Source organism: Hippocampus zosterae, chromosome 5, assembly GCF_025434085.1.
Source record: "Hippocampus zosterae strain Florida chromosome 5, ASM2543408v3, whole genome shotgun sequence".
Lineage (NCBI taxonomy): Eukaryota > Metazoa > Chordata > Actinopteri > Syngnathiformes > Syngnathidae > Hippocampus > Hippocampus zosterae.
Genome location: NC_067455.1, coordinates 25,002,625 through 25,146,803, shown reverse-complemented (window position 1 = coordinate 25,146,803; position 144,179 = coordinate 25,002,625). Strand labels below are relative to the sequence as shown.

The following is a 144,179-nucleotide window of genomic DNA, read 5'->3' as shown; positions in this document are numbered from 1 at the left end:
AAAAATGGCTGCCGTTTGCTGCTTAATTCATATTCCCCAAACAACAATATTAATCAGAGTACCCCGTTTAGACTCCTGGGATCACATAGAACACATTACTGTTAGGAAAATGCAACACACCTGATTCAGATGAGCAGCTCATCAGCCAGCTCTGAAGCAGCATTAGAACGAACCTGATGATTTGAATCCGCTGTGTTGCGCCTGGGAGAGCTGGAAAACAGGCAGGACAGCGACCCTTGAGGACCAACTTTGGACACCCCTAAACTAAGGGATCAGCAGCTATTTTAAAAGGGCAAGTCAAGTGAAACATTTTCCTAACAGTAATGTGTTCTGTGTGATCCCAGGAGTCTATGTTGGAGTCTTGCAAAATACGCTGAGGTTTTTGAGACAATTAGACCTCACATATTTTCAGGTTTATTGGCATATTTTTCCAGAAGGTTTTGTTGAATTCCAAGTTATACAGTTTTGAGTTGAGGGGTTCCACTGGATTGACACAGAGCTCACCAAAGGCAAGGCAGCTTGATTTTTATAGCACATTTCGTACACAAGGCAATCCAATGTGCTTCACACAAGCAAAGAAACGCCTACAATAATTTACAAATACAACAGTTAATGACATTCAAAAGCAATGCAGAGAAAAAAAACAACAAAAAAGTAACCAAAAACACAGTAACAAATTACAGCAGACCGGTGGTTGGGAACCCATGATTTAGAACCCACATGTGATGGAGGGTGCTGCTTTGTTTTGAATTTGGGCCCAGTTTATGCCTATATTTATTTTCTGTGTTGTGGACGTTATGAGGCATCATCCACTTGATTTATTGTCAGTCTAGACAATACAGTTTTTCCTAAATTTGGCTGCATGGATTTATTGATGCACATTACCCGAGCCTGATGTACATGTGTTAGTGGATTCAACAACTTTGTCAACATGCCAAAACGTTAAACCATGTTGATGGACTTCGTGTTGCGCGTTGCTTTACTAAGTTGCAACGACTTGTCTGCCAAACTGTTGCGGTCTTCCTATCGTACTGTATTGACACTGTTATCTCAGTTATTGGGGCATCACTTAACAACTGGTATGATTCCATTTAACCAGTGCACAATTCATTTTCTGCAATACCTTAGAGCTGAAAACTACGTGTATATGCGGATGTGAGTTTTCCTACCAGAGATCCTCAGGCTATCCTGTGTAGACTCTGCATGTCCTCCCCATAGTTGTGTAGGTTTTCGCCAGGTATGATGGCTTTCTCCCAAATTCCCAAAACATGCATGCCAGGTTTATTGAAAACTCTAAACTGTCCATAGTTGAGAATGTGAGTGTGGATGCCTCTTTGTTTATATGTGCGATTGGCTGGTACCAGTCCAGGGTGCACCATGCCTCTCGACAAAGTCAAGGGACAGGCTTTGGCACCTCCAGAATGAATGGATTGACGTGTCATACAATTTTGAACTTTTCAGTCGGTCAGGTAACAATATAGAACACACCATATAGTCATGCTTGTGTTGAATTGCAGAGATAGACACAAGCCACAGAGACAAATCACTTGGAAACAGATATTCTTGTTTGCAGGATTGAGCCTAAAATTTAACAAGGAAGTCTGATGGGGTTAGTGGATTGATAAACAAGTCAAGCCTTGGATATCGGCCATGTCTTAAAACTTTGTCTTCAACATATTAATGAAAAATCACTGGAACAAAAGCTCTCACATTCGACTAGAGGCGGTCTTGTTTGATGGGTCACAGACCAGCTCGCATAAATTCTAAAGAAAACCTTCAACTTTGTCCCAGCAGGGCTGCAAAGGCTTAGCCTGAATTCAAGCTTTCTCTGCACGTTAACAACGCACCATACATTCAGTTTACATTGTGCACATGTGGGCAGTATATTCTAGTCTAATAAGCATAACCCCGACCTGCGCACATTCAGTCAGTGCCCTCTGCAAAGACAACAAATGAAGGTGTGGGTGGATCGCAATAAATTATGGGAATAACGTCCATCAAACAGAAGAACTCACCCATCTTTAATTTCTGGAACGTACAGTATGGTATTGCCTGCTCTACATAACAACGAGGTACTCGGTCTGTACTTTTTCGAACACCGATTTGTGATTGAATTTCCATCCGTCACTGTTCTCTGCTGATTACTTCCAAATCACTGTCGTCTGTCATACTTTCCTAAGGACCCTTGTTTACGCAGTCATCATCTGTGAGTTTTGAAACCCAAAACATTGCAATACTGCAAGAGAGACAACCGCTCACCTGTTCAGCATTTTCCAAGGTCGCTCAGTCCGTGTAGGAGAATTACACATCTGTTCACACTGACCTAACTGACTGTAAGTCACTTTTATGAGTTTGCCCTTATATTCTGCCCAAACTTTAACCTCTACCACCCATCACTTATTAGGACTCTTTGCAAATTCGGTATTAAACAAAAATAAGTAAGAAAGATCATCAGGTAAAAAGATGAAAGCAAAAATATCTATTTTTGTCTTGTAGATATATAGAATGGAGAGAGCATGCCAGAAGATTTAGGATAACAATAACAAAACATGCTACAGGCCAGGTGTCAAGCATAAGGATTTATGGCCACTACAAAATGGAACATAAGAGAAAAAGAAAATCAACAGCTTTCACTGTTTTAAAAAGACTTCCATTTGAGAAGAGATCACTGACGTTAGACATAAGAGAGGCCATGGGTTACGATCTGTGTTGTAATTCATCTAACAATGTTTAACTGGGGTTGAGGTCAGGATTCTCTTCTCCTTTCCACACTGAACTCATCAACCGTGTTTCCAATAAATTAAAGTGAGTCTCGTCTCAAAATCAAAATAGAATTAAGGTACAAACATGTCCATGATGAGCCATGGGGTAGGGGACAAGGCAAATGGGAGGAAATGAGTCCAGCATGATTCAGAAAAGGGTTTTGATTCCCATGAGACACCATTCTCTTTTGAGTCCTAAAGCGATCATAGATTTCAGTCAGTCAGGTTCTGAGCAGAGTGAGGGAAGTGCTTTGATTTGCTCTTGTCTTTGGTCGGCGCCTCTCTGGGGCCCCAAGCAAGTGAACAGAGGGGCACACCTATTTGACGCAAATCATTTGCAGCTTCATCATACTAACAGCTACACAGTACAATCCTCTATCCCTTAAAATTGCTCAACATATATGGCAGGCTTGCATCACATTCAAGAAAGATGAACTATATCCAACATTTTGCAGTGGACCGCCAATCCACGTTATTAGTCACTCCTCAGTTTATTTCCACCTCACAACCTGAAGTGAGAGACTGCGCTTACTTGTCTTGATTCAAAAGCCATGTGTGTCTCTTGAGGCGTGATTGTGCTCATACCGTGTATGACGGCTTGTGCGTGACTATTTGAATTTAATCCTTGACATGGTTGTCTTTTCTAACCAAGAGATTGTGAACACAGCTGGCGTTTATCAACTGTAATAAAATTCTTTATGTTGAGGCAATCCCAAAAGTTAAAAAAAAAAAGCCTTTCTTTCAAAATTCTACCAAGTGAGTAGTGGTGAGCTATTTGCTTTATTGGCCACAGTTTTGCTTCTGCTTGGAGCAAAAAGTGCCCAATATCTTTTTTGCGCCCATGTCTTGAGACATTCCTCCTAATGTAACATATCCCCGCCACCAGCACCTTGGGTCGTCTGTCAGCTAATCAGAGTTCTGCGTGCCATGTCTGTTTCTTATTACATATTGAAAGTGCTGGATTGCATTATTCTCTGCTTCCCTTTCATAACAAAATAAAAAAAATGTGTAATTGTTTTTTTTTGCACGTAAATGAAGATAAATGGCTTTTGGAAGCACATATAATGTTACACTTCAGGCAAATACACTTTTGATGAGAAGTCGACGCACAGATGACAGGTCGGATGTTGGGGAGCTTTTCCTTTGTCAAAATAAAGGTTCCCTTGATCCTTTTTTTCCCCCCTAATTAGTCATCTAAATGTAAATTGGCCCATTTACATGATCTGACTGAATGAGAGCAATCAAAGCTGATGACATCTGGGTGGAATTTCTTGCTTGACTTTCTCCCAATCATGTGCACTTTGCATAAGCTGCTATTTATAATGTATTTGCATGTATGACACTGTGATGGTGGCTTGTTTCTATTTGAATGCTAAATGAAAGCACCAAAATGATTGACCACAGAGACGGAACCAAATGTGTTTGCCATCATTACAAATTATTATGCGTCACGAGTGCTGCAAACTTTCAAAAAAAGGTTTGAAATTTACTGGAGAGATTGTTGTACAATATAACAATTTTTTCCAAATGGATGCGGCCTGTTTCGAAAAGGGTGTGAATGCTTTGTTCGTGAGTGTTGCTCCTGCGGAAACACTTTCCAATACCTGCCATTCAGACTCACCGTGGCTAAAGTTGGCAAACCTCCAGTGGTCCATTTTCACAACAACTCGGTCTGGAAAAGCTCTGATGAGGTGTGAAGTGTATCATAAAAGGTGAGATTAAACTGCTTAACTATGGACATGACTCCCATCACACTATGGCAATCTCTTGATCACTTGCCAAGAAACGCCCCCAAGTGCTTTCGAGCGGCGGCACAGATTGTGAAAATTGAATTCAAAGTGTTTAAATATGAAACACACACACATACGTATATGTAGATATAACATTTTAAGTGGATGGCATTGCTCCCATGGCATTGCAGCTCTCAACTAGAGGAACATGGTTTTAATTCCTGTCGTTTCTCTTTGTAGCAGTCCCTCACATGCCCTTAAAACATAGAATAATAAGGAATAACAGAGTGCATTTTAAATTCCTACCATCCGAAAAACCTGTCACGATATAATTGCATCCGAACATTTTGTCTGAGATCCCAACCCTCTTTATGTCTCATCACGCTGTGCTGTTAGAATGCACAAAATCTGGATCAGGTCTCAGAAATATCAGCAGGTATTTTTGAAGTGCGCAGATCACTCCTGGCTTGCCTACAACTGTAAGAGAGCCTGACATAAATGTCAATTTATATCAGAGTATACATTGAAAACACAACTCAGCTTTATTTTGTGAGGCAAAAATAGAAGTGCATAATGATTCGGCCACAAGTTTGCTTCGTGGCCATGTGGAAACAGGCAGCAGAATCTAGGGCACTAAATTCTCGCTAAAGATAAAAAGATGTTTAGGAATAGTTAAAAGTGCCTCATCCATAATTGTGCTAATAGAATGCAGAGAATTACAATTTATACATGCACCACCATCCGCATGGGGATAAACGCGGATGACAAAAGGAGCATTGAGTGACTTTCTCAGTGAGGTGCATAAAACCTAATTTATTTTTTCTAACCTGCAAATGTGTCAGATCATTTGGCCTGATCCTGTGTGTGTGTGTGTGTGTGTGTGTGTGTGTGTGTGTGTGTGTGTGTGTGTGTGTGTGTGTGTGTGTGTGTGTGTGTGTGTGTGTGTGTGTGTGTGTGTAAAAAAAATAGATCAAGTCGTCAGCTTTTCTTGTCAAATATGCTCTGTGTACCATACAGCACAGATGAAATTACTTTCCTCTCTCAACCACAGTGCAAACATACTGTATAAACCAGTTTCATGTTTACGAACATTGGAGGATGCGCGCGCATCGAGGATGCAAAAGCACTTGTTCTTCAACAATGTCCGGTCACGCACCGCTGCCTGTATTTGATAAATACCCGTAGCGTTTTCACACACGAGACTCTCAAAGCCTCCAAGAGTCTTGATGTTTATAATTACGTGGTATGTGGCCATGTTTAATCGGTTATTTTTCATCAAGCTGCTGAAAACTGTGACTTTTGTTTCCTGAAAGCCAATGCTGTGCCTCGTCAAAGAGGGACAAAAGTCTTAGTGTTATCATGCATGGGTATGTGTGAATAAGAAGACTGGCTCCATAGTGACTCTAACTGCACATGCATGGCAGGGTAAGTAGGTGTCTTCTAATTTCAATTATGGACAATCTAATTCAATTATCAAACTGTACTGTTATCGCTACGTGTTAGCTACTACGAGTATGTTAACGCAGGTCAACAGCAAGCCAAACTCATTTATTCATGAGCCAGGAAACTGATCGTCTTGCTCCTTTATTGCGGTCTTCGGCATACAGTGAACAACTGTGACGTCAGCTCAATGAATTGTAGAGTGAAACTGAAATGAACAGATTTCAAACATGCATTAATATTGTGTACATAAATAAAACACAAATTGTCAGGTGTTTAACAAAGGACATAAAAGCAGCTCAAAGTGTGACAAACAACGATAAACAATGCATTTTCGCAGTACCTTCGCATGCTAATTAGGTTGTTAGCACTGATTTTGCATCGTCGCTACGTCGATAACAGTACTCTAAGCTAGCGAGTTTCCACTGACAACAATTGAGGGAAAACGAGCTCCGAAACACATTTCAAAATAATGCTAAACACGAGCAGACTTACAGCCATTGCTTTCAAAGGTGAAATGAAAGGAATATAACTCAGGAGGACCAGTTGCAATGACCACGGTCAGGCTTTCTGTAATGACTTTTCTGATGAAACACGGCGTCTGCTACCCACAATGCACCACGATAACTAAATGAATATTCTTAACAGAATTCCTATTAATGAAATGGCCCGAAACTTTTAATGTGGGCAGAACACAAACTAATAAATGCTGAGAGGATAATTTAGCAAATAACCATGCAGTAGTTGTTAACTGTACTAACATTTGTGTATGACGAATGATAATGACTTTAATTGTTGTGACAGTTTGATTTAACATGTAGAGTGGTTGAAGTTTAGAGAGATATAAGATTAAGCACAACTTTAATCTAGATTCTACATTCATGTTTAAGGTGGACATGGCTGTGAGACTGGGCCTTTCCGCTTCTATGGCAAGCCATTTGAGCATTTATTAATAATAAAGGATATCTTATCTTATTCCAAATCCCTGATATCAAACATAAGTATGTTACACTAGTTCGATCTCTTTCAGCACTAGTACGACACTCGGCCACACTAGTGACACCGAATGTCGAACTAGTTGCACACAAACTCCAACTAGTCATTCATTTTCAGCAACATGTTAACTTGTCAATCATGGATTATTCTAACATGTGAACTTGTGACCCGTGATTTCCTACGTGAGTAAACAAGTGTGAGCTGAAATAGTTTACTAGTGGTGGATAAAACAGTAGCTAGTTTACTTGATATCTAACTAGTGAGTGTAAAAAATTTTACTTGTTCACTGGTGATGCCCCAAATATTTACTAGTTGCACTCGTGTGACATTTAATGTCGCACTAGTTCAACTCATTCATTCATCTTCCGAGCCGCTTGATCCTCACTAGGGTCGCGGGGGATGCTGGAGCCTATCTTCGGGCAGTAGGCGGGGGACACCCTGAATCGGTTGCCAGCCAATCGCAGGGCACACAGAAACGAACAACCATTCACACTCACACTCACACCTAGGGACAATTTAGAGTGTTCAATCAGCCTGCCACGCATGTTTTTGCAATGTGGGAGGAAACCGGAGCACCGAGAGAAAACCCACGCAGGCCCGGGGAGAACATGCAAACTCCACACAGGGAGGCCGGAGCTGGAATCGAACCGGTACCTCTGCACTGTGAAGCCGACGTGCTAACCACTGGACTACCGGGCCGCCGCTACTTCAACTAGTGAGGTCTAAAATGTTCACTAGTTGAACTAGTGGATGCCAACCTGCTCACTAGTAAGCTAGTTGCACAAAATATAATGAGGAGGTGGGGCAGAAATGTGGCTGCAGGATTCCTATTGGATCCGCAGTTAAAATACACCAATCGGGATTCAGATTTTGTCATCATCACATCCACTTCATTTGCATGTTTTACACTAGTTTACACAAGTTGTCCTGAGGATTTGCAGCTAGTTCATTAGAGGATCCCCATTATTGGTTACATGTCGACGAGTGAATCCAGAAATCCAAACTAGTAAACTAGGTGCAATCGGTTTGACCTTACACGTTAACTAGACAGTTTCAAAATGTGAATATGTTCGCTAGTCAATGTAGAGATATCCACTAGTTACACTAGTTGGGCTCATTTTCACTGTACTTGTTAACTAGTGATACACATGTTTCCTCACTAGTAAGCTAGTTGGGTTCAGAGTGACACACTAGTAAGCAGGTGACACAGATTTTCATATCATTAGTTAACTAGTGGAACGTATTTTGTCTCACTTGTGAGGCTTAATGCTGAACATGTATAGACTTTGACTGAACATGTTTGACAAAACTGGGCACTTGGTGACGTGCACACATCTAGTTTACTAGTGAAATAATTACATTTGGCTAGTTTACATGGTTGGCAGTTACAAAACTTTACAAGTTCACTAGTTGTGCACACATGTCAACTAGTAAACAATTTTATTTAGCTAGTACGATGTACATACCAGCTAGTATGCCAAAAACATGAGCTAGTGCAACAAAAATCCCTACATGTTAGATATTTGTTGCACTCGTTGTGTACAGTCGCTCACAAGTGCTGATCAACATAAACAAGTGAAAAGAAAAGCCCAACATGTAGGAAAAATGTCAAACATGTTCAGTCAAACCTTGCACAAGTTCATTTCTTGGTCTGACCAGTGAGACAAAATGCCTTCCACTAGTTAACTAGTTGAATAAACACGAGCGTCTCTAGTGAACTAGTGGCTCACTCTGGACTCAACTAGTTTACTAGAAAGAAAACATGTGTTTCACTAGTTTACAAGTAAGTTCGAAATGAGACCAAATAGTGCAACTAGTGGAAATTGTCGCATTTACAAGTTAACTAGTGAACATTTTGAACCTCACTAGTCAGCTAGTAAGATTTGGAAGATCCAACTAGTGTAACAAGTGTAATAATATGCCTTACTAGTGAGCTAGTGATCAATTTTTAAACTGACAAGTTCACTGCTAAGGCCAGAACACCTTAACTAGTGTACCCAGTGGACATTTGGCCCTTTCAAGTGAGCATGTCAACTGTAACATGCGATCATTCATGTCTCAGTTGCGACTCGAACACCGACATGTTCACAAGTGGGCTGCATGACAATTAAGCAGGCGGGACAAGAATTTTGATTGGTCAATATTCAAAGAATGAATATTCAGTCTTGAATATTCAGTGACCCCCAAACTAGAGTGGTTGCAACAGATCCCGGGAACAACATCGGACATCTCAGTCCAGAAATATGCAGTGCTGGGAACAGCAAGTATACTGCGCAGAACCCTCAAGCTTCCTGGCCTCTGGTAGAGGACCCGAGCTGAATGAGGAACGGACGCCACCCAAGGGGTGAGACGAGGATTTTTTTTTTTTTATATATACAGTATACACACACACACACATACAGTGGAGTGCAAAAGTAGGTGCAGAGTTGCAAAAAATGGAAAACACACACACAATACTAATTGTGTATTAATTATCCATCCATCCATTTTCTGATCCGCTTTATCCTCACAAGGGTCGCGGGGGGTGCTGGAAGCTATCCCGGCTGTCTTCGGGCAGTAGGCGGGGGACACCCTGAACCAGTTGCCAGCCAATTGCAGGGTACAGAGAGACAAAATAACCATCCGTGCTCACACTCACACCCGGGACAATTTAGAGTGTTTAATCAGCCTGCCATTAATGTTTTGGGAATGTGGGAGGAAACCGGAGTACCCACACAGGCCTGGAGAGAACATAAAAACTCCACACAAGAAGGCCAGAGCTGGAATTGTACCTCTGCACCGTGAGGTCGACACGCTAACCATTGGACTACTGGGCCACCCGTGTATTCATGATAAAGTCATTAAATATTACATTAAAAATATATTCATAATATATGTCACTAATTTCATCGATGTGATATTACTGTATACCCAATTTTGCACCCATAAATTGGATCGATAAACACTGTGTAGATACTTTCCAGCACAGGTATCAAAGTCAAGGCTCAGGGGCGAGATCTGGCCTGTCATATCATTTTATGTGGCCCACGAAAGCAAATCAAACATGGCAACATCCATGATGCTTGCTAAAATATGTACCAAAATTTAAAATTCTTATATGTAATAAATAAGAGACACTGTAAGCATTTTGTTGTGTTTTTGTTTTTCTTGTTGAGTGGCTTTTCCTTGTCTTTTTGTCACAAGATTCATTTGCAATTTCCCTTGGCGTTTGCAAGAACTTTTTGTTACCTTCATTCTTATCCTGGTAATTTTGTTACCAGTGTTTTATGTTGTACTTTATGATAAAGTACAATATAAAATAATAAAGTCTTTATTGGTTGTGTGACCTTATTTTGTAACTAAAGCATTTGTATACAGTACGTTTGTGGGCTCCGCTCCTATTCCGGATTAGTCAAAAACACCACTTTTCGGAGACGAAGAAGAGCACGCCCGACGGCAGGTAGGCTGACTTTGACAAATCTTATTGGCTCTATAAATGTTGCTGTTGCGTGAGTTTCAATCAATGTTATGAATAATACGATAAAAATGAAATCGTTTTGGCCATATTCCTTTTATTTGGTCCTGTGTAACTGAGTTTAAGTATATAATAACGAGAGGGGAATTGAAGATTATTTGCCCGAACGTCTTTGGCTATATTGAGATTAGAATACCTGTACCCAATTTGCTGAAGGTACGATTGACAGTTGCATATTCTGTTCCTGTATACAGAAACGCAAACACGTGTTAATGGGATACACGTAGTCTGGAGAGTAAGGCTATTCCTGTTGCCGAATTCCCATCATCTTGCACTTCCGCCTCATTCGGAATGCTGCAAAAATGACAGCTTTTCACAGTGAGATTGTATTTTTACCCCCCACCTCCATTTGTTACTGTTATTGCTTCATTGGATGTGTAGTCCTGAACTGGTTGCCAGCCATATCACTAATGTTCAAAAGTTCGGGGTCACTCAGAAAATACTTATGCTTTAAAGAAAAGCAATGCTTGTTTGTATTGTTAAAAAAAACACTAGCAATGTCAAGATTGGTATTTCCAAATAACTTAATGTCATTGTCATTGATAAAACGGTGGGTAAGGGTATAAGTGACCTCAAATCGTAGGAACAGTAACACATGTTCATGGTCCTTGTGCTTTTATAAAAGCCCTTGTGCTTTTATTGTAAAAATTATGCTCATATGTTTGATTTTTCTTTTTTTCTGGGGGATGGGTATTTATTTTCCAGGGATTCCCAAGTCATGATCTGCAAGGGACAAACTCCCCCGAGTGTTAAGCACAACTGTCATGGAGTCTTGCAGAGTTTAATAATTAAATATGTCTAAGCTTCCCATCAGTTAGCCTAAATGTTATTGGATTTCATCTTGCAAGAACTGATAAGTCGAGGCGTCTGACTAGAATTCAGGCAAACACTTTAAAGGACCTCAAAACAGCAGTTGGCAGAAGCAGAATATATATTCTTCCCCAGACCAATATTACACTGCCGTTAGAGGTTAGTCTTTGTATTGATCAAACATTCCTTTTGGATATTAGCACTCTGACTGATTAATAAGAGTTTGTCTTGTCAACATAGATCACTGAATTTGAAAATACTCACGCTGTACCAGAGACATCTCAGCCAACTGAACACGAGAGCATTCCCCAGTATTTTCCTCTTCCACCATTCACAACATTGATGTTTTTGACTCAAGTCAAAATGTCGCACTAGTTCCACTAGAGGAACTAGTGGATATTTGGGGCATCACTGGTGAGCAAGTAACATTTTTGGACTCACTAGTTGGATATCAAGGCTTTAACGGTTTGTTTGTTTGTTTGTTTGTTTTATTGAGCATATATAGTACACACAATAACAGGTTGACAAAGGTCAAACAAAAATTATAAAAGGAAAATTAGAAATAGTTAAAAGAAAAAAAACACACATCATCACGGTTGTATGCTCAAAGGAGTAGGAAGAAGTAAATAACTTATCTAGTCCTACCCCTTATTATGTACCGGTAACTGAATTGTTCATTTCTCAAAACAAAGAAGAAATGAAAACTACATATTAAATATTTTTACCCTTGTGTATACTATACTATTCTATTTCTACACCTTTTGGTTTGTATATATATAGTTATTCTTTCTTCTTTTGTATTTCAATTTTCTGTTATTAATTATAATTAGCATTCCTTGAATACAATTGTTAAGTTGATCAAAATCCAAAACAAGAACAAACAGTTATATTACTATATTTTATAAGTATATCAAATGTATCTATTTTAATTCAGATTCATGTAGTTTTTTTGTACTAATCTTTTGAATTTGTTTTTGAACTCCTCCAACGATTTGCTCATTTTCAGATCCGTTTCAAGCTTATTCCATAGACTGACACCAATTACTGATACACACCTTTGCTTGATGTTTGTTCTTATTCTGGATTTTTTGTATTGATTAGTGCCCCTCAGATGATAACAGCTCTCTCTAATTTCAAAAAGCTGCTGGATATTTTGGCAAAGGAGGTTGTTATGTGCTTTATACATTAATTGAGTAATTTTGTAGTCAACCAGGTCGTAGAATTTCATTGTGTTTAACTTGATGAATATTGGATTTGTGGGTTCTATATATTTCGACCTGTCGATTATTCTGATTGCTTTTTTTTGTAATTTTAAAACAGGGAGTGTGTTCGTTTTACAGGCTTTTCCCCATATTTCTACACAGGAGGTCAGCTATGGGAGTAATAATGAGTAATATAATGTATACAAGGAGCTCTTATTCAACACATCCTTCGTTTTGTGGGGTATCCCGATAGTTTTGGATACTTTTCTTTTTATGTTATCTATGTGTGACTTCCAGGATAATTTGGTATCTATTACCAGTCCAAGAAACTTATATTCGTAGACTCGTTCTATTTCAATTGAATTTATCTTTATTTTAATTTGGTCTTTAATTGGTCTCGTGCCAAAAACAACTAGCTTAGTTTTTGTTAAATGTAAAGATAATTTATTTTTGTCTAACCAGTTAATTTTGTCAATTCGTTTTCCACAATTTTCAGGAGTTGTTTCATATTTTTTCCATATCAGTAAAAGGTTGTGTCATCAGCGAAAAGGACGCATTTGAATTGTTTTGACACACTACAGATATCATTAATATATAAAATGAACAGTTTTGGTCCAATCACTGACCCCTGAGGCACTCCATGGATAATCTTCAGTAAGTTGGATTTTTTGTTTTTGAACTGTACATACTGATATCTGTTTTCTAAATAACTTTCAATCCATTTATGTGCTGTGCCTCTGATACCATATCTCTCTAATTTTTTCAATAATATAGCATGGTCTATAGTATCAAAAGCTTTTTTTAGATCTAGAAAAATCCCGACGGTGTATTCTTTATTATCTATATTCGTGGCTATTGCTTCCACAAACTCAATTGCTGCCAATAAGGTGGTCCGTTTTTCTCTGAAGCCATATTGATTTTCACTTAATAGCATGTGTTTATCAATGAAGTTATCGAGTCTGCGGGAAAATAATTTTTCTAATATTTTTAAAAATTGTGGTAACAGTGATATAGGTCTATAATTTGCAATGAATTGTCTTTCTCTATTTTAAAAATTGGAATAACTTTAGCTGTTTTCATTTTTGATGGAAAAATACCGACTTTAAATGACAGGTTGCATATATATGTAAAGGGTCACACTACAACTCTATAATATGTTTTACTATTGACATATCAATATCAAAACAGTCGGTTGACTTTTTACTTTGATATGTTTTTACAATATTTAATATTTCATTTTGATTCACAGCAGTAACAAACATTGTGAAAGGATTTTTTTCTATGTGTTTATCTATTTCTAAAGAGTTTATTGGATCAGGAATTTGTTTTGCTAAGTTACTGCCGATATTAACAAAATATTCATTAAATTCATTTGCTATTTCTGCCGTTTCCTCGATAATGGTATTTTTGTCTTTCATGAAATACTCCGGATAATCTACTTTATTAGAGTTATTTCTAATTACATGATTTAAGATTTTCCAGATTTCTTGAGTGTTGCTTTTATTTTGCTCTAATAATGCATGAAAATGGTCTCTCTTACTAGTTCTTATATTTACTAATTTGTTTTTATAAGCCTTATATTTTGTTTCAGCTTCATTAGTTCTGGATTTTAGAAACGATTTGTATAGAATGTTTTTCTTTTTACATGCATTTTCTATGCCTTTTGTTATCCATGGCTTACTTTGTCCATTGAACTTTCTGGTGACTTTAATTACTGGGAAATGTTTATCGTATAAGGAGGTTATGGTTGACTGAAATGCTTCAAACGCAGTGTTTGGATCATCATTTGTGTATACCTCAGACCAATTTTGCTTGTCTAGGTCGAGCTTGAAAGCTGCAATGGAATGTTGGGTTCTGAGTCTTATTTCTGATGTGTGGGTTATTGGTTTTGTTTTTCTAGCAAAGTAATTGTGTAGGACTACAAAGACCGGTAGATGGTCACTTATATCAGTTATGAGAAGTCCACTCTCCTTTTTGTGATCATTCTTATTTATAAATGTTATCTATCAATGTGGCCGTATCCACTGTTATTCTGCTGGGTCTCAGAATGACTGGAAATAGACCGTTGCTATACATTGTATTTATGAAATCTGTTGTTTTTTTGTGTCCATTTGGGTTTAATAAGTTGATGTTAAAATCGCCACATATTATTCGTGTTTTCTTGTCATTAGAACAACTCAGCATATCTGTCAGTTTTTTATTAAATGTGTCTAGACAAGATCCTGGTGTCCTATAAACGCAACTTAAAATAACATTTGATGCATTTTTCATGTGTATTTCCAAAGTTAGACATTCCATTAGATTCTCAGTTGTGTTTGTCAAGCTCTCAATTTTGCAGCATTTCAGTGTTTTATCTACATACATTGCAACTCCCCCGCCTTTTTTGTCTTCCCTATGAGTTGCATACATTTCATATCCATCAATTTTCATTTCACTTGTTTTTTCATCATCAAGCCAAGTTTCTGATATGGCAATAATTGTAAATTTATTAAATGTAGTTAAATATTCTTCGATTTTGGTTAAATTTTTATATAGACTTCTACTATTTATATGTATCACTGAAAATGTATTTTTCAGTTCTACATTTGAGTTGAATTGTTCATCAGTATAATACTCTGAGTTTGTGATGCTGTGATTATGATTGAAGAAATTATTGATTGGATCCAAGTTGTTCTCTGGATCGAATGTCTTATGTTCAGCGTAATCAAAGATTTTAAAGTCCATGTTTGTTTCCCATATTTATTTAGTCATTAAGTAACGGTCTTAAACTAGTGCACTAGTCAAAGTCTGATCCTCCACTAGTTAACTACTGGATATTTCAGCTCCCACTAGTTAAGTAGTGCAGGAAATCATAGGCCACTAGTTAACATGTAAGTTAAGTTACGTAACTAGTAAGACTTTGAACCTCACTAGTTTGGTCGAGTGGGCCACTAGGGCATAAAAAAGCTGACTAGCTGGGAAGTTCCCTCTGCTTGTGTGCTTCCATGTGTCACTAGTTTGAATTTTGTCAGCTCTAGTGGGACAAAAGAATTCATAACTGACAATAACCCGGACTTCCTCTTTATCACCGAAACCTGGCACAAACACCTGGACTACTTCTCACTCAACCAAGCCACCCCACCTGGTTACACCTACATCGAAAAGCCCCGCCTCACTGGTCGAGGTGGTGGGGTGGCATCAGTCCATAAAATAGAGTTTAAAATCAGCACTATATCCACCTCACCCACTGAGTCCTTTGAATACATCACCTTCAAATTCCCTGGTCGCTCCCCCCTGGTCATTGCTGTCATTTACCGTCCCCCAAAATTCAACCCATCATTTTTATCAGACTTCTCGGATTTTGTCACACAGCTTTCACTTATCTCACCTTTCACTCTGCTCCTTGGCGACTTTAACTTCCACATCGACGATACCAACTGCAAACATGCCTCTGAATTTCTTGACCTTTTGGACTGCCTTAACTTCACTCAACATGTCAACTTCCCCACCCACACCCACGGTCACACACTGGACTTGGTCTATTCCACCGGTCTCACCATTGAAAAACTCTCTAGCACCAACCTCAACATTTCCGATCACCTGGCTATCACTCTGGACCTCCACCTCCCTACCCCCATTCCCAAGGTAAAACGCACCATATCATTCAGAAACCTCAAATCCGTTTCCCCAACTGACTTCTCTACCTCCGTCCTCAACCACTTGTCCATACTACCTCCTCCACTGTCCCATGACCCCACTGTTCTCACCAACTACTACAACAGCACTCTCTCCTCCTGTCTTAACCAACTCGCCCCCATCAAAACCAAATCTGTCTCCTTCACTCGCTCAGCCCCCTGGTACACCCCAGAACTCCGCAAACTTAAAACCCGAAAACGGCAGTTAGAAAGACTCTATAAAAAATCTGGTTTAACTGTTCATCTCCTCGCCTACACTGATCACCTTCAGTTATACAAGACCGCACTCAACTCCAGCCGTTCCACCTACTACTCCAACCTAATCCACACCGACTCCAACAACCAAAAGGCTCTCTTCTCCACCGTCAACAAACTCCTCAAACCCAGCGACAATATTTCAACCTCTTTCACCGTTGACAAATGCAACTCATTCCTATCCCACTTTCTATCCAAAATCGACATCCTCTACAGTTCACTCACCACCTCACCTGTCCCCCCTCCCTTCCTACCAGCATCCATCACTCCAACTACTTCACCTCTCTCTGAATTCACACCTGTCTCCATAGCCGAACTCACCAATATCATTTCAACAATGAACTCCTCCACCTGCACACTGGATCCCATCCCATCTTCCTTCATCAAGCACTGCTTTCCCACCATCTCCCACCTCGTCATGAACATTGTCAACTCCTCCCTCAACTCTGCCTATGTCCCCTCCTCACTCAAACTGGCTGCCGTAACCCCCATCATCAAAAAACCCGGACTCAACCCTGACATCATGAGCAACTTTCGACCCATCTCCAACCTTCCCTTTCTGTCCAGAACGTGCCGTCACATCTCAAATTAAAACCTACCTAAACAACAACCAGCTTTTTGAACAATTTCAATCTGGATTCCGCACACAACACAGCACTGAAACAGCCCTCCTTAAAATCACCAATGACCTCCTCCTCGCCTCTGACTCCGGCCTACTCTCCATCCTCATCCTTCTTGACCTTACAGCTGCCTTTGACACCATCAACCATTCCATCCTACTCTCTCGCCTACAATCCCTAAACATCACCGACAAAGTCCTTACCTGGCTACACTCTTATCTCACAGACAGGAAACAATTCATACACATAAACAACTGCTCTTCCTACACTGCCCCACTGTCCCAAGGTGTCCCCCAGGGTTCTGTGCTTGGTCCACTTCTCTTCATTCTCTATCTTTTACCCCTCGGCCAAATCATACGTCATAATGGTCTCCAGTTCCACTGTTACGCTGATGATGTCCAATTGTACATATCCACCAAATCATTTACCCCAACAACCCACTCCACCCTGTCTAACTGTCTCTCAGATGTCAAATCCTGGTTGCAAACAAACTTTCTCACTCTTAACTGTACTAAATCTCAACTGCTTATAATCGGTCCTCGGTCCCTCACCCAAACAACCACCAACTTTACCCTCACTATAGATAACTTCACCCTGTCCCCCTCCTCTCACTGTCACAACCTCGGTGTCCTTTTTGATAATAACCTCTCTTTCGATCAACACATCACCCAAATCACCAAAACTGCTTTCTTCCACCTCAAAAACATTGCTCGTCTCCGCCCATCACTTTCTTTCAACGCCGCTCAAACCCTCATCCACTCCTTCATCACCTCCCGCCTTGACTACTGCAATAGCATTCTTTATGGTACAACCTCCAAACTCCTCAATAAACTACAGTACATCCAGAATGCCACCGCCCGCCTACTCACCCACACCCGCACTCGTGATCACATCACCCCCGTCCTTAAAAACCTCCACTGGCTCCCTGTTCCCCAGCGTATTCAATTTAAACTGCTCATACTCACCTATAAAGCCCTTCACAATCAGGCACCCTCCTATCTTTCCGAGCTTCTTTACCAATACACTCCTTCCCGCAATCTCCGCTCCTCAAACACAAACCTCCTCGCCATCCCCGTGACCAAGCTCAAAACCTGGGGGGACCGAGCCTTCTCTGTCGCCGCCCCCACCCTCTGGAACGCTCTACCACAACACATCCGCAACTGTACTGACCTCCAATCCTTCAAATCATCCCTAAAAACTCACCTGTTCCGCTATGCTTTTAATACCTTTTAATCTTTTTTACCAATTTTTCTTTTGTTCATCCAAATGAACTTTTGTAAATTATGTGTGCTTGTTTTAAATGCACATTTTTATCCTGTGTTTTTATGCTCTTGTAAAGTGTCTTTGAGTGAGATGAAAAGCGCTTTCAAATAAAATGTATTATTATTATTATTAAAAGTGGCACGAGTTGCCAAAAATGAGTGGCTAGTGAGGATTTCTGTGCAACTAGTTCGACAAAGTGTGTCACTAGTGTGGCTGAGTGTCAAACGTGCTGAAAGATATTGAACTAGTGTAACACACTTATGTCTGATATCAGGGATTTGGAATAAATGCTCAAATGGCTTGCCATACGCTTCAGCCTGCACGTCACGATCCTGTGCATGGAGTGACATGTCCAGAAAGAAAGTGGAACCAGTACGTGTGTGTGATATCAACTTGAAGAAAGTTAAGGGAACATGTGCAACGTCATTAAGCAGGATATCCCAAGAAAGCATTGTGGTAACTCAGGGTGAGTCACATAATGAAGCAAAGATGTCGAGATAATTTGCTGAAAATTGATTGCAGTAGCAATATCCTAATTCAACCAAGTGTGAATAATGTTACACACATATGAAACAGGCAACTGTATCTGGCAACTTTTTAAAAGTAAACTTTCCATTCATAAACTCTAAGTATCCGTTTTCGGGTGTCTTGAGCTGCCGCTGTGACGTGTCCCGCGTTAATCTTGCGAGAAATCATTTAATCCCATTATGATTCATTTAAATTTATGCCGATGATAAGGCGCTGAACTCACAGCTCTAATATATAAAAAATACTCATCTCACCCCTCGGGTGGTGTCCGTCCCTCATTCAGCTCGGGTCCTCTACCAGAGGCCAGGAAGCTTGAGGGTTCTGCGCAGTATCCTAGATGTTCCCAGCACTGCACATTTCTGGACTGAGATGTCCGATGTTGTTCCCGGGATCTGTTGTAACCACTTATCTAGTTTGGGGGTCACTGCCCCGAGTGCTCCGACCACCACAAGCACGACTGTCACCTTTACCTTCCAGGCTCTCTCCAGCTCCTCTCTGAGCCCTTGGTATTTCTCGAGTTTCTCATGTTCCTTCTTTCTGATGTGTCCATCACTTGGGACCGCTACATCCACTACTACGGCTTTCCTTTTACCTTTATCTATGATCACGATATCTGGTTGGTTCGCCCAAATCGCCTTCTGTCGCCGAGAGGCTAGGCATTCGCCGAGTGCCTCTCAGATTATTGATATGTGTTGTACCATATGATCACGATATCTGGTTGGTTCGCCCAAATCGCCTTCTGTCGCCGAGAGGCTAGGCATTCGCCGAGTGCCTCTCAGATTATTGATATGTGTTGTACCATTCTAATTCAAATACATTTCAAGCTAACTCTTAGTTACTTCTTATTCACATTTCATTACAGGTGAAATGTCGAATTTGCCGGGTCGAATTGTCATACACCAACAGAAGCACCTCCACCATGCTGAGGCATTATCGGGCCAAGCATGAGAATGAAGTTTGTGATACACCCAGTATTACGCCAGGTATACAAACGTTCACTCATCTTTTCACGGTTGCTATGTTGATGATTAATTGGCAATCAGTAATTATTATTGGTTGACTCTCCACTCCATGTTTGACAATCAAGCTTCGAGGAAGCGGCTGCTCGATCAGGCACTGCTGAACTTCATTATCAAGGACTGCCAGCCCCTCAGCATTGTGGAGAGTGAAGGGTTCAAGGAGCTGATTCAGGTCCTTGAACCCTCATATGTTTTGCCGACGAGAAAGGTCTGTGTGAAAGTTCCATAAAGTAGTAGATTAATCCCATATAATGTTTGCTTTTCGCAAAGGAGTTCCTTTGTACGCCAGCCTCATTTGTCCGTCCCTTGTGAGCGTGTGTTCTCCACAGCAGGGGAAATTGCTTGTAAAAGACGCAACAGGCTGAAGTTAAAAACATTGGAGCATCTTATTTTTCTCAATAAAAATTTGTGAAGTCAAAGCCCACAAGCATCCTCATTCATGATTTTCACATTATTGGAACACATTGAATGTTGCAAAATGAATGTATGGATGTGAATGATATTGTATACACTTCATCATCAAATCTATGAATGACCTTATGAAAATGTATTGGAACAGTAGTAGATGCAAAACCATGCTGGAAGCTACATAATAGATAGTGTTAAAAGAAAAATATCCCAAACCATAGGAATACTAAAAAAAACTAAGGATGTGCTGAATAAGAGATCCTTGTACACATTATACTTTTATTTTTATTTGACCTGTTGTGTGTAAATATGGGGAAATGCCAGTAAAACACACTCTGTTTTAAAACTACAATCCAAAGCAATCAGAACAATCACTGGCTCCAAATAGACGGAACCCACAAATCCAATTTTTATCAAATTAAACAATGAAATCTCATGACCTGGTTGACTTCAAAATCGCCCAATTAATGTACAAAGCACACAATAACCTCCTTTGCCAAAACATCCAGAAGGTTTTTGAAATTCAAGAAAGTTGTTATAATTTAAGGGGTACTAACCTATACAAAAAAATCAAAAACACGAACAAACATCAATCAAAGGAATGTATCTGTAATAGGTGTAAATCTGTGGAATGATTCTGAAATGGACCAGAAAAATGAGTAACTCTCTTGCTGAGATCAAAAATGAATTCGAGAGTAGTACAAGAAAACTACACAAATCAGAATTAAGCTGATAAATTCGATACACTCGTGAAATATAGCAATACATCAGAAATAGATTGATGAGATTATTTAATATGTTAATGAAATGTAGCATCCATTATGAATATGAGAAAATCAACATATACATGTGCTCCAATGAGTATGTACTGTATATACAAACCGAAAGTTGTAAAAATAGATAAGTACAGCATACATAAGGGTAAAAGCATTTGTTGATATGTAGACTTTTTCCTATTTTGAAAAATGATCAATTCATATATAAGAAGGAGTAGGACTTGATAGATTTTTTACTTCTTTCTACTCCTTTGAACACATATTTGTGATGATGACTATTTTCTTTTGCTTTTTTAATCTTACCATCACTTTTTGCCAATTTATTACCAAATTGTATATTTTATATGTTCAATATACAAAAGAAATTATCAGTCAGTTCAGTCTGTTAAGTGGGTTGACTGCAGGGATCTTGAAGGTCCAGCAGGTGGCAGTGGTCAGCGACACAGTATCAGCACAGTATCAACACAGTGTGTCAGTGTGTCGACACACCTCATGAGGCCTCATGGTGGCCGTAGACAGTGTCTACGGTTTTGTGTAGACCTCATTTGAAATGACTACACTTGGTTCGATGGAGACACTGGAGAAGTTTTATTTTCGGTCACTACCACTGCAGCACACTGTCACTGTCAGACGAACACAGAGAAGCTCCACCCGCTCTATTTATATGGACACAGAACATTGTAACCTTCCACACAAAATAGTTCCAAAAACGTAATAATCGTGTCAGTGGCATACATCGTATACCTGTATGATACAGAGAGAGAAGAACAGATAACTTTGGTCTTGTCAGTGGAGCAATCTGGCAACTTTTTAAAAGTAAATTCATTCATAAACTCCAAGTATCCGTTTTCGGTGTCTCGTGCTGCCGTGGCTGGCAAAACAGATATGGGCGGGGACTTCTGCAGCACTTGTTGTTTTGTTTCTGGTGTATTTATAGAGCAACGTAACATCCGCTTGTGATAGGGTCACAACTGTGACTGTCATGATTTGGTTTGGGACCAACACGTGGCACTGTAGGGCTTACCCTGCAGCTGCACACCTGTTCGTCATTATGTCGTAATGGTTTAAAAGGACTCCTGGCACAACCACTCGGGGTCGGGTCATTGTTTGTTGCTGTTGGCTACTGTCATGCTTGTTTGTTGCTGTTTCTTTGCTGCTGTCATTTTTTTTTGTTCAGTCATGTTTTGATCATGTTTTTGTTATTGAGAGGTTTTAGTTTCTACCATGGTTTTTGTTTGTTACTTTGGATTCGTTTTGTTTTCAGGACTGTATTCGTTTTGGATTGAGTTATCTCTATCTTTTAAATACAATTTGTCAAGTACACCCGGCTCCTCCCTCTTGCCTGCTTTTTGGGGTCCACCACCCTGTATCGTGACAGTGACGGTCTTGAGCACCACATCGCTGCCGCCTCAACAAGACCAGACAAATGGAGTGTGGCTTTTTCTTTCTTTTCATACTGCAACACAGTGTGGCGGGAGGGAAGGTGAAGTTACGGGGCTTTTCAGTCTCAGAAATAACGTCTTACTTCCCTGGTAGCTCTGCCAACAAAACATCATCCATAACATTTCTAATGACATCCTCCTGGCAAATGACTCTGGAGACCACGTGTGTCTGGTTTTATTGGACTTAACTGCGGAATTTGATACAGTGGATCACAGTATTCTGCTGACTCGTTTGCAGCACTTGGTGGGCATTGGCGGAAGTGCTCTTGAGTGGTTTAGGTCCTATTTAGCTGACATAACCTTTTGTGTCAGCCTTGGCTGCTCTGAGTCACGCACTGCTCTCCTGTCATGTGGTGTTCCACAGGGCTCAATTCTGGGGCCTCTGCTGTTCTCGCTGTATCTGCTCCCATTGGGCTCCATCTTAAGGAAACATGGTATTCCCTTCCACTGCTATGCAGATGACTGCCAGATCTATGTCCCACTGAGCAAGAAAGAGGCCTTCTCATTAAGGCCACTCCTATCCTGTCTGGAAGAAATCAAAACCTGGATGGCACAAAATTTCTTGAAATTCAACGAAAAGAAGACAGAGGTGATATTGTTTGGTCCCAGTGGCCCTTGTACATTCCATCCTGTAGACTTGGGCCCCCTGTCTCCTTATCTGAAATCAACGGTCTCAAACCTGGGCCTTAAACTGGACAGTGATTTCAAACTCGATCGGCAAATTGGTGCCGTTGTTAAATCCAGCTTCTTTCACCTTAGACAGCTGGCCAAAATAAAACCTCTCCTCTCACATGAACACTTTGAGACAGTAATTTATGCCTTTGTCGCATCTCGGCTCGATTACTGCAATGCCCTTTACTTTGTAGTCAGCCAGTCCTCCATTAAGCGCCTTCAGCTGGTCCAGAATGCCGCTGCTCGCCTCTTGACTGGTACTCGTAAGAGGGAGCACATAACTCCTACTCTGGCATCCCTTCACTGGCTCCCCATTCATTTTAGAGTTATTTTAAAGATCCTCCTCTTTGTTTTCAAATCTCTGAATAATCTCATGCCACCTTACCTCCCTGAGCTCATCTGCCCCTACACACCTGCCCGGCGCCTCAGGTCTGTGGACCAGACATTATTAGAAGTACCAAGGACTAAACTGAGGCTCAAAGGGGATCGAGCCTTTTCAGTTGCTGGTCCCTCTCTCTGGAAGGACCTCCCACTGAACATTCGGCAAGCCTCCTCGCTGCCCATCTTCAAAGCCCTACTCAAAACTCACTTGAATACTTTGGCATTCGACTCAGCATGACTTAGATTTGTTCTTGATTTTACTGTTTGGTGCTTTCTACCGCCTTTATTACCGATTTGTCTTACTGTTTATTGTGCTTGTTAAATTGCTCCATGTACAGCACTTTGTATGCATCGATGGCTGTTTGAAAGTGCTCTATACAGTAAATACTGTTGACTTGACTTGTTGATAACAAGACAAAATGCACAACAAAACAAAATACACAACATAGGTGATTGTATATTAACTATTTAAAAAAATATAAAAAAAAAGGAGGGGCGGCCCGGTAGTCCAGTGGTTAGCACGTGGGCTTCACAGTGCAGAGGTACCGGGTTCGATTCCAGCTCCGGCCTCCCTGTGTGGAGTTTGCATGTTCTCCCCGGGCCTGCGTGGGTTTTCTCCGGGTGCTCCGGTTTCCTCCCACATTCCAAAAACATGCGTGGCAGGCTGATTGAACACTCTAAATTGTCCCTAGGTGTGAGTGGGAGTGCGAATGGTTGTTCGTTTCTGTGTGCCCTGCGATTGGCTGGCAACCGATTCAGGGTGTCCCCCGCCTACTGCCCGAAGACAGCTGGGATAGGCTCCAGCACCCCCCGCGACCCTAGTGAGGATCAAGCGGCTCGGAAGATGAATGAATGAATGAATGAATGAATAAAAAAAAGGAAATAAAACGCACATACACTGTTATTTACATGATGCTGCTGCACGTATCACATGCAGCAGATGGCCTTAACATGCTGGGGTGGGTGTCGTTATTCTCATTTTTGAAAGGTGGCAACCTTTGTTGCAAGTCAGGCGTGCTGTGGCCTATCTCAGGTTGCCTCAAAATTCCACGGTGGCATCTTTGTACAGTATTTGTTTAAGTCCTTAAGACTATCGCGGAAGCCATTACCGCAGGGCTGGCATGGGCTAAACAGTTCCGCCCCTCCAATAAAACCATCGCCTTTGTCAGAGCTGGGGACAAGCCTACCGCGGCCAGCAGAACATCATCTGCAGGCATCCTGACATCTGCAAGAGACTGGCAGTTGTTGGTGGATCTCGAAAAAAAGCTGAAGTTCCCCAGCCATATTGCAGTTACCACCCTACGACCTGACATTGTCCTCGTATCGGAGTCCACCAAACAAGCGGTGCTGCTGGAGCTGACAGTGCCGTGGGAAGATCGCTTGGAAGAAGCCTTTGAGAGGAAGCTCTCCAAGTACGCAGGACTGGTCAGCGACTGCCAGCTGGCTGGTTGGAGAGCAAGGTGTTTCCCTGTGGAGGTTGGTTGCAGAGGATTTGCAGCCCGTTCCTTGGCCAGAGCCTACTGTAGTTTAGGCATCAATGGAGAGAGGAAAAGGAGAGCCATCCGCAATACCACTGAAGCGGCAGAAAGAGCCTCAAGATGGCTGTGGCTCAAAAGAGGAGATCCATGGAGTCATGGTAGCTAGCTAGCTGTCTGGACACAAGCCGGGACTTGATCAACCCCGGCTGGGTCACCTGGAGGAGGGCGTCTGATAGTTGAAAGACCCGAAACGTCCAGTGAATCCAGGAACATCACTGATGATGTGTCCAGACTAGGCATCAGTAGATGTATGTACACAGCGAATACCCTGAGAGATCAGTGACAGCCAGGAAAGACTGGATGACAACCATGAAGAGCGTGGTGACGACTGGAGAGTCAGTGACAGCCCGGAGAGACGGCAACCGGGGCAGAACGGGTCAGCAACCCAATCTGCATCCTCTGAGAGGAGGGACCCAACCAAGCTACGATGAACTCAATGGAAAAATACCCCCAGGGGTGCCCGAGAGGGGGGGAGGATGAGCACCCCAGTCGGACGGACACAACGGCTACAGACCCAGGCAACGGACAATCGACTTTGATTAAAACGTGTACATGCGGCAAAGTCTGCAAGAACATCCATGGCTTGAAGATCCACCGAGCGAGGATGAAGTGCCCGTTGGGAGCAGAAACAACACAACGCACAGGTGTTACACCTGGTGAGACGCAGGAGGTGCCAGGCCCGGAGTCACCCCACAGTGCCCAGAACCTCCATGTGTTGCAAACTAATCCCTCGAGCATCAAGTCTGAAACGAGGCGGATCAAATGGCCTGCAGCTAGCATGACCTCTCTCTGGAAGCAATTCGACGACGATGTCGACCAAATTCTGGAGGCTATGGCGAAGGGACACGCCGACGGGAAGCTACAAGCTATGACAGCAGTCATTGTCAGCTTCGCAGCAGAAAGGTTTGGCGAGGAGGAGAAGAAAAGCCCGGGAACAACATATGCAAAGAATCAAAGAGCGGTAAGGATCCACAACATCAGGCAGGAGATGAAAACGCTGAAGTCCCAGTACAAGGCGGCAGGACAAGAGGAACGCACTGGCCTGGCCCAGCTAATGTGCATCCTACGGAAAAAGATTAGAGTTCTCCGCCGTGCAGAGTGGCACCGGAGGCGGCGACGCGAGAGGGCACGGAAGCGTGCTGCTTTCATCGCTAACCCCTTCAAGTTCACGAAGGATTTGCTGGGGCAGAAGCGGAGTGGCAAGCTGGTCTCCTCGCAGGAAATCATAAACCAACATCTGAAACAGACGTACAGCGACCCCGCAAGAGAGCAGGAGCTGGGAGAATGCAACATCCTCATAGACCCTCCTGAACCTGAAGAGCAGTTCGACATGTCGGAGCTGCAGCTAAAGGAAGTCAGGGAGGTTGTCCGCAGAGCAAGGGCGAGCTCTGCTCCAGGACCGAGTGGCACTTCATACAAAGTGTACAAGAACTGTCCCAAACTCCTGCTGCGTCTGTGGACAATCCTGCGAGTCTTCTGGAGAAGGGGAAGGATCCCTGAACAATGGAGAATGGCTGAAGGGGTATGGATCCCGAAGGAGGAAAACTCCACTCAGCTAGACCAGTTCCGCATCATCTCCCTGCTGTGTGTTGAGGCAAAGGTTTTCTTCAGTGCTGTTTCCAAGCGGCTGTGTACCTACCTGGCAAAGAACTCCTACATCGATACATCCGTCCAGAAAGGTGGCATCTCAGGAATTTCAGGATGTTTGGAACATACCGGTGTGGTCACACAGCTTATTCAGGAGGCCAGAGAGAACAAAGGTAACCTATCAGTGCTGTGGCTTGACCTGGCAAATGCATTCGGCTCCATTCCACACAAGCTCGTCCAGCTCACTCTGACAAAGCATCATGTACCCAGCAGATGCAGAGATCTCATCGTTGATTATTACAGCAATTTCAGGATGAGGATCTCTTCAGGAGCAATGACATCCAGTTGGCACAAGGTGGAGATCGGCATCATCACAGGGTGTACTATCTCTGTGACACTGTTCTCGCTAGCCATGAACATGCTCACAAAATCTGCTGAGCCAGAGTGCAGAGGGCCCCGCACGAACTCCGGACAACGGCAACCACCCATCAGGGCATTCATGGATGACCTCACAGTCACGACAGAATCAGTCCCAGGCTGCCGGTGGATTCTGAAGGGTCTTGAAAAGCTGGTGGCGTGGGCCCGGATGCGTTTCAAACCCGCCAAATCAAGATCTATGGTGCTAAGGAAAGGGAAGGTGGAAAACAAGTTCCGGTTCACCATCTCAGGCACAGCCATTCCATCAATCTCAGAGAAGCCGGTCAAGAGCCTAGGGAAGGTTTTCGACTGCTCTCTGAGAGACACAAAATCTATCCAGTCGACATGCACGGAGTTGGATGGCTGGCTGAAATCAGTGGACAAGTCAGGCCTACCGGGGAAGTTTAAAGCCTGGGTATACCAGCACGGCATTCTTCCCAGGATCCTGTGGCCCCTCCTGGTCTACTCCGTCCCCATCTCGACAGTTGAGACCTTAGAGAGGAAGGTCAGCAGCCACCTCCGGAGATGGCTAGGACTTCCAAAGAACATGAGCAGCATCACTCTCTACGGAAACAGCAACAAACTGCAACTGCCCTTCAAATCCTTGGAGGAGGAATTTAAGGTCACCAGAGCCAGAGAAGTGGTTCAATACAGGGACTCAAGAGATCCGAAGGTGGCTAAGGCTGGGATCCAAGTGAGGACTGGCAGGAAATGGAGGGCAGAGGAAGCGGTTGAAGAGGCAGATGCAAGGCTCCGGCACAGGTGCTTGACTGGAGTGGTCACACGAGGTCGAGCTGGGCTAGGATCCTTTCCATCTCCCCAGCTGAACACCAAGGGGAAGGAGGGCCGACGTCTTGTCCAGGACGAGGTGAGAGCAGCAGTGGAGGACACAAGAACCTGCAAGGCTGTGGGAATGAAACAACAGGGTGCTTGGACAAGATGGGAGAACGCAGTTGAGAGGAAAGTGACCTGGGCAGAGCTTTGGAAAGCAGAGCCTCAACGCATTAAATTCCTCATCCAGGCAGTTTATGATGTGCTCCCAAGCCCATCAAATCTGCACACATGGGGCATAGCAGAGACACCGGCGTGCCCACTGTGCTCCAAGCGAGGAACCCTGGAACACATCCTCAGTGGCTGCACAAGGGCACTTGGAGATGGACGGTACAGGTGGAGGCATGATCAAGTCCCTAAGACTATCGCGGAAGCCATTACCGCAGGGCTGGCATGGGCTAAACAGTTCCGCCCCTCCAATAAAACCATCGCCTTTGTCAGAGCTGGGGACAAGCCTACCGCGGCCAGCAGAACATCATCTGCAGGCATCCTGACATCTGCAAGAGACTGGCAGTTGTTGGTGGATCTCGAAAAAAAGCTGAAGTTCCCCAGCCATATTGCAGTTACCACCCTACGACCTGACATTGTCCTCGTATCGGAGTCCACCAAACAAGCGGTGCTGCTGGAGCTGACAGTGCCGTGGGAAGATCGCTTGGAAGAAGCCTTTGAGAGGAAGCTCTCCAAGTACGCAGGACTGGTCAGCGACTGCCAGCTGGCTGGTTGGAGAGCAAGGTGTTTCCCTGTGGAGGTTGGTTGCAGAGGATTTGCAGCCCGTTCCTTGGCCAGAGCCTACTGTAGTTTAGGCATCAATGGAGAGAGGAAAAGGAGAGCCATCCGCAATACCACTGAAGCGGCAGAAAGAGCCTCAAGATGGCTGTGGCTCAAAAGAGGAGATCCATGGAGTCATGGTAGCTAGCTAGCTGTCTGGACACAAGCCGGGACTTGATCAACCCCGGCTGGGTCACCTGGAGGAGGGCGTCTGATAGTTGAAAGACCCGAAACGTCCAGTGAATCCAGGAACATCACTGATGATGTGTCCAGACTAGGCATCAGTAGATGTATGTACACAGTACCAAGTTTGCACAGCGTGTGACGGAAAAGTGGTTAGGACTAGACGACTGTTTGTGTTTTATATATGTGTTGTGTTTATTATTTTACTTTATGTTAACTGTTTTGTTAAGCGCTTTGTTACAGCTGCCGCTGTTGTGAAAGCGTGTATTATATTGTATTGTATCCCTATTTGACAGCATTGCGATATTGATTATTGTAGCTTTGACTCTCTACGTGTGCGTATAACTCTTGTTGATCAATATTCCACAACACTGGACACCTTAAAATGGTCGAGGACTCTTAGCATCATTTCACATTCGTCATTGTGTCCTTCTTTTTTTGCACTATTGGCCAATCTAAATTGCGTGACAGTTCTCTGCGTAGAATGATTACACAACTGGTCACTTTATTTGTGTTTGACTCTCCACATTGTTTGCACAACCATCACTGTTGTACATTACATAAAATATAAGACTCTCTGTACTCAGTGTTCTCTCGTTTGTTTGTGACTGCTGTACTATGTTTTTTGCACACTTGGCCAATACAGATGTTTGCTGCTGTTCGAGGCAATTAGTATCATCAAGCGACACAGTCTCGTGAAATTGTTCTGTTACTGGACACATTAAGGCAATGGAAAGAACCCGTAGTCCAATCATTCAAGTGGGGAAGAAATCCATGGAAAGAAACTCACCCAAACACAAACAGTTATGTTGGGCCTTGGTCCTTCTCAGTAGGCTCACCTGTGCAGAAAAGACAGGTGTGAGTCTGTTGGTAGCAAGGAGCCACTTCACCCTGCAGTGATACGGGTGATAGATTCCACAGAGTACAGGAGGAGAAAACATTTGAACATACATCACGCATAGTATACCCCGGCAACAACGATATACCACAACATACAACAACATACCGGTACTCACACCCTCATGGATAAGACATTCAAGTCAGCTAAACAGCCATGATAGCATTTAGCAAGATGTTCCCACTAATGGTCTCACTTGCCACATTAGCTACACCTGCGCAATCTGAGATTCAACACAAGATCATATTAAAAACGGCATTCAGTAGAGCATAGACCAGCAGCAAGGTTGAAAGATGATCTGATTAACAGAAATTACTCCTGGCAAAGTACAATTGAAATACAAATTGTATTCATATTGTTTGTTTGTTTATTGAACATAAAACATATACAGTAATAATTTAACAAAGAAATTAAGGTAGTAAAAAGAAAGAAATCAGTCTTCATTCAACACAGTTATTATGTTCAAGGGAGTAGGATGAAGTAAAAAACTTATTTAGTCCTACCCCATTATGTGTTTATATCTACTAAATCATTTTTATATCAATCAGAAAAGAAAAAGTAAGAAGAAGTCTCCATTAAGGCTCATACTTTACCCTTAACCGTGATATTTTTACAACTTTTGGTTTGTATCGGGATTATATACATCCTCACCCTGGCACTCTTGTGTCAATTTTCTCTTGTATTCATAATGGATATTTCAATACCTTTCTATATTTATCAACTTAGTTCTGATTTATCATTATATTTAATGTTTAGAATTTATCATTTTAACTCTGATTGATGTAGGTTGTTTGTACTATTTTTTTGAATTTGTTTTTGAACTCAGCAAGCGATTTACTCATTTTCAGGTCCGTTTCGAGATTATTCCACAGATTAACACCTTTGCTAGATACACTTCTTTGCTTGATGTTTGTTCTTATTTTGAGTTTTTTGAATAAGTTGGTACCTCTTAATTCATAGTTGCTTTCTCGAATTTCGAAAAACTTCTGAATGTTTTGGCAGAGCAGGTTATTGTGTGCTTTGTACATTAATTGGGCGATTTTAAAGTCAACCAGGTCATAAAATTTCATCGTATTTAATTTGATAAATTGTGGATTTGTGGGTTCTGTATATTTTGATCTATTAATAATTCGAATTGCTTTTTTTTGTAGTTTGAGAATAGGGAGTGTGTATTGCTACATATTGACAAGAGGAAGTTGAGAAATCAAATGAAGCCGCTGTGCCAAGTGTCAAGGATGGTTATGAAATAAGCAAGCACTTCAGGTTGCATAAACAGACATTAGAGTGGAATATCATTCGCAAAGTGAAGTGAAGTGCTTTGATGGCGGGTCTATATGGGTGCTGGATAGTGTGGCGTTGTACCGTCTACATTCCGTGGTAGGGATAACAACAATTACCATATTTGATTATAGATCCATCCCTCAATTTTCTAATCCATTTATCCTCACGAGGGTCAAGAGTTGTCTTCTGGCTGTCGGTGGGGGACACCCTGAACCGGTTACCAGCAAATCGCAGGGCACACAGAGACAGACAACCATCCACGCTCACACCTAGGGATAACTTGGAGTGTTCCTTTAACCTGCCATGCATGTTTTTGGAATGTAGGAGGAAACCGGAGTCCCCGGCAAAATCCCAGGCAGGCCTGGGGAGAACATGCAAAGTCCACACAGGAAGGCCCGAACCAGAATTGAACCCTGCCCCTCCGCAAAGTGAGGCAGATGTGCAAAGCAGTCGCCCACCGCGCAGCCTTTCATCATACAACAGGGGAGAAATAACCGAAACACCTCTGAGAAGGATGTTGTCATTCGTGGATTCAACTTCAACTTTATGTTTTGGTTTTTATGTTTCAGTTTTCCAATTACATGAAATAAATGAGTGTGATTTCATTCCAGGATAAGGGTGTCAATTTTTGCCCTGTGCAGAGTAGTGATTGTACGCCCAGTTATTAATATAAAATGCTGTCATTGTGCCCATTTTCTCATTGGTGTTTTAAATCTGGTCAAATTATTTGTTGTTTATGATCCCATTGGGCTAAAAGGAAATGTCAAAATGGCCATTTTGCCCAAGTGTACAATTTGCAGTTACATTAAGTACATTTTGGTCCTGAATGGAGAGCAGCGCTGTAGCAAACAATTGGAAAAATGTATCGGTTTATTTAAAGCAGAGCATCAGTGGCTGTCGCTTCCTGCGATAACACACAGCATGGGGACATACAGTTGGAGTCAGAAATGGCCACTGAGAGCAAACATTGAGGAGATGAAAGAAGGAAAAGGAAGTTGGGTGACAGTACGTTCAGTAACCCTCTTGTCTTCCGAGGCTAACAAACTTCTTCGCCACTTCCAGGCGAGTGCCTGAAAGAGGATGTTGTATGTTTAGGGCTGCTCTGCACTCGCTCAAGTGCAACTCTATCACTTCAAAAGCATGGCCTCTCAACTGTTTGTTTACAAGCTGCACAACACTGATTATAAATGGTCTGTAGACTGGACTACAGCATATACAACTCAAGAGCAGGACAAACACTGGAACGGCTTTCTCTTGCTCAAGTTTGACATCTAGTGGCACTGCAGTCAGTGGCTTACTGCAATCAAGTCCTGCTAGTTTGTGGGTGCGTGTGTGGATGGATAGGTCCTGACTATTACCAGGACGTCTTTCAAGAGTTTCTATTCCTTTTTACTCGGAACATACTGCAGTTTGAGTTTCCCACAACTGAGAGGGGTGAGCCTCTTTCTGTGAGTTGGTTCCCATAATTTTTCACCTGTGCCCGTAATTTTTCCTCCGAGACATGGTGAGACCAATTCTTACCTTCCCTGGATATGCGAGAGCCTGCGCTGTGGAGAGTTTCCTGAAGGCACTCGGATGAGATGAGGTTAAGATAAGCAAGGCAAGATAGCCAAGGCGACCTGTGGGTGTCCAAAATCCCCGGCCGATAGAGAAGTCCAGTGCACCAGCGCCAAACGCTACTCACAAAATTGTCGGAATTTTAGACTTCTGAGTGAAAATTCAGGATGAACATAAATGCTCTCTATAACCTCACAGGGTCACTTAATCTGACGTTCTTTTAACCTTTTGCCCAGCTGTTTGTTGCTTACATACGTTTTGCATGCCACGGTATTCTCGAGCAAGAAGCTGAATGACAAAAATTCTAAACAAGTGGTTGAGCCATGAATCAACCAATACATTTCCTGTTTCTATTAAACATTGTGTTGATCATATTTTGACATCAAGAGATGAAGACACCATTGAACTAATTCACAGCTTCGGCTGGCGAACTTCATCCTCCAAAAGTGCCAAGGACACAGTTTCAAAAGAATTTAGCACAGCTGAACATGGACAGAGGGGTCAGATGCGGTATTTGAGACCGGAGTCCTAGCTGTAGAGACCTTATCAATGAAAACCTGAAGGAATCTGTTGCACATCTAGGGTGAAGAATCTGAGCAAGTAGGCAGAGGGGGTTTCAGTACAGAATCATTTTAAATAGTGCGCGTTGGTTGTGACGGTTAGCTTGAATAAGGTACGACAGATATTCTCTTTTGGCCTCTTTTACTGTGAGCTGGTAGTTACGCCAGCATTATTTCCAAATTTGATAAGAGACATGCAATTTGTCTTTTTTCCACTTGCGTTCGGCTTTGCGACACCCCTGCCTAGCTGCGCGGGTAATGTCGTTAGACCATGGCTCGGGTTTAGGTTTTGAGAGCACAGTTTTTGAAGGAGCCACCAAATCCAGGATGGCACGGCATGATGAGTTGAACCAAGAGGTGAGTTCCTCTGTGTTAGACGAGGGTACGCAAAGGTTATTAAAGGCATCGGAGAAACGACTAGCAGTGCGAGTGTTGAAAAGTCGGCGTTCGGAGAGGCAAGTTTCACAGCAATGTGTGAGTAGCAACAAGCATCCATCTAACATTGAGCCTCAGAAGGTCATCAATCTGCATCACTTGCATGATTTCATGTGTAGCTTTGTGGAGCCGAAAGGAATACATCGGGTCCTTGATTTATGAGTTCCGTTTTGGCACGACGGCGGCAGCGCAAATGTATATTATGTCGGAATGCTCTTAAATTATAAATTACAGTAAGTATATCTTCAGCTATGAAAAATATTCAAACTCTTCATTCATAACCTCGTGATGTCAATATAATACAGTATTTGTATGAACCATGACTGCCAACCATGAAGGCCATCAATATAAAACAATCAAAAACAGTAGGGTGGTAACTGGGCATGCCTTTCCATGTTGTGCTTAGAAATGTCCCTGCATTAATATATTCAATGGCTTTTCGAACCTTAAAATGTCAAAATGAATTTGTGAAGTCACCCAAGGTGCCTTAAAATAATCTTGAGTAGCGCAAGTCTGCTATGTGGGAGGCTTAATTGACCAAAGTCGTTTCCCAGCTGTCGACGATGCAGTAAACACCAGGAGCGGCGGGCAGCGAAGCCAGAGCTGTTCGGCCATCTCTTTTCCCTCGCCGTGCAGTCGGCAACGCTCATCCTCTCATTACCCCAGCAGATATTGCCATTGTATCAAGTCGAGGTGGTCCTTCTTCGACAGTGAGAATTCTTTGGCGGGGTTGGTTTCTGTCACGTAGCGAGGTGGTGGTGGACCCCAAAAAGCAGGCAGGAGCAGGGTGTATTTGAAGAAGTGCATTGATAAAACACAGAAAACTAAATCCAAAAAAACAGTCCAAAGTAGCAAACAAAAATAACAAGTGAAGCTAAAACATAACCGTGACCAAAACAAACCTGACAGTGTCACGACTCAGACAAGCCGAGTTAAGTCTGGATCCCAAAAACGTAGACGTAAACAATGTCTCCGTAACAAAAATATGTTTTAATGTTAATAATCGCACCGATAAAATGGTAACATAAAGCGCTGGTCAAAACAAGGACCAGAGAGAACATAAACGAATAACAAAAAGCGCTTGCACAAAAGGCAAGGCAGAAAAATAAAGACCGCAAATACAAACGAAAACAATGTATCAAAATGCACACGAGCGAAAAGCCAAATCACAAAACCAAAAGTGTACTTACAAAAACTAGGGATATCAAGAGTACAAAACGCGAAACACAACGAAGTCAATAGCCAAACAGTAGTGATGGGTCCAGCGACACCGATGCATTGACACATGCGCCGGGCTCACAGAGCAAACCACGTGTCGATGCATGTGCTGCTTCATTACGTCACGTGATTGACACGTGAACTGCATTGACACAGTCCAGGCTTCTAATTGACACACCGGCTGCGTTGACACAGTCCAGGCTTCTAATTGACACACCGGCTGCGTTGACACAGTCCAGGCTGCTAATTGACACATCGACTGTGTTGACACAGTCCAGGCTGCTAATTGACACATCAGCTGCGTTGACACAGTCCAGGCTGCTAATTGACACGTGAACTGCACCGGTGCAGTTTAGACCGCATCGGCTGCTTGGCACAGTACAGGCTGCGCCACTTAGTCCAGGGGACGTCGACTCAGTGCAGAGGGCGTTGACGCAGCAAAAGCCCGCCGCACAGTGTTTAGGCATACAACAGGAAGTGGGTTTGGCGACACAATGCCACCTGCCGAAACAAGCCAGACCTCAATCACGCTCGCTTGTCGAAGTTCGTGTCAGTGCAGACTTCGTGTTCGTGCCTTGCCTTCCTTGCTGATTATGGAGCAGAGACGCAAATCATCCGCCGTGTGGGACCATTTTGATGTCCTGGAGAATAAGGTATTATTTATTCAAATCGCCTTCTGTCGCCGAGAGCCTCTCGGCGAGAGGCACTCGCCGAGTGCCTCTCAGATTATTGACATGTGTTGTACCATTCTAATCCGAATACATTTCAAGGTAACTCTTAGTTACTTCTTATTCACATTTCATTACAGGTGAAATGTCGAATTTGCCAAGTCGAATTGTCATACACCAACAGAAGCACCTCCACCATGCTGAGGCATTATCGGGCCAAGCATGAGAATGAAGTTCGCGATACACCCAGTATTACGCCAGGTATACAAACGTTCACTCATCTTTTCACGGTTGCTATGTTGATGTTTTAATTGACAATCACTAATTATTATTGGTTGACTCTCCACTCCATGTTTGACAATCAAGGTTCCAGGAAGCAGCTGTACTGGAAGGACCAACACACTTCTTTCCCAAACCTCTCCCACCTCGCAAAGGAGTTCCTTTATACGCCAGCCTCATTTGTCCGTCCCTTGTGAGCGTGTGTTCTCCACAGCAGGGGAAATCGCTTGTAAAAGACGCAACAGGCTGAAGTTTAAAACATTGGAGCATCTTATTTTTCTCAATAAAAAATTGTGAAGTCAAAGCCCACAAGCATCCTCATTCAAATGATTTCACATTATTGGAACACATTGAATGTTGCAAAATGAATGCATGGATGTGAATGATATTGTATACACTTCATCATCCAATCGATGAATGACCTTATGAAAATGTCTTGGAACAGTTTTAGATGCAAAACCGTGCTGGCAGCTACATAATAGATAATAAAAGAAAAATATCCCAAACCATAGGGATCCTCCCAAAAACTAAGGATGTGCTGAATAAGAGATCCTTGTACACCTTATACTTTTATTACTTCCATATTTGACCTATTGTGTGGGAATATGGGGAAATGCCAGTAAAACATTGTTTTAAAACTACAATACAAAGCAATCGGAACAATGACTGGCTCCAAATAGACGGAACCCACAAATCCACTGTTTATCAAATTAAACAATGAAATCTCATGACCTGATTGACTTCAAAATCGCCCAATTAATGTACAAAGCACACAATAATAACCTTTGCCAAAAGATCCAGAAGCTTTTTAAAATTCGAGAAAGTTGTCATAATTTAGGGGGTACTAATCTATACAAAAAAATCCAAAACACGAACGAACATCACACAAAGGAGTGTATCTGTAATAGGTGTAAATCTGTGGAATGATTCTGAAACGGACCAGTAAAATGAGGAACTCTCTTGCTGAGATTAAAAATGAATTCGAGAGTAGTACAAGACAACTACACAAATCAGAATTAAGCTGATAAATTCGATACACTCATGAAATATAGCAATACATCAGAAATACATTGATGAGATTATTTAATATATTAATGAAATGGAGCATCCATTATGAATATGAGAAAATCGACATATACATGTGCTCTAAAGAGTATGTACTGTATATAGAAACCTAATGTTGTAAAAATGTATTAGTACAGCATACATAAGGGTCAAAGCATTTGTTGATATTTAGACTTTCTTTCCTATTTAGAAAAATGATCAATTCATATATAAGAAGGGGTAGGACTCGGGATAGGTTTTTTGCTTCTTTCTACTCCTTTGAACACATATTTGTGATGATGACTATTTTCTTTTCCTTTTTTATATCTTACCTTCACCTTTTGCCAATTTATTACCGAATTGTATATTTTATATGTTCAATATACAAAACAATTTATCAGTCAGTTCAGTCTGTTAAGTGGGTTGGCTGCAGGGATCTTGAAGGTCCAGCAGGTGGCAGTGGTCAGTGACACAGTATCAGCACAGCATCAACACAGTGTGATAGTGTGTCGACACGCCTCATGAGGCCTCATGGACCCATCACTACCAAACAGTCCATGAGGAGAGAAGATAGCAATACCAGAAACAATACTCCGACACAGGTGCACCGCAGAAGAGACCTTAAATACAGAGTCTACAAATTACAGATTGACAGCAGGTGCGTACCGAAGTCCACTCATGCCACCTGCTGGCCAGACCGAAAACCGAATCATGACAGCCAGCAGTAAAGGAACAACAAACAAACGAACATGACAGTAGCAAACAGCAACAATGACCCGACAATGAGTGGTCGGGCTGGGAGTCCTTTTAAAGCACAAATTACCTAATGGCCAACAGACGTCCCAAAGTTGTCCAGAAGGCTTGCCTCGCCGGGGAACGGGAAGAAAAGCGACGGTGACCTTCACCTCGCCAGGGAACAGGAACAAAAGGGACGGCAATTCTTCGCCTCGCCGGAGAGCAGGAACAAAAGCGACGGTGACCTTCACCTCGCCAGGGAACAGGAACAAAAGCGAGGGCAATCCTTTGGCTGGGCGTGGCCTGACACGGAGCTCGACGAAACGGGGGACATGGGACAGCCGGACGTGAACAGGGGCTCGGCCTGACATGGGCGTGGCACGGCTCGTCGTCGACGTGAATGTGACAATGAGGTGCCAAAACGCTGGGGAGACTGGGAAGAGATGGTGCAACAGCATATGCAATATCTGAGGTCCAGCGGTACCTGGCACAGGAGAACATTGCACGTGACCGGGACCCGCTGTTGTACTGGAAGGACCAACACACTTCTTTCCCAAACCTCTCCCACCTCGCAAAGGAGTTCCTTTGTACGCCAGCCTCATCCGTCCCTTGTGAGCGTGTGTTCTCCGCAGCAGGTGAAATTGCTTGTAAAAGACGCAACAGGCTGAAGTTTAAAACATTGGAGCATCTTATTTTTCTCAATAAAAATTTGTGAAGTCAAAGCCCACAAGCATCCTCATTCAAATGATTTTCACATTATTGGAACACATTGAATGTTGCAAAATGAATGCATGGATGTGAATGATATTGTATACACTTCATCATCAAATCGATGAATGACCTTATGAAAATGTCTTGGAACAGTTGTAGATGCAAAACCGTGCTGGCAGTTACATAATAGATAATAAAAGAAAAATATCCCAAACCATAGGGATCCTCCCAAAAACTAAGGATGTGCTGAATAAGAGATCCTTGTACACCTTATACTTTTATTACTTCCATGTTTGACCTATTGTGTGGAAATATGGGGAAATGCCAGTAAAACACACTCCGTTTTAAAACTACAATACAAAGCAATCAGAACAATCACTGGCTCCAAATAGACGGAACCCACAAATCCAATGTTTATCAAATTAAACAATGAAATCTCATGACCTGGTTGACCCGCCCAATTAATGAACAAAGCACACAATAACCTCCTTTGCCAAAACACCCAGAAGCTTTTTGAAATTCGAGAAAGTTGTCATAATTTAGGGGGTACTAACCTATACAAAAAAATCCAAAACACGAACAAACATCAAGCAAAGGAGTGTATCTGTAATAGGTGTAAATCTGTGGAATGATTCTGAAATGGGCCAGAAAAATTAGTACCGTAACTCTCTTGCTGAGATCAAAAATGAATTTGAGAGTAGTACAAGAAAACTACACAAATCAGAATTAAGCTGATAAATTCGATACACTCATGAAATATAGCAATGCATCAGAAATACATTAATGAGATTATTTAATATATTATTTAAATGTAGCATCCATTATGAATATGAGAAAATTGACATATACATGTGCTCCAATGGGTATGTATTGTATATACAAACCGAAAGTTGTAAAAATAGTAAGTACAGCATACATAAGGGTAAAAGCATTTGTTGATATGTAGACTTTCTTTCCTATTTTGAAAAATGATCAATTCATATACAATACAATACATGCTGATTTATATAGCGCTTTCACAACAGCGCCAGCTGTAACAAAGCGCTTAACAAAACAGTTAACATAAAGTAAAATAATAAACACAACACAATATAAAACATGGACAGTCATGCAGTTCATATATAAGAAGGGATAGGACTCGATAGGTTTTTTACTTCTTTCTTTGAACACATATTTGTGATGATGACTATTTTCTTTTCCTTTTTTATATCTTACCTTCACTTTTTGCCAATTTATTACCGAATTGTATATTTTATATGTTCAATATACAAAAAAAAAATATCAGTCAGTTTAGTCTGTTAAGTGGGTTGGCTGCAGGGATCTTGAAGGTCCAGCAGGTGGCAGTGGTCAGCAAAACAGTATCAGCACAGTATTAACACAGTGTGTCAGTGTGTCGACACGCCTCATGAGGCATCATCTAAGGACCTGTTAGTAACAGGAAAGGAACCATGACAGAAACAAACATGACAGTTGCAAGCAAACAAAAAGCAAACGGCAATCCTTTGCCTGGTTGTGGCCTGACGTGGACGGAGCTCGATGTAACGGGGGACATGGGACAGCCGGACGTGAACCGGGGCTCGGCCTGATGTGGGCGTGAACGTGGCACGGCTCGTCGTCGACGTGAATGTGACTCAGCTCGAACAGACACGTGATGAGACTCGGCTCAATGTGGACGCGGACGGGGCTCGGCCCACCGTAGACGCGGCTTGACAAGACAAACAGGACAGCCGCATCACCAGCGCTGCCTGATAGGGAAAAGAGTGTCGGCTGCAGACGCGCTCCGCCAGACACATGGTGGATTTAGGGACCAGTCCTTAGTACCTGTGGGGTCCAGGTGGTCAGGTCATTCTGTCATGTAGCAAGTTGGTGGTGGACCCCAAAAAGCAGGCAGGAGGGAGGAGCAGAGTGTATTTGAAGAAGTGTATTGATAAAACACAGAGAAAACTAAATCCAAAAACAAACAGTCCAAAGTAGCAAACAAAAATAACAAGTGAAGCTAAAACTTGTCACCAAAACATGACCGAAACAAACCTGATAGCAATAAAGGAACAGCAAACAAACGAACATGACAGTTGCAAACAGCAACAATGACCTGACAATGAGTGGTCAGGCTGGGAGTCCTTTTAAAGCACTAATTACCTAATGACCAAGAGGTGTGCAGCTGCAAGGGGGAGCCCTACAGTGCCACCTGTTGGTCCCAAACCGAATCATGACAGGTTCGGGGTGCAGTGAGGGAATTAAAATGGGGTGAAGATGTTGCGGGGGAATGCAGCCTCTGCGTATTATGGCGGTCCACTATGGTGGAGGTTGGTTGAAGGAGGGTTGAGCAGAGCTTCGCGTGCTTGACTATAAGTCATTGCCAAGAAGGTTGCAATGGCCCAGCACCCCGATTACCTTTGGAACCCAAGGCCACAAGGGATGACTGGACAGCGAGGATCTTGGGGTCAGATGGACTGAGGATTGACATTGCATCAGCTAAGGACCTCCATCCATCCATTTTCCGAACCGCTTGATCCTCACAAGGGTCGCGGGGGTTGCTGGAGCCTATCCCAGCTGTCTTCGGGCAGTAGGCAGGGGACACCCTGAATCGGTTGCCAGCCAATCGCAGGGCACAGCTAAGGACCTATAATCTGTTATGACGGATGCAGAGGACCAGACTTTGTGTTGCTGCAGCATGAGCATTACAGATTTCTCATAGTTGAAGGAACTGCATGCATGCTGTGAAGAGTAATGTCAGTTTGATGAATCACCATGCCGGCACCCCCATTTTGGGTTCCATTGAGAGTCGATCCATCAGTATAGATATGTATGTAAGTATAGAAGTATGTCGGACTGTTCTTGTTGCTCAAAGTTATCTGTGTGTTCTTCTCTAGAGCAAGAGATTAAGAAGGGTTGGAAACGAGCTCGAGGGCGGAGGCGAAGAGGAGGGTGTGTGTACTGCGGGGTGGGGTGGGGAGTTTGATTGGGCATTTAATTGGTCAATGTAGGACAGAATCACCACCCATGAGAGGGGCCAAAGGGGTCGGGTGCAATGTGAGCTGGGCGGCAGCCAAAGGCGGGGACCCTGGCGGTCCGATCCTCGGCTGCAGAAGCTAGCTCTTGGGACATGGAATGTCACCTCTCTGGCAGGGAAGGAGACCGAGCTGGTGTGTGAGGCAGAGAATTTCCGACTGGATATAGTCGGACTTGCCTCCACACACAGCCTGGGTTCTGGTACCAGTTCTCTCGAGAGGGGTTGGACTCTCTTCCACTCTGGAGTTGCTCACGGTGAGAGGCGCAGAGCAGGTGTGGGCATACTCATTGCCCCCTGGCTCAGTGCCTGTACATTGGGGTTCACACAGGTAGACGAGAGGGTTGCCTCCCTCCGCCTTCGGGTGGGTGGACGGGTCCTGACTGTTGTTTGTGCATATGCACCAAACAGAAGCTCAGCATACCCACCCTTTTTGGAGTCCTTGGAGGGTGTGCTGGAGAGTACTCCTGCTGGGAACTCCCTTGTTCTTCTGGGGGACTTCAATGCTCACGTGGGCAATGACAGTGATACCTGGAGGGGCGTGATTGGGATCAGAACCCGAGTGGTGTTTTGTTATTGGACTTCTGTGCTCGTCACGGATTGTCAGTAACGAACACCTTGTTCAAACATAAGGGTGTCCATATGTGCACTTGGCACCAGGACACCCTAGGCCGCAGTTCGATGATCGACTTTGTAGTTGTATCATCGGATTTGCGGCCGCATGTTCTGGACACTCGGGTGAAGAGAGGGGCGGAGCTGTCAACTGATCACCACCTGGTGGTGAGTAGGCTCCGATGGTGGGGGAAGATGCCGGTCCGTCCTGGCAGACCCAAACGTATAGTGAGGGTTTGTTGGGAGTGTCTGGCGGAATCCCCTGTCAGAAGGAGTTTCAACTCCCACCTCCGACAGAGCTTTTCCCATGTTCCGGGGGAGGCGGGGGACATTGAGCCCGAGTGGACCATGTTCCGTGCCTCTATTGTTGAGGCGGCCAATCTGAGTTGTGGCCGTAAGGTGGTTGGTGCCTGTCGTGGCGGCAATCCCCGTACTCGCTGGTGGACACCAGCAGTAAGGGATGACGTCAAGGTGAAGAAGGAGTCCTATCGAGCCTTTATGGCCTGTGGGACCCCAGAGGCAGCTGACGGGTATCCACTGGCCAAGCGGACCGCGGCTTCGGTGGTCGCCGAGGCAAAAACCCGAGCATGGGAAGAGTTCGGTGAGGCCATGGAAGCCAACTTCCGGACGGCTTCGAGGAAATTCTGGTCAACCATCCGACGTCTCAGGAGGGGGAAGCGGTGCACCACTAACACTGTGTACAGTGGGGATGGGGCGCTGCTGACTTCGACTCAGGACGTTGTGAACCGGTGGGCAGAGTACTTCGAAGACCTCCTCAACTCCACCAACACGCCTTCCTTGGAGGAAGCAGAGCCTGGGGACTCTGAGGTGGGCTCTCCTATCTCTGTGGTTGAAGTCACCGATGTGGTTAAAAAGCTCCTCGGTGGCAAGGCCCCAGGGGTGGATGAGATCCCCCCGGAGTTCCTCAAGGCTCTGGATGTTGTGGGGCTGTCCTGGTTGACACGCCTCTGCAACATCGCGTGGTCAACAGGGAGAGTGCCTCTGGATTGGCAGACCGGGGTGGTAGTCCCTCTTTTTAAAAAGGGGGACCGGAGGGTGTGTTCCAACTACAGAGGGATCACACTCCTCAGCCTCCCTGGTAAGGTCTATTCAGGGGTGCTGGAGAGGAGGGTCCGTCAGGAAGTCGAGCCTCAGATTGAGGAGGAGAGGTGTGGTTTTCGTCCCGGCCGTGGAACAGTGGACCAGCTCTACACCCTTAGCAGGGTCCTTGAGGGTATGTGGGAATTCGCCCAACCAGTCCACATGTGTTTTGTGGACTTGGAGAAGGCGTTTGACCGTGTCCCTCGGAGAGTTCTGTGGGGGGTGCTTCGTGGGTATAGGGTACCGAACCCCCTGATACGGGGTGTTCGGTCACTATACCACCGATGTCAGAGTTTGGTTCGCATTGCCGACAGTAAGTCGGAATCGTTTCCAGTGGGGGTAGGACTCCGCCAAGGCTGCCCTTTGTCGCCGATTCTGTTCATAACCTTTATGGACAGAATTTCTAGGCGCAGCCGAAGCGTTGAGGGGGTCCGTTTTGGGGGCCTCAGTATTACATCCCTGCTTTTTGCAGATGATGTGGTGCTGTTGGCTCCTTCAAACGGGGCTCTCCAACTCTCACTGGAGCGCTTCGGAGGTGAGTGTGAAGTGGTTGGGATGAAAATCAGCACCTCCAAATCTGAAACCATGGTCCTCAGTCGGAAAAGGGTGGAGTACCCCCTCCGGGTCGGGGGGGAGATCTTGCCCCAAGTGGAGGAGTTTAAGTATCGTGGGGTCAGTGACCGAGTGAGGGCAGGGGGGAGCGAGAGATCGACAGGCGGATCGGTGCAGCGTCTGCTGTGATGCGGACGTTGTATCGGACTGTCGTGGTGAAGAAGGAGCTGAGCAAAAGGGCGAAGCTCTCAATTTACCGGTCGATCTACGTCCCAACCCTCACCTATGGTCACGAGCTATGGGTCGTGACCGAAAGAACGAGTCCCGCCACTACCTCCTCGGCTCGACTCTGAGTCCCTCCTGGATCACCGAGCTTCTCACCTTTCTCTACGGGAGACCCCGGACACCCTGCGGAGAAAACTCATTTCGGCCGTTTGTATCCGGGATCTCGTTCTTTCGGTCACGACCCATAGCTCGTGACCATAGATGAGGGTTGGAACGTAGATCGACCGGTAAATTGAGAGCTTCACCCTTTGGCTCAGCTCCTTCTTTACCACGACAGACCGAGACAACGTCCACATCACAGCAGACGCTGCACCGATCCGCCTGTCAATCTCTCGCTCCCTCCTGCCCTCACTCGTGAACAAGACCCCAAGATACTTAAACTCCTTCACTTGGGGCAAGAACTCCTCCCCGACCTGGAGGGGGCACTCACCCTTTTCCGACTGAGGACCATGGTTTCAGATTTGGAGGTGCTGATTGTCATCCCAACCGCTTCACACTCGGCTGCGAAACGCTCCAGTGAGAGTTGGAGAGCCCTGCTTGAAGGAGCCAACAAGACCACATCATCTGCAAAAAGCAGAGATGCAATACTGAGGCCACCAAAACGGACCCCCTCAATGCTTCGGCTGCGCCGAGAAATTATGTCCATAAAGGTTATGAACAGAATCAACAATTTTCCTGAAGGTAGGGAATTCATTTCCAGGATCCACAAATACAAAAATCCATTCTTGCATTCGGTTCCATAATTTTTGGCCGAGGAGGTAGTGGCGGGACATAACCTATTTAGCAAGACTCCAACATCTGGTCTAGATAGTGTTGCATCTTGCTCTGTGTGAAAGTTGCCTTTATTTTGAGACTGATAACAGAACATGTCATCAAGGACATGCATTCGTCACCTGATGGCTGTCTGTTCAGATGTTGAGTGGTCTTCCAGAGTCTTTGGGCTCCTTTCAAAATTCCATGGCAACAAAACATGAATATGGACCAAAAAACAATTGACATGAAGTACTGAAGTCCATTTCTTATAGGCCTACACCAGGGGTCGCCAACCAGTCAGAGACGAAGAGCCATTTTTTTTTTACTGAGTTACTGCAAAGAGCCACATCATACCCTTCCACACACACACACACACACACACACACACACACACCACACACATTTTTTGGCCAAAGATCACTCTCGCTGCCTGCACCTGCTTCAACCAAAACATATTCAAAACCTTGTTCATGAACCCAATTCGTCGTGTAGTGCGTGTGACATCACACAAAATACAACCACTGGCCAATCTGTTTTAAACAATATGAAATAGAAAAACCCCCTCCGTGAGTCGTCACCTTACCGTGGTGGAGGGGTTTGTGTGTCCCAATGATCCTAGAAGCTAAGTTGTCTGGGGCTTTATGCCCCTGGCAGGGTCACCCATGGCAAACAGGTTCTAGGTGAGGGGCCAGAAAAAGCACGGCTCAAAGACCCCAATGATGATTACGATAAATGGATCTCGGTTTCCCTTGCCCGGACGCGGGTCACCGGGGCCCCCCTCTGGAGCCAGGCCTGGAGGTGGGGCTCGTTGGCAAGCGCCTGGTGGCCGGGCCTACACCCATGGGGCCCGGCCGGGCACAGCCCGAAGAGGCAACGTGGGTCCCCCTTCCCATGGGCTCACCACCCATGAGAGGGGCCAAAGGGGTCGGGTGCAATGTGAGCTGGGCGGCAGCCAAAGGCGGGGACCCTGGCGGTCCGATCCTCGGCTGCAGAAGCTAGCTCTTGGGACATGGAATGTCACCTCTCTGGCAGGGAAGGAGCCCGAGCTGGTGTGTGAGGCAGAGAATTTCCGACTGGATATAGTCGGACTTGCCTCCACACACAGCCTGGGTTCTGGTACCAGTTCTCTCGAGAGGGGTTGGACTCTCTTCCACTCTGGAGTTGCTCATGGTGAGAGGCGCAGAGCAGGTGTGGGCATACTCATTGCCCCCCGGCTCAGTGCCTGTACATTGGAGTTCACACCGGTAGACGAGAGGGTTGCCTCCCTCCGCCTTCGGGTGGGTGGATGGGTCCTGACTGTTGTTTGTGCATATGCACCAAACAGCAGCTCAGCATACCCACCCTTTTTGGAGTCCCTGGAGGGTGTGCTGGAGAGTACTCCTGCTGGGGACTCCCTTGTTCTGCTGGGGGACTTCAATGCTCACGTGGGCAATGACAGTGAGACCTGGAGGGGCGTGATTGGGAGGAACGGCCCCCCCGATCAGAACCCGAGTGGTGTTTTTGTTATTGGACTTCTGTGCTCGTCACGGATTGTCCATAACGAACACCTTGTTCAAACATAAGAGTGTCCATATGTGCACTTGGCACCAGGACACCCTAGGCCGCAGTTCGATGATCGACTTTGTAGTTGTATCATCGGATTTGCGGCCGCATGTTCTGGACACTCGGGTGAAGAGAGGGGCGGAGCTGTCAACTGATCACCACCTGGTGGTGAGTAGGCTCCGATGGTGGGGGAAGATGCCGGTCCGTCCTGGCAGACCCAAACGTATTGTGAGGGTTTGTTGGGAGCGTCTGGCGGAATCCCCTGTCAGAAGGAGTTTCAACTCCCACCTCCGACAGAGCTTTTCCCATGTTCCGGGGGAGGCAGGGGACATTGAGCCCGAGTGGACCATGTTCCGTGCCTCTATTGTTGAGGCGGCCAATCTGAGTTGTGGCCGTAAGGTGGTTGGTGCCTGTCGTGGCGGCAACCCCCGTACTCGCTGGTGGACACCAGCAGTAAGGGATGCCGTCAAGCTGAAGAAGGAGTCCTATCGAGCCTTTATGGCCTGTGGGACCCCAGAGGCAGCTGATGGGTATCGATTGGCCAAGCGGGCCGCGGCTTCGGTGGTCGCCGAGGCAAAAACCCGAGCGTGGGAAGAGTTCGGTGAGGCCATGGAAGCCGACTTCCGGACGGCTTCGAGGAAATTCTGGTCCACCATCCGACGTCTCAGGAGGGGGAAGCAGTGCACCACTAACACTGTGTACAGTGGGGATGGGGCGCTGCTGACTTCGACTCGGGACGTTGTGAACCGGTGGGCAGAGTACTTCGAAGACCTCAACTCCACCAACACGCCTTCCTTGGAGGAAGCAGAGCCTTGGGACTCTGAGGTGGGCTCTCCTATCTCTGTGGTTGAAGTCACCGATGTGGTTAAAAAGCTCCTCGGTGGCAAGGCCCCGGGGGTGGATGAGATCCGCCCGGAGTTCCTCAGGGCTCTGGATGTTGTGGGGCTGTCCTGGTTGACACGCCTCTGCAACATCGCGTGGACAACAGGGAGAGTGCCTCTGGATTGGCAGACCGGGGTGGTAGTCCCTCTTTTTAAAAAGGGGGACCGGAGGGTGTGTTCCAACTACAGAGGGATCACACTCCTCAGCCTCCCTGGTAAGGTCTATTCAGGGGTGCTGGAGAGGAGGGTCCGTCAGGAAGTCGAGCCTCAGATTGAGGAGGAGCAGTGTGGTTTTCGTCCCGGCCGTGGAACAGTGGACCAGCTCTACACCCTTAGCAGGGTCCTTGAGGGTATGTGGGAATTCGCCCAACCAGTCTACATGTGTTTTGTGGACTTGGAGAAGGCGTTTGACCGTGTCCCTCGGGGAGTTCTGTGGGGGGTGCTTCGTGGGTATGGGGTACCGAACCCCCTGATACGGGCTGTTCGGTCACTATACCACCGATGTCAGAGTTTGGTTCGCATTGCCGGCAGTAAGTCGGAATCGTTTCCAGTGGAGGTAGGACTCCGCCAAGGCTGCCCTTTGTCGCCGATTCTGTTCATAACTTTTATGGACAGAATTTCTAGGCGCAGCCGAAGCGTTGAGGGGGTCCGTTTTGGGGGCCTCAGTATTGCATCCCTGCTTTTTGCAGATGATGTGGTGCTGTTGGCTCCTTCAAACGGGGCTCTCCAACTCTCACTGGAGCGTTTCGCAGCCGAGTGTGAAGCGGTTGGGATGAAAATCAGCACCTCCAAATCTGAAACCATGGTCCTCAGTCGGAAAAGGGTGGAGTGCCCCCTCCGGGTCGGGGAGGAGATCTTACCCCAAGTGGAGGAGTTCAAGTATCTTGGGGTCTTGTTCACGAGTGGGGGTAGGAGGGAGCGGGAGATCGACAGGCGAATCGGTGCAGCGTCTGCTGTGATGCGGACGTTGTATCGGTCTGTCGTGGTGAAGAAGGAGCTGAGCCAAAAGGCGAAGCTCTCAATTTACCGGTCGATCTACGTCCCAACCCTCACCTATGGTCACGAGCTATGGGTCGTGACCGAAAGAACGAGATCCCGGATACAAGCGGCTGAAATGAGTTTTCTCCGCAGGGTGTCCGGGCTCTCCCTTAGAGATAAGGTGAGAAGCTCAGTCATTCGGGAGAGGCTCAGAGTCGAGCCGCTTCTCCTCCACATCGAGAGGAGCCAGATGAGGTGGCTTGGGCATCTGATTCGGATGCCTCCTGAGCGCCTCCCCGGTGAGGTGTTCCGGTCATGTCCCACCGGGAGGAGACCCCGAGGAAGACCCAGGACACGCTGGAGAGACTATGTCACCCAGCTCGCCTGGGAACGACTCGGGATCCCCCGGGGAGAGCTGGAAGAAGTACCATGGGAGAGGGAAGTCTGGGCTTCCCTGCTAAAGCTGTTGCCCCCGCGACCCGGCCCCGGATAAGCGGTAGATGATGGATGGATGGATGGATGAAATAGAAAAACCAAATTACAAGGCACTTTTTTTCATCAAATGTGAAGTTTTACATACATTACAAAAGTTTGTTTCCTTCTTGCAAGCGAGGAGGAAAATAACGCTGAAGAAAATTGTCTCGAATCTAACCAGTCAACTTCAATCATTATGTAAGGTTGTGGTTGCAATTTCACAGACACCATTAAGGGTTGAATCCAGGTGACACCCCATTTTAACAACGTATCAGTGTTCCATTCTCGATGACACACGCCACACCAACATTCTGTTTTTAACAATGTCCCCAAACTTTTAACACAAACTCACCCCTAATTGTAGTCGCTAGTCTGTAATTATGGATTGTGGGGTGTTGTCACCGTTTTGTGGCACCGCAAACAAACAAGAACAAAGCAAGCTTCAAAGGGAAATCCAAGCAGCATTTTTACTTAACTCACTTACTTTTCCAAGTGCAAACCATGGGCTTTGTTTATATTTAACGAAGCAAGTGATAAGTGCAAGTTATGCAATGGCCTTTGATGAAAACAAAACACAAAATACAGCACAAATGGTCTCGCCTAACGTGAAGGTGCCGAGGACTCGCTTCCTTTGAAAAAATAGAACAGGGGAGTGTGGCAGTCTGGCTGATAAACACGAGGGTCTGCAGGCTAGCTCTCAGGAGATGATTAATAAGTCAGATTGCATCATTTTATATGGCCCGTGAAAGCAAATGTTCTGCGTCAACTCACATGATCCTAGCTAAAATTTGTACTGAAATGCAAAATTGTCATGTGTAGTAAATAATGTTGAGATTTTGCAATAATTATGTACCGTGGTTCACAGTCACAAACAATAATTTCACAAGCTATTAACGTTGACTGATTTCAAAACTAGTAGTTTATCAATTTGTTATGCACAAGTCATATGTAATAAGATGATTATGCATTTATTTATTTTCACAGCCATAATGGCCCTACGAGAGAAGATGTATCTCCAAAGTGGACAAAATGAGTTTGAGATACACACACACACACACACACACAAACACAGGATTTTACACAATATAGGGCAAAATATTTTATTGTCTTTTTCATTCTAAGTGATCAAAATCACTGATATTAAAAGTAATTGAAGGGAAACTACTGGTGTAATTTGATTATTTTAATAAGACATGTATTATCTCAGGTGCAAAACTAGTGTGGCCACAGTGTTCATGTTCAAGTTGTTCACAGTGGTTGAGGAATTGTGAGGGAATTTGTGTTTGCTCAAACACTCAAACATTGACTGAAAGACTATATGTGTTGTATTCATGAAACAATTACAAAAAAATACGAATGTGATAAAGCTTTTTGACCATATCATATACCTCTCCGATGTCAATCAAATCTTGCTAAATATCTTTTGTCTTTGGAAAGGATTTTATTTATTTTTTAACGTTCCTCTATCTTGACAGTGACCTTAATGAATTGGTTCGTGTTTGTTTTCTTTGGGAGCTTGCCAACGGTCATTATCTGAGCTTGGAATGATTGAGTCTTCTTTGACATCAGATTTGCTCTCTTTGTTTAAGCCTCTTGTTAAGTCCACTGAAGTACTTCTCTCTGAAGGTGTTGTGTCCCTGGTAGGCACTGAAGCGAGGGTTTGAAAGATGAGCCAGACTGTCCAGTCCCTTTGGAAACACAGACAAAGGTTACAGGTAATACGTTACCCGGCTCCAGAAACAAAATTGTCCATGTATCCATATTCTATTCTGCTTATTAAGGCTGTGGAAAATAATCGATATTAATCGATACATTGATGCGCACGTCCGCGATCCGAGTGCATCGGCTCATTCACTGGGTACGACGCGATTGACGGGTGAAATCGCGATTCATCACGATGCATTAATGGGTATCGGTGAAATCGCGATTCATCACGATGCATTGATGGGTATAGGTAAAATCCGCTTCAATCGCCGTTTTATTCATGTTAAACGTCACATATCTGCCCTTTCCTAGGCGCAATGAATGCACCATCATTGCTTTGCGTTTTGTGTTGAATACGGACGGTAGCCGTGCGTCACATACAGTCCAGTACACAACGAGCGAAACATTATGGAAGTTAGCGCACGCAGCAGCAAGGAAACTACTATATTTAATGCAGCCGCAACATTCAAATCTTATGTTTGGAAATACTATGGCTTCGAAAAGAAAGACGGAAAGCTTGATAAAACCTCCGTAATTTGCAAGGAATGTCGCACTAAGAAGCCATACAACGGCAGCACCACAAATATGCAGACCCACTTAAACCGATGGCACCAGATCACCGACAAGTTTCCCTCGCGCTTCCCCACCCAGTTCCTCGTCGGACACCGGAGAAACTCTTGGTAAACCAGGTCAGGATCAGAAAAAAATTGCCTCTTATTTTGGGAGTCCCCTTGCAACTCACTGTGACCGCGCAATGGCTATAACTAAGGTCACTGCTTATTTCATATGCAAAGACCTCCAGCCTTAGCGTGGTGGACAACGAGGGTTTCAGACAGCTCGTGCACGTTTTGGAACCCAGGTATAAAATACCAGACAGGTCTGTGTTCACTTACAAACATATTCCCGATGTGTACAACAAAGTGAGAAGTGAGATTACTGTGTCGCTGAACAGTGCGCAAAGAGTTGCACTTACAGTGGATGGGTGGACATCTTGCGCTATAGATTCATATATATATATATATAATGAATATTTCATATAAGACACTCAGTGAGAGTCTGTTTGTGTTTACACTATAGCAACAGCTGTGAGTCTCAGGTGCCAAATTGTTTACATTTTCTTTGCACAAAACCCAAATGTGAAAGGGCTTAAATAAGTTGTTTTACAAGTTCTACTCTTTATAAGGAATAAAGCGGTATCCTTTTTGTAATAACATACTGAATTCCATCTTTTTAAAAGCTTTTTTTCTTTGCTTATTTGCATCATGTTTAATTGCACAATATCGCAACAAATTGCATTGTATCGTATCGGATCGCATTGATTTGAACTTAATGTGTATCGAATCGTATCGCATCGTGACGACGGTGAAACGTATCGCATTGTATCGCCAGAAAATTCCATGTATCGTTTAAGTATCGCATCGCTGGCAGTGGATCGTGATGTGTATCGAATCGTCCTAAGTGCTGAGATTCACATCCCTACTGCTTATCCACATTAGGGTTGCAAGTGAGCTAGAGCCTATCCCAGCTGACTTCGAGCAGGCAGGGTACACCCTGGTGTGGACACAAGTCAATCGCAAGGAAGCAATTTTTCTTCAAAATTCAATTTGACAACATAGCCACAACAAAGGCGGGATGAAATGACGAATCTGCCTGCAAGTGATGACTCCAATTGCTGGCAGTAATTTGTCAACACTTTTTTTTCCCCACTTATGCGTCCAAGCAACACAAAAATTACGGGTAGGTTTCCACCCTCAAGATTTACAAAACTTCAGTACAGTTTTCAGTAAACTTCAGTACAACTTCACTTATAGAAGTTAATGGGGACCAGGACCCTGCTGCAATAAGTGAAAACCCGTGAAGGAGGGCTTACTCAGCCACTAGGAATTTTGGTCCAAGTGTATGTGGGTAAGCAGCATGTTGAAAATATGTAAATTGTGACAATAACCATGACAAACCGAGACAAAGACGACAGCAGTACACGTATTTACTGAAATCTTATACAGTAATTAACATTCATCAGCATAGCCTTCAGAAGAATCTGTGCTTGGTGGTTGCACCTTCTCGGCAGCATGTGTGTAACAGCGCTGATTTTGATTTGGAGGAAGGTCGGCACCATTTGACTGTCGTTGCTGGACAGCCCCGGTGCGAATGTGTTTTGCACCTGTCATGGGCAGCATTTTCACAGCCCCGCTTTGTTCAGCGGAAAGGTCGGTGCTGTTGGACAGTCTGCGGCTGGATGGATGATGCATGGCTTGAGGAGCCGACGTGGAGAAGAAAGGAGCATCAGCGCGATGCATATGTGGAACTGGGAGTCGCGGCTTGGAATTGAAGCAGATTTACGTGGGACAGGAGATGAGAGCAAATCTCTTTTTTGTTAATGGACGCTACAGCTGACGTGTGCACATTTTCAGCATGACGTCTTTGATCCATTAGTGAAAAGGACACTTTGAATCACTCCTTTTTCATCTACAACTGCTTCAAACAACAAAGTGTATACAGGAAATGTTGTTAAGATTGCATGACTGTCTGTGTCCTGTGTGATCAGAATCAGAATCATCTTTATTGGCCAAGTATGTAGAACACACAAGGAATTTGTCTCCGGGATAACACGCTGCACTAGTATCATCGTAGACAACAAAATCATTGAACCATTTTAGAGTAACCAGTAGTTTTGTACTACCATTTTGTGGTGCAAGAAGAGTGACTACGTCAATGACTGTTTAAGGAGTTAATGGCTAGAGGGAAGAAGCTGTTTAAGTGTCTACTGGATTTGGTGCGCATGGATCTGTAGCGTCTGCCTGAGGGGAGTGGCTGAAAAAGGTGGTGGGCAGGGTGCGGGGGATCCAGGAGGATTTTCCGTGCCCTTGTCTTGATTCTTGCAGTGTGCAAGTCCTCAAGAGTGGGTAGGGCGGTGCCAACGATTTTTTCTGCCGTCCTAACTGTCCGTTGAAGTCGGATTTTGTCCTTTTTTGTGGCGGCCCCAAACCAAACCGTGATGAAAGAACACAGGATTGATTCGATGACTGCCGTGTAGAACTGTCGTAGCACCTCCTGTGGCATGCCATGCTTCCTCAGCAGCCTCAGGAAGTACATCCGCTGCCGGGCCCTTTTCAGGATGGAGATGGTGTTGACTTCCCACTTCATGTCCTGGGAGACTGTGATTCCCAGGAACTTGAAGGTCTCGACGGTTGACACAGGGCAGTTGGATAGTGTGAGGGGCAACTGAGGAGAAGAATGTTTCCTGAAGTCCACGATCATCTCTACAGTCTTGAGCGTGTTCAGCCCGAGGTGGTGTCGGCTGCACCAGAGCTCCAGCTGCTCCACTTGTTGGCGGTACGCAGACTCGTCGCCGTCTTTGATGAGACCGATGACCGTGGTGTCGTCTGCGAACAGTTTGACAGCTGGATCTGTTGAGGTGCAATTGTTTGTGTAGAGAGAGAAGAGCAGTGGCAAGAGGACACATCCCTGTGGGACTCCAGTGCTGGTGGTGCGTATTGATGATGTTGTTGCACCCAGTCTCACCTGTTGTGTCCGTCCCGTCAGGAAGCTGAGGATCCACTGGCAGATCGTAGGGGACACACCGAGGTGTAGTAGTTTGGGGGTGAGGAGTTCCGGGATGATGGTGTTGAACGCAGAGCTGAAATCCACAAACAGAATCCTTGCGTAGGTCCCTGTGCTGTCGAGGTGCTTGAGGATGTAGTGCAGACCTATGTTGACTGCGTCTTCCACAGACCTGTTTGCCCGGTAGGCAAACTGGAGAGGGTCCAGCAGGGGTCCAGTGACGTTCTCTAGGTGGTTCAGCACAAGGCGTTCAAAGGACTTCATGACCACAGACGTCAGGGCAACAGGCCTATAGTCGTTCAATTCCGATGTTGCCGATTTCTTGGGAACTGGGATGATGGTAGACTGTTTGAAGCAGCATGGGACCTCACACAGCTCCAGGGATCTGTTGAAGATTTGTGTGAAGACCGGAGCCAGCTGGTCAGCGCAGACTTTCAGGCAGGAGGGGGACACTTTGTCAGGCCCCGGTGCTTTCTTGATCTTTTGCTGCTTGAAGAGCCGTCTCACGTCCTGTTTGTGGATCTGTAGTGGAGAAAAAGAGGGTGGGTGGGGGGGGGGGGGGGGGTAGAGTGGTTTCTGGTAGAGGTGGGTGTGTGTGGGAAATGGGGGTGTCCTTTTCAAATCGGCAGAAAAACATGTTTAGTTCATTAGGAAGACCCTTATTGTTCACTGTTTGGGGGGATGGCATTCTATAGTTAGTGATTGCTTTCAGGCCATTCCATACAGATGCAGAGTCGTTAGCAGAGAACTGTTTTTTCAGCCTCTCTGCATAGCTTCTCTTAGTGATGTTAATTTCCTTTGTCAATTGGTTTCGGTCATGTTAGTACAGTGCCCGATCTCCACTTCTAAATGCGGCCTCTTTCTCTTTCCTGAGTTGCCTGAGTTTGGGCTTGTTACCACCATGGCTTGTTATTGTTGAAGGAGCGGAAGGACTTCGTTGGTACACACATGTCCTCACAGAAACTAATGTATGATGTTACAGTGTCTGTGTATTCATCCAGTGTGCCCGTTGAAGTTTCAAAGACGCCCCAATCAGTGCAGTCTAAGCATTCTTGTAGAGCTAGCTTTGCTTCATCTGTCCATTTTTTCACAGTCTTAACAACCGGTTTAACACATTTGAGTTTCTGTCTGTATGTAGGTATTAAGTGGATTAAATTGTGGTCAGAAAGACCCAATGCTGCACGGGCGACCGGCGATCGGTATGCATTTTTGATTGTTGTATAGCAGTGGTCTAGAATGTTGCCTTCTCTGGTGAAACAGTCGATGTGCTGCTTATATCTGGGAAGTTCACGGTTAAGATGTGTTCTATTAAAATCGGCCAAAATGATCAGGAGTGACTCTGGGTATTTTAGTTCGAGTTTGTTTACTTGTTCGGCTAGCGTTTGTATCGCCGTGTTAGTGTTAGCTTGTGCCGCAATGTAAACACCGACTCGTAAAAAGGAAGTGGACTCACGTGGCGAGTAGAATGGCTTGCAGTTTAAAGACAGCGACTCCAGGTCCGGGCTGCAGTGTGCGTCGAGCTTCGTGACATCAGTGCACCATTCTTCGTTGATATAGAAGCAAATCCCACCACCTTTCGATTTCCCCGATAGCTCCGTGTCCCGGTCGGCTCGGAGAAGGCGGAAGCCGGGTAGATGTAGCGCGGAATCTGGGTGGCGGTCACTGAGCCAGGTTTCAGTGAAGCAGAGCGCAGCAGAACGTGCAAAGGTTTTGTTGGTCTTTGTGAGGAGAAGAAGTTCATCCATCTTGTTTGGCAGAGATCGTAGATTAGCAAGATGGATCGATGGGAGCGGGGTTCGAAATCCGCGCTGCCGGAGCTTGACGAGCACGCCGGCTCGCTTCCCCCTCCTCCGGTGGCGTTTCCATGCTCCGCTCGCGATTAGCTCCGAAAAACCTTGTGGATTTTCGTGTGCTGGTGAAAAAAGACCGAGCGTAGACTCCCCAACGCGCAGCAACTTTTCCCTCGTGTAAGTAAGCCACTCAGGGTCGCCAAAAACAAACGAAAATGACAAAAACAGGGATAATACTAGGGAGCGTGTGACCGAGGCTGCCATACCTGTCGGCGCCTGATGACATATCACGTAATATGGTGTGAATTAGCTCAGCTCGTTCTTGAACCATGTCAATGTTTTCACCTCTTCATTCATGGGATATGAACACACTCTATTGTCATTTTTTTTACTCCTACCACCACCTCATTGGATTGCGCTTTAAATACAGACTCTAATTTTTAATTTGAGGGGATTTATGGAACATCCAAATCAGGTAAATGTCCTTGGAATTAAACAGTTAGTCGGTCAATATGCCAAGCGTTTTTTAATGATGGGGGGAGAGGCTAGCTGCATGCTAGCATTGAATATCCTTGGGTTAAAACCAAGTTTCCGAAAGAAACAAAACACCTCATTCATGAACATTGCTATATGCAGCCACTTGTAATTCCACCGTCCGTTTTATTTATCAGAGATCTTGCGCCGTATACAGTGCAAAACTCGGGAGTGATGGCTTACAATAATGAAGCTAGTGGCATTATGAACCCATAAAGAGTAGCCTCCAAGGAAAAAGAACAACAACAAAAAAAGCAGGACTGTCCCCACTGCAATATGATTGATAGCTGCATCGCAGAAAGCATATGAAGCAAATGTCATTATGTGCCGGTGTCACCAAGGGTGAGCACCCGTGGAAAAAGGAGCTGCATGTGGGACTGAAGAAATAGCTTTGGACCAAACCTAAATGTTTAAAGCGGTTGATTTTGATGTTTTTAAATGAACAAAATGGTTTTAAATGAACAAAATGTGTGTCTATGTGTATAGACATACACACAACACATTAATTGGCAGACAATTTGACCTTCTATTTCACCGAGTGCGAAGTGTTTGATTGCGCCATTTAGTGCCAAAACACTGGAACAGTAAACACCGTGATGATACAGACCAAGCAAGTCATGCGGGCAAATGACTTAAGATGGGTGGGTAAGAGTGGGTGGAGGCCTTCTTGTAAGGAGAAAACATTTCAGCCAGAATAGATGTATTTGTCTCATTGCAGCTCTCGGTGAAAGGGATACCAGAGAGCCTGCGCGAGGCACTGCCAGATGGGGAAGCTTCAATGACTGCCTTTCCACATGCATATACATGCTCATGACACATATTCGTGGGGTTACATATTCAAGAAAAGTTGATGCAAACCAATAAAAGGGGAGGATAGGCAGTTAGACACATGCTCTCATTTTACATGAATTATGTCATAACGTGGTTGGTGTGCATTCTCACACACACTGATGCAAACACACAAGTTGTTACTGTGCAGATGTGTTTCTGTCTCTTATAATTAGGAAATCACACTCTGTAAAAGTCCTCACTTTACTGAAATACATTCTTTCATCAGGTGCACAAGTGTCGAACCTAGAAATAATATTCTTGAAACCCTTCACATTTTCTCGACAGAAAAATAATTCGCAAAAAATTTTCACAACAGTGCATCCACAAATAAAGGTGAAAGTTGAGATGTTCCGATCAGGGTTTTCAGCTACCGAGGCAGATTACTACGTTGGTCACAAACCATTGTTATTTTCTAAGAGCAGCTTTCTGCAAATTTCCTATCCGGAATAAAACACATAGATAATCACTACTCACGTTTAGCAGGGGTGTCAAACATACAGCCTGCAGGCCGGAACTGGCCCGCAAGAAGGTTTGATGAGGCCCGCAAGATAATTTAAAAGTGACAAAATGCATAAAAGACACGTAATTAATATTTTTAATAAGGTGAAATTCATGGAACATCAGCTAGTGGGACACACTGTTTTGATCAGAGGAAAAGACAACATTGTTTTGATCAGAGAAGAAGACAACAGCAGCCTCAATCTGCCACTGAGACAGACCCAACACAGCAGATGCTATCAAGGACATGTGAATACTTTATTCTTAACACATATTATAGCACTCTCCTTAGTTTGTAAGGTGTAGGCAGGGATTACATTTAGATTTGATATGCTCGTGTAAATGGTTTAAAAAATTCCTTTCTTTATAAATCTCTATGAATCTTAAAAGTGCATAACTATATTTTTCAATACCAATTACTTGCCTTTGTACAGTCAGTGGGATCAGTTGCAATGCATATATGTGAATGATAAAAGTAAATAGCACATTTGTCTAAGGAAATCTTAGGTGCTTCATGAAATGTTTTGTAAAAGACATGTTCATTAAATTTCAAAATTTTCCTAATGGTCTTGTGCTTCTTTAAACCAAAACAAAGGAAAGACATTATTTTGGTTTAATTGGTATAATTTTTAATGGTCCGGCCCACTTGATATCTACAGAGGCCGTATGCAGGGATGAGAGTGGCTCGTGATGGGGGAAAAAAAAAGAAGGGGCATGGCCGGGATGGGGCGTGGCCAGGACGGGGCGGAGCCATTTACAAAAGTGGCACTAAACATGCTGAGGATGAAGTGTATTCAATTTACACACTATTTGAAACTTTAACGAAAAAAAAATCCCAAGATTGTTCACTATTCTTTCAACTGAAAATGTGTGCAATTTTGCTTCTGCATTCCTGGTGAGCACCAACATGTAACTACAAATTTGCTGCTCAAAATCAAAACTAAAAAAGGATAGCATTCCCTGCCATATTTAAGATTTGTTCATGACTTGTATTCATAAAGTGTTGTGTAAATGTGATAAAAAGCTCTTGATTCTTACTTCATACAGTGATAGTGAAGTCCCGCACTGTTTACTATATACAGTATGTGTTATGAATGTATTTTATTATATAGAGCTCTCCATCCCCTCGATCCGGATAGAATGACATCGTCACACACTGTACACAGAGCTTTACCGGCGACATCGAGCTTTTTCACAAAATCCGACACAAGCACAATGGTTCCTCTTTACTGTTTCCTACTGGGGACACCGTCAGCTTTCTATCCATCCAGTCCCATCGAAACGTGTTTTTCAGATCCGCATCTACCTGACGCACTTTAGCTTCGTCGCGAGTCTCGATAACATTCGGCATTCGTGAGAAAGGGGTTTAGGAAGGCGAACATGGATTGGTTGTGATTTGCATTGCCAATATAGCGACAATCACAAGTAAGACATTGGTTTTAGCCCATACAGGAAGTAAAGATAAACTAACGCTTAAAAAATGGGATTCAAAATGGATTCTTGCAAACATTACGAGCCCCGAATCTGCCAAAGACAAGTCCGCCCCCACCCCTGAATTTTTTTTTACAGATTTGGAAAAACATAAAATAGGTCCATTTTGACCGAAAAAAGTGGAATTCCGGCAAAAAGTGGAATCATCTCATCCCAGCGTATGTGGCCCACAATGTTAAATGAGTTTAACACCCCTGAGATCGAGCCTTGCATTCCAATTAGAATGAAACCAAATTATAGAATGGAATGAAAATTCACTTGTTTAAAGGTGTGGAATATTCCCTTTGTCAATCCATCTGGAGTATAACAATGAAATTAATAATTTCATCATTGCTCTCATTAAGTCTAAGTATGACAAAAAGTTGTCCAAGGAAAATAAGAGTACCTCAAGTAACATTTTGTTTTTCGACTGTAATTTCTCTATGTGAACACTAGGTGACACCCCATAAACTTGGAGAAAAGAAGAAAGTTGATTTGACGTCATATCATGGTGTTCAACTCAACTGTATTTATAAAGCACTCTCAGCTCCATCGTGAATATGAGGAAAAATAAATAAATACAAGGCGATTACTGCAGCGATCAGACTTGAATGGCAACAAGTGCAGACAGCAACCGTCGCCCATTCTGAAATGGATTCAAAATTCTGAAACCATTTGATGAAAAAACGCCATCAAAGGCTTCCAACTTCTGAGCTGAGCGCAACGAAGCGGGATGCTAATGCTAAGCTAGCCCTTTGCCGGCGGCGACGCTCGTTCATGTCAAAAGCAAACCCAATGCTTGTGCATTAAAAATAAGGCAGAGCTTGCTCGATTATCCAACGCTTTTCATTAGGCTGATTTTTTTTATGTCAACGCCAGAAAGTGTGCTTTAAATACAGAGCAGATATCCCAGATTTTTTTGTTTTTGTGGTGCCAATGAACAGAACAGAGGAACACTGCACAGGCATGTCATATGATGTCGCCAATTCGGTTCCCAGAGTGCATTACGTGGTGCAATATATTTAATGAATGAAGTTATCAGGGCGTTAATCTTTGTCATATAGGTGTGTTTTTGTGAGCAGCCTTGCATTCCAATTAGAATGAAACTAAATTATAGAATGGAATGAAAATTCACTTGTTTAAAGGTGTGGAATATTCCCTTTGTCAATCCATCTGGAGTATAACAATGAAATTAATAATTTCATCATTGCTCTCATTAAGTCTAAGTATGACAAAAAGTTGTCCAAGGAAAATAAGAGTACCTCAAGTAACATTTTGTTTTTTGACTGTAATTTCTCTATGTGAACACTAGGTGACACCCCATAAACTTGGAGAAAAGAAGAAAGTTGATGTGACGTCATATCATGGTGCTCAACTCAACTGTATTTATAAAGCACTCTCAGCTCCATCGTGAATATGAGGAAAAATAAATAAATACAAGGCAATTACTGCAGCGATCAGACTTGAATGGCAACAAGTGCAGACAGCAACCGTCGCCCATTCTGAAATGGATTCAAAATTCTGAAACCATTTGATGAAAAAACGCCATCAAAGGCTTCCAACTTCTGAGCTGAGCGCAACGAAGCGGGATGCTAATGCTAAGCTAGCCCTTTGCCGGCGGCGACGCTCGTTCATGTCAAAAGCAAACCCAATGCTTGTGCATTAAAAATAAGCCAGAGCTTGCTCGATTATCCAACGCTTTTCATTAGGCTGATTTTTTTTATGTCAACGCCAGAAAGTGTGCTTTAAATACAGAGCAGATATCCCAGATTTTTTTGTTTTTGTGGTGCCAATGAACAGAACAGAGGAACACTGCACAGGCATGTCATATGATGTCGCCAATTCGGTTCCCAGAGTGCATTACGTGGTGCAATATATTTAATGAATGAAGTTATCAGGGCGTTAATCTTTGTCATATAGGGGTGTTTTTGTGAGCAGTAGTTGAATGTGTGTCAAATGTACATGCTAACATTTATCACGGGTTTATTAATGTATTCATTCATTCATTTATTTATAAACAAACTGCAACTAAGCTGTGTGTTATACAGTGACATCCCTGACGTCTTTAACAATGTGTCGGGCATTTCAGGTAAAAAAATGAATGTAGAAATAGTAATATATCTATTCATCTTTTCTTAAGATAGATCCAGATAATTCTTAAGAGGAGAGAAATAATCACTCCCCGACCAGAACCAGAATTATATACAGAGGGTGATGTCACTCTCCTACCCCAATTATCGATCGACCATTAGAGGCAATGACAGGATTCACGGATCACACTTTTGACTGTCCGTCGAGGCACAAGCAATTTACTCTGAGCAGCTAATCGGATGCATTCCTCTCTATCTTCCACGGATCTAGCTACAGTATCTACACACCTAGATAGTGAGGTCCCTCTTGGCCAATCGGAGGCCAGGATGAAGCTCGTTAAGCCAGTGGCAGAGCAGCTATGAGTATGTTGCATTCAGGAAACTCAGAGCTGTATAAGGAATAAAAATCGTTCACTATTGAGCATCTCAGCCCGGGACAGAAAGAGACTGGAGCGACTGGTCAGGAAGGCCCAGACTGGTCCTGGGTTGCTCCCTTGACACTCTGGAGGAGGTGGGCAACAGAAGGATGCTAACTAAGCTAAAAGCTATGATGGCCAGTCCCTCCCACCCCCTCCAGCCCGCCCTGACAGCACTTGGTAGCTCCTTCAGCCAGAGACTGTTACACCCGCGCTGCAAGAAGGAGAGATACCGACGCTCGTTCCTACCGACTGCTGTCAGGCTGATGAATAAAAAATAACAATCATAATAATAATAATAATAATTAAATGATGTGAAGGAAAATTGTAAATGGTACTGCGATTTATCCTTTTTGTGTTCATATTGCATTTAATTGAAAGATGGTTGTTGTTTTTTTCTCTTTCTTCTTTCTACATACATTCTTGCTGCTGGAGGCTGTAAATTTCCCCAGTGTGGGACGAATAAAGGATATCTTATCTTATTGCAGTAAAACTCATGCTAATAGAGTCACTTACATGTCGCCATTTTGTATCCAATGAGAGTAAATAGCGGCACGGACAGCATTATTCCGTAGTATCGAGCAGGACTTGTGTTTGCGCCACTGCATGCTTCTGTATGGCTTGCGGGTTCCGGGTAGTAGAAATTCCATTGTTATGAATTGATCGTTAATTTAACATCGTAGTAGGAAATTTTAATGCATAGGTTTTTAGTCCGGGTGAAGGAATTTCCTTTTGAAAGAACTCCGTAGATGGGAATATTTACTGTGTAAGATTGAGTTTGTGTAAGATTGTATTGAACCTCCCCAAAAACAAACACAAACACACACACACACACCTCTTGTTCTTTGACTTTCTCCATGGTGATTAGGCGACGAGACGTGTGGCTTGATAACATCTGTTCACAGTTGCTAATGAGCCGCAGACACGGATGGAGGGGAACCATCTCTTCACAGTACCTGCAAACATGTAAATATATTAATTAATAATAATAATAATACATTTTATTTATAAGCGCCTTCAGACACCCAAGGACACTTTACAATAACAAAAAACACAAAACAATACGGGTTGAGCAGCGGCAGTCAAAACGCGCCAGCGTTCACTCAACCCGAAAGTCAGAAAGAAACCACAGGGGAGGGAGAATTAGTCTCTAGTTAGCCAAGGGGAAGCCTAAAACCCAAAGAAATATTCATTCATCTTCCTAACCGCTTGATCCTCACTAGGGTCACGGGGGGTGCTGGAGCCCATCCCAGCCGTCTCCGGGCAGTAGGCGGGGGACACCCTGAATCGGTTGCCAGCCAATCGCAGGGCACACAGAGACGAACAACCATCTACGCTCACACTCACACCTAGGGACAATTTAGAGTGTTCAATCAGCCTGCCATGCATATTTTTGGAATGTGGGAGGAAACCGAAGCACCCGGAGAAAACCCACGCAGGCCCGGGGAGAACATGCAAACTCCACACAGGGAGGCCGGAGCTGGCATCGAACCTGGTACCTCTGCACTGTGAAGCCAACGTGCTAACCACTGGCCTACTGGGCCTCCCCCAAAGAAATATAATAAATAAAAATTATTATTATTGTGGAATATACAGCACAGAAACAATAACAATGCAATTTCCATTCATCAAATAATCAGTCACATTCAGTTTCAATTAATTGCTTCAGTTTTAGACCAACTTTGACCCAAAGTTCATGTGTTTACGTGTTCGTGAAAACGGTCCAATTAACAGGTTTGCAAATGCAGGTTGGATTTGCTAATGACGATTTCTTTGCCCTGCTGCCATGACGGCATGTAGTTCAAAACAGTCAGCCAATGTTTGGCTGTCCAGGTAACTAGACGTGATGGAGTCAGCCTACAATTCTCACGAGTCTATCCAAGGTCACGTGGTAAAACTATGGGTCCCTGGAAAGGGCCATTCCACACAAAATACAGCTGAGTACATGTTGTTATTCTGGCATTCATCCATCAATTTTCTAGACCGTGTGTACTCATGAGGGCCACAGATGGTGCCGATCCCAGCTGACTTTTGGGAAGAGGCAGGTCTACACATGACTGGTTGCACAAACACTCAAATCACCATTCGCACCGATGGACAATTCAGAGCTGGGATTTGAAACTTCACTGTGAGGCAGACTGCGAACCACAAGTGTGCTTCCGGATGTGCATTCAAAGCAACACACGACCAAATTCATTTTCCTTCCTTCAATTAGGCACTGTGCATGAACATTAAAAATGCAAATAATGGCATCTGAGTCCCTGAAAAAGGGTTTAAGACGATTAAGTATCAAAATAAGGACAAAGCCTGGATGCTGCCATGCTATTGGACATTTTTGATTACCGTATTTTCACAACTATTCGACGCACCGTACGGTTGGGCGCAGTCTCATTAATGGGTGACATTTCTTTACACATAGACAGACCGCACTGTACCAATGGGCGCAGTTTTACAGTGGTAAAACATACGCCAGCTTAAACATACGGCATGCACGCGCGCACGCTAACACGTTAGCTTGAAGCATACGGTAGCATGCCAAGACATACAGATACAAGCTAAAAACACGTTTTTAAAAAGGCAATGAAAGCAGAACTGAGTTCGGGTGTATTTTATTTAGCCATCGTACAATGTTCTCACGTTTTTCGATCAATCATCACCCAGAAATCCATCAAAGTCCTCATCCTCTGTATCAGAAGCAGAGGACTGCACATCCCAGTTGTCACGCATAACATGCTAAAGCGTGAGTTGCTACGCATTGCCGAGCGGAAAGAAGGAGCAGCAACAGCAAAGTCAACATTTCTCTCGTGTGAAGCTTTCCCACATTTGAAAGTAAAGAACAGAGCGAAACATGGTGGCAGCGCGTGTGTGTGTGGAAAGAATTGAACAATTGTGCAAGTACCATAATCCATCAAAAACGCTGCGTTCCATCTCGTTGTTGCATATTGTGGCGTAACTGGCCCAGCGCTGCCTCTCACTCTTTGTAAAGTTGTGTTTGCCATCGATCATCCATTGTTCCCATGCCGTTCGCAACTTTACTTTGAACGCCCGGTTGATGCCAATGTTCAGCGGTTGGAGTTCTTTAGTCAAGCCTCCGGGAATAACGGCAAGCTCAGACTTCATTTGCTTGACTTGGTTTTTCACCGCTGCTGTGAGATGGGCACGCATGCCAAAAGCATAACCGGTGGCTTTAAGTTTGAACTGAGCTTCGTAGGCGTGTCTCTTTGTCGAATTTATTTTCAGGGGTTCTTAGAAACCAAAACTGGAGTTGTTTTGCAACAATGCACATTGCCACACTCTATACAGGTGTTGGTACATGCTTGCGGCGTCCCTTTAGCGTCCACTTACACGCCCACCCTTCACCATTGGCGGACTGCTCCCCAGCTTGCCTGTCCCCCCCCACCCCCCCCCCCCCCTCTCTCTCTCTCTCTCTCCCTCTCCATATATGTATATATACACGCCCACACTTCCCTGATTGGTCGACTTCTTTCCCGCATGCCTGGCCACAGTCACTTCCGCCTTTTCTCTATATAAACAGCGTGTCGGCTGTCAGTCAGACTTTGGAACTCAGCGCATACAAAGGACGCTCCGCACCATAAGGCGTCCTGTCCATTTTGGAGAAAATTTAAGACTTTTAATGGCGCCTTATAGTCATGAAAATACGTTACCTTATTTTCCACATTATAAGTAGCAGTAGTCTGTAAATGTCCCCAGTGTGGGACAAATAAAGTATATAAGTTGCAGATAAAAACATTTAATTTTTTCAAAAGCTGACAGTGCGCTCTATAATCCAATGTGCCTAATACAAAGAGGCTGTAATTCTCATTACATTCCTCATTGAGATGTTTCCCTGTTAGTATTCCTATGCCATCTATTGGTGATTACTGTATTAGCAGGAACTAATTGTAATCTGGTGGCCTGGTGGGCCATTGGTTAGTGCTTCAACCTCACAATACAGAGGTACCGGGTTTGATTCCAGCTCCGGCCTCCCTGTGTGGAGTGTTCTACCAGGGCCTGCGTGGGTTTTCTCTGAGTTCTCCGGTTTCCTCCAACATTCCAAAAACATGCACAACAGGCTAATTGAAAACTCAAAATTGTCCCTGGGTGGGAGTGTGAGCGCGAATGGTTGTTCGTCTCTGAGTGCCCTGCGATTGGCCAGCAACCGGTTCAGGGTGTCCCCCACCTACTGCCCGAAGATAGCTGGGATGGGCTCCAGCACGCCTCACAACCCTTATGAAGATAAAGCAGATCAGAAAATGGACGGATGGATAATTGTAACCTAAAAGGGTTGACATGTGCAGTTGCCAACACACACACTCAAACAGACAACTACTGTACTTTGTGAGCTCTGCCCAGCCGTTATGAAATGAAGATAATAACAAAAGCATAGTTAACTACTGACTTAACGAAGGAAGAAGGAAACAAGCAAGACTTCTAAGGATATGTAGCCGCTTGTGGATGTGAGCATTTGTGTTGAATCAATTGTCTTCAGAACGTTTGTCTTTGTTTTGTAATGCCATTTGTATTTATGTTTCATGTCCGTGTTTGTGACCAGTTTTAATGGCTTTGCTACAGCTGCAGAGGTTGTGAAGGCTCTGTATAAAGCTGTATTGTATGTTATTGTGAAAGCTCTATATAAATCAGCATGTATTGTGTTGTATTGTATTGTATTCTGTAGCATAGTGCCATCTAGTGGATGCATAGCACAACCGCAGCCATTACTGTAGCTTCCATGTGCCTTATAATGAATGCAGTGCGCGATATTAATGAAACCAATTTTAAAATAGACCATTCATTGAAGGTGTGCCTCATAATCTGAAGCACCTTATAGTGTGGAACTCCATGTAATCATGGTGACAACTTCCTTGCTGTAACACACAACTGTTCATTTTGGACTTGTTTCCTGATCCTTTGTCCTAAAAAATGTGTATTGGCATAATTTAGATGTCACTCCGAACTACATCAGGTTTCATCTTCCCTTGAGAGAGGAAAAGAAAAGACTTTTAGAGTAGGAGTGACTACCTAACGCAGCCTACTACAGTACAGTCTTGAAGGTTGCCTCGAAGTTGCCTAGTAGAGAAAAAAAAACATGTCATTCAATGTACAAAAAATGTGACAGATTATCACCAAAATTTATGTGCACATTTTAAAATCCATCCATCTACCCATCCAATTTCTACTTCCTTATCCTCACAAGGGTTGGGCCCATCCCAGCTGTCTTCGGGCAGTAGGCGGGGGATACCCTGAATTGGTTGTCAGCAATCGCAGGGCACACATAGATGAACAACCATTTGCACGCACAATCACACCTAAGGACAATTTGGAGTGTCCAATCAACCTGCCATGCGTGCTTTTGGAATGTGGGAGGAAACTGGAGTACCTGGATAAAACCCATGCACGTAAGCCTGCCTCCGGCCTTCCTGCGTGGAGTTTGCAATTTTCTCCCTGTGCCTGCAGGGGTTTTCGCACATTAAAATCATAGTCTGACAATATTAGTATGAAGCTTGCAATATTTTTGATTATATTAATGCACGCTTGGGATATTAATACACAATGTGAATTCAATAACAAATATTGCCAGTGTCACTTGAATATTTTCAGACTATGGTTATCACATAATTTGGAGGCATGTGTTGCTTTAAGGTAAATACTCCACTTCCACTCGTCATTACTTAAATCAATATAACAATCCCAATTGATCATTTCTCTTCCTTGACACTGCAAGAATGAAATGACGTGATTTTGCGGCACCTGTTAATCTCATAAACGTGCACTGACACTAGAATGTGCATACGAATGAGCATGTGCAAGAGCATAGAGAAAGCAGGCATGTAGGCAGACACATATGATCATTGTTCCAATCATCCAGTCACGGCTGCAGATAAGTATACAAATAGGGTGGGGGTGGGGTAACAGAAACCTGATAGCTGCCATGTAGGGCTTCAGATTAGTCCCAAGAGACAGACCACATTTGGGCTTCCACACATATGAAAGCACACAGTGGTTAGCCTGCACACCATACAGACCGACAGTTGACATACATCTGACGTCCCTGGCTTCAGTCGTTTATTTTGGCAGTGCTCTGACAGACATGGAGTCAAGCACAAGTAGATGAGTAGGAAAGACAAATGTCAGAACACATATGACACATGTGGAAGCATGTGTTTTTCGAAGAGGCCACACACATCCACGCAAACTGTGAGTGAATGTAACCACAAATGCAAAATCGTTAACAAAAGTACGCTTCGCAGGTTACTTACATTTGTGGATTTGACGACAAACTTGCAGGACCACCCAAAAGATATAGAATAAACTCATCCTCATCTCCCTGCTGGGTGTTCTTTTACAAAAGGCCGTCATGGATGCTGCTGTTTTTACCATTACCAGTTAACAGCTGCATATGCATTCAACACTACGCCTGCACACAACTTTCAACAATAACCCCTTTGTTTCATGTGATGCAGATGTTGTCAAGGGGAAAAGGGAACTTAGCTTACTATTGTCATTTGTGGTTTAGTGGGACCTAAACGGACACACGTGTCTCCTGCTCACTACAAAAACTGTCATTAGACAGGTGAGTATGTACTTAGATGAGCAATGTTTCCTATGAGTGGGAATAGAATTGTGCTTGAGGGTGTTTTGCAGAGCAATGCGAAATGTGTTGAAACATGCTTTGTGGTTCTGGTTTGTGGCACAATCTGAGACAGATGTTCAAACTTCTGAAACAGAGCAGAATTTCCCAAAACGTGTCTCAGGTGGTCTCTGTAGTCTTTACCAGTCTTTACCATATTGAAAAGCAGTGCATGACTGTAATAGTGTTTGATGCTGGGGGATTTTGGGGGTGCAAAGATGCCCCCTCTTGGTACCTAATAGCATTACTCCAAAAGGATAAAAAGAAGAGATGCAGTGAATGACAGCAGAGCGGAGTAAATCACAGGGAAAGTTGAAATGCAAGAACCAGGAATGCATTTCATTTAACATTTATGACTGCCTGTGGAGTTGAAGATTACTCTCATTTCTGAGATGTTCCTGGTCCAATACTGTGGCAATTTAACAATGGTTCTCCATTTGACAAAATGGTTAACATCACTGAAGAGTGAAGTGCTCCGTCCTATTATTCAATCATGGCATACATGTTTACTCACTCTGGTCTATAAACAGGCAACCAGTAGACCAGCCTCCCTCCCATGACGAGGCGATGTGCTGAGAAGTTCAGCATGTCGGTCAATATTTCACTCAGGTGGTAGGACTGGGATACAGCCACGTGCGACTCGGCATAGCTAGGATGAAAAAAATATTGAGCATTTTCCTGTAATGCTTTCCCTTTACCTATTTGGTGGTAGACGATCAAATGAACTTACACGCCATCCACACATTTTGTAGTTTCTTTGTGGGAGCCTGTTCTCCTTGTGGACTCGCGTATGCCATATGGAGCTGACCACAAGAGACAAACAAACAAGTAACACCAAGATTTTTAGAAACAATAGTTATATAAAATTACAAAATAGATTCACAACAGAGTTAAAATCATCGATTTCTACAAGTTTCAACGAGTGTAAAATAAGTATGGATGCTTACGAACGTTGAATGTGTAGCAGCAAATGACAATTTATGAAAAATTACACAAATACCATGATGACAAATAAACATACGATCGGTAATGATGGCATCAAAGAGAACGGTCTCCCTCCACACAGGCTTGGATGCATCAGAAACCATCACATCCACATACAGTTTCTCTGTTCCGTACTGTCGCAGGTTGGCTCGGATGTTCTCATCTGGTCCTCGCCACTTTTGATCTTTGCGGCTGGACCTTCCTGGGGGGAGGGAAAAAAAAAAAGAAACTAACGCTTGATGCAGTTGAATGATCCCCAAATTCAGACCTTGTGTCTTATTGCTACTTTGACCAATCAGAACATTTCCACATTTTAATTAACATAAAGAATGACTAAAACTATGATTATGGCCGAAAAAAAATGTACCTTTGCCATGGATGGTGTTGTAATCAATATCTGATCCACACACGTAGGCTCCAAAATGAGAACAAGCAACCAATAGGCTTCCTTTAACAAATGAAAAGAGCACCATTTCATTCAAAAAGCTGTCATCAAAATACTTGAATGGCTTTGGATTTTTCCAAATGAGAATGTTACGGTTGACTGCCGATCTGTGTATCAACAATCTCTTTGATAATGCTCAATCCGACTTCCGCTCCTGTCATTCTACTGAAACTGGCCTGACGAGATTTGTCAATGACTTGCTAATCATTGCAGACACTGGGTCAAGCATCTCTGGTCCAACTTCTTGATTTAGGTGCCGCTTTTGATCAGTTGGAACACTGTGTTGGTGTACATGGGCAGGCCCTCTCCTAGTTCTCATGTTATCTAACGGAACCCAGCGTGTTGGTTTTAATAATTGTTTGTCAAAATATTCTGCAGTCATCTCACGTGTGCCACAGGGATCTGTCTTTGCCCCCCATTGCTTTGCATTCACACACTCCCTTTGGTTAAGGTTATTTCAGAACATGGTTTTAATTACCATTGTTATGCTGACAATATGCAGATTAACATGCCAAATGACACCTCCCGAATCTGGAATCAAGAGACGGTTACATTACAAGTTGGATGCGTCGTAATTTTCTGATGTTAACACAAAAAACAAACTTGGTAGTGATTACGCCTTCAAACTACAAACACCTGTATGAGGGTTTATCTTTTAATATTGATGGATGAAGGATTTCTGCAAGCACTCATATAAAATAGCTGGGAGTTACTTTTGATCCAACTCTCGTATCCGAGAACTCACGAAGACAGCACTTTCTCATCTGCGTAGTGTAGTTAAAATCCGCCCTGTTTTATTGTTGCGAAATGCCAAGATGTTCTGCTTTCTCTTGTGTCTTCAGACTGGATTCGAGGAATGTTCTTTTTTCAAGCCTCCCTAACTACGCCACGAGATGTCTTCAGCTCGTTCAAAATTCAGCCGCGAGAATCCGGACTAGAACAAATAGTTACAGTCACATGGTGATATTGTACTTTAAATAAACTGATTGATCGACTCATTGTTACATTAATTAATAATAATATTTATCAAGCTACGAGTCTGCATGTGCATGAAAGAAATACAGAAGCAAACTAACTCACCAGTCCCGACAAACGGGTCACAGACAAGATCATGTTCTTTGACCTTGGCATGGTTGGCCATTATGAAGGAGAGGCCTGCATCCATACTGGTGTTTCCGATGAAGTGTCTGTTCTTCACACTGTGAGAACGAATCAATTCACGCTGACCATCCGCTATCTGTGTGGAGGTTAATCATAAGTGGTATGGCAAAAAGATGAAAAGCACTTTTGCACATTCAAAAGCTACTATTCAATTCATTTGCGTGACTTTACTGGTGACAATCATTTTAGCTCCTAAACTCCATCTGCCAGCGTGTAGGGTCATGTATTCTTAAACCATTGCAGTGACCACCCCTCAATCCATCCATTTTCTAAACCGCTTATCCTCCTGAGGACCGCGGGGCTGCTGGAGCCCATCCCAACTGTCTTCGGGCAGTAGGCGCGGTACACCCTGAACTGGTTGCCCGTCAATCGCAGTTCAAGTTCAAGCACTCACAATCACACCTAGGGGCAATTTCGAGTGTTCCATTAACCTCCCATGCATGTTTTTGAAATGTGGGCGGAAACCTGGAGTACACGGGGAGAACATGCAAACTCCACACAGGAAGGCCGGAGCCGTAATCGAACCCTGAAACGCTGCACTGTGAGGTGGATGTGCTAACCAATCAATCATCGTGCCGCCCCGTGGTGACCATGTTTTGATAAATTATATAATTGTACGAAAGAAAAATAAACCAAACTAACATGATCCCGGTATTTGCAAAATAACATCACGGAAATAACCACTTTCTGGGAAATCCTTAACACATATCCACATTTGTCATAGGAATGACAAAGATGCTCTTTTCATTGTTAAACATGTGTATCATCAGCACAATTTTAAGCTCTTCTTTACATCACTATTCCTGCTCTGGGTTCCTGTTCAAAGATATATGTAATTTGCAGTGCAATCTGTCCAGTTTCTCACCCATCGGCCAAAATAAATGCAATGTGGATGCTGAGGGATGTTGTTTGGGTCCGTGCCGTAATCTTCCAACAAGCAGAATACGTGCTGAGGGCTCTTGAGACTTACAAGACCCTCAAATGGAAGGTAATCCATTGCCTGTAGAAACAATAGTTACTTTAACTTGACATACACCCACACTTCTAATAAAATGAAATTTAAAAACTTATCTTAAAAAAAAAGTAACTGTTGTAATTTCCTTGAATGCCACATCACTTGATTAAAACGGATGGTCTGTCTGAGTATTATCTGGGTATATCAGAAAACAACAAAGGAGGCAATATAGAATTAAAGAAAAGCCCGGTTGAACAGGTGGGTTAGAAACTTAGAGGTTATTACTGGTAAATTTAAATAAATCTGAACTTGGTCATTTTCTCACAGCTCTTTACCTCACTTCCTTTTTTTTTTTTTGGTCAACACCAAAATGTGTGCGATTGAAAAATGCATCCTTGATTTTTGGTTTGTGATTGCCACGAAAATGGGACTCATAGAAACGCTTTCAGGTCTCCTTACAGATGTGTCACATCAACCACTTTTGCATATCTATGGCTCCCAGAATGCATTGCATGGTACAATGCATTTACTTCATGCCGTTATAAGGATAATCCTGGTCAAATGTGTGTTTGCGTTTCACTAGTTGAATGTGTCATATTTAACATTTTTTGTTTGTTTGTTTGTTTATTTTTACCAAACCAAGACTCTAAGTTGTTCGTAAAATAGTGGCATCCGGGTCAATTCCTTCACAATAGTTGCAATGCTGTAAGTAGGCTTGAATGACATGTCACTTTGAATACCTAATCAATTAATACATGTCATAGTTAATAGTGAGAACCACACTTATATTTTGTTGTTTAACAAATTAGGAAAATACTTGAATCCTTCAAAGGCTGTAAATGGTTAGAATACATGAAAGTACAAACAATTGGCCAATTATTTGGTCAAGCCCTAGAAATTTGTACTGGGAGCCCAGTCGGCCCTCCATTAGTGAACTTCAGGGGGCCCGATCACCAGTTAACATTGAACCCTTTATATGCAGGATTTTTCTTCTTTTTTTTGTTAGATTTTGTATGAGACGTATTGTATGGTTCGAACCCAACCAGCTCATATGCACATTGACCGAGCACTTCATTTGAAATTGGATTTTTTTTTTTTACAAAGACATAAAAAAGCACATTTATTAAAAATAGAAAAAAAAACAAATAAAATTTCAAGTCAAAAGGAGACGTTTTTTAAAATTGTGCACAAAATGAACCAGCCAGTGATGGCCAACCGGGCCCGTCACATGTAACTGACGTGTTGAGTCGAGTGTGTCTTAACCTCCATGGCAGAGGCTCCGTCGAAACCCTGGGACCGATTCACCGAACCCCTAGGGTTCAATCGAACCCAGGTTAAGAACCACTGTACAGTATTAAACTATATTAAAATTAAATGTAAATTTCCCCAGTGTGGGACGAATAAAGGATATCTTATCTTATTACGGTAGATTGCACTGGCGTTATTGCAGAACAAAGCATGAGGTTGGTTGGGTGAATCGATGCACAAGTTGATTGAAATGCAAATTACTTAATTCAAAAGTACTTTCAGATTTCAAACACTTACATCAATACGTTTAATTCTCTCTGTGAAATCCAGGGTTTTGTTGAAGGTGTAAACATTTATTCTGTATGTTGAGTCTTTATGCAAAAACGGCAACTGCAAAGGTAAGGCAGAAAATTTTTATTTTAGTCGAACTGTAAAGTGTGTTTCACATGACAGAACAAAACTTAGTATCACTAACCATCTGTTCTGCTGGGTAATTCAGCAAGGATGTTCTGAGCTCACTGTGGTTTCGTCCGTGGCCCCACAGTTCAAACGCAGATCTGTTTAGTAACAATTTCAAATATCAGTGTGCACGACACGCCAAAAAATAGACCTCATAAGTGGCAATACAGTGATCCCTCGCTATTTCGCGGTTTGTTTATCGCAGATTCGGTGCATCGCGGATTTTTTCAAACATATTCATTTTTTTTTTCATATACATGGAGTACAGTACTGTATATGTTGCTCTGTGACTCGCTGTTGTTTTGCAGCTTCTCACGGACTGTTTGCGGAAAAAAAACATTCTTTTTTTTTTTAACCAGTATATGTTAATTGGTCGCTACTTCGTGGATTTTTGTTTATCGCGGGTGGTTTTGGTCCCTATTAACCGCGATAAATGAGGGATTACTGTACACGAAAACATTGGAATCCGCGCAATTTTTGCAGTCAAATATATAAAAATTAGCATAAAAATTCTTACTTTGCACAAACAGATCGGGCCATGATGCAGCAGACATCGTCCTCTGTCAAATCCTTCAGACACCAGAAAGGACACTTGAAGAGAGTTAAAATACCGTTAGCTTAAAATGAAATCTTTGGCTGTTTTGTATCATTTGTATTAGATAATTTTGTTCAGGTTCATGGATGCTGGAGCCTATCCCAGGGACCAGTCATCTCGTTAACTCTGCGTCCCGCGTCCTAGACGCATAATTTTCCCGCGGGACGCACAGTTCCAAATAATTTTTGGGATGCAAGGAAATTTCTCAGTCAAAACAAAACAAAAAAAACGATGGTACATCTTTTTTTTTCCAGCAACGCAGTGTCGCAGTTTGACAATCGCCGCTATTGTTGTTTTGATATCACGTTAAGTAATCTCGCGTGACGAGATTTCCATTCTCGCGAGACGACATTGGCGAGATCGGCCTTCAACCTCGCGGAAAGCATACAATTGCCAAGTTATGTAACGTTAAAACAAGTGTTGCGAACAAGTGTTGCGACTGTTTATTGTGGAGCTATCACAGAGGAAGCAGCTAAAGTTGGATGGTTTTTTTTGCGATAATAAGTTGACTTTGAGAAAACCTTGCATCATTGAAAGCAGAGTAAAGAGAGGAGAATTTATGAACTCAAAGACTGAACAATGGGATGAAATAAGAACCTATTTCTCAGCAAATCTTGTATGCCTGAATTATTTACATTTTTGCAGCATTTGTTTCAAAGAAATAAACCTATTATGAATGTATATAGTTGTTGTTTGTGTTATTATCATATGCAATTGAATAAGTAGACCATTTCAGAATTTGAAATTTGGGACTCTCTAATTGCATAATGGGACCCATACTTTTTTGATCAGCGAGTCCCTGGGACTCGATGGGTTAAACTGTAAAACTATCACTGAGGGACTGTTCATCCATCAGTCAATCACAGGGCACCTACTAATTGTCAGTCTCTATAGCCGGGTTTACATGGAGCCATGGTAGTATATTATTGGCCTGTCGCACAGCTGTAGCATGGCTGCTCTGGTTAATGGAGTGGAGCACGTCAACGGCGGAACAGAAAAAGATCACATCACATGTTAACACGGAACCAGAGATCTTCATTCGGAATTATTTCAATCTGATGGATTAAATAAATACCTCCTCCTTCTTTCTCATTTTCAAACTTTTTTGAAAAAGCTCCAGGGAGCTACTAGGGTGGCGCAAAAGAGTCGCATGTGGCTCCAGAGCCACAGGTTGCCAACCCCTGAGCTAACCCAACTACAAGGGTTAGTTTGCGATAGGGACAGAACATGAAAAAAAGGAGGTGGGTGGGTTGTGTGTAAAGTTATCTACGTTGTTCATAAGTTATCATTTTTGTATGTAAAGTGGTCCACGCTGTTTCACAATAAATTAAAATATGTGCTAGTCTGATGTACACTTTTTTTTACTTCGTCTTACTCGACTCAAACAGGGATTTGAGTGAGCGTCGCAAAGCACGGGGGGGACGGACTGGTGAAATATAAGGGTGGAAGCTCTTTAAAAGAATGACAACAGATGAGGACGGATTACGATTATTTTACGAATAAGGACGGAGGGGCGATGATGGAAGGGTGCCCAGGTCGCGGATGGAGGATGGAGGATGGAGGACGGGCAAGCAAAATAGGTTAAACTGCCCATCTTTGGTAATTTGCATTTTGTGTAATAATACATGGACAGAAAAATAACATCTGGTAAGAGATCATCAGCACTGGTAATGCTATCGAACTGGAAGAAAATCCCTGAAGCCCTTTCTTCATAAAAAAAAAAAAAACTGTTGTTACCTTTTCTTTAAAGTTCTCCCCAGGATTGAAACTTTTTCCTCTGAGAGCCAGCAGAGCCTCGATTTCCTGCAGACATGAACACATGAATAGTTATTTCTAGAGCTGTCAAACGATTAAATTATTTAATCTTATTAAAATGCAACTGTCATAATTAACTCAAATGGACTAAAAAATTAATCGTGATTACTCACACATTTTTTATCGTTTCTGAATTTCCTTTTACATTTTTTGTCCTATTTTTCCCCCATTTTAATGCTCTCATCAACATAGAATCATGAATCAGTTTTATATGTGCCAAATGCAAATATTTACTGAAATAACAATATCGATTTTCAATTTTACATGAACAATTTTCACTTGGAGCAGTTATTCACACATAATCTCTCACACAATATTACTCTCCATCAACAACAGTGAAAACAATAAATGAAAACAGAGCAATATAACATTATTAAGTGCACATCTAAAGTAAACTAGTACTCAGCCTATAGTGCATTTAAACCATGGTTGCATACTTCGTTTTTCTCAAGTTTGCTTTGAACACAGCAGTCTGTTTCTGTATGTTTGTTGAAGAATAACGAAACACCAGACACCAGTGTTCATTATGTGCCGCTGTATTCAAAACTGCCCGCCGTACAAAAAAGCGCACGCACTTCCCCCATGCTGCTGGGGCAAACCATTCTGAAAGGGGGCGGGGAGGGGGGGTTTCACTCCCCCTAACACAGTCAGGCTATGTTGATTGTGTTGGTCCTTCTTGTGCGGAAGTCTCTCTACGGTTTTTGTGTAGACCTCATTTCGAATGACACTTGGTTCGATGACAACACTGGAGACGTTTTATTTTCACTAGGTCGCTACCACTGTCAGACAAACAGAGAAGCTCCACCCGCTCTATTTATATGGACGCAGAACACTGTAACCTTCCACACAAAATAGTTCCAAACAAGTAACAATCGTGTCAGTGGCATACATTGTATACCTGTATGATACAGAGAGACAGAAGAACAGATAACTTTGGTATGGTCAGTGGAGCAATCGGGCAACTTTTTAAAAGTAAACTTTCCATTCATAAACTCTTTTAAGTATCCGTTTTCGGTGTCTCGTGCTGCCGTGGCTGGCAAAACAGACATGGGCGTGGACTTCTGCAGCTCGCTTGTTGTTTTGTTCTGGTGTATTTATAGAGCAACGTAACATCGCTTGTGACGCTTGTGACGTGTGCCGCGTTAATCTCGCGAGAAAAAAATTAATCCCGTTAAAATTCATTTTAATTAATGCCAATAAAAACGCACTAAACTGACAGCTCTAGTTTTTACATATACAGGCCTTTTAGAAGTGTTGTTGCACGAGTCAGGCTCAGAATGGGAAAAAATTACATTCTGGCAAATTCCCACTGGCCGGACTCAATGTACACCAGGGATGGGCAATTTGACTTAATTTATGAGTATTTTCAGATTTTAACACTAACTAGATCCAACACCTAACTATCTTACATCCTGTTTGAATAAAAATAACCCTGTAACGGGTGCTACTTGCAATGACAACAAAGCATAATGGGAAAGCCTCCTACAATTGCAGTTGCTATCTAAAGTTCTTGTCAGCAGGCTAAATAACGCACCAGAAGTGGTGTGTATACTGTATAGCTTTCAAAGTCAGAGCATTAACAGGAAGTGCAGTGTTAGGTGTCTTAATCTTGTGTGCTTAACAGCGTTTAGTAAATGTGCCTTGCCTCGTGGTCCAGATTTGTCCTTTTGCCAATTATAACTATTTGCTAATATAAATGCTATATGAATCTCGTTAGAGGGAAATTCAAGCTATTTTATATTGATGCAGTAATACGTGTAAAATTGTGTCTCTCCATTTAAGAATGAACTGGGGTGCTCGTCTGAGCCCTGAAACTACAAGGCTGAAAATGAGTCCCACTCTTCGCCCTGGCACCAGTAGCGAGACGAATTATTCGTGGCAATGAAGCAAATCAGTACTATGAAAGGTGACAGTTTAGATCCTGCTTCACGAGGATACAATTACTGTTACCGTTATTAAAATAAATGCAACTATCATTTGGGCAAACTAAGGCGTATACTTTCATACAGTAGGCAAAAGATCGCCGATTTAAATGACAAAAAACAACGATTTACAACAGCTGAATCATAAGCTAACAAGATTGATGTGGTTTACTAATAGCCTAATTTTTCATGTTATCACACAGTCACCGATCATCAAAGCCTTCATTCAACCCTTGCCGAAAATCTTCTGATTGCATTAGCGGCCAGATCACATAAGACAGGACAGTCATGATGTCGTCTTTGGCTCCACTAATATTCTGACAATATATGTATTGTCTCTCACGAAAACAGCAGGGTGGAATTAATGCCAGTTAATCCATTTACCGGTAACCTGAAGTCCAAGTTATCTTGAGCAAGATGTATTAGGAATTGCAGGCATGCGCGCCTACCGGGGGTTGCCATGTTTGTTGTGCAATAAAAATATGCCCGGCTAGAAACAAAGTTGAGGTGAGGTGACCCGCTGAATGGTAGAAGCGACGTTTTCTGTTTATTATTGTGTTTTACTGTGCCACACGTGAATAAATATAACTACGTACAGTACAAAGAGGATAACAACACGCCCTATTAGTTACGCATTGTATTCAAATAGGTGTTGGGGGGAATTATTTTAATAACACAGACAGACGCGTGGTTTTTCCACCTCCGAGACGCGCCATCTAATTGTTAACGTTTTTAATAACCAACATAATGTAACACACCCATTTTCTAGCGTGTCACGGACAACCAGTTCATTCTAGTGATGTGTTGTTCGCGAACAAGCCGGCTCCCAGAGCCGGCTCTTTGAAGTCAACGATGGGAGCCGGATCCTCATTAGGAGCCGGAAGGGGAGGGCGACACACACACGGGCTGCAGTTTAGAGAAGGGCAGGGGTTAGAGAATAGTGATGGGAATTCCGGCTCCTTTTAGAGAACTGGCTCTTTTGGATCGGCTCCCTAAAAAGAGCCGGCCTTTCGGCTCCCAAATGGCTCCTCAGTTTTTTTGTTGCTTAAATTAATTTCATATCAAAAATAACGTAAACTCTTACGTTATTTTTGTGTTATGTGTAAATAACACATAACACAATATGTGTTATTATGTGTTATGTATAATATTATGTGTAAAACGAAGTACTAATGCAAAAAAAAAGACATTATATCAAATATTTATTATTTATATGGATTTATTTATATTCTTCTGAACATACGCAACATAGAGTGCAACAAAAATAAAAACAAAGTACAAAGAACCATCTCAAAACAAGGTCGTCAAAAAGTTCCAATCTCTGAATGTGTATATTTATAAGCTTTTAACTATTTACAGTAAAATATAAGTACGCTTTGAACACCACACAACAAATTATAAATTAAAATTTGTAAAACAAAAAGAAAAAAAGCAGCATCCAGGTAAAGGTTTTAGCTTGTCTTTAGCGAAGATTGGCATGAAGAAAAACCAAGTGCCTCAGCTTTGAGGGGTTGATCCTGTTTCTCCTCTCTGTTAATATTTGCCCTGTTTTGGAGAAGATTCTCTCTGAGGGGACAGATGTTGCGACAACACACAGCCAACACAAAATGGATGAAAATCCCTTGCAATCATTTTACCCAGTTCCTCGTCAATTGTGTTCTGTTTTGCTGGTTTTATAGCTTTTTGCATAGTGGCTCATAGAGCTCTGGGTTGTACATCTAGGCAGTTGTGACATTGCAGCAGCAGCAACAGTTGCAGACACACTAGCACAGACATCACCAACGCGGTGCCCGCGGGCACCAGGTCGCCCGTAAGGACTAGATGAGTCGCCCGCAGGCCTGTTCTAAAAATAGATCAAATAGCAGCACTTACCAGTGAGCTGTCTCTATTTTTTATTTTATTTTATTTTTTGCTATTGTTGTTTAAATCAGACTTGCATGTAACTTACAAATGACAACATATATATAAAAACACTTAAAATTTAAAATGTTTTTGTGTTTAATATAAATGAACTCTGACCTAGTATAGTTCATAGCGTTTGTTGCGCTCATACAAACAAGCTAGCAGACGCAACGAAACTGAGGAGAAGAGTTACCCCAAAAAATGGCAGAAAAAAGAAAGAAAACATAACATTTTCACGACGAATGGGAGGGAGAGTTTTTTTTTACCGCTGTGAAAGGATCCTGCGTGTGTCTCATTTGCGGGGCAACTGTGGCGGTAGCAAAGCGGCACAATGTGGAGAGACATTTCACTACGTGTCACACAAGTTACGACGCTAACTACCCACCGGGCAGCGCACTGCGAGCAGAGAAAGCCCGTGAGTTAAAGGCTGCTTTGTGCAAACGGCAGTCTTTTTTCACTAGACCGGTTAAAAACTCCCAAAAAGCAACCGAAGCCTCGTTTAGAGCTACGCAATTCTTGATTGAGAAAAAGAAGGCATTTACAGACGGGGATGTTGTCAAAGAAGTAATGATGATAATTGCTAAAACTGTGCTTGAAGACGAGAAGTATGGAACCGATGTACTCTCCAGTCTCTCCAATGTTCAACTCGGGGCAACTACAATCGTAAGAAGAGTGTCGATGATGTCTGGGAACTTGGCCGACCAGCTGGACCGTGATCTGGTGAGGTGCCGGTGGTTCAGCATCCAGTGTGACGAGTCGGTGGACGACAGCAGTACGGCTCAGCTGATGGTCTTTATCCGGATGGTGTTTGATGATTTCTCCACAAAAGAAGAACTTCTGACACTACTGCCCCTGAAGACAACTACGAGAGGAGTTGACATTTATGACGCAGTGAAGGAGTTTTTGGTGGAAAAAAAGGTGCCGCTGGAAAAGCTGGTATCAGTGACTACGGATGGAGCTCCTGCTATGATTGGCCGACACACAGGATTCGTTGCTCACTGTAAAGCTGACCCAGAGTTCCCAAACTTTCTGCAGTACCACTGCATCATACACCAGCAGGCCTTATGTGCAAAAGTGATCTGCTTTGAGCACGTAATGACACCCGTCGTGAAGATCATAAACAGCATCCGCTCCAGAGCTAAACAGCACAGAACATTCAAGGTACTTTTGGAGGACCTGTCAGCTGAATATGGTGACCTGTTACTGCACACAGAAATCCGATGGCTTAGCAGGGGACGAATTTTGCAACGTTTTTTGTCACTTTTGGGTGAAATCAAAGAGTTCATGCAGTCCAGGGGTGAGGACACCGTGCTGCTGGAGGACACTGAGTGGATACTTGACCTTGCATTTTTAACGGACATTACTGGGAAACTGAACAGTTTGAACTGTGAGCTGCAAGGCAAAGGTAAGACTGTTGCCGATATGATAAGTGCTTTAAATGCATTTAAAGCCAAGATGAGCCTTTTCTCTGTGCATTTACAGAGAAAAAAAGTGCTGCACTTTCCCTCTGTGCAGATGGTGCTGAAAGACAATGCTTCTGCATCTGAGGCTTTTGACAAAGTTGCAGAAAAGTACTCTCAGGTCATAAACAGAGTTGGTCAAGAGTTTGAGAACAGGTTTTGTGACCTGGATCAGCTTGAGCCATGTGTGTCGTTCATTTCTAACCCTTTCATGAACGTGGACATATCATGTATTGCTGAGCAGTTAAGTGCAACATTCAGCCTGGATGCTGAACAGGTGGAGATTGAAATTGTAACACTGCAAAATGACCTCCACCTCAAAGCCCATCAGGCTGCACCAAACTTTTGGTGCCTTCTTGACACAGAAAAGTACAGTGGTGTATGCGCAGCAGCTATGAAGGTTGCAAGCCTGTTTGGTTCAACTTATCTTTGTGAATCAGCCTTTTCTGACATGAACTTCATTAAAAACAAACACAGAACACGCCTCACTGATGCACATCTGCAAGACTCACTCAGAGTTGCAGTGTCAAGTTACACACCAGAGTACAACACACTGGTTAACAGCATGCAATGCCAGGCTTCCCACTAATTGACATAGAAACAGATAACAGATTTGGTGTCCAGTTCAAAGTGTGACATGATTTATTTAAAAATTTGAGAGTTGATTTTTGTATTTTACATGAGTTATTATTTGTACAAACATGGTGCAAAGTAATTCATGATTTGTTAAAAAATGTTAGTGGCTAGCTAGTTAAAATGGGATATTGTGATTTCATAATACTGTTGTAGAAGTGATCATTTTCAAATGTTTGAAAAATATAAAAATAAAGTGTTGCATATTGATATTTATCTGTTTCTATATATTTGTTGTGAGAAATCATTAACATGATCAGTGTTTTCACAAAGATAAATATCATTAATTATTAATAATAACATAGAGTTAAAGGTAAATTGAGCAAATTGGCTATTTCTGGCAAATTATTTAAGTGTGTATCAAACTGGTAGCCCTTCACATTAATCAGTGCCCAAGAAGTAGCTCTTGGTTTCAAAAAGGTTGGTGACCCCTGCACTAGCACCTTTCTTAATAGCTGGTTCCCTTGCTTGTCTTTTCTCTTCAAATTGTACTTATGGGTGGACATTTCTGATGTGCCTGTGCAGGTTATTTGTGGAGCCTGATCTATGGGATATTTTAACCTTGCACAGTCTACACCAGTGGTCACCAACATGGTGCCCGCGGGCACCAGGTAGCCCGTGAAGACCACTTGAGTAGCCCGCCAGTGCCTGGACATTGTGATTTGCTAGTAGAAATTATGATTTAAAAATGCAAACATTGGCAGTACTGTGAGACATTTCGAAACACGATCAAAGTCTGACAATTTAAATCATCAAGTATTAAAAATAACCCATCCTCATATTATTGAAGGTATTTTGGACAAATATGTTATTTCAGACGTGTATCAATTTGGTAGCCCTTCACACAATCGGTACACGTGAAGTTGCTCTCACCCTCAAAAATGTTGGTGACACCTGGTCTACACGCTGCCTTTGAACTATCAATTAAATTGAAATGAGTCCATATTTCACTTCGACTAGTATCCATTTTCTCACCTTTCCACTTTCCACCGTTTCTTTTTTTTCACTAACTAGCTCTCTCGTCTCCTCGTCTGTCTTGTTCGCGTGCTGCTCAGTGTGCTGCTGTGTCTCTTCTCTAACCCCTCCCCCTTCTCTAAACTGCAGCGCGTGCGTGCGTGCGTGTGTGTGTCCGTGTGTCCGTGTGTGTGTCCGTGTGTCCGTGTGTCCGTGTGTGCGTGTGTCCGTGTGTGTGTATGTGTGTGTGTGTGTGTGTGTGTGTGTGTGTAACCCTCCCCTTCCGGCTCTCAATGAGGAGCCGGTTCCCATCGTTCACTTCAAAGAGCCGGCTCTGGGAGCCGGCTCGTTCGCGAACGACACATCACTACAGTATTAGAGAAGAGACACACACAGCAGCACAACTGAGCAGCACGCGAACAAGACAGACGAGGAGACGAGAGAGCTAGTTAGTGAAACAAACAACACGGTGGAAAGTGGAAAGGTGAGATAATGGATAGGAAACTGTTGAGGAATGGGAACTGTCAATTTGCTCTTGGCCCTTCCTTGGTTACAGGTTCTTTTATCTCTCTATAAGGTGGAAGAAGACCCAACACCACGTAGTCTTTTCTTCAGTTTATCACAACGCAACACAAATCGATTCGGGCTCCTGTGAGTCTCAGATTTCATCAGGAAGCCCCGAGCAACATCAGTCACACCTACATATAGGCATAGTATGTTAATTATGTTAATTAGGGGCGGGCAGTCCTTCCCCTTATGTAAAAATCTGAAACAAAGAAAGTCAAGCAAAGTTCGATCTTGGCATTTTGACAAAGTACAGAGAATATCTGCTGGTCCACAAATCTTGAGATTAGGTTTACTCTTCGAAGGCACTTGACAGCCTTCAGGGACTTTTACGATGTGGGGGACGCAAAAGAAGACGGCCAGGGGGCTGTTAATCACTCAAAGGAAATAGGACCCCAACTTCACCCTACACTCTTTGTTTTAACTACTTCAGCAGATCTTCAGGAGAGAGACTAGTGTCAATAGTTCTCATAGCAAGATGAAATTCATTAACAATGTTCTACTACTACTTCTAGCGGAATCATTCCTTCACAGAAACCCTGTGAAATATGGACTCATTTCAATTTAATTGATAGTTCAAAGGCAGCGTTTAGACTGTGCAAGGTTAAAACATCCCATAGATCAGGCTCCACAAATAACGTGCACAGGCACATCAGAAATGTCCACCCATCAGTACAATTTGAAGCGAAAAGACAAGCAAGGGAACCAGCTATTAATGAAGGTGCTAGTGTGTCTGCAACTGTTGCTGCTGCTGCAATGTCACAACTGCCTACATGTACAACCCAGAGCTCTATGAGCCACTTTATGCAAAAAGCTATAAAACCAGTACAACAGAACACAATTGACGAGATTTTTGGGTAAAATGATTGCAAGGGATTTTCATCCATTTTGTGTTGGCTGTGTGTTGTCGCAACATCTGTCCCCTCAGAGAGAAACTTCTCCAAAACGGGGCAAATATTAACAGAGAGGAGAAAGAGGATCAACCCCTCAAAGCTGAGGCACTTGGTTTTTCTTCATGCTAATCTTCGCTAAAGACAGGCTAAAACCTTTACCTGGATGCTGCTTTTTTCTTTTTGTTTTACAAATTTTAATTTATAATTTGTTGTGTGGTATTCAAAGCTTACTTATGTTGTTTTACTGTAAATTGTTAAAAGCTTATAAATATACACATTCAGAGATTGGAACTTTTTGACGACCTCGTTTTGAGATGGTTCTTTGTACTTTGTTTTTATTTTCGTAGCACTCCATGTTGCGTATGTTCAGAAGAATAAAAAATAAGCCATATAAACAATAAATATTTGATATAATGTCTATTTTTTGCATTAGTACTTCATTTTACACATAATATTACGTTATTTTTGGTATTATATTAATTTAAGCAACAAAAAAACGAGGAGCCATTTGGGAGCCGAAAGAGCCGGCTCTTTTTAGGGAGCCGATCCAAAAGAGCCGGCCCTCTAAAAGGAGCCGGAATTCCCATCACTAGTTCATTCCCGGTTGTAATCTGCTTTACCTCAACGGGGTAGGCTCTCGGCTATCCTGTCTTCTCCCCGCTGCGATTGGCTAGTTGCGTCATCTCGAAGCGCTCATTGGTTGTCACAGCAGTTTACTGACTGTATGAACACTTGCTTTTGTCAGCAATCCTGCCACAGTAGTGACAGGAGCTTTTTTTAATATCACTACTGTAATCACTATGCACTTTCGCTGAAGTAAACTTTTATTGCACGGGACGCTAACAGTTTGAGATGTAAGTTTCAACGCGTTTAATATTTTATATACCATTCCTTAAACGTTTTATTATGTACAAGGGAGATTTTTTTGTCAACCAGTTTATTGTTCAAATGATAAGCAATAATACTCCACGATAGAGGTTTGACTTGAACTTCAACATTTCTTCTCCAAACAATTCAACAGGAAACTGTAACATCCAGAGAGCTCCAGCATCATGGATGGAGCTAATTCTCCTGCTCAATTCACGGATGGCAAAGCAGTGTGCATGGTGTCTGTCAAAGGCCTGAAGGACAACTGGCAGAAATGGTCCGATAATCACCAGGAATACCAGAAGCTCAACCCCTTCAGTCACGACACCAGGCCCACGGCAGCTCCTCAGAGGGGTCACGATGACTATGGCAGGCCCCTGCAAGGCTCATTGACCGCACACCGTGGGGAGGATGCTCACACACACATCAGCCGAGAGGTTCAGGAGTTGTGTAAAGTGATTAAAGACATCGGGGTGCAGAGCCACAATGCTGCGCATGGGAGGGATATCTCGGTAGAATTTGGCAAGCTGTTTGAGCATTATGTGACTATCTCTAACAAACTGGTGGGGATTCTTCTCAGAGCCCGGAAGCAGAAGCTTGTTAACTTTGAGGGGGAGATGTTATGGCAAGGGAAAGATGACCATGTTGTGATTACTCTCTTGCAATGACCAAAACAAGAGTCATTTTGCATGCCGCCGTTGTAGTTGCCTTTTAGTCACAGGAATGAAAATCAAAGTGTGAGACAATTACCGGTGTGTAATGTTAGATCTATACTTTTCATGGTTGTTAAATCATTAAAACAAATGGGAGTTTATGGCTAATGTTGTAAGTACATCAATGTAGGTTTTAAGTCTTTAAACTAATACATTAAAAGATAATACAACTCATGGTTTATAACAGGCCAGAGTCACTCCTTCGCCAGTAGCATTGTTTCATGTATGAAACACAGTGCCAGACTACGGTTCACATTTTTGCTGTTTAAAAGTGTTACAAAAATGAAGTAAAAATAACATGGTGCTACAATGTACATTTTTAATGAATATTTTACAAACTGCTGTTGTTAAAAGTAAAGCAGCATGTAATGTTTTTTTTTTTTCACGACCGTAGTTAGTGGATTGATGAAGATGTTCAGACATTTAGACATGCATTCTTGAATAAATCAAATTAGATTTTATAAAGTGCAGTTTGTTTTGGGAGTGTGGCGGGCCAATATGAAATTATGTAATGACCAGTCAAAAAAGGTGTGTTTAATATTTAATCACAATATATTAATGCTTCTTAAAGTGGATACATTTTTACATTTTACAATTCCCTGCCTTTACATTCACAATTACATGCAGTGCTCGACAGAAATGATTAGAGAGGGGAAAAAAGCATGATTTTGTTATTTATGTGATGGTCTTGCTGGTGTCACGAGCAGCAAAACAGGTAAAAGTCAAATAACTAAACCTTTGGCTAATAAGGGTATGTATGCGTCTCTCCACAAAAGACGATTCAATGCAGTTTTCAAATGTTATGTGCAAAATGATTCAAGGACGGTTCAATCTGGAAGGGGAACGATTCAATTCGACTCGGTATGAAATGTATCAGTTCATTTCGATTACATTTCGATTTGATAATGTATGGCTCAGTTCAAGAAGGTATGAAGCGATGACTTAATAGTTATTTTACTCACATTTGAATGAAATTGTCAGTACTGTAAATGTGCCATCTACTTCAAAGATAGAGTACTGTATATATCTCATTCAATAAGTATCTCAATACATTTCAAAGTAGGATGATTCGATCCGCTTCAATTCGATGTATTGGCATCTTTAAAATCAAAAACAGTTTTCTGGTTCAAATCCGTTTTTGTTGCACTCCTACTGGGTAACCCACTGTACCAACTAAGCCACAGCCACCGAGGAACACCATCATCCTATTGCTACCCTGCTGGTTGATGGTGACACCAGCAAGAAGAGCTGATCACCAGCTATCACCGGCTTCTGGCAGGGCCCCGACAAACATGATGACCCCTTCCCGGGCAGCTGTAAACGCAGTTCACAGAGCAAGTTTCCCTGTGATGGAAGGTTCGGCTATTTGAATCTTGGCTGTTTTGTTTTTACTGCTGGTCTTCCTAGTGACACAAGTAAGACCAACATTCAAACAACAAAATCATGTCAAGTCATGTAACACCTTTATTGTCAAATGTGCTGTACAGCACATATGAAATTTCCTCCCTCTTAAATGCTGGTCTATGCTGGGTTTTTCTTCGACATGGGTAGGCAACACTGTTACAGTTGTGAGAAAACCTTACATTTCTTTTCAGATTCAAATCTTTTCAATGGCATACTATTGTATATGACACATCCACAAATTTGGTCCGTTGCTGTGCCATAAAAATGTGGTTTGCAAATGTGAATCGAAATGGTAATTTTCAAACAAATGTACTTCAATGGGAAGTAAACTCAAAATGTATACAATAATTAGTTCTATGCAGCCCAAGTAGCCTAAACACAACACTCAAGATTTTTTTGCACCTCACAAACTTACAGATGGAAAAAAAAATCAATGAATCTTTGCATGTGTACATGAACAAGCTTTTGACCATTTCCTTCGCTCAGGGTTATTATACATACTATACTTAACATGAAGTGTCAGGATTACTTTGCTTGTTTCTACATAAAAGGCAACCTATGAATACAATACAATACATGCCGATTTATATAGCGCTTTCACAACAGTGGCAGCTGTAACAAAGCGCTTAACAAAACAGTTAACATAAAGTAAAATAATAAACACAACACATAACATAAAACACGGACCGTCATGCAGTCCTTAGTAGATTCTGTACTCAAACCCCCTCTGCCTACTTGCTCAGATTCTTCACCCGAGATGTGCAACAGATTCCTTCAGTTTTTCATTGATAAGGTCACTACAGCTAGGACTCCGGTCTCAAATACCGCATCTGACCCCGCTGTCCATGTTCCATGTTCAGCTGTACTAAATTCTTTTGATACTGTGTCCTTGGCGCTTTTGGAGGATGTAGTTCGCCAGACCAAGCCATCTGGCTCCCCTTGCGACTCTCTTCCCCCATGCTTCTTTCAGGAGGTTCTCCCGAGTGTTGGTGCATCGGTCTTGGATATCATCAACAGCAGCCTTCCTTCTGGTGTAGTTCCCCAACAGTTTAAACATGCTGTGGTCCAACCCTTGATCAAGAAATCTGGTCTTGATCCAGATGTGCTGTCAAGTTACAGGCCCATTTCCAAACTGCCTTTTATTTCCAAAATTCTGGAAAAAGTGGTGCACATGCAGTTGAAACTTTTCTTGGATGAACATAACATCTTGGAGGTCTTCCAGTCAGGTTTCAAGACGATGCACAGCACGGAGTCAGCCCTGTTACGCGTTTCTAATGACATCCTCCTGGCAAATGACTCTGGAGACCACGTGTGTCTGGTTTTATTGGACTTAACTGCAGCATTTGATACAGTGGATCACAGTATTCTGCTGACTCGTTTGCAGCACTTGGTGGGCATTGGCGGCAGTGCTCTTGAGTGGTTTAGGTCCTATCTAGCTGACAAGACCTTTTGTGTCAGCCTTGGCTGCTCTGAGTCACACACTGCTCCCCTGTCATGTGGTGTTCTACAGGGCTCAATTCTGGGGCCTTTGCTGTTCTCGTTGTATCTGCTCCCATTGGGTTCCATCTTAAGGAAACATGGTATTCCCTTCCACTGCTATGCAGATGACTGCCAGATCTATGTCCCACTGACCAAGAAAGACGCCTTCTCATTAAGGCCACTCCTATCATGTCTGGAAGAAATCAAAAACTGGATGGCACAACATTTCACGAAATTCAACGAAAAGAAGACAGAGGTGATATTGGTTGGTCCCAGTGGCCCTTGTACATTCCATCCTGTAGACTTGGGCCCCCTGTCTCCTTATCTGAAGTCAACGGTCTCAAACTTGGGCCTTAAACTGGACAGTGATTTCAAACTCGATCGGCAAATTGGTGCCGTTGTTAAATCAAGCTTCTTTCACCTTAGACAGCTGACCAAAATAAAACCTCTCCTCTCACATGAACACTTTGAGACAGTAATTCATGCCTTTGTCACATCCTGGCTGGATTACTGCAATGCCTTGTACTTTGGAGTCAGCCAGTCCTCCATTAAGCGCCTTCAGCTGGTCCAGAATGCCGCTGCTCGCCTCTTGACTGGTACTCGTAAGAGGGAGCATATAACTCCCACTCTGGCATCCCTTCACTGGCTCCCCATTCATTTTAGAGTTATTTTCAAGATCCTCCTCTTTGTTTTCTAATCTCTGAATAATCTCGCGCCACCTTACCTCTCTGAGCTCATCCGCCCCTACACACCTGCCCGGCGCCTCAGGTCTGTGGACCAGTCTTTGTTACAGGTACCAAGAGCTAAACTGAGGCTCAGAGGGGATCGAGCCTTTTCTGTTGCTGGTCCCTCTCTCTGGAATGACCTCCCACTGAACATTCGGCAAGCCTCCCCGCTGCCCATCTTTAAAGCCCTCCTCAAAACTCACTTGTATTCTTTGGCGTTCGACTCAGCATGATTTGTCCTTGATTTTACTGCTTGGTGCTTTCCACCGCCTTTATTACCGATTCGTCTTACTGTTTATTGTGCATGTTAAATCGCTCCATGTACAGCACTTTGTATGCAGCGATGGCTGTTCGAAAGTGCTCTATAAATACTGTTGACTTGACTTGACTTACCACTTTTCCGTCACACGCTTTGTTGTTTGAAGCAGTTTGAGATGAAAGAGGAGAGAATCAAAGTGTCCTTTAACCATTGGATCAGAGACGTCATGCTCAAATGTGCACACGTCGGCTACAAGCTAAGTTTCAAAGTCAGCAAGAAGCTGTAGCATCCATTGCCGAAAAAGAGATTGGTTCACTTCTCCTGTCCCATGGAAATCCATTTCAATTCCAAGCGGCGACTCTCGGTTCCAAATACGCATCGGCGGTCTGCGCCAACGCTCCTCTCTCCACATCCTCAACTTCAGCAGCCATCCATCCAGCCGCACCAACGCCGACTGTCCAACAGCGCCGACACGGCCACTGAACAAAATGTTGTGAAAAATGCTGCCCATTACAGGCGCAAAAAACACAAGCACCCCAGGTCTGTCCAGCAACGACAGTCAATGACGCCGACATTCCTCCCAATCAAAGTCTCTGCTGGTACAGGCGTGCTGCCGAGAAGGCGCAACCATCAAGCACAGATACTTCTCCTTTGACGAATGTCGTGGCCAAAAAGCGCTGAAAACAGTCCATATCAGTCAGTAGTTCATGCAGATGTTATTTGATCCTCCAAGTCTTGTTTTCAATGTTACAAAACACCCAGTAGAGATGCCACATAGCTGAGGCATACATTGTAATTTGTTTTGCCGGCACACACTCCCGTAGAAATACATGGCCATGGGTGTACACGGTGGTCTCAAATTGCCCATGGCACATGCACAGCCATCTACATGATGCACAAGGGAAATCTTGCAGTTTACCAGCCAATGTCATACGTGGGCCCCAGTGAGTCAATTTATGTTTATGTGAGGTCAAGTATGGCGTGCGCTCCATCCAACCGCCCTAATTTTAACGCAAATGAGAAAGGCCGCCACGAAGCCACAACAGTGCGCACACCCCGTTACATCCAATTCTACCTGTGCAAAGTCGAGCAAAACACCAAAAGAAAAAAAACACCACCAATGCACAAAGTTAGACTGCACTTGGTGCAAGAGTTGCGCTGGGAATGAAAATGGGGCCCATGGTATAAATTCCTGAGTTGGTATCGTTTCAACTAAAAACAATTGTTTATGTTGGGAAAAACAAAGAAGATGCATAATGTTTTATCATTTGCCTCAATTTAAACACAAGGCACAGGGGCACTAACTGATATTAATCCGATGTACATATTCAGCTGGTTTCTTCTTTTGAGTTGAGAAGCTCTATCAGTTGCTCAACCTGAAAAACAGTCAAATAAAATAATTGTACAAGTGCTATTTCTTTCTCCTTAACAAGAAAATGCAAATAGAGTAGTGCATGAGAGAGTATTATTAACACAGATGGAATGTCAGAGACAAAATTATCAACATGACAGTGAGACTCGAGAATAACCATATTTTGCATAATTATTTGATGATCTATCAAACCATCATCTACCTTTCATTACATTCAGGGTGTTTGGGCAACAGTTGCAGCTGACTGTGGCTTAGAAGGGGACGTAACCAATCACATGACATATCATGATAATAACACCCACAGACAATTTAGAGTCTCCAATTCACCTAACATGCATTTCGTAATGTGAGGGAAATTTGGAGTACCCAGATCACTAACCACAATCAACTGAGCTGCCATATAGGGTAATATCCTCATATGTACAACCCTACGAAAGAACAACGCATAATTATATTGCTGATAGCTTACTGTAATGAACCAGTAAGAATTTAGTCTGTAGAACAGGCGTGACATGAAGCTCATCTGGCTGGCAGGTGCCAGAACATGAAGGTGTAGATGTGTGACTGAACAGAAAGGGGGCCAATGGAACCCAAACCTGCAGAGAAAGGAAATGGAATAAGAACCAGAAACAAGTAGAAACTTGGATGTACAGCAGTGTTTGGACAATACACAAATATAATAAAAAGGCCCACTCTTTGGAAAGCCATTGGAGCATTTACTTATTGTCCTTGATGTACAGTTTAAGGTCGATGTACTAACTCGCGTGCATATTGTCATCATTGGTAAGACACTTCTGCAAACTAGTTGAATGACTAGGACGAACTAGGAAGAAAGTAATGCTTCCCCCCTACACATGCCACAGTAGGCCCACAAGTATACACATTTACAGCTTACTGGTCAACTACTGTGCAGCACTTGTCGCATTAATTGGCCCAACGAGATGTCATGCACTATTAGCCTCCCAATCAAGGATATTAAATATATGCTTTCAAAAAAGCCATGTGAGCCTATAGGGAGATATTCTCCCGTTTGCGTTGACAATAAGCACCGGCATTTATTTTATTGTAGTTTTTTTGCACCTGGCTTTCGGAATTCCAAGGTGTGACGTTTCCCCATCCAGACTTCTGACACACCCACTACAGGTAACCTGGAAAATTATGTGCAATCGAAGAGACAATATTTGGTGAAGTCTAAGGGTGGCCCTGATTTCCAGATTGTGGAGATTTAAAGAGACGTTAATTGCACTGAGATCCATTTAGAAAAGATTTCACAATTTAAATGTGATTGTGTCGTGCATCTGGAATTTATACTGATCGTTGCCAGTGACGTGTGCGCGGCAGTTCTACAGTTTTTTTTCCATTGAATTTTTAACGAAGCCAATACAATTTAATCAGAATACAATAAGAAGCCGGTGCAAAATCAGTCAGAGTTGATGAGACTGCCAAGCACGGCTGCTTCATTTAGGGGAGGAGCTGAAAATGATGACGTTCAAAGCCTCGATGGCTGGTGTACCACCTGACCGATTCTGGAAATGATTCAGATTGTTGCAGGATGTTTGACAGGTTTGCCCTTCAGGTGGTGGATCTATTCAATTCTGTGTGTGTGTGTGTGTGTGTGTGTGTGTGTGTATGTGTGTGTGTGTGTGTGTGTGTGTGTGTGTGTGTGTGTGTGTGTGTGCGCGCGCGCGCGTTTTGCATCATGGCCATCTCATTGTTTGGACAAAAATATCATAGTTTGGAAACTTTGGTAAGTGTTACAGTCGTGTTTAATTTAGTTTGAGATAGTTTGGTTGTGCGAATGTACAGTCACCACGCACGCAAACACACACACACACACACACACACACACACACCTGGGAATCCTGACAAAAGAGGGTGAATGTGGTGTCCGTAACAGGGCAAGGTTTAACATAGCGGTTGAGGACGCAACTTTCAAAACAGTGGACAGTCGAGGTGTGATTTCGAGCCCCTCAGGCTGTCTTGTTTTTATACTTTAAATTCACTGTTTATTTTATTTAACAGTAAGGTGTTTGTGTTTCGTGTAAAGTGTGTACAATAAAAACATCTATACAGGGAAACTCCGACAACAAAATCATGTTTGCAGCAAGAAATTTTTCACAACAGGGTATTTTCACTGCAGCATATTTGATCTCAGATGTAAACACACACACACACACACACACGCACACCCGCACGCACGCGCGCACACACACACACACACACACAAACGTATGTGTACTCTTGATTTTTATTCCAATAGTGCGTATGAGCACACAATTGACACTTCACATAGTCAGTGTAGAAAGAAAAAAAGGGAAAGAAATTGCGAAATTTACGATCAGCATTAACTTTCACTTACATCAATTTCTTGGATAATGTCTTTTATTTTGCTTACTCCATCTTTAATTTTGATCACTTTTACCCTCTCTTCCAGCATTAGAGCGCTTCTTGTCTTCGCTGCTTGACATCCAAAGGTCCGTTTTGTAGCCATTTTAGCAATGCAACATTCATGCTGCGTCTAAATCTAACAATAACAAATACTTCCTGGACCCGGTGGCTTTTCTTTCTACCATCTCAATGGCTCTAATTCGACCTCACCTCGATCGCCACTCAAGACAGCGTTGCTCAGCTGATGTCATGCAATAAACTTTTAAAGCCAGCCATGGGACACTGCGTAGTCCTCGATGGCCATAGTTAGCGCGATGGAACTCGCCTTCTCTCTAATTAACGCTCCAGTTAGCGTAAAGTTTTTAGCATGATAACAAGTAAAGCATTCCAGCAAACGTTCGTTTATTTGACTGTCCGTCAAGCCATAAACAATTTACTCTGAACAGCTAATCGGATGCATTCCACTCTATCTTCCACGGATCTAGCTACAGTATCAACACACATAGATAGTGAGGTCCCTCTTGGCCAATCGGAGGCCTGGATGATGCTCGGTAAGCCAATGGCAGAGCAGATATGAGTATGTTGCGTTCAGGATACTCGGAGCTGCGAACGAAATAAAAATCATTCACTATGTAAACCAGTGTGGTTGTTGCCGTTACCGTTTCCGAACGAAGCAGTAGAGGTCGCTGTTGGATTAGACTTCACTGTAGTGAATCTCTTCGCGAGGCAAGAGCAGAGAAAAAGATTTCGTATAACACAATAGGGTTTTTTTCATTGTATGGGGTGCAGGAGAGTGTGAATGGGGTTAATGCATGAAGATTCTTTCACACTAGGGGGTATTTTCGCCCATGTAGGTTTCGTTGTAGGAAAGTTTCCCTGTATTGGGAAGGAAAAAAATGCTGTTGTGAAATGCGATGTATGAATAAATTTCTATTTGATGGTATCATGTGACTTACTCACACAATAAATATATCATATTACCCCGATACATTTTATGTCGAGAAATTATTTCGTCATGCATTTTTTTTTGCAATTCGTCATGCCCAAGATTTAAAACAGGCGCAAAAATGATCTATGCTTCAGTGCATCACAGATTTGGGGTGTTCACACGGCACACATTTGCTCTGGTGCTGCACCAATGTACCGATATTTTGTTGCGATATATCTTACACCGGAGCAAATTTTGGGGAGCGTTCACGCGTATAAAGCCGCTGAGCGTGTTAACCCTGGCGCAGCCCCACTTGCGTTCACACGACAGTTTCTACAGTGGTGCAAAACAAAGAGCTGTCGTGTTGGTCCTTTTTAAAACATACACAACTCAAGCAACTACTGTACATGCACGGCCTTCTCCTTCTCAGTCTCCATGCCTTCTGCTTGAGGGGCATTCAATGACCGCCCCCGAAAATGTAAATCAATGATGACTTTAATGACACTCAGAAAAGCAAACATAATACGCCAAACAGAAAATCATGAGGAAATCACAAAATAAATTCTATGGGGGGGTTGTGAACACACAACAGAGGAACAAACTACATGAACAACTCAGAGACAGTACAGTCTCCTACAAAAAGAAATATGACGGAAGTACAACCGAGCACGAAAGCAACACATTCTAGCCATATGTAATCAACTCTTCTCATGCGTAGCGAGGCTACTCCCCGCGCAAACGAGCATTTTCTCCGGAGCAAATTTTTAAACCACCTCCTAGAGCGGGGTTGAATTTGCTCCGGTTTAAGCTGTCTTCAGGGGCTACACCGGTGTAACTTTGCACATGTGAACGCTCTACTGGGCCAGCATCGCAGCAAATGTTGCTGTGTGAACACCCCTATTGTGTGGGTAAGCTATAGCAGCCTGTAATTATACACATGGACAGTCGGTGGTTTCATGTGCACATGAAGCATCAAGAAATGAACCATTTCTGGAACCAAATTGCTGAAATGGTGCGAGCCTCCTGGGGCTTCATCTCGCCATCAGTAATATACTGTAATTAGTTCACATTCTCTTGTAGGTGTAATGTAGTAGGGATGTTTTACTGTTTTCTCCCACAATTTGGTGCTTAATTTTGTCATATGGTCCCAAAATTGTAACATGTTACAGGACTCAGTAACTGTAAAAATATTACAAAAATAACGATTACGTTACTTTGTCACTGCCCAAATGTAATATATCCCAACCCCAATGCTGCATACTAGTACATATCTAGAATACAATACCTAATTATAATAGCTCAAATGGCTTGCCATACCACTGACAACAAAAAGGAATAACACCAGTTATGTAGCAACTGGTCAGACAGGTACTATGAAAACTGCTTACCAGACCAAAACCAAGCAGAGGTTTTATAATGCCAAGTTGTATAAATTTCGTAATTTACTGATTTTTACTGTTCCAATGTACAATAGTTTTATGCTCAAACAATTCAAAAAAAATGTTGGAAGACCACTAAATTGTATTGGGTAAGTGTTGTGTGCTTGAATGTAGCTCACCTGACGTCACTCAGATCAGTCACATTGTTTTTCTGTAGAATTTCCTTCCCTATCTCCACCATTTGCTTCACTGAATATGACAACAAACACAATTACTCGTAACTTTCCATCAAAACTTCTTTTTAACAAACATACAGTACATATTAAACTAGTAAGCTGTTAATATATACAACATGAACATGGAAAAGTTGATAACGGTAGGTACAGTGGATATAAAAATTCTACATACCCCTGTCCAAACCAGGTTTTTGTAATATTTTTTCCAACAATAATTTAACCTCAATAACCTGAACAACTCAATTTTTTTAAACATAAAACTTTGAGAAAGCAGTGAGTAAAAATACACAACTGAGATAACGTGGTTGCACACGAGGGCACACCTTCAGTAGAAGATTAAAATTTTGGAATGGCGCAGCCAGAGTCCATATCTGAATCTGATGAAACATATTTGGAGTCATCTAAAAATTGCTGTGCACAAGAGATGCCTTCAGAAATTTGGAACATTTTTGCAGCTGAGAGTGGGCAATTACTTGCCACACTGATGTGGTGGGGGCAAATTCCACATTCGTGGTCAGGTGGTACGTTATTTTCTGGTTGGCATGAAAACGCATAGTGGCAACATGGCAAACATTTTAAATCCTAAAACTGACTGAGCAGCACACTGTAGAGTTAGCTACAGGAGCTACTGTTTCTCCTTGTGTTAGACAATAAAAACCTGCCATTTTGAACTTGATAAGTACTATCACTAAACTACATAATATATATACTACAAACCTGTTACACAACTCCAGGATATCACTCGTTTGTCATAAGAGTTTTGTTTTTCCTGGCAGATGGCATTCTTGGAGCTTGTAAAACACTCTCAGTGGAATCTGCTATGCCATTTAACCTTTCCAACAGAAATGTTTGGTATGTTGCCAAGGACTGATGACTGAGCCAAAAAGAAGTACCGGTAATACAAACCATTGGTACTGCCACAAATTTCTCATTTTATGGCATCCATATTTTTGCAATCACAGACACCCCTTATTATTTTTAGCGATCATTTCAGTCAGTTGACTGCCACATGCAGAAACAACAACATACAAATATGTGAAATGTGACTTTACCCAAGGGAACGTGTTCTTTGCGAAGTGTTTTGCAGTTTCCAACATGTTTAGTCGGGACAACGAGGTAATGGTGCGGCGCTCCAGGCTTGATGTCTCTGAAACATGAGATATCCTCATCCTGTGGTAAACAATGGAGAACTTTAGATCCAGTACGATACTGGGAGGCCCATAAATATTCACTTCAGCATAACTTGCTTTCTAACCACAGATGTACTTGTTGTAGTACAAACGCCGAGCAAACTCTTTTTAAACAAGAGATGGCTCGAGTGAACCTTCCCGTGTATTAAACACATTAATACAGGAACAGAATATGAGGCAGACAATTCTGTTAACAAACCGTAGAACGAAGACGTAAGTGTTAGGTGACTCGACTAGAACAACATGCTAGGTAGCGAGTCAAATATAATATTGCAATGTTATACTGTTTATAAAATTGTTCTCACACAGTGGAGAAGTTCAGTGTCCATTTCATGATTAACAATCCTGCAAAAAATACATTTTTTGTCATATCCTTCGGCTAAAACTTTGTTCTCGAAAATACCCGGCTCAGTTTGTGTCACGGTAAATCTGCTCGGCTCCATTTTGAAGAGTGAGACAGGAAGACCAACACAGTCAATCCCAGAAGTCATCGAACTCCTAAAAGGTAAGCAAATAATAATAATAATAATAATAATAATAATAATAATAATAATAATAATAATAATAATAATAATAATAATAATAATAATAATAATAATAATAATAATACATTTCATTTATAAGCGCCTTCAACACACTCAAGGACACTTTACAACCAAAACAAGATACAGCGCGTTCGGATAGATGTTCACTGCTTTGACATCGACCCTTCGGAAACTATCAGCGTCCTCTTTTGTGTCCACTTTTTTACACCATGTCCCGGAATCCGGAACGGATTAATATTTAAAAAATCCGACTTCTAACTAGGAAAAGTTTGAGCTGGGAGGTATGAGTTGCACAGTCGGAGAAAAAAAGTATATTTTTTTAAACACTTGAACAATTCAATTGACAAACAAACAAGGATGTTGGCAGGAGCAAAGCATACAAAACATGGAGAATTATCAAATAGAACATATATACAACCTCATGAACTTCTTAAAACATGTCAGGGAGTTTACACAACGTATACAAATCAAACAAGAAATATAACGTAAGATATTGATTAAACTAATTTAAATTTCGGGGAGACTAGGACAATGCTTCCACCGAGCAGGCATACAGTAGGGGTGACTTTAGGTGAATGCCTTTGGCTCAAATTTGTAATTGCTCAGATCCACTTGTTGTCAGTGTGGAATAAAGACGTTTTTACAGTCAATCGTGTGTGCTCCTTTTGACTGCCACAAAATAATATAAAGTTTTTAATAATGATATGTTTTCACAGCTTCTGGTTTTGTACAAACAAACACCGTAGAGAAATAGTTGTTTTTGGATACATAAAATTCAACAGAAGTTGGTTTCTTATGCATAAATGTTGATCTAGGGGTGTAAAATTTTGCCAAAAATTATAAAAAGATTTATTAAGTAAAATTGCGCATGGGCAGTTCAATCAAAATCAATAATACCAAATCAGATCTGTTTCCAGAGTCAGGAGAAGTGGGGATGAATATCATTGATAATAAAATTGTGTCAAATTGTACCACAGCTGTTTTGTAAATGAACACGACCAAAACAAATGGATGAATGTTTTTCTTTACTCACTGGGAAATCTGCACCGGCTTGAAACTGTTTGTGCATCAAGTGATTTGGTGAAATGAATGAAATGGTTTGAAAATAACATATTCATTTGTTTATATAACTAAAGGAAATTGTGCAGAAGGTTTTCTGGAAGTCAAAATTTGTTGTGATGAACCAGATCAACAATTTATTGGAACAGCCATCTATTCGCCTCTCTGGCCTTTGAGGTCAGAAATAGGACAATCCAAGTGCGATGAGTCCGATGACGCACCTTCATGGAATGCATCATAAATCCGTGCCTTGATGCTCACTTTTCCAAGTGCATTGGGGGTAGTTGTGAGTGCACTACAGTATATATACAGTATTTTCTTTTGGCCATTGGGACACCCTACAAAATTACGTGATCCCTTACGAGTGCTCTTATTAGGAAATACCAGGGTGTTCCAAAGGTCTTGGGCACATTTTAAGTCTCCATATCTCCTTAACTATAAATGGTAGTAAGATAAAGTGTTGTGCCTTTTTATAGGTAACAAGCTGGTTCGCCGCCCTCCGGGCGGCTCATCAGCTAGTTCCTGCGGAAGGCTGGTAAGGTGGTGGTTCGCCGCCCTCCAGGCGGCTCATCAGCTAGCTCCTGCGGAAGGCTGGTAAGGTGGGCCTTCGGCCCACAAAAGTGTTGTTGCTTGGTTCATCTTTTTGTTCATCTTCATTGCTTATCGCGAAAATAAAGAGATGTTTAGCTCTACTAAATAACTAACAATTTCATTGCAATGCTTGTGGGTAGACAACATTTTTTCGCTAAGATGCCCGTGCGATCGTAGTGAGCCACTGCCTGAGCGGCGCAGTGGCGGCGCGCAGCGGCGCGGTGAAGTAGGTACGTTTTGAAAAGGGACAGACGGAAGGACAGACCGCGTGCGGGACGACGCGCAATATATATATATATAAGATTACATTAAGTTTTTCAGAAGGCTTTAGATTTTTTTTATTTCTTCTCAGACCAATTAACGGCGTTCACTCAACCAGAAAAGGCGTTTTGTGTGCTTGAATTTGCAAAAACTGAATTCTGGATTGTTTTTGTTCAACGTGCATGTAGTTTTGATATGAAGAGACCAGTCCTGATGAGCTTGAAAGTGGTTTTTACTCAGCAGCACCAAGAACGAGTTACCGGCTTCCTCGTGTTTGCTAATCAACAACCGAGCTCCCGCGACACCTTGTGGACGGGTGGCATAACAGCGGGTTAGAATGGCTAAGTAATTGGGACGTTATACAAAATAATAAACAGATCTACATCCCTCCTTTTAAATCTTTTTTTCTTTTTTTTTTTATACACACATGAAGGCTAATAATTGGCTGATTCAAATTAGCAACAGTTTCAGGAACAGAAAATTAATCTCACTCAAAATATTTACGATTCGGTTTTGATACTCTGCCGCTTCTGGTATGGTATACATCAGCATTGTTTTGTACTGGGCTTGTATCTTGTTTTTCAGTTTGGTTGGTGGTTTCTTGTTCATTCCGGGTTTTGTCCTTTGTTGGTGTAGCAATGTCAGTCCTTTCAATTGTGTCACTTCCTTTTTCAACAGTCTCTGATTTGTCCATGCGTTGATTGTTCATTCCATTGGACTGCACAGGGACTTGTTCAGGTAGTTGTTCCTTCACTGGTAGTAGATGTTGTCTTGTACGTCTGTATTGCTTTCCATCTGACTCGACCGTGTATGAACGAGGCTCGTTGCAAACTTGACGTACAACAGCGATTTTGTCATGTCCTTTTTGTGTTTGAAGTCTCACTACTTGGTTTGTCTTCAATGGAGTGAGTGGCTTGCTGGTCTTGTCATAATACTGTTTTTGAGCTTTGCGCTTCTTCGTGAGATGAGCCTTGACAGTTTTGGTGGCTATTGCGTTTGGCTTGAGTAACTTCTTGCAGACAGGTAAAGTTGACCGTGTTCTTCTTGAAAACAGTCTCCAAGGATACTGTCTCTGGGTGTATTTCGCAGATATAATAGATTTAGGTAGAAATCGGTTCCATCTCTCTTTGTTGTTGCCAGTAGTCTTTTCGCACTACGAACAGCTCTCTCGCTGAGACCATTTGACTGAGGGAATTCAGGGCTGCTCGTAACGTGTTCAAACTCCCATGACTCAGAAAAATCACGAAAGCTTTGACTGGTGAACTGAGTCCCATTGTCAGAATATATGCCGTGTAGATTTCATTTGAATCGACAGAGACCTCTTCAATTTCAGAGTTGTAATCACTGGCAGCGTGTGCCACAACCAATACTTCTTTGGACGCTGTGCTGCCATCATGGTGGTCGTCCTTTGGCCTTGTTGCAATGTAAAAGCGCAACAACGTGAGCTTTGCAGCCTCATACATATTGCCGATGGATTGGCAGGTTTCATCAGTTAGGAGGTTTTGTTTGAAATCCCACACCTCAAACTGAAAGTCCAATTCAGATCCTTTAGGAGAAATTCCATCGGGGAAAAATAGTTTCTTCCCTTCCTTGAGAATTTCTTTCAACCCAGCTTCTGTGGAGATTTGAAATTTTCTGGTACCCCCTCCCTGCTTCTCCCTCACCTGTTTGGTTATTTTTCCATCATTGTGTATCCATCCAATTGCAACATTTCTCGTTGTTTTCTGCCTCTTCGTCTGTCTTGCTTGTTGTGTCTTTGAGGAAGTGTCTTCTTTCCCGTCTTCTTTCCTGATTTTCATTTTTTCACGTAATTTTTCCAAAAGTCCATTTTTTCTTTTGGATGGGAGCTGTTGAGTCTTGCAAAAATTGAAGAGTGCTATACGGTCTCCATAGCACGGGACATAATTGGCAAGGGTGGCATCGTCCATCAGTGCTATGACATCACTGTCAATCTGCACAACAAGACAAATAGAAAAAATATACACTTAATCACCGTAACACATAATCGCTTAATTTTAAAGTATGAAGCACAAATGTAATACTAATCTCTACAATTGTAAACCAAATACACAGGCAAACATGTTGCAACTCTTCAATGTTGGAAACCGTTAAGAATGTACAAAGATACATTTATGCTTGAAAATTACTCTATAACCTATTTGTATTAGAATATGCAACTATGATAATAAAGTCCCTATTCAGACAGCAATTCATCAACTGTTGACTTCATTTATGCGTGCATGTGCACATACTTCAAATGATGTAGCCTTGAATTGCGGCACGTCACTACAGTACTTGCTACGACACGACCACAGGTGTGTTCAGTTCACGGCAATTAGGCTGCAACGATGCTCCAGACGGCCACTGTCATCCACACAAAGGGGTTCGATGTCGAGAGTTGTCACGTTGAGCCCGAGGCGATGAGAAATCGCCTCGTGCACAACAGAAAAAAACGAGGTGGATCCCCGGAGAAGCAGACAACGAAAAGATCTTGTGAGAACAAAGGGGTTTTAATAAAGAACAAAAGGAGCCCGAACAGGGAAAACGGTAACAGAAAGCGCTGGTCAAATAAGGACCAGGGAAAAAATAAGGAAGACAACAGAAAACGCTCGCGAAACGATAAAGGGCGAGGAACTACCGAGATAACAATTTGATCACAATATGAAGTATGCGAAGATTGAGGCCGTAAGGCAATAGGGCAGCGAGAAATTGTCAAACGACGAGAATAGCAAATAGAGAGCAATGGCACGGTAAGGAATTCTCCGGCAGTGAGATGACTGCCGGAGTCGCCTAATAAAGGCACGTAATCAGCCCGAAATAACGGGCAGGTGTGCCGAACAGGCGGCGGGGGAACCCGCCACCTGCTGGCGAGCACGCGACGTGACAAGAGTGATGTTGTTTTTAACAACGTTGTGTGGCGTCACAGGAACGTACCCATTTAAATTGGTTACGTTCTACTTATTCGCGAATGTAAACTGGGTGCATCCATTCATGACATTCGGACTAGCAACGGAGATACAAGCTTCATGGAGCACGTTAACTCCAAATGAAACAAACACGACGCACTGTTTACTCACCCTCTGCTCCTCCAAAAGTAGTGATGGGTCCATGAGGCCTCATGAGGCGTGTCGACACACTGACACACTGTGTTGATACTGTGCTGATACTGTGTCACTGACCACTGCCACCTGCTGGACCTTCAAGATCCCTGCATCCAACCCACTCAACAGACTTTACTGACTGATAATTTTTTTGTATATTGAACATATAAAATATACAATTCGGTAATAAATTGGCAAAAAGTGAAGGTAAGATATAAAAAAAGGAAAAGAAAATAGTCATCATCACAAATGTGTGTTCAAAGGAGTAGAAAGAAGTAAAAAAACCCTAGAGTCCTACCCCTTCTTATATATGAATTGATCATTTTTCAAAATTGAAAAGAAAGTCTACATATCAACAAATGCTTTTACCCTTATGTATGCTGTACTTATACATTTTTACAACTTTAGGTTTGTATATACAGTACATACTCATTGGAGCACAAGTATATGTCGATTTTCTCATATTCATAATGGATGCTACATTTCATTAATATATTAAATAATCTCATCAATGTATTCCTGATGTATTGCTATATTTCATGGGTGTATCGAATTTATTGGCTTAATTCTGATTTGTGTAGTTGTCTTGTACTACTCTCAAATTCATTTTTAATCTCAGCAAGAGAGTTACTCATTTTACTGGTCCGTTTCAGAATCATTCCACAGATTTACACCTATTACAGATACACTCCTTTGCGTGATGTTTGTTCGTGTTTTGGATTTTTCTGTTTAGGTTAGTACCCCTTAAATTATGACAACTTTCTCGAATTTTAAAAAGCTTCTGGATGTTTTGGCAAAGGAGGTTATTGTGTGCTTTGTACATTAATTGGGCGATTTTGAAGTCAACCAGGTCATGAGATTTCATTGTTTAATTTGATAAACAGTGGATTTGTGGGTTCTGTCTATTTGGAGCCAGTAACTTTTAAAACTACAATACAAAGCAATCAGAACACAGTGTTTTACTGGCATTTCCCCATATTTCCACACAATAGGTCAAATATGGAAGTAATAAAAGTGTGTACAAGGATTTCTTATTCAGCACATCCTTAGTTTTGGGAGGATCCCTATGGTTTGGGATATTTTTCTTTTATTATCTATTATGTAGCTGCCAGCACGGTTTTGCATCTACAACTGTTCCAAGACATTTTCATAAGGTCATTCATCGATTTGATGAAGTGTATACAATATCATTCACATCCATGCATTCATTTTGCAACATTCAATGTGTTCAAATAATGTGAAGATCATTTGAATGAGGATGCTTGTGGGCTTTGATTTCACATTTTTATTGAGAAAAATAAGATGCTCCAATGTTTTAAACTTCAGCCTGTTGCGTCTTTTACAAGCAATTTCTCCTGCTGTGAAGAACACGCGCTCACAAGGGACGGATGTGGCTGGCGTACAAAGGAACTCCTTTGCGAGGTGGGAGAGGTTTGGGAAAGAAGTGTGTTGGTCCTTCCAGTACAGCTGCTTCCTGGAACCTTGATTGTCAAACATGGAGTGGAGAGTCAACCAATAATTACTGATTGTCAATTAATCATCAACATGGCAACCGTGAAAAGATGAGTGAACGTTTGTATACCTGGCGTAATACCGGGTGTATCGCGAACTTCATTCTCATGCTTGGCCCGATAATGCCTCAGCATGGTGGAGGTGCTTCTGTTGGCGAATTGACTTGGCAAATTCGACATTTCACCTGTAATGAAATGTGAATAAGAAGTAACTAAGAGTTACCTTGAAATGTATTCGGATTAGAATGGTACAACACGTCAATAATCTGAGAGGCACTCGGCGCCGAGAGGCTCTCGGCGACAGAAGGCGATTTGAATAAATAAATAAATAATACCTTATTCTCCAGGACATCAAAATGGTCCCACACGGCGGATGATTTGCGTCTCTGCTCCATAATCGGCAAGGAAGGCAAGGCACGAACACGAAGTCTGCACTGACACGAGCTTCGACAAGCGAGCGTGAGTGAGGTCTGGCTTGTTTCGGCAGGTGTTCCTTATAAACACTGTGTGGCGGGCTTTTGCTGCGTCAACGCCCTCTGCACTGAGTCGACGCCCCCTGGCCTAAGTGGCGCAGCCTGTACTGTGCCAAGCAGCCGATGCAGTCTAAACTGCACCGGTGCAGTTCACGTGTCAATTAGCAGCCTGGACTGTGTCAACGCAGCCGATGTGTCAATTAGCAGCCTGGACTGTGTCAACACAGTCGATGTGTCAATTAGCAGCCTGGACTGTGTCAACGCAGCCGGTGTGTCAATTAGAAGCCTGGACTGTGTCAACGCAGTTCACGTGTCAATCACGTGACGTAATGAGCCAGCACATGCATCGACACGTGGTTTGCTCTGTGAGCCCGGCGCATGTGTCAATGCATCGGTGTCGCTGGACCCATCACTATCCAAAAGTGAAAGGATGTCCTCCGACACTCCTCGGCCACGCAAAAAGTCGCTGGGTGACGACATGATGTCCGTTCTTTCAAGTCACGCTACACGCTGACGGTCCCCCCACAATTCATAGCTCCACGAACGTCACAAAGTCAGAATTCTCACTTTAAAGTCAGAATTCTGAGATTAAAGTCAGAATTCTCACTTTAAAGTCAGAATTCTGAGATTAAAGTCAGAATTCTCACTTTAAAGTCAGAATTCTGAGATTAAAGTCAGAATTCTGAGATTAAAGTCAGAATTCTCACTTTAAAGTGAGAATTCTGAGATTAAAGTCAGAATTCTGAGAATAAAGTCAGAATCTTGCCAACCTTATTTTTTCTTTCTTCATTGGCCCTAATCCTCTTCCGTACTTTTGGAACACCCTGTAGTTTGCACTTTCGGACAGTCGGACACAGCCACTATTTGCCGTTCGGTTAATCACACTGCGACTGGGGACACAGAGCGCCAGTGGTGGCTGCATTCGGAAATGAATGGGAGCGGAGCGCACACTGCGTTTCCGAACATACACGCACGCACACTCACTCGCACGCCCACGCACGCACACACGCAAGCGCACGCACACACACGCACACAAACACACGCACACGCAAACGCACGCACACACGCGCACACGCACACACGCAAGCGCACACGCGCAAGCAAGCGCACACTCGCACACAAACACACACACACACACACACACACACACACACACACTCACACACACACACACACACACACGCGCGCGCGCGCGAGAACGCCCCAGATATACAATGCAACCAGAGGGCGCTAAATGCGAGCCTTTAAAAAGTGCCACTTCACGGCCGCTAAAGCCGAAAACAAACAGACATTGGCATTGTGTTGAAGACACAATGAATTGTACCGTCCTTCACCAGATGTCATTCATTCATTCATTCATCTTCCGAGCCGATTGATCGTCACTAGGGTCGCGGGGGGGTGCTGGAGCCTATCCCAGCTGTCTTCGGGCAGTAGGCGGGGGACACCCTGAATCGGTTGCCAGCCAATCGCAGGGCACATGTCCGCAAGATTTTCGGTTTATATAAGTGCAAATCCGTTTTATTTTTTTTAACAGAGGGAATAATTAGTGGCACTGTGTACTTACGTTGAAGAACTACAAAAGCTGACAAAAGTACCAATTCAACTCGTGTACTTCAGTAAAACTAAGAAATGAACAACTTCTGAAATGTTCTATCTGTGCCCAAAGCGGGAGGGGGGAGGGGCAGATTATTAGAAAATTGTATTTCATGACCACATGCAATACCTATTTTGATGGTATGGCACAAAAATAGGAACCTTTCTCTTCACTTAATTTTTCAGACTCTTTCATTCAAACTTACCTACTGCGGAAAAAAATGTCATGTCACATAACAGTTACACTGTTGTTGAGCTAGCTCGGTTTGACTTTTATGCTATCGAAACCATGTGTTAACTGAAAAAAAAAGTGTGAGTGTCTGAGTCTTCTTTTTTTTAGATTATAGGAAAAATATTTGAATGCCAAAAGCTCATACATGTTAGGCACAAGACACAACACATCTATATACAGCACGTTTACCATACATTCATTCATTCATCTTCCGAACCACTTTATCCTCACTAGGGTTGTGGGGGGTGCTGGAGCCTATCTATCCCAGTTGTCTTCGGGCAGTACACCCCGAATTGATTGCCAGCCAATCGCAAGGCACACAGAGACGAACAACCATGCACGCCCACACCCACATCTAGGGACAATTTAGAGTGACCAATCAGCCTGCCATGCATGTTTTTGGAATGTGGGAGGAAACCGGAGTACCTGGAGAAAACCCACGCACGCCTGGGGAGAACATGCAAACTCCACACAGGGAGGCCGGCGCTGGAATTGAACTCGGTACCTCTGCACTGTGAAGTCGACATGCTAACCACTGGACTACCGGGCCGCCCTAGCCCGCTTACCATTCACCACAAATCATTCTTGTTGCCAGCAATCTCAAGTGTGTGTGACCTGATCCAACAAACTTGTTTGAAATAGATAGATACGTAGAAAAAAACTCCTCCACGATGTTCCTTACTGCTGTAAAACAAGAAGAAGTATCAAATATTATAAAAACGTTTAAAAATAAAAAGTCAACTGATTGCTTTAATATTGATATGACAAAAATCAAGCAGATTATAGAATATGTAGTGCGACCTTTCACGCACATATGCAACCTGTCATTCAAAGTGAATGAGTAAATCGCTTGCTGAGTTCAAAAACAAATTCAAAAAAATAGTACAAACAACCTACATCAATCAGAGTTAAAATGATAAATTCTAAACATTAAATATAATGATAAATCAGAACTAAGTTGATAAATAGAGAAAGGTATTGAAATATCCATTAGGAATACAAGAGAAAAAACACATAACGGGGTCGGACTAGATAGGTTTTTTACTTCATCCTACTGCCTTGAACATAATAACTGTGTTGAATGAAGACTGATTTCTTTCTTTTTACTTTTTTATCTACCTTATTTTCTGTCAAATTATTACTTTGACAACGATGGCTGTTTGAAAGTGCTCTATAAATACTGTTGACTTGACTTTATATGTTTTATGTTCAATAAACAAACAAACTTTATTTAGGCTACCCCTATCCCTTTTTAAAGGTTGTGTCATCTGTTCTCCTGATCATCTTTTACTTGGTAGTTTTAACTGTGTTTTGTCTTTTCTATTTTTGTAAGTCAAAATCATTTTGACCTATGATACTGTTATTCTGGAATGGCCCGGATGCGATTTTTTTGGGCATGATTAGTCACATCCAATAAATGTAACTTTAAGGCTCATATATATAGCCTTGATCACTCAGTGTTATGCTTTCTCTGATAAATGAACAATTTAACTTCAGAGTAAGGGATACCAGAACCATTGTGCTATGACAAACATAGTCCTCCAGACCCCTTGATAGCAGGTGAGTAGCCAGGTGTGAGCCCAATCGATCACCTGCTGGCATAGATCGGGGGTCGGCAGCACGCAGCTCCAGAGCCGCAAGCGGCTATTTAGCACCATCGAGTGGCTCCCTGGAGCTTTATATAAAGTATAAAAATGGTAAAAGATGTGTGAGGGAAATTTATTTTTTGTTTTAAATATGGCTTCTGTAGGAGTAAAAACATGACACAAACATTCTTAACGTTTCCCATGCTGTAAAAATGTGTTGAATAAATATTACACTTCAACGTTTCTGTCAAAGACGATTTGCATCATAGACTGCGACACCTGTTTCTATTGGCAGGGTGGGATGAAGGAAAGGTGGCTGTTGCAAAAAAAAATTAAAAATATACTTTTTTTAAAAACGGCATTTTGCGTACAATTCACTGAGGGTACTGGCAAAGACAATCTGTCGGGCCGTGAAAAGCATTTTTAAAACGGTACACGTGAGCTACGATAGTCAAAAACACTGCAAAAATGTGTCCCATGCCTCTACGTCAGATCTCGACGAAGTAGGTAGGCATGTGTCTGTAAGTGTGTCGTGTCGATCGTGGTAGGTTGATTGAACGAAAAGTAGATCTTCGGTCAAAAAAGGCTGGGCACCCCAGCTATACAGAATGCACTGCATGGAAAAAAAAACATTTAATCATGAAGGCTCATGTGTAATTGTAGCAAACTTAGTCATTTTGATAGTATGCTAATATAGCTTATAAAGATATAGATCCACGTTGTAGCTCCGAAAAACGAAGAGCTGTGGTGTTCTTTTTTAAAAACGTGTACTTTATTTATGCTTTTAATAGTCTCAACAAAACACAGGCACGTCTGCGACCTGCCGCTCTCCTCTCGTTCGACTCCAGAGGCATTCAAAGACAGCCTCCGAAAAACGGAAATTAATGATCACTTCAATGACACTAAGAAAAGCAAAATTAATGCGCCAAAACAGAAAATGAAGCAAGGAAATCACAAAATAAATTCTATGGGGCGTTTGTGAACACACAACAAAGGAATGAATAACAAACAATTCTGAGACAGTCCGGTCTCCTACATACAGCATGTGTTTCCTTCATTGTAAGTTTTATAGAAGACTTTTATTTTTTTGCAGCTCCAGACATATTTGTTTTTTTGTTTGTTTGTTTGTTTGTTTGTTTGTTTTTGACCTATATGGCTCTTTCAACATTTTGGGTTGCCGACCCCTGGAATAGATCAACAAATACAAACAAACAATTCACTAGGCAACCACTTGGTGGACACGTCTCACCATTTGCTTGCTTCACCTGTTGTTCTGCCACTCCAACAACCTTGTTCAGTAAAAGGATGGGTTCTGGTTCCTTGACTTCAAGGTCGTAAATACGAGACAGGGCATCTGGTTTGACATTGCGAGACCCCGGGCGGTAAGAGAGTGAAAAGCAGAAACGAAAAAAAAAAAAACAATGACCACCTGGCTTGGCGTGAGTTTAGTCTCCTGGCCTGTTTGATGTACTCACGGTTTTTGTGTTCTTCCCACACAATGAATGGATGTTGTGCTCCCTTCAGCTAATGTCTCCAATCCTTTAAGGCAGTGCGGATCAATTATTTTCTGTTATACCACCCCAACACTCTCTGCCACGTCGATAATTATCATTTGTCTATAAAATCGTTACAAGTACACTTCTGCATTACATTGTACCAATATTAACATTAAAGAAAAAAGAAATATAGTTTGGCGGCCTGGTAGTCCAGTGGTTAGTACGTTGATTTCACAGTGCAGCTCCGGCCTCCCTGTGTGGAGTTTGCATGTTCTCCCCGGGCCTGCGTGGGTTTTCTCCAGGTTCTCCGGTTTCCTCCCACGTTTCAAAAACATGCATGGCAGGCTGATTGAACAATCTAAATTGTCCCTAGGTGTGAGCGTGGGCGTGGATGGTTGTTCGTTTCTGTGTGCCCTGCGATTGGCTGGCAACCGATACAGGGTGTCCCCCGCCTACTGCCCGAAGACAGCTAGGATAGGCTCCAGCACCCCCCGCGACCCTACTGATGAAGCGGTTCAGAAATTGAATGAATGAATATAGTTAAATATACAGCAAATAATAACTTTATCAACATTGTTAGTCTGAAAACAGAAAAGATTTTAAATGCATCAATTTGCCTGGAAAAAAACATCCCTGTTTAAACATTTTTAACCAACTTGTTGAACTTATTACACCACTTTGAACCATTGCACCATTCTGAAAATTAAAATTAAATAAATTCAAATTCAGTTCTGTCATGATTTGGTTTGAGAATAACAGGTGGCACTGTAGGGCTCCCCCTGCACCTGCACACCTGTTTGTTGTTATGTACCGTATTTTCACGACTATAAGGCGCCATTAAAAGTCTTAAATTTTCTCCAAAATGGAGAGGACGCCTTATGGTGCGGAGCGTCTTTTGTATGCGCTGAGTTCCAAAATCTAACTGACAGCCGGCACGCTGTTTATATAGAGAAAAGGCGGAAGTGACTGTGGCCAGGCATGCGGGAAAGAAGTCGGCCAATCAGGGAAGGGTGGGCGTGTATATAACATATATGGAGAGAGAGAGAGAGAGAGAGAGAGAGAGAGAGAGAGAGAGAGAGAGGGGACAGGCTGGGGAGCAGTCCGCCAATGGGTGAAGGGTGGGCGTGTAAGTGGACGCTAAAGGGGCTTGGCCTTGGCCTCGCTCCTTGGCCTTGGCCTTGGCCTCGGGTTGCCGGTCCTTGGACACAACACTGCCATGGATCTGGCAGGGTGAGAATAGGTGCTGATGTGAAGTGACGCCTGACGGTTTGGAATGCCTCGTCCGCTTCTGGAGACCAGTGGAAATGAACCTGAGCAGAGGTCAGACCATGAAGAGGAGCAGGAATTTTACTAAAATTCCAAACAAAGTTTCTGTCGAAGTTTGCAAATCCCAGAAACTGTTGCAGCGGGCTCACATGATGCTGATGTCTAAATCTGTGGGATATATGAATGTCATCCAGAAAAACATAGACAAACTGGTCCAGGAAGTCTCTGAGCACATCATTGATCATGGCCCGGAAGACCGCAGGGGAATTCGTTAGGCCAAAGGGCATTCCTCGGTATCCGTAGTGACCTGAGGCAGTATTCAATCCGGTGTTCATCTCATCTCCCTTTCTAATTCGGATGACATGATATGCATTTCGTAAATCTGGTTTCGTAAAAATGATGGTCTGCTGGAGCTGATCAAAGACAGATGACATTAGAGGGAGTGGATAGCGATTATTTTTCGTGATTTCATTGACAGGACTGTCGTCAATACATAGTCTTAAGGACCCATCATTCTTGCCTATAAAGAAGAATCCAGCTCCAGCAGGAGATGATGACGGATCTTAGGACATGGTACTGGAGTCCTGTAACAGGATGCGATGCCTACAGCACTAATAATAGTGCCCCCTTCCCCCAATCGACCCACCAACCCACCCACAAGTCTTACCTTGTAGACACTTGCTCCCACAGTTCTTTCCCCACCCCAGAATCTTGCTGGTAGGCCAATCTACATTTGGGCATTTGGGTTGTGGCTTCTGAACCACGGATATCCTAGCACCAGAGTGTTCAGGGGAATGGTACAGATAAAAGCACATCAGATCACTGGGATTGTCTATGGCCACCTGCCTCAACTGGCGGACCGTGATCCACTACCGGACCGCCGACCTCCTCTCTCCGGACCCTTGGCAAATTGTATAAGATAATAATTTATAAAGTGGTTTTTACGTTTTACATTTTATATTTGTGGACTATAATCTCCACAAAAAGTTAAAAAATTATCCCCTGTATTCTTTGCGTACACTCACTGATGTATTGCAGAGGACCGCAGCAGCGCGACTGTGTGTTGTTTTATGTTTGACTAACTGGAGACCCTGGCTGAGCAGGGCATGTCGGCGATAACGATGCGCTGATTGGCTCCTCTGAACTTAAGGTGTGCCCACACATAAGCGTCAGCACGCGTCTATCCCAATACACACACATTCAAAATGGATGATTGTGTCAAGAAACAGACGCGTGCGCAACGCCACAGTGTGCTCACAGCTTCAGCCCAGGAGAGCCGCACACAGACAGTTAGACAAGACGAATCGCGGGAGGTTCCGATTGTGTGCACTTTTGCTTCCTTATACCTGGGGATCTTTGCAGCTGTTTAACAGCAGAACACCGCAACATGGTAAATGAACATCACAATGGCGTCATCTAAATTTGCTACAAAGAGAAAGGTGGACAGTGAAAATCGTCGTGAAAATGGACTGACAAGTATGCTTTCATTCTACCTCTGTCGAGCACCAAGCCATTGTGTCTAATATGCCTAAAGAGGGTAGCTCTGGTGAAGAGTCGAAATATTAAAATGAGTATTTTGTTTTGTTTTTGTTAAATTAAGGGAAAAAAGACAACTACTGTTTAACAAAGTTAAAGTAAAATGTCTCATTTCCCTAAAAGGGCTATTTCTATCATTAAGCAGACACAACTTAACAAAACAAAAGAGTTCCTGTGCCTCAACACAATCTTTATTTTCATGCACCCCATTATTGGTTGGTTGTGAGGAGTGTTGATTTGTATAAGCTTTGCTTGACCATACTAAATGGGCATATAGCTCTGCTCCCCATGACCGTCCTGCATGGGACCAGACCTTGGTCTTATTAAAAAAATAAAATAAAAAAGTGGACCTACAGCATTTGTAGTTGAGGACCACTGGTCTATTGTGATGGCTATGGGTTCTGTGACATGCGTTATGGTGAATATCTATCCATCCATTTTCTGATCTGCTTTATACTCACAAGGGTCATGGGGCCTGCTTGAGCGTATCCCAGCTGTCTTCAGGCAGTTAGTCGGGGGACACCCTGAACCGGTTGTTATCCAATCGCAGGGCACAAAACCATCCACGCTCACACTCATACCTAGGGACAATTTCGAGTGTTCAATCAGCCTACCATGCATGTTTTTGGAATGTGGGAGGAAACCGGAGACACAGCATCACGCAGACACAGGGAGAACATGCAAACTCCACACAGGAAGGCCACAGCTGGAATCGAACCCGGTACCTCTACACTGTGAGGTCGACGTGCTAACCATTGGACCACCGATGTGCCATTATTATTATTTTATAAATAAAGGACATTATGAAGGAATGATTGAGGCTCCGGGCACCAAGTGGGAAATCATGAAGGCACCTTTGGCTCGGTCAGTGGGGAATGCCTGATGTGACAATTCAAAATGCATTTGACAGTCTATGAAAAATGACTGGCACAGTCCTGGCTCTTCCGAAAAACACTCAGAGAACCTAGTCGGATTCTAGCTCCAACATGGGAGATAGCGTGAACCGGAGCCAGTGGTGCAGGCTGGGTCTGAGTCTTGGGGGCTTCCGTGGTTGCTGTGAGGGCTTCCTTGAAGCTCTCCTGGCTGTGGGCGAGCCCCTTGACTCCCTGGTGTAATGCAGCCACCTGCTCCTTCTATTGAGACAAGCAAGTTTCCTGTGCAGACAGAGCTGCAGCGAGCTTCTCTGGCTCCGCTGTGTGCATTCTGGCCAGTGTGTACTGTCAGAACAAGATTTAGACGCAGGGCACGTTGGCAGGGTTCAAAGTAAAAATATATGTTCATTTGAGAATCAGCGACTGACAACACAAAATGGCAAAGCTGTGGAAACAAGGGAAGGAATAGTCAGATCTGCAGCAAGAAGCCAGAGTTCATGCACAAGGACGAAACACACAGGCACAGGACAAACCGAGACAAAGACTGTTTAAACACAAGGTAAGGGGCAATAGGTGGAAACAATCAAGGTGGGTCTGACAATCAGACATCAGACTGGCATAGGAGGAACAGTAAGTGACCTGAATGGACAGGACAGTCATTCTTTCAAAATAATACAGGAAGTAACCAGAGAAACACAAGCAACCCAAAAGTTTGAAATGTTTTGGACATACAACTTCAGGTCTGAATGAAGCTTCATGGTTGCCATCCTGGAAATCCTTAAAACTGGCCTCTGCAGTGCGTGGATGGTGTATTACTGTGATGCACAGTACAGGGATTTGGAACTTAAATGCTGGCGAAAGCCACAACAAATAAATGACAACAATGTTATTTTAAATATGGAGAAAATATGTGCTTGTGCACATATTTAATATGTCATTTTTGGAAATACATTTTGACTAGCAATATTTTCATTGTTTTTGTGTTCAGGGAAAGTAGAATGGTGCCAAAAATGCAGTAGGGGCAGTTGCCAGTGGTTCTTACTGAGGTCCAAACCTATTGTGTCATTAAAAAAAAAACTTAAATTGATTCAAACCAACAGCATGAGCATTGCGATGCATTCTGGTATTTGTTTTACAGGTGGTGTATGTGTTAATTCGATAAAAAAAATTGTGGTCCAAATAAATATGCTATTTTATTCAGTGTCAGTAGTAAAGACATTGCTTTGATAGTAGTTCCAAACAAAAACACTAGCAGTGCCAGCACCACCAGGGAATGTTAAAGAAAGAGAAAAAGAAAGGAAAAGAAAGAAAGATTTGTTTCTTAAATGCTAAAATGCAAAAAGACAATACATAAAAAAACATGTTTTGTCAACATTTTACCCATATTAAAGTCACAGGAAAAACATTACAAAATACAGCAACTGTCGGCAGTGCGATTCATTTCCAATTCAAATAGCACACATCACAGATATTGTATTGTCCTTAGAAAATTGAGAACTTGAATTTCATTTGACCTCATAGGCCTTCACCAGCAACTGTGGTTCTTCAATCCAGTTTGGCACTGATCTTCGAGTGATTCTCCGTGTGAAGTTAAAACAAAACCACTTTGAGGCACATCATCATTAAAGTGGTTTTACAACATATCATTCCCCTTAAAGGGTATGTATATCAATGTCGGAAACAGCTCAGGTCCGCATACTGTAAACATAGCTTTAAGTTACACGCAAACATGCCTGTTCAACATACATACAAGTATGATTATTTCTCATTTCTTTTCATCCTAAAGGTGCTTTGTTTTCACAAAGTTTCTTACCCAACAGGTTTAGGAACTTTGAATTGTAATCCTCTCCAAAAAACAGGAGGGCATGGAAGGCTTAAGGCTTAGTGTAGGTGTCTGATGGCAGGCAGTAGTTTAAGGCATCAGTGCCGTGAATCACAGGATTCGATGCAACCCGCCGTCTTTTAGTCAGAATAATCTCAGACGGTAAACAGCAGCCTGAGAGGCATTATTACATCCGCTGCTCATTCAGTGCCACCCACTCACATTTAGCTACTGCTGGCCACATACAGTCCAGCGGTATTTGGGGGAAGCATCCACCCTCATCTTTCCTATTTATTTCCATTATTATTCAGATGTTGTTGTTCAGTTCCGCACTGTCCAGACCTCAAGATCTTGAATGATGAAGTCTTTCTGTGTGGAGAGCGGTGCGTTGCGGAATGTGGGACATGAAAAGCTGGACCCCCGGTACAGATCTGCGTCTATCCAAAGGCCAAATTCTCCCCTATATTAAGCAAATAAGCATATCCGGTGAGACCAAACAATCAAGTCATATTTAGACGTCTCACACATTGCCGTCAAATATAATCGTAATTGAGTCTTGTTTCTTCCATTGTGATGCTCTCCTACTTTTCATATAAATTCTGAGTAATTGCAACCTACCCTCCACCTCCAAGATGAAGAGACTCCAGGTTACCGCTGACAAAGTAGGAGTTCTCTCCAGTCCACTTATAAGCCTGGATGATTGGCAAATTGAAAGACATGGGACATTTGCACTTTCGGGCCATTCACTGCTTAAGTGTGGTCAAACGAATAATGGAGATTGTACCTGGAAGTCAGGGTTGAAGGTGAACAGAAAAGTTTCACCTGTTCCATAGCAATATTTGCTTACTCTAAACGGATCAGATGAAAAGGCTCCAAAAACCTGAAACCAGAAAGACAGATTGAACATGGTGACATGTTTTCAATAGAAACTGTGTATTCATCTTACTACTTCTAGCACAGCCCAGATCCAAACCTTTTTCTGCATGTCTTTGACAACCAGCAGCACGGGACTATCCAAACCTGCCATATTTCTGTAGAGTGTCTTTAGGCTGCTCCCATGGACAGCGGTACTGTAGACCAGTTGCCACCGATAGCCTTGTGTCCTTTCTGGCATGTGAGATGCAATCTGTGAGGAAAAACAGGCCGTCAGTCACATCAGTGATGCTTGTTGTTCAGACAGTTATCAGGAAAAATACTCTTAGTGGAACCAGTTCAGTCATTTTCTCTTCTTGCTTCAGTTTGAAGTCAATGAAAGGCAACACTTACACTTAGTAGATGTCTGTCGTCCAGAAGCTCGCTATAATCACTAAGTACAGGGAGAATATTCTTCACTTCATCCTGGTACTCGGGTTCCTCTGTATCAGAGTCTGAACTGCACAGACTCAAACGGCGCTTTGGGTCTTTTCCAGTGATAATCTGGAACAGAGCAACAGGCAAAAATTAAGTCGATAGCACTGATTAAAATATGGTGTACTGTCATTGCTTGTATGTTTTTTGATTGTCTTCGGCCATCCTTACAGTAGTTGCCACTGCATCATAGCTGAAAAGTAAACATCTCAACATGTCATTCCAAATTAGATTTATACTTTACATGCTAAAATCAGTCATAAACAAAAAAAAAAGAAAAAAAAAAGAAAAATCGGTAAACCAGCTTCCTTCCTACTATCCCAAGAATAGGGTTTCATCCAAAACATAATCAAATTTAGCATAATGGTAATTTACCTGAACGTAGGGCTCCATTTGGTCACTGGCAAAGTAAAACACCATGACATTGTCTGGTAATGCCTTCTTAGCTCCAAATTTCTTTGTCAGATGCTCTTCTTTGCTATGCCACATTTTATCAAACTGCCCTAACCCACCACGTGTGGTACTCGATTGGTGAGAAGAAAAAATGAGGGCTCCCAGCGCTGCCACACGACATGGTTTCTTTTTCTTGTAAACCAGGAAGAGGGGCGGTATAATTTGTCGATGATGGGAAGTAGTCAGAGAAAGGATGTCCATATAGAGAGAGAGTGGGAGTTGCCACTGCTGGGACCAAGCCAACATTGCTGAAAGGTTCTCTAGCTTGCCACGTTAGGCGATTACAGGATGTACGCTGATTCTTTGGACCACAATGAAACAAAACAAACATCAAGTAACATAACAACATGTTTGTAGAAACACTTACACCCCAATTTGTTGCTACAGGATTGCTTAGCTGTTTACTTGGAGGCCCCTTGTTCTTCTTTCCTCCATGACACAGATTCTGAAAATGGGGTTTGCTGTTCTTATTGTTGCTGTTTGTGCACATATCTGGTGACCATTGTACAAAGAAGGTGTAGAGGTGGTCAACCCTAAACAGAAGGACAGTGGGCCTGGTTACATCATAGAAAAAAAACAATGTTCCGAAAAAAAAAAGTACCAGCAGTTAATATATACACTTTCCAGCCACAGCATGAAGTACACTTGCACAATGTAATGCCAAAATGTTACTGTTATATGGCACTGCAGCATGATAAGTATTTCTAAGGATCAGGATGTCTCCTCTAATCCAGCTAAATAAGGTAATCTAAATACATGTAACATCTCCCCAACCATGATAATGACACATCATAGAGTCGTTAATACATTTCTGCAGCATTATCTTGATAAAAATGCCGTATGTAGTTCATCTTATATTTATTTATTAATTATATCGTACACATAATTAAAAAAAAAGATGACCAAAGTTAAAATGTGAAAGTTACGATAGCAGTGTTGCCTCCAAGTGTTGAATGAAAACTGCATGGAGCAAAACTGAGACTATCTGTTCAGACATGCATATTTCAGAAAAATAAGGGTCACCTTAAATATCTTGAGTATGAATCATACACATTTGAAGAAGCATTGCAGTCATACTTTGCTCGTGCAGTCATGACAAAAAGAGCTCTTTGTTGAGGCCTGTACATGTAATCGTCATTCCGTACAAACAATCTGCTCTGCAACTACCATGCGTTAACAAAAATATCTCCCTTCTTCGCTTCCGGCACACACATGCAACATACAAGTATTAAGAATCCGTGAAAAAATAGCTTCAGTGTCCTCAAATATGCTCTTCACTTACTCCCCAACACTGTAGGCAACTCCCATGGTCGACTGGAAAAGTACAGCTGGTGGTGATGTGGAAAGGGGAGAGGGCAAAGGATGGTGTTTGGAGGCTCAATGCTGAAGCAGCATGTCCACACTGTGCCTGTGTGGGAGCTCCTGTTTTATACCATTGGAACGGTGCTGAGTTAAGCCCCTTTTGACCACAAGCCCTCCCTTTCTCTTTGAAAACTCTTCTTGTCCCGTTCTGCACAAGTATTTCGCAATGGGGGCTGGAAACACATGTTAGCGATTAACTTGACGTGCTCCCTGTCCCTGTCGTTGTGTGTGGAGTTCAGTGAGTTAATGTGTCAAAGCTGTGACTCCGTGATTGTGTGGCATTTTAAAGCCAGAGTGTTGCGGATAAAGAAGAAACCCCTGATGGTTTCTACATTGTATATACATTTCAACGACTTAAAGCATGTACATATCAGAATTGATATCTATGTGTGTGCTAAAGACGACACAATTTAGTTTGAGGGGGCTGCAAGCAAACCCCCCCGCACCTCTACAAGGAACACCTTCCTCAGAAGCAACCTGACACCTCTCCACAAACACTCCCAATTTGCAACATTTCTTGTGTGTCTTCTACTCCGCGGCATCCTGATAATTTTTTTTTTCATTTCTCGTGGGTCCTTGAATTCCGCTCTTTCCACGCTCCCTGCCAAGACTTAGAACTAAGTGTTCCAGCCAAGTCAGAATGAGGTAATCCTGATAGACTGAGCATTTGTCAGTTTTTCTTTTGATTTATCTTTCTCCTTTTTGGTTTATTCTCTCAGACGCATGTATGTTCGCAATATGGAAACATGCATTCATTCATTTGGGGATTGGTAGGAAAAACCTATTTCAGAAGTCACACACAAAAGTCAAAAGTCACAAAAAACTCAGTTTCGCACGAGATGCTTGTAATTTCACTATCAAATGAAAGTTCTGCTAATCACATAGGTGCAGTGTGTGAACAATGAAGGACACAAGGTGATATATTGTATGTCTTAAAAACAATAGCCCAATTTAACGGATTTAACCGACAGAAAAAAGGACATCCAGCACTTTGTAATTGATCCTCATCTGTTAAAAGAGTGAACACATCTGTTTCTCATTGGGTTTGTTATTTTTTTTTTCTCTCTATCTCTTTGCAGTCTCTCAGTTCTTTCTGTCCTACTTTCAGGCTGAAAAAGGGTGTAAAGGAAGCCTCGGGAAAAAAAAACTGGCCTATAGAAAATGATATATTGTTGGAGAAGACGAGAGGGGGTTGCTGCGGTCTGCAGTAAGGCAGAGCTCAGATTCCTAGCCTGAAAGTTTTTTTTAACCTTATTTAAGGTTCAGGATTTTTTTTTCTTGGGGGCCGCAAGAAGGGGATGGGACTATGAGAGATGTGTATTTGTTCACGTTTTATCTACTGCTAAAAGTAAATACTAGTGTACAAAAGGTCAAACAATCCTGTTTCCACACCAGTTATTGGCAAACTGTTGAACATCACTAAGTTGCTTATGATCAATTTGAACCGTTTACATTTTTGTCAGTCCCACCACAGTTTCCTTATCTAAAAATAATACTCATACCTACCTCATTAATACCACCAGATTTACACTGCACTTCTTAACAGTCCTCTTTGCTTCAGTGAATCTCCTGTGGTTTCAAGTAACCTATATCTCTGTGTATGTGACAACCCGCATGTGCACATGCTGAAAACATTGACCTCAACAACTGTATTCCCGTACAAAGTCACGAGTGAAAAGGTCAACAGGGATGTATGCTTGCCATTTCTCCAGTGTTCATGCCTGTGATTTTACAAACATGAATGCAATGCAAAACAAAACAGCAAATCAACAACAGCAACTTGCCAAACACAAGACAAACAATGAAAGACAACGTCATTTCCTCCCGGGGGAGGTACCTCAGTGGGGAAGATTGTACTCATTGCGGGTTTTTTTTCTTATGCTGTTGTGTGTATTGTTTTTTTTAAGTGTGCGCTTGTGTCTCGTAATCTGAAGTGTTTTTATTTGCTGTTGCGTTTAGTATTTGTTTTTTTTATGCTGTGTAGATATTTGATATTTTTTTCAAATTTGATGTATTTTTTTTTACATTGATGTGTTTAGTTATTTGTTATAGTGCTTTTAAATGTGCTGTGGTTGTTTTTTTCCTGCTGTGTTTAGTACTAGTTTATTCGGCTGTCTTAAGCACATTTCTTTTGTCACTATTGGCTATTTTTGCAAGATTCTTCACACAAATAAGAAAGCCATTCAGCAAAATAGCAAAACATAGTGGTTTACTCGCAGAGGCAAATAAATCCTACTTTTCAAAACTTTGTTGAAATGCTCTTTTCAATCAAATAATTAACACAATCCATCATATTAGTCAGCACACAATGTGCCAACTACACACTGATGGGAAGAATGAAAAACACATCTGGCCTTTGATTTCTCTCTGAACAAGGTAAGCTATGTCAATATGGAGTCATATTTTTGTGATCATTCTGGATCGAAATTATCAAGTATTTCTATTCAAGTTGTTTACTGTGAACATCAAAACAAACATTAATCTGTTTTTCCATGTCAAAACACACAGCAACCCCACCCCTCCCTAGTGGTGGAATCCTCAAGCAATTGAATTGTCATGAATGAAAGGGAGGGAATAAAGTGTGGTCCACTGCGTGTCTTTCCTTTGTGTCATTCGATGGTCTGCATGTGCCTCTTTGCACAACCTACACCTTGGGTCTTGTCTGGTGTGGTATATCTGGGCTTCAATGGCTCTGGTGCTCAGGGCCTGCTCCTGAGCAGCCAGGATGAGTGCCTCTGTGTTGTCCTTCAGGCCAGCCCTCTCTAGCCACTGATAGGACTTCTTGAGATCAGCCACTTCAGTTATGGTCCGGTACAATTTGTCATTTGTCGGCTTCACCTGACGTGCCACAACAAGCATGAAATGCGGATTATGATGGGTTGGCCTTAGCGTTGCATTCAAATGTCCATGCAGTTTCAAGTAGGAAAAACCTATATCATTGATTTCGAGATATGAATTTCCTGAATGTTTATATAGAGATAGAGCTACAAAAGCAATAAACCGTTCAGCCACACAGCAAATATGACCAGCTCTAGCCGGTACAGCTTCAGGAGTCAACCGAAGGACACTGGCAAATGTCCTATAATGTAGTAGACAAACACACACACACACAAACACACACTTCCAACTTACTTTGGGGCATGATAGACTGTTGCACATTTTATATTTTTAATGTCTGAGTGATGAACACCTCAACAACTGGGACAAGTGTTTGTCTTTCCTTGGTCTAATCCAAATTTTCCTTATTCAATTCAAATCTATCTTCAGACTACATTGGGACGCTATTGTGTGCTGTGGGTATTTTGGGATGGATATGTTTATGCAGCTTTCCTTAAGAAAGATGTAAAATAGGTGAATAAATGTATGTACACATTCACAACAATAAGCGATTGTATGCACTTATTCTGACATTGAATTGCTGCCACTTCCGGTGTCTGACTTTGCAATGTGACAACAAAATCTCGCTCGCTCTGCAGGAATGTGTACATGGAAAACATTACCTAAAACACGCTAACAAAACATTTCAGTGGAACAGACTACGGCCAATTTTAACAATATGCTTAAAGACATGTACCGGTAAATAAGAATGATCTACTGGTAAGTGGGTACTGTGCGTGATTGGTTAGCACGTCTGCCTCACAGTGCAGAAGTGCAGGGTTCTATTCTGGCCTTCCTGTGTGATGTTTGCATGTTCTCCCTGTGTCTGCATGTGTTTTCTCCGGGTACTCCGGGTTCCTCCCAGATTCAAAAAACATACATGGTCGATTCATTGAACACTTCAAATGATCCCTGTCATGGTTTGCTTTGTCTTTGTTTTGTTCCTTGAGTGTTTCAGCACAAGCTGGAGTGTGAGGCGTCACCTTCCAGCGGTGCACCTGTGCTGTATCAATGCAATCTGTGCTGCCTACTTAAGACACCGACCACCTGTCTCCTTCGTCGGACTATTGCTCTTGTTCACCGTTTTGCCCCCGTGCTTTGTTATGTCTCGTTCATGCTGCTGGTCACCCTTCTCATCATAGTCGTTCAAGTTTGTGGGTATTTGTTGCGTCTTGGTATTGCACTTGGTTTCGTTTCTTGTACTAACTAGTGATGGGTCCGTGAGGCCTCATGAGGCGTGTGGACACAATGACACACTATGTTGATACTGTGCTCATACTGTGTCACTGACCACTGCCACCTGCTGGACCTTCAAAATCCCTGCAGCCAACCCACTTGACAGACTGAACTGACTGATTTGATGATGAAGTGTATACAATGCACTACCTCACTTTATCCACAATAGCCACAAGTGCCATTGTTTATGTTGTTTATGCTTTTTATATCGTCAATACTGTTTATCCTGTTCAGATTACATGTCTTTTTTATACAGTTTAGCTGCTATCCTTTCTTAGCTGTGTGTTTAATGCACAGCATGTTTGCATGCATATATGCACTGAGGATTGAGAGGAAGAAATTTCATCTATTCTGCATGTCATACATAAAGCATATTTGACAATAAAGATGACCTTGACCCTTGACAATATCATTCACATCCATGCATTCATATTGTATCATTCAATGTGTTTCAATAATGTGGAAATCATGTGAATGAGGATGCTTGTGGGCTTTGTCTTCACAAATTTTGATTTAGAAAGTATAAGATGCTCCAGTGTTTTAAATTTCAGTCTGTTGCGTTTAATGCATGCTATTTCCCGTGTTGTGGAGAACACATACACACAATGGAATAAGACATGTTAAAAATCCGAGTAGCACTTGGTGAGACAAGGAGATTTTAATAAATACCTTATTCTCCAAAAGGAGATCAAAATGGCTCTACACGGCGGACAATTTGCGTTTGTCCGGAAGCTGCTCCATAATATGCACATACTGTAGCAACGTCACTCGAGTGAAGCGCGTCTCAGCATTACTCACTAATTTTTCAAAACTTGACCGTGGGGCAACGGACCGTGCCAGGCGCTAGCCCTAGGCTTCATGCTTTGACACCGACTCAGTCTCCTCAATCCAAATATGACACTATGCCTGCATCAACCACGTGAATTCGCTTTTCACACATGATCTCAAACATGCAAATTAGTAACTGTACTAAAGGTTAACATACTTCTCCCTAGCCTTTTTACATCTATAAATAAAATAAGTTACCTGTTGGAGGCCTGTGCCTCAAGTGTGGGGCCACAAGCAACTTGGTGGGTGGGCAGAGCCCCCTATGGCCCACTTGTGTTGACAGGTCAGCTGTCGCCTTCAACATTTTTTTGGTCTTGCACAGGATTCATTTACAAACCCTGATTGCAGTTGGACATTGTGTTAAACTTCATAAAAATAAAATACAGTGATTTGCAAATCCTTTTCATCCTATTCTTCCCATTCTTGTACAACTTCCGTAGTTTGAGTTTCAAAATGCGGCACATATTTTCACTGGGAGACATGTCTGGACAGCTGGCAAGCCAGTCTGTTTATCACACTCTTTAACTACAAAGTCACGCTGTTGGAAAATGTGTAGAATGTGGTTTGGCATTGTCTTGTGAATAGGCAGGGGCAACCATAAGCAATGACATCCCAGCAAAAGACGTTGCTTGGACGGTAGCATAAGTTGCTCTACATTCTACATGTATAGCGTGAATGGTGCCTTCACAGTTGTTCAAGTTACCCATGCCATGTCATTGGCACCAATACAGCTCTATACCATCACATATGCTGGCTTTTGATATTTGTCCCGATAACAAGCCGGATGCTCAGTTTCCTCTTTGAACATGACGTCCACAATTTCCCAAAACAATTTCAAATGTAGATTCGTCAGGCCACAAAGCATTTTTCCACTTTGAATCAAGATGGACATCTTACATGAGCTTGTGCCCAGCAGAGTCAGCGGCGTTTCGGGATGTCGTTGATAAATGGCTTACCATTTGCATGGTTGAGTTTTAACTTGCATTTTTATATGCAGCAACAAACTGTATTAACTATAGTAACTATCCTTTCCACAATGATGCCAATTTTTTAATGCAGCACCGCCTGAGAGATCAAAGGTCATTCACTGTTGATTTTCTGCCTTGCTACTTACATGCAGTGATTTCTCCAGAATCCCTGTATTTTTTGATGATATTATGACCAGTGATGATAAAATTCCTTGCAATTGTACAAGAAATGCGATTCTTCATTCATCTTATCACATGGTCTATCCTTGCTTGTGAACACGGAGGCTTTCTCTTTTTATTCCCAATGATGACACTCCCTTTTTCCAATTAACCTGTTCACCCAATGAATGTAAACTAAAAAATCTGTTTGTTTGGTTTTTTTGGGGGGGGCGGGGGGCATTGCTCAATTTTCCCAGTCTTCTGTTGCCTCTGTCCCACATTTTGGGGAGCATGTTACAGGCATCCCATTCAAATTGTCAGATTTTTTTTCAGTAAGGATATTTATATATTCCCCTGGATAAAGGTTGAAAAGGATTTGCAAATCATTGTATGCTTTTTTTCTATTTACGGTTTGTACAATGTTCCAACTTCATTGGAGTTAGTGTTGCACATTTCAAGTAAACTTTAGCATGCCATAGACAGCTTAAATCACATTTAACAAAACAGACATATTCTCCTGTGTGATTAAGTCAGAAAAAGCGCGCTGCTGCGCACATTTTTGGCTGTGCAGATTCTCCCATCGATTTAAGTGTGCCACTGATGCACCTTTGTGAAATGTATGCACTCTGTGTGGGGGCGGTCAATGATAAACCTGAGCTGGAGATGATCACATTGCTTGTCCAATCATTGCTGGGGGAAATTTAGTTCACTCAGTCATCAACATGTGACTGTCGTGATAGTACGTCACGTGTTTAAAAAAAAAAAAGTTTTCGTACATGCCTATGTCGAGCAAAAAAAGAAAGTGATCAGATGAATATGTACAACATGGATTCACATGTATCACAGAACGTGATGGGATTCATCGTCCTATCTGCATGATTTGTCATGCCACATTGAGCAACACTAGTCTTGCACCGGCAAAACTGAAGGAACATTCATTCATTCATTCATTCATCTTCCGTACCGCTTGATCCTCACTAGGGTCGCGGGGGGTGCTGGAGCCTATCTCAGCTGTCTCCGGGCAATAGGCGGGGGACACCCTGAATTGGTTGCCAGCCAATCGCAGGGCACACATAGACGAACAACCATCCACGCTCACACTCACACCTAGGGACAATTTAGAGTGTTCAATCAGCCTGCCGTGCATATTTTTGGAATGTGGGAGGAAACCGGAGCACCCGGAGAAAACCCACGCGGGCCCGGGGAGAACATGCAAACTCCACACAGGGAGGCCGGAGCTGGAATCGAACCCGGTACCTCTGCACTGTGAAGCCCACGTGCTAACCACTGGACTACCGGGCCGCCTTGAAGGAACACTATAATCATATTTTTATTTTTCACTTAGGGTTCAGTGAATGTGCATATGAACTGTTTGGGTTCGGTCCTCCAAAAGGTTAAGAACCACTAGTCTAAGACCAAATCGGCACCAGTCGGCTTTTTGTTGACATGTGAGGAGCACTTCTATCTGCTGTTGAGAGCATGGAGTTCTGAATCACTGATCACAAAGAACTGCTATCATCAGCCTCTTTTTTTGGGGGCGGGGGGGGGGAGACACCATACGTGCCTATTGCTCTTGGCAACCTTGTGAATGCTCAATGCACTGTAGATTTATTATAAAGCAATTGAAAAAAAACACACGCTCCTTGAGTCTGTCGATCAGGGGGGATGATTCCAGGCCAGCTCATCAGCAAGCTCTGATCAAGCTGAATAATAATCCTGAACATTTGAATGAGGTGTACTGGAAGAGCGAGACATGGTTATGCATAGTGGGTGTGTCTGAAGTCAAGATGGGAGAATTGCCACACCTTGAAGAGGAGTGCGTAGAGGAAAATTGACTTTCGCGCGAATGGGAGAATATGCCCCTTACTGTGGAACATCACCAGACCAAACAAGTCAGTGGACTAGTCGTGTGTTGCTACAACTTGCATAAATACTGGCTGTAATGGTTTGAACCTGAACTTGATGAAATAACATACATCCATCCATTTTGTGATCCACTTGTCCTCACAAGGGTTGGGGGCGTGCTGGAGCCGATCCCAGCTGTCTTTGGGGCAGTAGGCGGGGGACACCCTGAACTGGATACCAGCCAATCGCACATTCTCCTCCCATTTCCTCCTTCCACCCCTTGTGGTCGACTTGGTACCAGTTCGCTGGCTCACGGTCGATTCTGATTGACGTATTGGGCACCCCTGCCTTAAAATCAGAGGTAATTCACTGACTATCTTAGCGCCAAGCGCTGTTGTTTGCGCATGAGCGGTGATGCAGTCATCTGATTGGTTGCCCTCTATGTCAATCAAGTAACGAGATTGATGATAGGCTAATGGAGTACGTTCTGGGAAGTTAGCGCCTTGTTAGAATGGCATCGCCACTGCCGTGGCAGTTTTGACGATTGTCTTGTGAGAGCCCGGGAGCCGCATTGAACCAGCCAAAGAGCCGCATGTGGCTCGCGAGCCGCGGGTTGGCCACCCCTGATTTAGAGTCTTCCATTCACCTGCCATGCATGTTTTTGGAATGCGGGACGAAACCGGAGTACCCGGAGAAAACTCACACAGGCACAGGGAGAAGATGCAAACTCCACACAGGGAGGCCGGAGCTGGAATCTAACCCGGTACCTCTGCACTGTGAAGCCAACGTGCTAACCACTGGACTATCGGGCCGCCCGCTCTTGAAGACATCTTATGTAAAATTGAAAATAATGTAGACAGTTAACATTTCTACGGTTGGTTTCCTGCCACAGGGCTCTGCCAGCCTGAATTGTAAGGAAGTGCTTTGACTTCTTTTAGCAAATGCAGAAGTTGGTTGCGCAAAATTATCCAACAAAAAAATTGTGCCGAGTCAAAATGCTGAGTGACCAATAACTCTGGGAAACCATTAGCCACAGTAGCTGGTGAGTAAAAAAAAGATCATGTTAAGCCCTGCTTAAGCCTGAAATTATCAGGATGAATGAGAGTATTCACAGGCAAAAAAAAAAAGAAAAAGTATCCTGGACACACAGTGATTTTTTTTTTTTTTTATACTGTGCATGTCAGTGTAAAGGTTAAAGTGACCACAGTACAACCTGAGGGGAGGTATTGATTTTCACCTAATACTCACTCAGAATATACTTGCACAAACTCTGAGTGCAGTCCGGTCTAAAACTGCACACTGTTGGAGCAGAAGAATGAAGCACAGAGAGATAATTGTTACCATCTGTGGTAAAGCTGAAGTTGGCCAGGAAGGCTGTCCTACTTGGCAGGCTCAAAGATTATGTAAGAGGAATTCGCGGGGTAAAAAAACAGGATGGGGCTGTGATAATTCTCCTTAGCAAGGAAGAACTATTTTGACCAAACTTTCCCTTTTATCTCAAGGCTATCGCTGAAAACACCCTTGGAAATAAAATGCTTACTTCTCACTTTATGGTGAACCCGATCTTTAATTGCTGTTATGTAATGTCAATGTTATGAAACTTGTAACAGTGACCACTTGACTCACATGCAGCACAATTTCTTTCAGTGATACAAAGAAAGGTTTTAAGTAGGTAGTGTTCTCACTTCCTTTCCATCAGATTCTACTTTAGAGACAATGTTTATGGCTAATGGTGATTTTTTTTTAAAGGACATTTCTGAGCACAGCCACTAAAACGAGACAAAATACCTGATATATTTATTAATATTTTGCTTCATATTGGTGGTCAACAACATATTACTTAATCCATACATCCATCGATTTTCCGATCCGCTTATCCTCACAAGCGTCGTGGGGGGTGCACGAGCCTATCCCAGCCGTCTTCAAGCAGTGGGCGGGGGACACCCTGAACTGGTTGCCAGCCAATCGCAGGGCACACAGAGACGAACAACCATCCGCGCTTACACTCACACCTAGGGACAATTTAGAATCTTCAATCAGCCTGCCATGCATGTTTTTGGAACGTGGGAGGAAACCGGAGTACCTGGAGAAAACCCACGCAGGCCCGGGGAGAACATCCAAACTCCACCCAGGGAGGCCGAAGCTGGAATTGTACCTCTGCACTGTGAGGTTGACGCGCTAACTACTGGACCACTGGGCTGCCACATATTACTTAAGAAAATTAATATTCATTGTGCCCTGTTTGAACATTGGGATAATTTGGGGTATCATTTAATCAAACCGAACCAAGGTCAATTACAGTCGTGTAGATTTTGGTTGCGTTTAGAAAAGGGGTGTCAAATTCATTTCAGTTACAGTTTCCCTTGGACTGCCGTTATGCCTGAAACCATAAAAAGGAGTTTGGTAACAAGAACAGACAGTATCACTCTTATTTATTTCAAATGAGAAATTGACATTTATTGTAGTTGTTGTTTTCATAAATTCTGCAAAAACAAATCTACAAGTCAAGTGAGCAGACCGAGTACAAACCTTTTTTTTTTAAGAACAAAGGATCCGTTATGTAATTCGTCACATTACTCTGTCCATATTCTAAAAGGCGGTTACAACCCCCAAGTAATCAAGTATTTATCCAAATTAGCCAAATAGCTCTTAGAGGAGTGTTTATTGTGTGTCTGTGTGCTGAGTTTCAGTCTTTTTGTCACGTTGCGTGGTGGTGGTGGACCCCAAAAAGCAGGCAGGAGAGAGGAGCAGGGTATATTTGAAGATGTGTATTGATGAAACACAAAAAACAAAAACAGCAACCAAAGCATGACAGTAGCAAACGCAACAATGACCCGACACCGAGTGTGCGGGCAGGAGTCCTTTTATAGGCCTGATTACCTATGACCAACAGGTGTGCAGCTGCCAGGGGAGCTCTACACTGCCACCTGTTGGTCCCTAAACCGAATCGTGACACTTTTAGAGACCCATTTGTGGTTTGCCTATGATTCTAAGCTCACGTAGGTTGGCATACTTTCAGATCTTTTTTTTCTGTCTTTCCACACTCATAAATGTTAAGTATATATGTAAAACTACTGAACATTTACAGAAGTCTTTATTGCCGATGTGCCAAATGCCTAACTGCGGCCTCGTGTTGCATAGTTGGCCTTCGGTCGTCAGTCATCACCCTCAGCTTTGCCCTGTGTCACTACATTTAATTAAATCTGAACTGTTGAGAGAAGGCCCATCAGTGTTAAAGTCCCTGCAAGTGAAATTCAAACTAAAGCACACAATTAGGGATGTCACAATATTCACGGTATTTCAGAAATAAAAGTACAGTACCTCGATTTTGGTGAAAAATAATTAGCTGCTGTTTAGTTTTGGGTTCAGCCACAGCAGGTCATGTTAGGGGCGTACGTTAATCGGCCAATAAAGAACTCATTGCACCACACAATGACCATCGACACTCCGAGTGCACTTTGGGCATCAGCTGCGGCTAAACGCGGCTAAGTCAGGAGTTATATGATATGCGAATGGCCTGTCTATAAGCACTTTTTTGTTGCCACTGTTACTGACATCATGGGTTATTTTTTCGCTGAAGACACGGTTATAAGTGCTGTCTAAGATCCTTGTATGGAGTAATGAAAGCCTCTCACAGAACCAACTTCACTGTTTGCATCCACCATTCAGAGGATAGACCAGGGGTGTCAAACTCATTTCACATTGCGGGCCACATACGGCCTCGGTAGATGTCAAGTGGGACGGACCATCAAAATGATACCATACTCTGCTATAAATAACCAAAATAATATGTATTTCCTTTGTTTTGGTCTAAAGAAGCACAAGAACATTAGGAAAAGGTTGAAATTTAATGAACATATTTTTACACAACATTTCATGAAGCACCTTAGATTTCCTTAGACAAATGTGCAATTTACTTGTATCATTCACATGTATGCATTGCAACTGATCCCACTGATTGTACCAAGGCACAAAACGTTAACAATTGGTATTGAAAAATATAGTAATGCATAATAAGATTTAATGAGATTTACCGTATTGGCCCGAATATAATAAACATATAAAACATATATATATGGTGTTTTTTGCATTGAAATAAGACAATAAGAAAAGTGGGGGCCGTCTTATATTCGGGGTCTAGACATTATACCCATTCATGCCAGATATCATTGAAGCGAATGCTGAACTTGACTCCCCAGGCCAAAGCAAACCCCTGTCATTATTAACGTACTTTCTGCACCAGCAATGCGCACGCATCCTGATCACGCCATCGTTTACAAACTGGATATGGGTCAGTATTACCTCAATATTGTGAACTCCAAAAGTTAAAGTTTACATTTAGCAGCAGATTTTTCCATGATGGGTTTTGCTTTCATTGTTGGATGATTCTGACAAGATGCTGCAGACAAATATTTAAGTCGCATTCTTAGGCATAGCTTTTAAAAGTAAAATTCAATTTTTACTGATGAAATGTGCTCGTAGTGCTTCTTCTAGACTTAGTGGTACAACTGTATGCCATACACATTGGCATTTTTGCCATAGAGAGAGAAAATAACGTGAATGCATTGTATACATGAAATCATTGTATTCAAGATAAGATAAGATATCCTTTATTTGTCCCACACTGGGGAAATTTACAGCCTCCAGCAGCAAGAATGTGGGTAGAAAGAAGAAAGAAGAAAAAAACGAAAAAAAAATTGATAAATCGCAGTGCTATTTACAATTGTTTTTCACATCACACACATCACATCATTTAATTATTATTATTATTATTGTTGTTATTTTTATTCAGCAGCCTGACAGCAGTCGGTAGAAACGAGCGTCGGTATCTCTCCTTCTTAGAGCGCGGGTGTAACAGCCTCTGGCTGAAGGAGCTACCTAGTGCTGTTAGGGCGGGCTGGAGAGGGTGCGAGGGACTGTCCATCATAGCTTTTAGCTTAGTTAGCATCCTTTTGTTGCCCACCTCCTCCAGAGTGTCAAGGGAGCAGCCCAGGACAGAACTGGCCTTCCTGACCAGTCGCTCCATTCTCTTTCTGTCCCGGGCTAAGATGCTGCCTGATCAGCAGACAATGCCATAATGGATGGCCGAGGCCACCACCGAGTTATAGAAAGTCTTAAGGAGCGACCCCTGAACCCCAAAAGACCTCAGTTTCCTGAGTAGGAAGAATCGGCTTGTGTCCTTTCCTAATCAGGGTGTCCGTGTTTGTAGACCAGTCCAGTTTGTTGTTCAGAAGAACACCTAGGTACTTGTAGGAGGTCACCCTCTCTATGTCCATACCCTGGATGTTCATCGGTGCTGGTGAGGACTGTTTCCTGCAGAAATCCACAACCAACTCCTTAGTTTTCCTAGGGTTGATCTGGAGGAGATTCTGCTGGCACCAGTCCACAAAGTCTTTCGTCAGTCCCCTGTACTCCCGATCGTCCCCCTCTGTAATGAGGCCAACAATCGCAGAGTCATTGGAGAACTTCTGAAGGTGGCAGTTTGGAGTGGTATGTCTAAAGTCCGAGATGTAGAGGATGAACAGGAATGGAGCCAGAACAGTCCCCTGCGGCGCTCCAGTGCTGCAGAGAAGCCTGTCCGACTCACAGCTCTGCAACCTCACGTACTGCGGCCGATTTGTGAAGTAGTCTATGATCCATGCTGTGAGATGGTGGTCCACACCGGCGTTCTGCACTTTGCCTCCCAGTAAGTTGGGCTGGATGGTGTTGAAGGCACTGGAGAAATCAAAGAACATGATTCTCACAGTGCTCCCAGCCTTCTCCAAGTGTGACAGCACTGAGTGGAGGATGTAGATAATGGCGTCTTCCACGCCGATGCCAGGCTGATAGGCAAACTGCAGCGGGTCCAGTGCCGGGCTCACCAGCGGTCGAAGGTGGGCGAGGACGGGTCTCTCCAGCATCTTCATCAGGTGAGACGTCAGCACCACCGGTCTGTAGCTGTTCAGCTCCTTAGGGTGGGGGGTCTTGGGCACTGGGACCAGGCACGAAGTTTTCCACAGCTGTGGAGCTCTGCCCAGCTTCAGGCTCAGGTTGAACATGTGCTGGACAATGTCACACAGCTGGTCAGAGCAGGTCCTGAGGAGCCGGGAACTGATCTTGTCTGGACCTGCTGCCTTCCTCACATTCATCTTCCTCAGTTGGTTCCTCACCTGCTCTGTTGTGATGGACAGGCAGGAACCAGGTGACAGACTGGGTTGATGAGAGCTGGTCGAAAGAGGAGGGGGAGGAGAAGAAGTCCACAGTGAGAGTGGTTGCAGTTGGTGGTTGGGGGAGGGGACAGACGACTGGTTGAAACGGTTGAAAAAACGGTTCAGTCCATCTGCCTAGTCCTTGTCCTTCTCATTCAATGTCTTGGGGCTGTCATGGCCTGAGATGGTTTTCAGGCCCCTCCAGACACCAGTGACATTGCTGGCCTGTAACTGGTCAATTTCATCCTGTATATCTTCTTCTTCCTGTATATCTTCTTCCCCTCCCTGATCTTTCTTCTGAGCCGAATCTGCACGGCCTTCAGCTCCTCTCTGTTTCTCGATATAAAAGTTCTCTTCTTCTCCTTCAGGAGGGCCTTTATGTCGGGATTAATCCATGGTTTCTTGTTGGAAAAACACCGCACAGTTCTGGTGGGTACAGTGTTCTCCTCACAGAAGTTTATGTAGTCCGTGATGGTGTCAGTGAGTGCATCAATGTCCTCCCCATGAACCTCGCTGAAGAGTTCCCACCTGGTTGTCTCAAAGCAGTCCCACAGAGCATCTTCAGCTTCCGTTGACCATTTCCTGACCATTCTGGTCACAGTTGGCTGCCTGTGCACCAAGGGTTTGTACACAGGCTCGAGAAATACCAAGTTGTGGTCTGCTCTTCCAAGAGTGGGGAGGGGGAGGGGTTTATATGCCTCCTTGGTATTGGCATAAAACAAGTCCAAAATTTTATTGTCTCTAGTGGCACAGGTTACATATTGCGTGAAGGTTGAAAAGGAGGACGACAGAGAGACATGGTTGAAGTCCCAAGAGATGATCAGCAGGGATCAGCAGATGATCAGCCACTGAGGGGGCGCCATCATTACACAAGTAAGGCTGGCAATACAATTGGCAACGTAAGATGGCCCGAATGGCTTCACCCGTCCTGATCAGAATCAGAATCATCTTTATTGGCCAAGTATGTAGAACACACAAGGAATTTGTCTCCGGTATAACACACTGCATTAGTATCATCGTAAACAAGGACATGACAAATAGGTATGCAAGGACATTTCATAATGTAAGTGAGACAATGTGCAAAGTATCAAGCAGAGCTAAAGTGATCAGTGGTAGAATACAATACAATGACAGTTCGTACAGTTGGTGCAGAAAATCATTGAACCATTTTAGAGTGACCAGTAGCAATATTTGTAGTACAAGAAGAGTGACTATGTCAGTGACTGTTTAGGGAGTTAATGGCTAGGGGGAAGAAGCTGTTTAAGTTTCTGCTGGATTTGGTGCGCATGGAGCGCACTGTAGCGCCTGCTACAGTAGCGTCTGTAGCGCCTGCCTGAGTCTAGTAGCTGGAAAAGGTGGTGGACAGGGTGCGAGGGATCCAGGAGGATTTTCCGTGCCCTTGTCTTGATTCTTGCAGTGTGCAAGTCCTCAAGAGTGGATAGGGCGGTGCCAATGATTTTTTCCGCCGTCCTAACTGTCCGTTGAAGTCAGATTTTGTCCTTTTTTGTGGCGGCCCCAAACCAAACTGTGATGGAAGAACACAGGATTGATTTGATGACTCCCGTGTAGAACTGGCGTAGCACCTCCTGTGGCAGGCCATGCTTCCTCAGCAGCCTCAGGAAGTACATCCTCTGCTGGGCCCTTTTCAGGATGGAGATGGTGTTGACTTCCCACTTCATGTAGTGGGAGAATGTGATTCCCAGGAACTTGAAGGTCTCGACGGTTGACGCAGGGCAGTTGGATAGTGTGAGGGGCAACTGTGGAGAAGAATGTTTCCTGAAGTCCACAATCATCTCGACAGCCTTGAGCGTGTTCAGCCTGAGGTTGTGTCGGCTGCACCAGAGCTCCAGCTGCTCCACTTGTTGGCGGTATGCAGACTCGTCGCCGTCTTTGATGAAACAGATGACCGTGGCATCGTCTGTGAACTTTATGAGTTTGACAACTGGATCTGTTGAGGTGCAATCGTTTGTGTAGAGGGAGCAGAGCAGTGGAGAGAGGACACATCCCTGTGGGGCTCCAGTGCTGGTGGTGTGTGTTGATGATGTTGTTGCTCCCAGTCTCACCTGTTGTGTCCGTCCCGTCAGGAAGCTGAAGATCCACTGGCTGGGGAGTAAGCGGCATTGTTCGTCCATTCATGTATAAATCCGTGGTCTAAGTGGCATTGCTTCACAACTACTTGTGCAGGACGTGCCCGGCGCCGCCCACCTCCGTCCCCCCAAGCGTAGACCCGTACCCCAGTGAGAACAGTTGCCGAATAATGTCCATCCATCGATCCATTTCCTTATCCGCTTTATCCTCACAAGGGCCGCGGAGGTGCTGGAGCCGATCCCAGCTGTCTTCGGGCAGTAGGCTGGGGAAACCCTGAACCGGTTTCCAGCCAATTGCAGGGCACACAGAGACAAACAAACAACCGTGCTCACACTCACACTTTGGGACAATTTGGAGTGTTCAATCAGCCTGCCATGCATGTTTTTGGAATGTGGGAGGAAACCGGAGTACCCGGAGAAAACCCACGCAGGCATGGGGAAAACATGCAAACTCCACACAGGGAAGCCAGATCAAACCCACGACCTCTGCACTGTGAGGTCGACGCGCTAACAACTGAACCACTGGGCCGCCCCGAATACTGTCAAATAATATGTGGCAAACACTATTACATTAGGGAACAAACATTTTTTCTCAATGGACATTTTTGTTATTGACAACACCATAATTCCTGCAGCAATAATAGTGTTTTGGGTGAACATGAATGTAAACATTGGATAGATGCGAACTGAAGTGCACAGTGATACACGATATATTTGAAGAAGACTTTTTCACCAAATCCTGTGAGAAAACAACTGATTGCAATACTGTGAGCTTTCCCACAATACCGCAATAATTATCGGGTATGTCAAACTGAATCTTGGCCATATACTGTCACGTTAAACTGTTTTTCAAACTTTATGATCAGACATTTTTGGGCATGACTAAAATGGACCTCCAGGCAAGAATCACCCCTCCCTCACTGTGAAGGGTGTTTCATAAGTCTATGTAATTTTCCAAAAATTCATGTCTGAGGACAGGCAAAGATTGCAAGACAAACAGTTTTGCTTGAAGGGTGAAATCTTCAAGTTTTATGCTGCATTGGCCATTGTTACATCACAATTAATATTTTAACTTTTTGCATAAAACAGTTTGCACTGATTTGATTGCTATTTACTGATAATGCCATTCATTTGAAAGGAGAAGTTGTTTTGCGTCTTAGGCTTTGATCAGAATGACTCATGGACAAGTGGTCAACGCAGGTTTCTCATAGAATTTTCAGAGCAGCAACTACACAGAACGTAACGTCTTGGAGGACTTCCAGTCACTTTTCAAGATGACGCCTCACAAGAGCCCCAGCCTTGTTACGAGTATTTAATGATATCCTCCAGGCAAATTGCACTGTAGACTATTGTGTATCCAGTTTTATTGGATTTAACTACAGCATTTGATACAGTGGATCCCAGTATTCTGTTGGCTCGTTTGCAACACCTGCTGGGCATTGGCGGTAGTGATCTTGAGTGGTTTCGGTCCTATTTAGTGGCCAAAACCTTTTGTGTTAGCCGTGGTTGCTGCGAGTCCACGGGGCTCAATTCTGGGACCTCTCCTGTTGTCACTGTATCCGCTTTCTATGGGTTCCATCTGAAGGAAACATGGTATTTCCTTCCACTGCTATGCGGATGACTGTCAGATCTATGTCTCACTGAGCAAAAAAGACGCTTTCTCATTGAGGCCACTTTTATCCTGTCTGGAGGAAATCAAGACCTGGATGGTACAAAATGTCTTGAATTTCAATGAAAAGAAGACAGAAGTGATGGTGTTCGGTCCAAGTGGCCCTTGTACATCCCATCCTGCGGACTTGAGCCCCATGGATCTTTACCTTAAACCAATAATCTCGAACTTGGGTCTTAAAATGGACAATGATTTTAACCCTTTCATGTAAAATGGTTACGAGACTGGACAGATATTCAAATCTTGTATTCGCTTACTGTATATTAATTAATCATAATGTCCCGGTTGTGCATCAACCAGTACAATGGACCCTTATGTGTGGGGCCTTCCAATGGCATTATTTTATTTTCATGCCAAAAGACTAATAAAAATACCTGAGAAAAAAGTACTAATGTAGGTGATCATTATTTGTGCATGAACGAGTTAAATTGGACTGGCAAATTGGTGTCGTTAAATCCAGCTTCATTCATCTTAGACAGCTGGCTAAAGTAAAACTTCTCCTTTTATATAAGCAGTTCATTCCTTCGTCACATCCCTGCTGGATTACTATAATGCACTTTACTTTGGAGTCAGCCAGTCCTCCATGAAGCATCTCCAGTTGGTCCAGAATGTTGCTGCTCGCCTCTTGACTGGTACTCATGAGAGGGAGCACCTCCGGCATCCCTTCACTGGCTCCCAATACATTTGAGAGTTCTTTTTAAGATCCTATTTTTGCGAATTTCTCCATTGTGAGACAAATAAACCTTTTCTTCTTCTTCTTCTTTTTTCAAATCTTTTAATGGGCTCGCCCCACCTTACATCTCTGAGCTCCCCCACCCCTACACGCCTGAGTGGCGCCTCAGGTCTGTGTACCAGATACGACTAGCCTTTGGGGCATGTTTAAAATGAACTTCCACCTGTTATCATTCTCGTCGTCATGTGGCTCCACGGAAATGATGCCGGCTTTGCCAAAAGCTCGAACAACTGTACTAGCAGATACGTTCGTCCAAGCAGCCACAATCCATTCACAGATTGTGGCGTAACTAGCCCGGCGCTGCCTCCCACTCTTCGTGAAGCTGTGTTCGCCATCGGTCATCCATTTTTCCCATGCCGCTCGCAACTTCACTTTGAACGCCCGGTTGATGCCGATGTCCAGCGGTTGGAGTTCTTTAGTCAAGCCTCCGGGAATGACGGCAAGCTCGGAGTTCATTTGCTTGACTTTGTTTTTCACCGCTGGTGTGAGATGGGCACGCATGGAGTCGCAAATCAAGAGTGACGGCGAGGCATGGAAAAAGCCATCCGGTCTCTTAACATACACCTCACTTAGCCACTCTCTCATCTTCTCCTCGACCATCCAGCCCTTTTGGTTTGCTTTCACGATGACGCCGGCTGGAAACCTTTCTTTCGGCAGAGTCTTTCGCTTGAAAATCACCATAGGTGGCAGTTTCTGTCCGTTGGCAAGACAACCAAGAACGACAGTAAAAGCTGACTTCTCGTGCCCCGTTGTGCGTATCGCAACCGTGCTGGTCCCCTTCTTCTCCACAATGTGGTTCACCGGGATGTCCAAAGTCAGCGGGACCTCGTCCATGTTGGTAATGTGGTTAGGCTGGATGCGTTTGTCGACAATCTTCTTACTGCAGTAGGTGCGGAAAACGGCCAGCTTTTCTTTGTAGTCCGCTGGAAGTTGCTGAGCCACGGTCGCCTTCACTCTCACGGATAGATGGCGCCGTTTCATAAAGCGAAAGCACCAAGACGGACCTCCTTGAAAATGTTCAATTTTCAATTCTTCGGCTAACGTTTTCGCCCTTAGTCGAATGGTGACCGTGGAGACGCTTCTGCCGGCTGCTCTTTGATCAAGAATCCACCGCTCCAGTTGGTCTTCCAACTCGGGCCACCTCGCCTTATTTCCACGGAAACTCTGCTTCGTCTTTTTGACTTGGCGAACCTCGTTCTCCTGCTTCCTCCATTTGCGAACCATGGATTCGTTGACATTAAATTCTCTGGCGGCTGCTCGATTCCCATGTTTCACTGCATAACCGATGGCTTGGAGTTTGAATTGCGCTTCGTCGGCGTGTCTCTTTGTGGAATTCATTTTCGGGGGTTCTTGGAAAACTCACATTTTATACAGGTGCTGGTACCTGCTAGAGGCGTGCCTTTAGCGTCCACTTACACGCCCACCCTTCACTCATTGCCGGACCCACCCCCTGCGTGCCTGTCATCACTCACGTCCACCTCTCTTCATATATTTACATATAAGTGCACGGACGCGCTTCACTGATTGGCCATCCTCTTCTCCCCATGCGTGCGTGTCGTCACTCACGTACACATTTTCTCTCTCTCCATATATTTACATATAAGTGCACGGACGCGCTTCACTGATTGGTCGACCTCACTTTCGCCTTTTCTCTATATAAACAGCGTGTCGGATCTCAGCCAGCTTTTGGAACTCAGCTCATATAAAAGACGCTCCGCATTATAAGGCGTCCTGTCCATTTTGGCGAAAATTTTAGACTTTTAATGGTGCCCTATAGTCATGAAAATACGGTAACTAAGTCCAATAAAACTACACGCACGTGGTCTCCAGAGTCATTTGCCAGGAGGATGTCATTAGAAACGCGTAACAGGGCTGACTCTGTGCTAAGCATCGTCTTGAAACCTGACTGGAAGACCTCCAAGATGTTATGTTCATCCAAGAAAATTTTCAACTGCATGTGCACCACCTTTTCCAGAATTTTGGAAATGAAAGGCAGTCTGGAAATTGGCCGGAAACTTGACAGCACATCTGGATCAAGACCAGGTTTCTCGATCAAGGGTTGGACCACAGCATGTTTAAACGGTTGGGCAACTATACCAGAAGAGAGGCTGCTGTTGATTATATCCAAGACCGATGCGCCAACACTCGGGCGAACCTCCTGAAAGAAGTGCGGGGGAAGAGAGTAGCAGGGGGAGCCAGATGGCTTCGTCTGGCGAACTACATCCTCCAAAAGCGTCAAGGACACAGTTTCAAAAGAATTTAGCACAGCTGAACATGGAACATGGACAGAGGGGTAAAATGAGGTATTTGAGACCGGAGTCCCAGCTGTAGAGACTTTATCATTGAAAAACTGAAGGAATCTGTTGCACATCTCGGGTGAAGAATCCGAGCAAGTCGGTAGAGGGGGTTTGAGTAAGGAATCTATCGTTTTAAATAGTGCGCGTGGGTTGTGACGGTTAGCTTGAATAAGGTCCGACAGATATTCTCTTTTGGCCTCTTTTACTGTGAGCTGGTAGTTATGCCAGCAGTCTTTCCAAATTTGATAAGAGACATGCAATTTGTCTTTTTTCCACTTGGGTTCAGCTTTGCGACACCCCTGCCTATCTGCCCGGTTAATGTCGTTAAACCATGGCTCGGGTTTAGGTTTTGGGAGCAAAGGTGAGTTCTTCTGTGTTAGACGAGGGTACGCAAAGGTTATTAAAGGCATCAGAGAAACGACTAGCAGTATGTGGTTTAAAAATTCGTCTTTTACAACTCGGAGCAGCAGATTTCACAGCAGCATGCGATAAGACTACGTCAAATAAAACTGGCATGTGATCAGAAATCCCATTTTCAAGGACTTCCAGATTTGACACTGGTAGACCAAGACCAAGGACAAGGTCTAAAATATGTCCTTGTTCATCTGTCGGGCTGGTCACATACTGCACGAAATTAAAAGAGTCGATAAGTCTTAAGAAGTCCTTTGCTAGTGTTTTTTTTCCGGACAGCACACATGGAAATTAAAATCCCCCATTAGGAGGATATGATCATATCTCAGCCTGATTTCCGCAAGAAAGGTTGCAAAGTCGCTTAAAAAGTCTTTGTATTTAGTTTTTGTTGTTTATGTTGTATTTAGGAGGACGGTAAATGATAGCACAGAGCACCGGGAAAACACGACCGACTTCAAAGAAGGTTGCTTCAAAGCTGGTGGCCGATGTGGTGAATGTGCACCGTTTACATTTGAAATTGTTTTTAAAGATACTCACCGTTCCCCCACAATGGCCTGGATGTCCTCGGGGTATCGAGGAAACCACAGTCAGGTGGCAACAATTCAAGCAAAGCGTTGTACTCACCAGTACCTGCCCAAGTCTCCGTCAGACACAGGAAATCCAAGTCATTGGAAAGGAAATACTCCCTCAGAATATGGGTCCTGTTCGTCAGCGACCGGGCGATTAACAACGCGATCCTTGTGGGAGTAGCAACGGGAGGGATTGCCTCTTCCGATCGCCAAGCCCGGGGGAATTCCCTCAAAAGCTTTCGCTGGATTCCTCGCCGAGAAAGGCGTGGAGGGTAGAAATGCCCTGGTGCGGTGGTAGAGGTAACAACTGTTAGCAAGCACGAGGCGACGGGGTCGAGGGCATACCATGCCGGAGTGATCGAAGTGTGTCTCAGATCCCGTTTTAGCTTCACGAGCTGACCGCTACGTTTGCCGCGGCGGCGGCGCTTCTGTGAAGGGGGCGAGTGAACGAGGAAGAGATTAGCCGGCAGGTTAGCCAAGAACGTACGGTAGCATCTTTTCACCACCGTCTTGCCAAAACGCGTCCAAATCTCCGACGTGTTGTTGAATCAATAACAACGATCGGCGATCATAAACCAACCGAGACGCTGTTAGGGAGGTAACAAGCATTGCGAAAAGTAAAAAAAAACTGAAATTGCAGGAGCATCCCCGAACACACTGGCGCACAGGCGGTCATCTTCAGGAAACATGCCCTGCTCTACTGCTACCTGTCAATCAATGATGTTCTTTTTTTTCTGATGGCTCAATGCCTTAAGCAATTTTTTTTTTAACTGTTGGCCATTTGTGCCAACTTTCACCAAAATGGTAACGCATCATAGCTCTCCTGCAAGAAGTCCTCATTGTTCTTGGGCTTAGGCCATCAGAAAAAAAAACTGTAAGAAGCTATTATGAAACAAATAAATTCAAGCAAAATAACTGAGCATACTTTGCGAGACAAACTTGCTGAAATGCAACTTTCAGAAAAAAGAGGAAGTGAAGTCCTGTTATATCACATCCTGTTTAATCTGGCCATATACTAATTTGTTCTGGTGGACTCTGATTCTACTTTCACACACATTCAGCGGTCACAACATTAAAATTTATTAAATCTAATGAGCTGTGATAAGAGTTAGATAGATAGATAGATAGATAGATAGATAGATAGATAGATAGATAGATAGATAGATAGATAGATACTGTAGATAGATAGATAGATAGATAGATAGATAGATAGATAGATAGATAGATAGATAGATAGATAGATAGATAGATAGATAGATAGATAGATAGATAGATAGATAGATAGATAGATAGATAGATAGATAGATAGATAGATAGATAGATAGATAGATAGATAGACACACACACACAGACACACGACTGTTCAAAAATTTGGGGTCACCCAGACAATGTTGTTTTCGATAAAAAGAAACACTGTCAAATGAGTTGTGAAATGAATAAAAAAATATGGTAAAAAAACTGACAACATTAAAAATATAGATTTTTAATGTTATTCCTTTAAACTTTGCTTCTGTCAATTACAGCATTGCAGACCTTTGGCATTTTGTTGTACTGCCCTTTCCACTCCCCCAACCCGCCCCTCCCCTCCCTCAACCCGCTGGAACCGTTGTGGCGGGTGCGCTGTGCAACTCCGGCCGGGCCAAGTAAGTGGCAGCAGCTCTGTTCTGTACAGTCGCACTGGGGGGCAGTGGGGTGTTTTTGCCTTTCCCTCTCCATCTGCCCATCGGCTCCAGGAACAGGTGATGGGAACAGGCTGGCCAAGTAGAACACAACTTCAGCGGGCAGCGAAACAAAAACTCAGATGTGGGAAGAGTTCGGTGAGGCAATGGAACTTGACTTCCGTACGGCTTTTAGGAAATTATGGTCCACCATCTGACATGTCAGGAGGGGGAAGCAGTGCACCATAAACACGGAGTACAGTGGAGATGGGGCTCTGCTGACCTCGACTCGGGACGGTGAGAGTCGGTGGACAGAGTACGATGACGACCTCCTCAACTCCACCAACATGCTTTCCTTAGAGGAAGCATAATCTGATGGGCTCTCCTATCTCCAAGCATTCAGTGATCCATGTATGTGGCATCGAGTCATAGGCTTTCTTGTAATCAATCCAAGCCGTACACAGGTTGGTGCGTCGGGACCTGCAGTCTTGTGCGACTGTTCTGTCAACCAGGAGCTAATGTTTGGCTCCTCTGGTATCTCTACCAATGCCCTTCTGTGCTTCGCTCATGTATTGATCCATGTGTCCACTTATCTTAGCCGCAATGATGCCTGACATGAGCTTCCATGTTGTGGAGAGACAGGTTATTGGCCGATAGTTGGATGGGACTGCACCCTTTGAGGGATCCTTCATGATCAGGATCGTTCGCCCTTCGGTTAGCCATCCTGGGTGAGTCCCATCCCTCAGCAGCTGGTTCATTTGTGCTGCTAGGCGCTGATGGAGTGCTGTGAGTTTCTTTAGCCAGTAGGTGTGGACCATGTCCGGGCCTGGTGCTGTCCAGTTCTTCATATCTGAGACTCTTTCCTGTATGTCTGCCACTGTTATGGTAACTGGGTTCTGCTCAGGGTCACCAGCCATTGTGCACTGCTGTTATGTGCTTTCTTTTTCCTTCTTTTTGTGAAACCAGCATTCAGTTTAATTTAAGAGTTCAAATTTATATTGTACTTAAAAAAAAGAAACACACACAAAAGCAAGGTAGCACACATTTCCAAGCCAACAATCAAGCTGGGAGCAGAGTACAAAAGATCACAACGTAATATATAACACAAATACATGACAAGTATTCTCAGTGAGACAATAAAAAAAGATCAGTATGTACACGGAAAGTGAAAAATATGAATGAAATAAAACAAATGTATCGATTAATCAAAATGGGGGATGTGGGGAATGCCACTTTACATTGGATATACGACAGGCACAGTAGTTATTCTTCATTCGTGGTTCATATACAAAAATCATTGTCGAGGTTCATTGATTCTGCATAGTGCAATCGTCTTTTTTAAAATTTTTGTTTTATGATTGTTTACATTCAAGCCAGCTGAAGACATGGGCTAAGCCTGTAAATGTAAAAGCTTTAATAAAACAAAGTATTTGATTCATATATGAAAAGAGATTTATGTTATGTCATAAGCTCTTTCTTAAAACAGGAACAGGACCCTTTGTGTACAACTTTTTAGACCAGCCTATGAGACAAGCGATAAAGTGATGATAAATAGAGACAAGGGTAAGCATCCTAAAATCAACATTATCAGGTTCACTTTGTCACATACACACAAGTAGAGACATACAAAATGTACAATGCAAACAGAAATAGAATATTTTACACTTTTATATCACTATGAAACTTCCATAAGTGATGGAAGAATCACATCCAACTTCAAATGAATTTAAAAAACAAACATTTTACATGCCACTGGATATTGACATGCTGTAGTTTCCCCCATCTTGACTGCAGTATATGGTGAATAACAGCAAAGACATCTTTTGAAATGATGTACGATATGATGAGTTATGCCATGTTGAGTGAGATTGCATAATCATTAGCAACTCACCTATCATTGCCTTTAGAACGATTGATCAGCTTTATACATGTGAAATAACTGGATGTGCATTAAAAAAACAACAACAACAAAAACAAAAAACACCAAAACCCTCAAGAGAATGTTAGTTTCCCCCCCAGACCAAGGCTGCATCACTTGGCAAAGAGAAGAAAGATTTGGATCTGGCACGAGTATATTTTGGCCTCTTTGTGCTAACAGTGGCCTCTGTATGACCTTTAGCATCTCCTATTAGCTAAACAACAATCCCTCAACACAAGCCATTCCATCACGTCTTGAAATGAACACATCACACATTTACCCCGTCCATCATTCCTCAAATAAGGTCTTCTGCAGGCTGACACGATATAAACTCAAAGCAGATCTAGCTTACTTCACTCTCCTCCTCTAATCTCTTTTGGCTCTTCCTTTCCGCTTTCTCCTGCTAGTGTTTTCCTGGGGTTTGTCATCATTGCTCCCCAATGCCACGCCGTTGGCTGCCTTGCTGAGTCCATTGAGGGCCCCGTTCGAGATGGCCCTGCCCACCTTGGAGGAGGAGGCGTCGCGCCTGGGCTGCTGGCGGCGGTAGGTCTGGTAGTAGAAGTTGCCAAAGAGGACGATGAAGGTGATGGCATAGCAGATGAGGGAGTAGTGCATCCAGTGGGGGAAGTCACAGTTGACGTAAAGGGACAAAGCCGTGTGGCCGATGGTGACGTGGAACTGGATCTGAGACCCATGCAGAATATCAGATTGCATTACACATTTACAGATTAATGACTACAATTAATAAAATTTAATTTACGACTAACATGAGATTACAGGCCTTTCAT

The 144,179-nt window shown here is 43.1% G+C and overlaps 5 protein-coding genes and 1 long non-coding RNA gene across 9 annotated transcripts in view; 1 reads left to right on the top strand and 5 right to left on the bottom strand.

Moving 5' to 3' along the window:
* Positions 1-49,339: 49,339 nt before the first annotated feature.
* trmt11 (tRNA methyltransferase 11 homolog) lies at positions 49,340-77,995 on the bottom strand. 2 transcript variants are annotated; one of them, XM_052064764.1, is made up of 13 exons: positions 77,881-77,995; positions 75,497-75,562; positions 73,682-73,755; positions 73,181-73,262; positions 73,003-73,095; positions 71,368-71,502; positions 70,422-70,578; positions 69,264-69,344; positions 68,934-69,098; positions 68,643-68,715; positions 68,427-68,561; positions 62,120-62,240; positions 49,340-50,078 (listed from the first exon to the last, which is right to left on the bottom strand). In XM_052064764.1, the coding sequence occupies exons 1-13, from the start codon at positions 77,956-77,958 to the stop codon at positions 49,956-49,958; spliced, it is 1,383 nt and encodes a 460-aa protein (XP_051920724.1). In that variant the 5' UTR covers positions 77,959-77,995; the 3' UTR covers positions 49,340-49,955. The 2 variants fall into 2 exon arrangements, with proteins under 2 accessions (XP_051920724.1, XP_051920725.1); XM_052064765.1 differs by having other exon boundaries at positions 77,946-77,965.
* Positions 77,996-84,562: 6,567 nt separating this feature from the next.
* si:dkey-29b11.3 (actin-binding Rho-activating protein-like) lies at positions 84,563-85,867 on the top strand. Its single transcript, XM_052064880.1, has 2 exons — positions 84,563-84,756; positions 84,924-85,867. Exon 2 carries the CDS (start codon positions 84,955-84,957, stop codon positions 85,435-85,437), a length of 483 nt encoding a protein of 160 aa, XP_051920840.1. The 5' UTR covers positions 84,563-84,756; positions 84,924-84,954; the 3' UTR covers positions 85,438-85,867.
* A 143-nt stretch (positions 85,868-86,010) lies between these two features.
* hint3 (histidine triad nucleotide binding protein 3) lies at positions 86,011-97,326 on the bottom strand. The gene is made up of 6 exons (XM_052064871.1): positions 97,148-97,326; positions 96,705-96,822; positions 95,596-95,665; positions 91,191-91,317; positions 89,484-90,725; positions 86,011-88,558 (listed from the first exon to the last, which is right to left on the bottom strand). The coding sequence occupies exons 1-5, from the start codon at positions 97,283-97,285 to the stop codon at positions 90,678-90,680; spliced, it is 501 nt and encodes a 166-aa protein (XP_051920831.1). The 5' UTR covers positions 97,286-97,326; the 3' UTR covers positions 86,011-88,558; positions 89,484-90,677.
* A 6,445-nt stretch (positions 97,327-103,771) lies between these two features.
* LOC127600383 (uncharacterized) lies at positions 103,772-104,461 on the bottom strand. The gene is made up of 3 exons (XR_007962323.1): positions 104,246-104,461; positions 103,982-104,095; positions 103,772-103,880 (listed from the first exon to the last, which is right to left on the bottom strand). It is a non-coding gene; the product is annotated as an uncharacterized LOC127600383 (long non-coding RNA).
* Positions 104,462-114,138: 9,677 nt separating this feature from the next.
* On the bottom strand, positions 114,139-118,036 carry LOC127600332 (nuclear receptor coactivator 7). Of its 2 annotated transcripts, XM_052064833.1 has the most exons (7): positions 117,869-118,036; positions 116,954-117,119; positions 116,053-116,202; positions 115,760-115,912; positions 115,571-115,666; positions 115,405-115,478; positions 114,139-115,246 (listed from the first exon to the last, which is right to left on the bottom strand). In XM_052064833.1, exons 1-7 carry the CDS (start codon positions 117,892-117,894, stop codon positions 115,108-115,110), a joined length of 804 nt encoding a protein of 267 aa, XP_051920793.1. In that variant the 5' UTR covers positions 117,895-118,036; the 3' UTR covers positions 114,139-115,107. The 2 variants fall into 2 exon arrangements, with proteins under 2 accessions (XP_051920793.1, XP_051920792.1); XM_052064832.1 differs by lacking the exons at positions 116,954-117,119; positions 117,869-118,036 and adding an exon at positions 116,509-116,940.
* A 24,467-nt stretch (positions 118,037-142,503) lies between these two features.
* LOC127600328 (elongation of very long chain fatty acids protein 4-like) overlaps positions 142,504-144,179 on the bottom strand; it is an 11,652-nt gene continuing 9,976 nt past the window's right edge. For both annotated transcript variants that reach the window (XM_052064825.1, XM_052064826.1), the window contains exon 7: positions 142,504-144,075. In XM_052064825.1, the coding sequence (XP_051920785.1) occupies positions 143,758-144,075 (318 nt within the window). In that variant the 3' untranslated portion in view covers positions 142,504-143,757. The remainder of the gene's footprint in view (positions 144,076-144,179) is intronic.

Coding starts and splice junctions, on each gene's coding strand:
- trmt11 (XM_052064764.1), bottom strand. CDS start 77,958: ATGGCAACCCCCGGTAGGCGCGCATGCCTGCAATTCCTAATACATCTT. Junction 69,099..69,263: donor CAACACCATCCATGGCAAAG/GTACATTTTTTT, acceptor CCCTCCCCCCAG/GAAGGTCCAGCCGCAAAGAT. Junction 68,562..68,642: donor ACAAAATGTGTGGATGGCGT/GTAAGTTCATTT, acceptor TTTTCATCCTAG/CTATGCCGAGTCGCACGTGG.
- si:dkey-29b11.3 (XM_052064880.1), top strand. CDS start 84,955: ATGGATGGAGCTAATTCTCCTGCTCAATTCACGGATGGCAAAGCAGTG.
- hint3 (XM_052064871.1), bottom strand. CDS start 97,285: ATGGAGCCGAGCAGATTTACCGTGACACAAACTGAGCCGGGTATTTTC. Junction 96,823..97,147: donor ACACTGAACTTCTCCACTGT/GTGAGAACAATT, acceptor TGTTTACCACAG/GATGAGGATATCTCATGTTT. Junction 90,726..91,190: donor ATTCTTACTGGTTCATTACA/GTAAGCTATCAG, acceptor ACTGTTTTTCAG/GTTGAGCAACTGATAGAGCT.
- LOC127600332 (XM_052064832.1), bottom strand. CDS start 116,832: ATGTTGGCTTGGTCCCAGCAGTGGCAACTCCCACTCTCTCTCTATATG. Junction 116,203..116,508: donor AAATGGAGCCCTACGTTCAG/GTAAATTACCAT, acceptor GCTCTGTTCCAG/ATTATCACTGGAAAAGACCC. Junction 115,247..115,404: donor CTTCATCTTGGAGGTGGAGG/GTAGGTTGCAAT, acceptor TGCTTAATATAG/GGGAGAATTTGGCCTTTGGA.